The sequence below is a fragment of the Castor canadensis genome, chromosome 3 (assembly GCF_047511655.1).
Source record: "Castor canadensis chromosome 3, mCasCan1.hap1v2, whole genome shotgun sequence".
Lineage (NCBI taxonomy): Eukaryota > Metazoa > Chordata > Mammalia > Rodentia > Castoridae > Castor > Castor canadensis.
The window spans coordinates 54,365,709-54,491,282 of record NC_133388.1 but is presented as its reverse complement, the minus strand read 5'-3'; the positions used below and the strand labels follow the sequence as shown (position 1 = coordinate 54,491,282).

At 41.3% G+C, this 125,574-nt stretch overlaps 1 protein-coding gene and 1 non-coding gene across 9 annotated transcripts; both read right to left on the bottom strand.

Annotated features, from left to right (window-relative positions):
- Positions 1-4,772: 4,772 nt before the first annotated feature.
- Positions 4,773-100,611, bottom strand: Nin (ninein). Of its 8 annotated transcripts, XM_074068000.1 has the most exons (32): positions 100,510-100,611; positions 100,015-100,068; positions 90,509-90,712; positions 78,134-78,215; positions 67,731-67,820; positions 66,030-66,199; positions 52,757-52,796; positions 51,272-51,462; positions 47,364-47,510; positions 46,712-46,879; positions 45,975-46,111; positions 45,497-45,637; positions 45,065-45,239; positions 42,422-42,532; positions 41,955-42,044; positions 39,770-39,908; positions 37,804-37,925; positions 35,981-36,486; positions 32,683-34,821; positions 31,321-31,446; positions 31,144-31,213; positions 29,448-29,663; positions 26,549-26,662; positions 23,344-23,466; positions 22,629-22,742; positions 21,777-21,923; positions 20,065-20,244; positions 18,860-19,009; positions 16,758-16,859; positions 12,322-12,519; positions 8,190-8,303; positions 4,773-5,394 (listed from the first exon to the last, which is right to left on the bottom strand). In XM_074068000.1, the coding sequence occupies exons 3-32, from the start codon at positions 90,689-90,691 to the stop codon at positions 5,185-5,187; spliced, it is 6,495 nt and encodes a 2,164-aa protein (XP_073924101.1). In that variant the 5' UTR covers positions 90,692-90,712; positions 100,015-100,068; positions 100,510-100,611; the 3' UTR covers positions 4,773-5,184. The 8 variants fall into 8 exon arrangements, with proteins under 8 accessions (XP_073924101.1, XP_073924102.1, XP_073924108.1 ...); XM_074068001.1 differs by lacking the exon at positions 67,731-67,820 and having other exon boundaries at positions 100,510-100,610; XM_074068002.1 differs by lacking the exons at positions 4,773-5,394; positions 8,190-8,303 and adding an exon at positions 8,323-10,035.
- On the bottom strand, positions 94,416-94,548 carry LOC141422251 (small nucleolar RNA SNORA1). Its single transcript, XR_012446849.1, has one exon. It is a non-coding gene; the product is annotated as a small nucleolar RNA SNORA1 (small nucleolar RNA).
- Positions 100,612-125,574: the final 24,963 nt, after the last annotated feature.

Here is a 125,574-nt window from a genome sequence, read left to right as displayed (position 1 = left end):
TGTCTCCTGAGTGGCTGGGATTACAGGCGTGAGCCTTCACAACTGGCCTGCATTCTCTTTGTTGATGATTTCCACTGTTTTCCCATGGTCACTCATTTCAAAATGCAGCTATGAGGTTGTTGCTTTGGTTCTTCATTGTGGAGGAGGGAATGTTAGGTACCTCTATTCTGTATCTTGTATTCTCTTCTCCTCCCAGAAATGTTTCATATTTTCCTTAAAAGTATAGCTACATGGTAGCTATTGAATCAACAATGATTAAATGTTGTTATTCCAGAAGTATGAACTGATACAAGTATTGCAGCATATTTACACAGACAGAACTAGACCAGGAGTCCTGAGTCCCCTATTTAGATAGCAGTGTAGCCTTTAAGTAAGTCATAACTTTGCTAAGCCCCATTTTTCTGTCTGTAAAATGGAGAAATAGTTCCTGCTTCATAAAGGCAGTGTGAGGTTGAAAATAAATAAAACAGAGCCCCTGAAATGGGTGCAGTTTACCCAAAATTTCCTTTCTATATTTTCATGTTCACATATTATATTAACAATGTTCTTTCAGGTTCACATTTTGTATCTCTAATTACACCTATGTCATCACTCATGAGTGGCTCAGTGAAGAAAATCTTAACTATCAACCTAAGAGAGGACAAGGGGAAAAAGAAAAACAAAAACCAAAAAGCAACTTCCGAGGCATCCATAATCCCAAGCAGGGCATGGTCTGAGGTTGGCTGCAGGTGAGTCATGCACAGCCAGTGTACAGGGATCCCCAAGCTGTCACCACTTATGGAATGGAGTCTTGATGCTCTAACTCACAACAAACCACTTGGGGACCTTCTTAAGATGAAGATTAAGGCTTGGTTCATCTGGAGTGGGGTCTAAGATGCTGCATTTGTAGAATATGTTTAGTACAGTATTTTGATGCTTTCACTCTAAAGACCAGTGGCAAACAAACTGACACTTCATAAAAATTCAGGGTACATAGAAAGCAAGAGGCATATTTGCAAAGTGATTTATTTACATTTTAAGCTTATATTAAAATCTTTCGAGGACAGAGTGGCCAATGAAATATAAAAAGCTAAAATAAACACATACACATGAATATTTATCTGAGCAGAATTCTAGGGATGGCTTTAGATTAACTCAAGTTTTCCTTCACAAAACTACAGAGCCCTTAAATCTTGCTATGGTAATGTCTCCCTAGTAAGAATAAATTTAACTTTTATCATTCAAAAAAGCAGAGAGGCAAAAAGCCAACTTTGTTATTAAGCAGCTATTCATACGCCATAAACCAAAATTATTTTACAGTGCAGAAATGTTCAAATAGGTCCAAATATGATATAATGAATATTTTAAATAAGTGCTTTGGTTATTAGGCTTTGACTTGGTTTTTGGCATTACTTGTATAATTATCCATCCCAATGAGTCATCCATTACAGGTAATCCATTCAAAACATGACTTGCTTTAACACTATAGTGTTGCAAAACACTTAGATGTTCCTTGACTGGAAATAGTTTTAAAAGATGCTGACACAACAACACATTTCTCTTTTTCTTCACTCGGCAAAATAAAGAGAAATCACAAACTCATTTTCCACATGTTAAAAAACGAAACTCTGCCATATAAGCCTAATTCATTTTAATTAATTAATTAATTTATGGGACTGGGGTTTGAACTCAGGGCTTCATACTTGCAAAGAAGATGCTCTACCACTTGAACCATACCTCTAAGTCCCTTGTTTCTTAAAAATAAAAAAATTTCCTCAAAATAATACCTGCCCTGGATATTGGTTTATTAGGCCCTATGAAATCTCCCCCTATACCTTAAGCCTAGCATTTCATGATCTTCTTATATATAATATGCTGATGGTTAAATATATCCAGTGCATTGAAGTTTCTGGGAAGGATTCACATTTAAAACAAATTTTAAGGTCTAGATATAGTAAGTGTTAGAAAAATAAAACAAAATACTGATGTTGTTTCTATCCTTCCCCTCCTACTTCTCTTCCTTCACAAATTTGAGCTTGAGAGTAAGGCTTTTAAAAAGTAGAAGAAAGCAAAATAGGACAACAGAGCTCTTCCTCCCCATGATGCCCTTTCCCTAGTGCAATGTCACATTCCAAAGGCAAACTCCATTCCTTTCCTTGAAATCAAGATCTGGACTTGTATGATTATTTGAAATAACTGTTCTTAGGTAAAAATAAAGTTTAAAGAACGTTTTTAATAAAAAGGCAGCCAAGTGCCTATAAAATATATAATTTGTGATTTTTGAAGAGTGCCATTTAAAAAGTCTGAAAGCAAAATCTAAACATAATTTTATATTTAATCTCTCTAAAAGGTCTTTTAAAAGCTTTAATCTATATTTTATAAATAGTTAAACTCCCATTCTAAACCATTTTTCAAAAACAAACTGTTGCACAAATGTATAAATTTAATGTATGAATATGATACTTCTTTTATTTATTTATTTTTTCCAATTTCATTAAGTGGGATAAAGCAAGAAATCAAATACCCACGTGTTGGCTAAATTTTCATTTGAATAGCATTTTGATTTTGGATAAAAAGGTTTAAATTTAGTCTAAAACTTCCTCCCAAAAGTTGTATTTACATTCACTGTACATAAGTTTATATACACATAAATACAAATTTATAGAAAAAATTAATGTACACTTTTCTTATTAAAAAAAACAAAAACCACAACAAATGCAGTCACATGCTAAGCCAGCTGTTTGAGAAACAGGCTCAGTGCTGGGTACCAGTGACTAAGCCTTGAGTCACTGGAAACACGTGTACATAAGCACTCCATGAAGGCATAGTCTATTTTTCACCTCAGCCTAGTTCTAGCCACAGTTTAAGGTAAAAAAATTTTTATTTTTTTAAAAAAGTTTTCTGTTAAAGCTAGTGCCATACAAATAGTTGAGTTTGTACTAGAGATGAAAGTAGGTCAGCAGATGCCAAATATTTTGAAGCATAATTACTTATAGGGAAAGATTAATTTTTTTCCAGGGAGAAATCAGGACTTTCTGATAAGAGCTGTCCACTTCACCTTGAACAGACCTGTGAATAGCAGTGCCTGGTCAGGGCTCTTGTCCAGGTGACTCCTGGCTGTCGGGTGAGACTAATCATGGGTGGTTAAGAGGAATTCCAAAGCTCCTTAATGGAAATTACTTTGTTGAGATTGACGACCTCTTAGGCAGTTTGCTTTATCTTGTGTTCCTGGTCAAAAGCAGTTTGATTTTTGTTCTATCTCTTACAAATAGATGAGTCTGGCTTTCCTGGAATACATCACAGTGCAATTTTCTGGTCCAATTACTCTCACACGAGAACAGGTAGATGGCTGTGATGGAGCAGGTAGCATCCAGCCTCTTGTAGGTCTTTCCATCAAGAACAGCGGGAGCAGGCTAGAAGCAGAGATTTTCATTGGAGCTGGTCGGGGAGCAAGGCTGTGTTTACTGAGTCTAAAAGGTTTTCTTTTCTACAAGTTCTGATCTTGAGAATGAATATGAAGTCCTGCTTAACACTCATTTACCTCAGATGGTATGACAATGCTTTCCATGAGAAATTCATTCTTATGATAAGATTTGAAGTATGGGAGAGTGACAAGCATGGAAACTTTACCTATATTAAACAATCAATAAACGCTCTTCTATAAACTAGAAGAGGTTTTTTTTAACTCTAAATAAAATCAAGGCCCTTTTCAGACAATTAACTGCTCTAAAATATAGAAATAAAAATTCTATGGTTGTAAATATATAAGACAAATAAGGTTACATGGTTTCTACATTTCAAATCCTGAGAGGCCCAACAGTAGTTCAGGAAGACAGTTTAAAGAATTGTTCCCTGAGTTCTTGAGGCAACCTCAAAGGTCAGTCCATGAACTGCAAGTCTTGAGATAGGAAACCTCACCTGGTCTGCATCTCTCTTCCAAAGGTGTTTACTCCAAAGCAATTTGTCCAGTGCTTTCGCTATAGTTCAAATGCTTTAAGAATGTGGCTTTATTCAGTTTTTAGAAGATTCCCAAATGAAACTTCTCAGAGGATGAAGAAAAAGATTGTTTAAAGAAAGTAAAGCTTTAACATTTGTTAAGAGTGCATTTGATGTTATCATTCGCTGGTAAATGGATGGAACTGGAGAACATCATTCTGAGTGAGGTTAGCCTGGCCCAAAAGACCAAAAATCGTATGTTCTCCCTCATATGTGGACATTAGATCAAGGGCAAACACAACAAGTGGATTGGACTATGAGCACATGATAAACGCGAGAGCACACAAGGGAGGGGTGAGGATAGGTAAGACACCTAAAAAACTAGCTAGCATTTGTTGCCCTTAATGCAGAGAAACTAAAGCAGATACCTTAAAAGCAACTGAGGCCAATAGGAAAAGGGGAACAGGTACTAGAGAAAAGGTTAGATCAAAAAGAATTAACCTAGAAGGTAACACCCACGCACAGGAAATCAATGTGAGTCAATGCCCTGTATAGCTATCCTTATCTCAACCAGCAAAACCCCTTGTTCCTTCCTATTAATGCTTATACTGTCTCTACAACAAAATTAGAGATAAGGGGAAAATAGTTTCTGCTGGGTATTGAGGGGGGGGAGCGGGAGGGGGTGGAGTGGGTGGTAAGGGAGGGGGTGGGGGCAGGGGGGAGAAATGAACCAAGCCTTGTATGCACATATGAATAATAAAAGAAAAAAAAAAAAGGGTAAAAAAAAAAAAATAAAAAATAAAGACTTTATTTTGCTAAAAAAAAAAAAAAAAAAAAAAAAAAAGAGTGCATTTGAGTAAATCAGTTCTAAATCTATAATCAAGAGTAGTAATAGGCATCAGAAGGTAGAGTTCTACAGATTTGGGTTTTTCTAACCCCAGTGGTTAATGAACTGAGCCTTCTTATTATACAGAATGACAGCCTACCAATCAATTCAAAGAACCAAAACTATTACAAGAAGAACAACTCTTCAGTATTTAAATGTTACACCCACATTTGGTTTAAAAATAAAGTTTGTAATAATCTTTCTACTCGGGTCTAGTTAGAAAAATGAGCTATGGTGGTGACTCCAGTTCTGTTGCTGGGAGATTTAAGTTAGGCTTAATTTTAAGCCATTAAAACTTTTTAAAAAGAGAATTAACAGAACCTATTGAAATGTTCCATCTATTTCGGTAAAGTGCACACATGTAAGTGCATCCTTTGGTGTGGCTATGACCTCAAAGGAGGTGCAGAAGTCAATGGTGCTGGTGTCAGATTCCTGACTATAGTACTGAGGCTGGCGATTTTCTCTTCTAGGAGGTAATTTTTCTTCTCTGCTGTTTTCTGTCTCTGTTCAGTCATTTCCAGAGCTTTCAACAACTGGGCATTTTCAACATACAAATCCTTCACCACTGCATCTGCTTTAGTATTCTTGCAGAGCTAGAAAAAGAACCAGAAACATCTTGATTGCATATCTGTAAGGTCTGACAGAACAGTTTTGTAAAGGCAAATTATTTCTATCAGTCATATTCTTTCATTTTACAATACATCTCAAACATTGGACTTGCCATCAGGGATATGAGTGGAGCAAACCCACTTTTTCCAAACTCTTTTTTTTTCCTATATGCTTTTGAAGTTACTAATAAAAAGAACAGATTGCTATTTGAGGGTCCAAAATTAATTAAGTGTTAACCCTTTATTTTCTAAAAAATATAAAAATACTTAAAATTTTGTGTATAAGGTGCGAACTGTTAAACTCTGCTCTTAACAGATGCTTAAGTTTTCCATTCATAACTACAACCTACTGATTGTTTCAAAAATTGGCTCATGAATTATGACAAGAAGATGAGATTTTGCCAGTTATTTTCTTCAATTCCCATGAGGCCTTGTCTAAAAGGTATTCTAATTCTTATAGTCAGAATGCAGAGTGTAGGCTGGGGTAGGAAACTTACTAGCAGACTTGTATACTTTTTTATTGCTCCTGTTAGTATCTTTAATCTTCTTTTCCACATTACACCATTACCTCCTCACTCTACGCTCAACTTTTTTTTTTTATTCATATGTGCATACAAAGCTTGGTTCATTTCTCCCCCCTGCCCCCACCCCCTCCCTTACCACCCACTCCGCCCCCTCCCCCTCCCCCCCCAATACCCAGCAGAAACTATTTGCCCTTATTTCTAATTTTGTTGTAGAGAGAGTATAAGCAATAATAGGAAGGAACAAGGGTTTTTGCTGGTTGAGATAAGGATAGCTATACAGGGCACTGACTCACATTGATTTCCTGTGCGTGGGTGTTACCTTCTAGGTTAATTCTTTTGGATCTCACCTTTTCTCTAGTTCCTGGTCCCCTTTTCCTATTGGCCTCGGTTGCTTTTAAGGTATCTGCTTTAGTTTCTCTGCGTTAAGGGCAACAAAGGCTAACTAATTTTTTAGGTGTCTTACCTATTCTCACCCCTCCCTTGTGTGCTCTCACTTTTATCATGTGCTCATAGTCCAATCCCCTTGTTGTGTTTGCCCTTGATCTAATGTCCACATATGAGGGAGAACATACGATTTTTGGTCTTTTGGGCCAGGCTAACCTCACTCAGAATGATGTTCTCCAATTCCATCCATTTACCAGCGAATGATAACATTTCGTTCTTCTTCATGGCTGCATAAAATTCCATTGTGTATAGATACCACATTTTCTTAATCCATTCTTTAAGCTCAACTTTAAGCAGGACATCTTAAAGAATGTAGATTGGAGGGAATAAAGAGCAACTACACAATGGCTAATTAATTTGTTGTATTTTTAAGGTCAATGACAATCTGGATGACTGGCAGGTATAACATACTAACATTTCAGAACCTACCCTCTATTGAAATGTTCTAATGCAACTTATCTTTCTTCTCTCCCTCCCATCCTCTCATAAAGAAATACTTTCGTGGTTCTTCATCTCCTACAGAATAAAATGCAAACTCCTTGGCATAGCAAGCAAGACATCCTTCTCCCTGTTCTTCCCTCCCTTTCTCTCTCAGGGCAGTAAGAACTGGCAATGCCCAAGTATGTATAGATACCCACAGTCTGCATGATGTCCTAACTCCATGAAGTTCCTACACTGCAGAAAGCCTGCCCAAATTTCTTCACCTGTTCAAATCTCATTCAACCCTCGAGATGTAGCTTAAGAGGTCTTCAGGAAGCTTTCTTTAAACCTCTGGTGTGGATCAACTGTCTCTTTTCTTGTGTGTCCCTCTACTGAAAATAGGATGGAGTTGACTTTCTTTTATTTTGAACCTACCATCTGGCAAAATGTTTGACACCTTGTAGGTGTGCTAGAGTTTACATTCCATATGGGCAGGGACTTCTTTTTGTTCACTTCTGCATCTCTAGTGCCTAGCACAAGGCCTAGCACATAGTAACTGTGTGGTGAGCAAATGAATACTTGAATGAACAATTGATCACTAACTGGATTTCTCTTTCTCTCTCCTCTGTTTATTAAGGTATATAGAGCAAAGGAAGGCTCCTGGCTACATCTATATTCAGACCCTCCCTTGGGATTATCATTCTTAGATTTTATGTATCTAGAAAACCAGGCTGGGCAGTTTTTACCCACCTCCCTACTACCTGTTTTAGTCTGTTTAACATTTTCCCAGGAGATAGTTCTCCTTGTTTATCTCTTCAGGGGATGCACAACTACTTCTAAATATAGGCCACATCTGCCACAGGCAGGTAGAAAGGATGGGGCTGCTTAATGGAATGGAAATTGGGGTTTGACCCCATTCAATGCCTATCCTTCTGAGTCCTGGTTTTAGTAATAAGGCGCTTTCTGAGGTTGCTGAGAACAGGAAAGCCAAAGTTCTATTTATTACCCTTGATTTTTTACCACTATTTATTTTTCTAAGTAGGCACATTTCTTGTCTTGGGCAGGGGAAGAAAACTTTAAGTATTTAATTTGAGCAACTGAACCTCATTACAATGCAGTAAATCCATGGGAGCCACTGTTAGCAAATATAAAAGTTTAAAATTGTGGACACCACATATGTCTTACAAGAGCTCTGGAAAAATTTAGAATGCAGAATTCCTACTTTTGGGGTAGTATGAGAGAGGGAAAATCCTAAACTTTTCTAGACAGATAGAGCAAAATGTACTTTTATTGACAACCAGAGCTAACAAGTTAATGGCAACAGAGGGATGAAAGACTGGAGTTAAAACTGGAGTGGGAGGTAGAGGGACAGAAGTGACTGGGGAGGCTCACTTGTTCTTTGAGCTGATTCACTTTCTCTTGAAGAAGCCTTTTCACCAGTTTCAGTTTCTGTTCAACTTCTAGCATTCGTTCCTCCATGACAGTTACCAGTTGTTGCTGGCTTCCCTGAAGGAAAGGAGGAAAAAGTGCTTTATCATTTGAAAATCATGCCACACTGAAGCCACTAGTAGTCTATTCTTCCCATAAGAAGGCTGGAGAAAGGACAGCCAATGTTTTGCCTTTATAATAGGAAGATGCATTTCTGATGAAATGGGAATTCTGAGCAGTGCATGGGTTGAACATATTAGAAAAGTAGCCCAATCAGAGAAAGAATCAAAGATAAAGAATCTTACCTGTGGTACCATCGTCCCCTGATATAAAGCAAAATTCTTAAAACCCATAATTGAATACCTATACCTTCCACCACAATACTATGGAATACTGAGGGCCTCTCAACAAGACAAACACTGAGTTTATTCACTGAGTGTTTCCAATCATCTTGTAACATACATCTCTTTTTCCTATGAAATGACTGATTACTGTGCGGGTGTTAGAATTTTTTCTTCATGATAACCAGGCTCTTCTGGCCAGTTATTCTAGTCATCTGTTTACCAATTTGACCTTTCAATGCGAAGTAAACATCTGGATTGGAGGATACATTTATCATCAAAGCAGATTGGAAATGAATTATTTTCTTCACACCAACAACCCTAGACAAAACCACAGAGCAGGAAGAGGGCCCTGGCCTTTCCTCTTCTTCTCACATGTCAGTGATGGGTTAAGGAGTAGGAGGGTTCAGGAAGCAGAGTGACCTAGAGAGAGATTAGCGTGTGACTGTCCACACTCTACACCCATAGTCCACCAAAACATCCACGGAAGGGATTACAGATCCCAAAAGGTGCTCCAAATCTCTAAGTAGAGCTCAGGTGTTAGTAATTGGCTGATGGTTCTTAAGTATTCTTAAAATGGCATACATTAAAACACATGAAGCATGATTGAATATGAGTTGAAAGCCAACATTTGCTTGGATTTAAATAATAGCACTTAATCTTAAAAGAAACAACTAAACCATGTGACTAATATGAAGATAGAAACCACATTCATCAAACACAGAAAGCATATTTCAATAAGCTGGGCCTTGAACGTCTAGCTTTTAAAAGGGCCTATATTTTAAAAGATACAATACTTTTTAAAGTTCAAACATACGTGAAAAATGCTTGATTTCCATTTGCCTATAAAAACAAAACAAAAGACCAGAATAACAAAAAATTCAAAGAACATGGAGTATGGCAAAGAATGGGAGGAAAAAGAGGAAAAACAAAGGCAGTCACATATTTAAAATTTATTTTATTGTTTTGTCAAAATTTTCCTTTTTTCTGTCAAAAGTATTATACATCTTATACAAAACAGTATAAATAACCCTGATTTTCTTCAAATTCCATATATAAAAGTAGTACCTTTTGTAAAAATAATTACAACGTATGGAATGAGAAAATATACAGAATACATCCTTTCAAGAATCTTAAATCCACATTCTTTAAATAGTATAAATAAAATGAGTTATAATAAGCTGAAATTTGTGATTTTGATTCACAAAGTCTATCATTTCTACATAAATAAATAGGAGACATAATACTGCAAAGGCCTAACAGTAAAAATAATAGAATTTAAAAGAGCACTTGATTCCAGCAAATCTCAGCTCATGTCTCTGTGTGGTGTGTGGTGTGTGCGTGTGTGGGTGTGTGTGTTTGAGAGTTTGCCATGGTAACAAATGCCATCAATAGCAGCCCAGTTCTCAGAGGTGCCCAATCCTTCTGTAGGAATCTGCATGCACTGCTCGCTGCTCCGGTAGCAAGGCCTAGAGAAAGAAGGCAAGTGGTACACTTCACCCTCATGTCAAGATTATGGGGTTCTTAGGGGAGTCTAAGTACACACATCTATAATGCAAATGATTTTTAAAAGCACACTAATTAACACCACATAGGCAAGCAAAGCAACACAAAGAAGAAATTACATCACTTCACACACAAAGACAACACAGCGTGCAGATTGAAACAACACTCTGTATTCTTAAAGTTACTGTCAGCTCTGCAACTGCAAAGGGGATAACCTGAAGCGACCCTCTAGCGATAAGTCCACCCTCTCATTGGAACTTGTTTTTGGGTACAAGAATGTTAACAATTCTTGTTTGTTCCTGAAGTAATTGGAGTAGAGGGATTTGTTTTTTAAATTTTCAAACATTGGTCAGTGGGTTGGGAAGTTCACACTTTGAAAATAGTGTGTATAGGGCAGCAATGAATAAAATGTTAGCCAAATCATTTGGTTTACAGGGTCCACTAGAAACTAAGGCCAAGTTTTCATATTTCAACTCTATTATGAAGAGTGAGCCCTCACTCTGGCCCTCTACCATGATGACTTTAATTCAAAATTTGATTTTTAACACTGGGAAGTTGAAGTGATTTTATACAAACACGCATATGTATATATATATGTGTGTGTGTTACACACACATGAATTTAAGAACACACTAAAAAAGACTTCAAAGTTCTGTTAGGAACAATGAGTGGTAGATAGCAGACATTATAGCAAAGCACAGCCATATACTAGTAGGAGAGGAAAGCAGAACGGGTCCTACAGGCAGTGCAAAGCCACTCTGATACTGAGTGCTGGTGGCTCACATCTGTAACCCTAGCTACTCAGGAGGCAGAATCAGGAGGATCCTAGTTCAAAGCCAGCTGAGTGAACAGTTTGTGAGACCTTATCTCAAAAATACCCAACAAAAAAAGAACTGGTAGAGTGGTTCAACTGGTAGAGTGCCTGCCTAGCAAGTGTGAGGCCCTGAGTTCAAACCATAGTATCACAAAAAGCAAACAAAAAAGCCACTCTGAAAGGATTAAGAAAGAGCTGGGTTGGGTGTTGGCTCACACCTGTGATCCTAGCTACCTGCGGCTGAGATTGGGAGGATCACTGCTTCAGGCCAGCTTGAGCAGAAAGTTTGAAAGACCCCATCTCAACAAATAGCTGGACATGGTGGTGTGTGTCTGTCATCTCAAGATATACTGGAGGCTGAGATTGGGAGAATCATGGTTTTAGGCCCGTGTGGGCAACAAAGCTTGTGAGACCCCCATCTCATCAGGAAAAAGCTTGGAGTAGTGGTGCATTCCTTTCATTCCAGGGACAGCAGAAAGCATGGAACAGAAAGATCGTGTTCTAGGCGAAAGATCGTGTTCTAGGCAAAAGATCCAAAATAACAAGAGCAAAAAGGGCTGGAGGCATGGCTAAAGTGGTAGAACTCCTGCCTCACAAGTGCGAAGCCCTGATTTCAAACTCCATTACCAACAAAGAGTTGGGAAATTCCTTATCAAATGTTAACTGAGAGGTAAAGAAATGCATATAATCCAGAAAGAATTTAGAATTCTGCAAAGGAAATACTCTTTATGTGTTATTCCCAATTATGACCTAACTAAACAGAAAAGAGTAGAGAGCTAATAAACTTGTGATAAAGGAGGATTGTGCCTGACGCACTGAAGGAAATAACTCTTTGAAAACCTACATAATACAAGGTTGTATGTGGTAGTGAGCCAGGATGATGCTAATTCAAAGGGAATGGGAAGATCTTTGTTTTCTTAAAAATACTATTTCAAACCAGATTACTCAAAAAATTGAGTTAAATGAACTGTATCTACTCAGAATATGCCACTAAGTATACAGTCCACTTCACTAGGACAGTGCCCAATTGCAAATGCCATGGAATTTAGCAGGCTCCACCTCTCAACACTCAGAGTATTTTGTTGAGTACTGAACATCCTAGAGTTATACTTGAATTCTGTCATATTTTTTAGCACCAGACTAGATGGTAGGCCAACTGCAGACTATGCACAAGTGATCCTGATATTCATCTGTTACCGTGTGCAAAGGAGACCCAGACACCCACTTGCCTGGTAGAAGCTGAGAAGGCAAGAGCAGCACTGCAAAACCAAGACCAGCACCGTAGGCCTGTGAGCTTGGAATACAGGGAAGGCATAACTATGATAGAAGAGGCAGGTTCTTTATCCCCACCTTTGAACTGGTCTAACTTTCAAACAAAGGTTAAAACGAACTAGGTCTTCAGAGTTTGCCAGCTGAGGAAGAGAACGCTTTGTACCTGTGGTGGGTTGGTTTCGGAGGTCCTGCTGTTGAGTTCCTCCTGCAGGTGCTGGTTTCTCCTTTCTGCCTGTAGCAGCTGGTGTTGAAGCTGCAGAAATTGCTCCCTGGGCACCATCGGACAGGCTTGCTGCTGAAGCAGCTGCAGATCCCAGCGAGGGGAAGGGCTATGCATCACAGTGGACCTCAGGTGCTGCATCTGCAGGAAAAGGGCAAAGGCATGGTCAGAGCAGTGCCTTCACTCACAGAGCTGCCCTGCAAGGTGTCAACTGGGAGTAGCAAAGCCTCTGAATTCCTTAATGGCCTCATACCCACTGATAGCTTGGAAACAGGACAGCATGTGAGCCGAAGTGACATAAAATGAGAAGAGTCATTTTGCTTAGAGACTTACAAGTTTAGAATTTAAAAATAGCATTTTATCACTCTTGAATGACTCTAAGGACATGTGGTGCATAGTATGTTTAAGTTCTACCTCACTTTTTTTTTTAAAGCTAGAACATTTAATTATCCTCTTCTCATTTTTTAAAAACTGGGCTTGGAATAGAGAAGTCAGGGAAGAAAGGATTTTACCACTTACTTACCATTCATAATGATTTTTAAAGGCAAAATTAATGACGACATATTTTCCGATGTCAAATTAACAATTATGTTTGAAGAATCTTATGCTTAAAATTATTTTAATCTATTTTAACTTACCAGTGTATAGTTACATCCTTAAATAGCACAATAAAACAGGCAATTCTGCAGCATAAAGGTATAACCTAGAATGCTTTCTAGGGTTTTCAGTATACAGGATAGAGAAATATTTGTTCAAGACAATGACAATGAGGAAATGATGTATCAACATGCCAATCAAATTTAGGGAGGGAATTTGAGGAGACTGCACTATAATTCGGCTAATGGAATGTGCCTCCTTGCATCTGTCAACACAGTCAGCAGACACAGGGTTCAAGGGAAGTCATGCAACAAACAGGGTCAAGGACTACACTTGAGAGGAAACACCTCCAGGATTGTGGGAAGGGAAAAGAACCTCTCAGACTCAAGTATAATTAGGTGTTATGAAACTTCAGAGCCACTATTCATTTCCTGAAATCTAAATTTCTGAGGCGGACCATTATCCATTTTGAAGTACTTCTAGTTGTAGATTTGAAAATATACCACTTTATTGTCATGAATAAAAAACGTGGAGAATTATGATCCCATGACTTTATATCAGTGGGATAATTCTTTATATATAATGCTTTAAATACTGAGGAATATCCTGATGTAACTGGAAAAAGACACATTTCACAGTTAAAGCAAAATGAAAAGAATACTGGCTCTTTCCTTAAGTACTTATTAACTGTTATGGTCAACAGAAACAATGATGAACAAAGTGTAATGAGATGTCCCCATGCTAAGAACGTTCATTGAAAGAGAATCTTCTACCTTCACACACTATCTCAGGCAGAGAACCACGCCTTTCTCTGCTACTTCCAACCACTGAGTTCTAGGTACAGGTTAGCCACAGACAAAAACAAATAAAAGAAAAGTACAGGAGTTATAAAAAGAGGAAGAAAAGTATGAATTATAGAAAGAGAAAAAACAGTATCACTTGGCATATTATATAAACATAAATAAGAGCATATGATGGACTGAAACTAACATTTTTCTGTACGTAAATTTTACATTAAAATGCTTATACCTGTAATTCTGCAGCTGCATCCTCAGCTACTGTAATTTGGTTGGTTTGTTAGCTTGCTACCTTTACCTGTACCATCCTGACAGGATTCCACATCCAGCATGGAATAGGTCTCATCTTGCCACTTGGAGAAGCAGAATATAAACTCTAAAACATCTTTGCTCGACTGTCTGAACTGCTGGTTATCACAGGGACACACAGCAGACTTGAGAACTGCTGAGACAAAGTCTGTAACCCTTTTTTGGAATGTTCAAAATGAATTGTTTACTAAATATTGCTGCACATAGTTGAAAAGGTCCTGGAATTGGAGTCAAATTCCCATTAAATTTTCCATTTCCTGGTCTTGTCATTTGCAATCTTTAACTACACTGGAGGAGGGTATGTACTGCATTAGATCAGTGACCTTTAACCTATAGAGATGAAGAGAGAATCCCTTTCCCAAGGAAGTACATGACCTCTAATCAGAATCATCTAGAAAGCTTTTCTCAAATCTTAGTCCCAAAGGTGCTCATGTAGGAAAAGTCCCCTGCCAGCTCACTGCTCCTCTCCTCCCTTTCACTAGGTAAGAATCCCTGCTAGAGAGGAAGAAATACAGCCATCCTTCAAGTGATGGAGGGTACCAAAGGTGGTTTGAAGGCCATTGTACATCCCCTGATCTGGCCTAATCCATAGATCTCATACTGTACTTCAACTAATAAGACTAGTGGGGAAATGGTTAAGCTTAATGGGTAGTTTCTGTTTGGAGTGATAAAAGATTTTGGAAGTGATGAATATAATGAATGCCATTGAATTATAAGCTAAAAAATGGCTAAAGTGAAAAATTATATGTATATATTTATCAAAGCTTAAAAATTACTAATGTAATATACCTCAAACCATTGAACTGTATACTTTAAATATATAAGCTGTACATTATATGAATTATATCTTAATAGAACTGTTAGAAAATCCAATCTGAGGGCAGGCATGGTTGCATTAGATCCCAGCTACTCAGGAAGTAGAGGTAGGAGGACTAAGATTGAAGGCCAGTCAGGATAAAAGTGCATGAACCTATCTGGAAAGCAAACTAAAAGCAAAAGTACTGGGGGCATGGCTGGTAAAGGCTTGCCTAGCAAGTCCTACTAAGTGCTTTGAGTTCCATCTCCAGTATCATAAAAAGAAACAAAGAAAACAAATCCAATCTGTATAAATCTATAGAGTTAAGTTTCATTAAAATAGTGTATGAAATGTTTGTTCTGGTGGGTGTGGTGTAACTTCAGCACTCACAGGGCAGCAGCAGGAACACTGTGAATTTGAGGTTAGCCTGGGCTCCACAGCAAAAGCAAAGTATATGAAATGTTCTTTATCATGTTTAAATGGAAAATTCAGGCTTAGTTATTAGTTATTAAGCTCCAGTGCCAAGAACACTCAATATTCCTTATCTATTAGAGACCAAGAGAAAAACGAAAGGAAATTACTTATGGTGGCTAACACTATCAAGTGGGCTGGGAGAGAAGGGGCTTCCCGGGCGAGGGAGCAGGCGAAGAACAGCCAATTGGTAGAGCATTTGGAGAGGACCCAAGGGTGGGTAAGTCCACCCTGTTACCAGACTCAATGGGCCTGGCTTCAGATTGCTTACTCATTATAGTCTACAATTATTTCATCAGAAATAAGCACAGCCTGGGGCTCAAGGTTTGAATGTGTTTATTATATGCTATCAGAAAACATGGTATGGATGTCACTATTTATAGTTTCTCTTATCTCCCTGCTAGTGGATAAACCAGAGAACATAAAATTGCCAGAAACCTCAGTGGTTACTTAAATGTCAACATGATATGGCTGCCTGCGTTTCACATTTTAAAACTAAGTACTAAAGTTACCTTGGCATATGTCCAGCTTTATAAAAGGAAAAAAAAAATTAACTATCTCCCTTCCTTCCTGCAATTCGGGATTAAAAAATATTTGTGTACATAGTAGTCTGAAGAGCACAAAAGAAATTTCCTATGTATGCTTCTCTCTCTTGAATTAACTGAAGCACATTATATCAGTGAAATTTTTACTTCTTAAGGACAGTTTGTGCAAAAGTTGATTTATATCCTCGAATGGTACTCGGTATGTAGCAGAAAGCAAACTGGTAAACTGGGACTCTGTACAACCTGACAACCTGACATGTTTTCCAAATCATTTTTATATTTATCAGTGCTAGGCTCTTACAAGGCAGTGCTAGGCTACAAATGTAGTAATAAACCACAGCAACTCTTTTTTTTTTTTTTTCCAGTACTGTTAGCTGAACCCAGGGCCTCACACATGCTAGGCAAGTGTTCTACCAATTGAGCTACATTCCAGCCATACAATAGCAACTAGCTGCTGAAAATAAACCTTCCAAATATAAATGCTCTCAGAATTTCTGTATGGATTTCCTTACTGAAGAGTGAACACATGAATAAAACACCACAGACAGAAGGTATTGGCACACTATTATACACACTGATGGTGGCAGAGCTCTAGGCCCCTTGGCCAGTATCAGGCAGAGTCCCTGTCACCTGAATTTGCTGAGGACAGGTCTTTGCATTTTGGGTCAACATTATTCTTTCCTCTGCAAAGCAGTATGGCATCCTGTGACTGCGTAATTAATGAAATAAACCAAAGAATGCAGCTCGCCAGGGTACTTGGATTTTCATAACAGGAATTCAATGCCTGTTTCATCTCCCAACAAATAACTCATTAATGGATTAAAATATTCTTCATAGGTTAAGGCCATTTGTTCAAAAACTTACCTCCATTAGCCTCTCATCCAGTTTCACTTGTTTCTTTTTCAGGCCTTCATTTTCCAAATGAATTGTTTCTAATTCTTGTTCAAGGGAATTCATCTGACTGACCTGTTAAAAAACAAAATACCCTTTAAAAAATACAGAAAAATACCCAGTTGCTCCATTTTATTTTGATAAATTTCAGTTAGTCAGAAATTTCAGTTCTCGGAAGAAAGGTAAGGTAATTCAGCATCAGAAACAACAAACAATGCAATTCAGTGATTGCTAGCTAGCACTGACATAACCTAGGTTTCTGTTTGATCACCACTTTGTACCTAGAACAGATTTTGTAAGGCACTGTAAGAAATAGATGTTATCCTGTAACATAGTAATCCCTCCTCACCCCATTTGTGTGTGTGTGTGTGTCCAGTCAGTTGTAAGTATGTATCAGAGAAAGGAAATACTTACAAAATAATACTTACTCTTACCAGGAGGCATACGTATTTTATCAATTAAAAAATGCTGATTTTTCACTAAGTTAGTTTAATCATTGTCTGTATCTGCCAAGGGAAATCACTGCCTGAGAATACACAAATCTTCATTTCTATAACTCTCTTTTCAATTTTAAAGAAGAAATTTGAGGGTCTTAAAAGTATCCATTTGTAGAATTCTTCTTACTACAGAAATATTGTAATGACCTAAGTACGCTGTGATATTGTAAGTAGAAAACACTATTCTAAAAGCTGATTTCTGCTTCTATCAAAAAAAAAAAAAAAAGCTGAGGAGAGCAGCAAGATTTGTTCAACAGAAATGCAGTAATTCCAGATCTACTTTAAATTCAATGTTATTTTAAAACCTCCTGTAAGACTTTTCCCTTGGTGAGCAGCTAGATGAAGCTGACTCCCTGCCAAATTTACTTAAAACTAACTGAGATTAAATGATATTTCAGCATAGAGCATCATTAGCCTTCGATAAGCAAATGGCTACAACTTTCACAAGTTTATAAAATTTATGAATAGTTTATAAAAGCAATATTGATCCTTCTTCCCAGATTTTTAAACAAACCAATTTTTTTTTTTTTTTTGGTGGTGGTACTGGGGTTTGAACTCCAGTACCTGCTTGCTAGGCAGGTGCTCTACCACTTGAGCCATTCTGCCAGCCCAATAGACCACATTTTTGAGAACAGGAAGGTAATGGTGAAAACTCAAGCTTCAGTTTAGGGAAAGAAAGAATGACATGGTCTAGAACCCTAACTCTAGGAGACAGTATAAGAAAGCAAATGGAGGTACGTGACAGAGATCTGAGCATGGAGGGGCCAGCCTCCAGTGTGGCCCCTCCTCCCACACTGCAAGGGTCAGTCTGTGTGTGTAGACTATAGTAGATATGCTGGTATGTCATTTATTCTGAGATTATATTATGAGAGACACTATTGAATCTATCTTGGTCTTTTGGTCTTGGTGTCTATCTCTCAACACTACTTCTAGGGGAAGCCAGCTTCCACATCCTCAGACAAGGCCCACGTGGCAAAGAACTGAGGTCTCGAGCAGTCTGCCATCCAAAAAAAGAAACTTCTTGCTAAATTATGAGTGAGCTTGGAAGGTGGATCTCCTACCCTCAGTGGACCCTCAGGTGACCACAGCCCTGGCTGTGGCAAGCTCACAAGAGCCCAGCTAATGCTTCTGAATTCTGTCCTACAGACACTGAGACAACAAATGTTTGTTCAACTAATACAGAACATATCAAGATGTTTCTAACATTCAGGATATATATGTATCTTTTGCTTACATACAAAGGCTTATAACAGAAATGAAGATGATTAACTTGTCTTCCTAACAAAATTACTCTTTTTTTCAACCATTATTTAATCAAAAAGAACTATGGGACTGTTTTGACAAAATTCTAACAGCATAAAGGCATATAATGAAACGTCAAAACGTGCCACTGTAATCACTTCTTTGGAAGCATGAAGAGCAGGCTGGGGCAGGGCTCCAGTCATAGAGTGACGAGAAACCCTAACTTCAGTCCTCATAAACCACCCCTCATTCCTTCAAGGAAGAAAGCATGCATAGCAAGAAACATACAGGGGACACATTCTAGTCAGAACCCAGGCGCACACTTTCAAAACTCACCTTCCTGATAGTAGGAGATCGTTCTTTCTGAAACTGTTCACACTCTCTCTTTAAGTTCAACTTTTCTTGTTCTGTGGGCTTCATAGTGCCTGATGGGTTTAGATGTTTTTGGTGTTTAGGAGGAAGAAGGCTAGATTCCAGCTGGCGGACCTGGCAAGAATGAATGTAAGAGGAAGAAATGCTTGCAGAATCATCCAGCCAGGAAAAAAAGATAGGAAACCTTTTATTCAGCATGTGAGTTGGGTGGTATTAAAACTTTCTTAGCTGGGACTACAGCTACTAGAGAGACTGAAGCAAGAGGATCACTTGAACTCAGAAGTTTAAGATCAGCCTTATCCAACAAACAACAACAAAACTTTCTTTTCAGTCCAGCCTGCTGATTCTTGAATCCTACTTTTCTGAATGTCCAAAGTTCCTTTCTAGGTAAATCGGGTTGGATGCACAAACCCAAAACCACAAGGACAAAACAGGGAGGAAGCAATGGAGTTAATGTGAGTGATGTGAATGCCAAGAAAATGGACAAAGCAGTTCTAGGCCCTTTGGTCCTGGCATGAGCAAAACTTTTAGGAACAACTGAGGTGACAGTCCTACCATCTCTTATCATACTTCTCATAACTGAAGCAATGCATTCACAGGTACTAAGTTCCTTGGAAGGGACCATGTCTGTCTTGTTCCCCACTGCACTTCAGTGGATAGCAGAGTTTCTGAATAGAGCAGGTATTCTAAAAGAAAATCTGACCCTTTAGAGAGCTCCTATGTGATGAAGGTTGAATATAAATGGTCAACTATGTAGCCAAGGTAAAGAATTCAAAGATAACCTTTACCAATCATTCCAACCTTGAATGCTGACTCTCTACAGTTGTTTCTCATAAGGAGTTAGCTAGACCCACACGAGCTGAGTCTAGTTTTGCCATTTTCATAACCACGGGCCTGGGAAGCTAGCCAGTTTGAATGAGGAATATATGGTTAACATAATTTCCATGAGTTGGTATTTTTGATATAAGGATGAAGATCACAGATTTATTTTAATATAGAACTGCTTATATAAAATGAAAAATATTTTATAAACATAAAATTATATACAAGTTAATGATAAATTATACATTCTTAAAAGAAGCCCGCCATTGCAGGACACTCAAATCTATACCCGAGAAGCCCTTCAGTCATGTCAATCACAGGCCATCATGTGCAGCTTTTTGAGTTACCTTCTCTTGGGAGTGTGTGAGCTCTGCTTTGGTGTTCTCCACTACAGTCTGGAGTCTCTCACTCTCATGCCACAGCAGCTGTTGTTCCTTGTTCATCAGGTGATCCAACTTGTCCCAAGACAGCCTTTCCTGCTGGTTGTGGAGCCCTGATGGATGGGTGGCTATTTCTGGGGCCCAGTTCTTAAGAGAGAATTATGGAGTTAAGCCTCAAAAACAAACTGATGGGTAATTTCTCTTTTGAGAAAGGTGTCCTATTGACCTAATGACAACAATGCTTAGTAAATACCTTTCACTCTTTTGTCTTCTAATGTGCATGTATATATAGACATAAACCAAACAATATTCTTAGATTTGATTAAAAAAGGTTTGGATGTACAAGGTCCTGGGTTCAATACCCAGCATGGCAAAAATAAAGTATAAAAATTTAAATTAAAAAAGGTTTGGAAATTCTGTTTAAAATGATCATTGGCAAGACAGTCCAGTCAAATTCAATAGCAAATATGATTGACTGTAGGGCAAGTTCCAGTTCCATACAGAATCCAAGTGCCTGGAGATTGGTGTCTTAAAAATTGCCTTGTTCTTGGTAAGTCATTTTTTAACCCAGATAAAACTCTTTTAATTAACAGAGGACACAAAGGGAACTCTGAAAGTCATGGCCACCCTGCAAGCTTCCAAAGGTAAACTCTTCTCTCATTTTTACATAAGCAGTCAGACCCCTCTTCAGAACCCAAAGCACATACTGTCACACGATTGAGGCCTGAATTCAGGAATATGCTTTGAGCTACCAAAGTGACATTGGTTGGATCCTAAAAATAATTTTAAGAACTTAAAAAGGTAACACAACTAGATAAACTTCTTTCTTTTTAAGCCAAACATGAAGAAGATAACAAGGTTCAATTTCATTTTGAGAAAAAGCTCAACCCAGAGATAATTTTTAAAACAGAAACAGCTATCTTATTCTTTAATTACTATCAACCAAGAGATAAAATAACTGAATGAGGGTTTACTTTTATTATAGGACAAAAATCTTACCATCTACTCCAAGACTTACACTCATAACATTGTTCTTAATTTATCTGCACACAGATTAAGCAGCATTGAGATATTTTAAGATGAGACTTTCTAACAGCGCCATAAATGCTTTTAGCAGCTCTTCCTGTGTCACAGCAGTGACGGATGTGGTAATGATGGGTTACCTCATAAAGGCAGGTACTCCTGTTTTAAGCCACAGGTTTTCTTTTCAGCAGTTTTACTTTTTTTGCAGCCTCTGTGAGTTCTTAGATTAATTTCTTTCAGCATTTTTCTTTGCTGAATTGTTTTTAGGGTAAGATGAAAGCTCTTAAAGTTTGAAAATGTTTTAGTTTTGTTACTACAAAACTCAACTCAGCCACTGTCTTTTAACTTGTTTGACACAAAAATGTACATTTTTTGCTATTACTAAGTTCTATTTATATGAAGATTAGAAACAAACAGCCTGACCTAAGATGACAGAGTACCAATGTGGGTCCCTTGGGGCTATCAACTGGAAGGGTCACAAGAGAGCCAGCCAGAAGTGTTTTGTATTTTGAACCAAGTGATAGTTACATAAATATGCCTATATGTAAATCATGTATGATGTTTACATCTCAAAGACACAAGTAAAAAGGATCAATTTATAGACTAAACATCTGTGCACTTTATCATAAATAATTCACAACTAAAAAAAAAGTTACCTTGTCACTAGCATTCTGGAGTTGTTTTTGTAAAGACATCACTTCCTGTTTTAAAGCCTCCTTTTCCTGCTGCGTCACTTGGAGGTCAGATTTAATCTGGGACAGCTGAAGGTTTGCCTTCTGCAGGGTCTTTTCTAAACTCTGAACCTGCACGTGAGAACAAGTTTACACTGCTACACAGCCCTGGTGATCTCACCTCCAGCCCAACCAGGAACAAATGAACAAGGACAAGGGAACTCCAAGTCCCTTCTGCTTCTGTTCACAATATCCAGTTCTCTTAGCTGCAGCTCAGTGGTAACCCAGGATATTATGTTAACTTATATTTAGGAAAATGATAAAGTGGCCCGGAGCAAAGTATTGCTGATAACAGTCATTTGACAGACGGGCACGGGTATCACAAAGGACATTTCCACTGAAGCTTGTAGAAACATTTTTGCTTGTGGTATTGGTATACAAAGGACCTCTTAGTTGAAAATAATATCTACTTATAGAATCCTACTCTACATTAACATCTCAATACATTTAATTAATGAAATTTAAATTTGTAAAAGGAATTTAAGTATCTTTAAGTATAACAGGACAAGAACCTGCTTTAGAAATCCTATTTCTAAACTAGGAACAAGCAGTCCTATCCTGAAGCTTTCATAATAAATAATCTTATAATTAATGAACGTGGAGGGAAACACTGTTTAATTTATTTTGCATACTATAAACATGAGGAATTAGGTGCTACCGAATTATTCTGAGTTCTCTTGGGCCATTCTCAGCTGGAACATTCCTTCCACTGGAATTTCTTCTGGAAGATACTGGAAAATATTAACTATGGAGATGAAGCAAATATTACTCACACACCTTCTCCTGAGAAGCCACCAGCTGTGACTTTAAGCTATCACTCTGCTGCTCCCAAGACTTCTGTTCTTGCTTCATTGTGGCAATTTTGTGCTCTAGAAGGCTTGATTTTGCCAACTGTCTCAGGAAGAGAAGGAAGAGAGTATTTTTGAAAACATATTTAGCTTCAACTTACAGACCTCCACTCACATGGTCAAGATCAACTTCCCTCTGCTTATATGGGGGATTAGGGCAAAGTAACGGAAAGACTATTCTACTTCCAATCTTGAGAATTCTCTTCTTTTTGTGGTTTTTCCCTTTTTTTTCCTCACGGACTAATATTTTGAAGGTGGGAAATGGGCTGGAGACAATTAGAAATCTCAGGACTGTAACAGGAAAATAAAGAATGCCTGCCTTGAAGGCTGGTAGGGGGAAAAAAGGTGCGTTTTTGATCTGCTTGGAAAAATATAATAGAAAACGTATCTATGAAATTGATCTCAGATTATCAAAAACAATATTTATAGAGGTCAGATTAAGTAGCATTATGGTATATTAAAATGAGACATGTTTACAATCTTCGTTTAGTGACAGCTAGGGTCACATAATGCCAGCTAAGACGTTGTTCCTGGAAACTCGGGAACAATCAGGCTAACACAGGAGGCCATGGGCCTGTCCAGAGTGAAATGCTCATTATGGCATGTACTCTACGATGAAGGTCATTTCTTATTATTTTTACTACCTTATCCACACAGCTATTTAATTCTTCACTTAGAGCTTCTTTTTCTTTCTGGAGCTTTTCATTGTAGCTTAGAACACTGGAAATTTTTTGCTGGAAGTCAGAGAGATCAGGACATTTGTGCAGCTGTAAGAGACAAGGAAGCCCTGCCATTAGCTCCTGGCTGTGTTTATAAACAGTACATTTTCATGGCTCTCAGATTTCCCTATCTGTAGAAATTTCAGAGGACACATAAACTCTAGCAGACTATAATTAACTTTGACAATCTGCTCCTTGCTAGCTTCTTTCTGCTCCACTGCTGACTGTGAAACATCTGCTCAGAGAGACTCAGACACTGTTGAATAATGACAATAGCTTTCCATTTTACCTTCACATCTACTAACATACTGCAATTTTGCCATCGATTAACTTGGGCACACAAAGCATATTACATTTTCCTCATGTTTTTTTAATTAGAAAAGTATTTAAAAATCTCAGTCAAGTCCACAGAACTGCTGGGCATGGTGGGGCACACTGTAATCCCAACACCTGGGAGGCTGAGGCAGGAGGATCATGAGTTTGAGGCCAGTCTGGGCTACATAATGAGAGAGCACAGAATTGGGATGAGTCACCTACAAGGTATCAAGGTAACGATCACTGTTTTTCAGCTTGCTCTGTGTGCCCTTCCCTCTGGAGGATTCCTAAACCAATCTGCAGTAACATGCAGCTGGTGAGCATACACTGGCTTCCTCCTCTGCACTTTATGGAATCAAGGCAAACCAGACTTTTATTCCTTTTCACCATCAACGCTGGCACTATTGACACTCTGGGTGGGATGATTCTTTGTTGTGGAGGGCTGCCTGGACATTGGCTTTATCCAGTAATGCTGTCCCTCAATTTGCAAAAACCCAAAATGTCCTGGGGTCAGAGCCCAATCCTAAGTGCCAACCCTGTTGAGAACCACTGCTTTGCAAGGGCTCATTGCAGACATTCATTCTCTTGAGATGATCCGCTTTTAGTCTATTGAAAGTGTATTCCTTTCCCAATAACATTTACTTCATTTTTTTTTAAAGAGGCTCATTGTTTCCTATACTCCTTAACCTGCTTAACCCTTTCCATAATTAATAAATTTTGCACTTGGCTTTGGGATTTTTAATTCTTTATTATCATTATGATATGGCCATCTTTCTATTTCCTACCCAAAGTTCATCTACATTTAACTTTAGAAATAGTTATGGCAAAAGAAGACTTCATGGGTTGAATCTTGTCTTCAATTGGCAACAAATCCAATATACCTTCCAAGGCAGAAGGATACAGGAAAATGTACTTGAAGGTCCCCGGATGTTGGTACAATGAAGGACCTACTCCTCCCCCACTACTTGGCTTCCCCACCTCACAAATATCAGAAAGTTTGATGCCATTTTGGGTGTCTCTAAGTCTTGCTGCTGCTACTCGCATTTCTTTCCAGTGCAAGAGACAGCACACATGAAAGTGCTGCAAGGGCACAGATGTCACACCGAGTGGCATAAGCTTTCCAGGTCCAAGTTGTATAGCAACAGAAATGGTCTGACACTATCTCACTGGACCTGATGAAGAACTTCCTGCCAAATGCAGACAGTGCTCACTGGTTTTCTATCTCACTACTTATAGCAATGCCTTGTGAAAGCTGTGTAATAAAAATATGGCAAAGGATGCCCCCATTGTGTTGTTTTCCTCCCAACTCTGATCCTTTCCTTCTGTCCTCTGGCTTAGTGAAGTCACAAAGCACACATTTCCCATGCTATCCATTTTGAGTTGATCACTGTCATCTTAAAGGCTGAACAACAGCCTTTTAAAAGGTAGAGGAAAAGAAGGATGTCCTAGTTTATGAGGATAAACTTAGAACAGTTTTGGGATACTCACGCACATACTTAGAGGCCCTGTGAGTTTTGAAACTCAGCTATGACAGAACAGACATACTTCACACAGCAGGACTTGTTCTTTTTATTTATTTATTTGTTTGTTTATTATTTATTTATTTATGGTGGTAATAGGGTTTGAACTTAGGGTCTCAGGCTTGCTAAATAGGTACCCTACCACTTGCGCCATGCCCCCAGCCCTTTTTGCTTTAGTTTATTTTTCAGATAGCATCTTGCTTGTACTAGGGGCGGGCCTTAGACCACAATCCTCCTACTCCGCCTCTAGCATAGCTGGGATTACAAGTGTATACCACCACACAAAACTTGAGATAGGTTGCAGTAACTTTTTTCCCCAGGCTGGCCTTGAACCACAATCCTTTCTCAATAGCTGGGATTACAGGTGTGAACACCATGCCTGATCTATAGCACTTGTTCTTGTAAACCACTTTTTGGGTACCATTCCTTTACAGGGCATCATGAAAGATACAAACTCCAGAGAATCTATTAGGTGAACAAGACTTCTATGAGTCAATGAAAAATCAACACAAATGTAGCACTATGCTATCTGTATCTAGTCTGGACTCCATGCTTCACCTTTATGCTTATAGGCTGAATGGATGTAAGAAGGAATACTTTATAATCTGATATGCCATAATATTAAAGTAACCTGAGAGTAAAGCAAACAAAATGGCACAACTAACTTCTCCTACTATAAATCATGATTATTCCAAGGGAGAGACTATTGGACATAATGAAAATTAAGAGTAAAACAGGATAATGTTTGGGATATAATTTTCAAGGTATGTCTTCTTTTGTACTTTTAGGCATTTGTTTGAAACACTGAAATAGGCCACATTTAAAGCCAAATTTATAAAGTGAGACTGCATCCCTGATAGGACTAGAGTTTATTCTCTCTCCTCCAGATGACTAATACTTGCTACAAGACTTATGAGAGTGACCAATTTAATCTGTGTCCTCACTAAAATCAGAATGCACAACTCTCAAAGTCATGAGCAAGTAAGTCATCCAAACTAATGTTACTTTATCATCTGGCTGGGAGAAGGCAGAACAACAAATAAATTGAAATGGTTGGGATGCATTTGTAGTAACAGAATTTTAGAGTCTACAACATAAATAGACTACGTAACCGAAACAAAACATGGAGAACTGGCAATCAGATCCCTTACAAATAGCCTTGTAGGGGACTTCAAATCTTCAGCTTCACTTGTGAGCTAGTTGACAGGACCTAGTGCCAAAGGATGTGTGGTGGCTGGAAACACCACATGAGGTGTATGTTGTTCCATGACCCTTCTACGAGGCACACAGCTTACTTGTTTCATTTTCTCCAGTTCATCTTTGAGAAGGAGGTTCTCCTGTTCCACAATGTGGGTCTGTATTTTAACTTCAGAAAGTTCTGCCTCCAGAGAAGACACTAACATGGAGGACTAAGAGAAAATATAAAAGTCAGGTATTCACTCAGGCTTGCTCCTTAGGTTCATATAAGCAGTATTAAGGAAACAATAATACCAAATCAATGACATGATGTTTTATAACCAGTTAGCCTTATATTCAATGGAGCTAACCAAATTACCTTAAAAGACTTGGCACTTAAATGGCCTGTATGTGATTCCTAAGGTACCTTCTGCACATTTCTCCACTGTGCCTCCTCTTGGGGAAGATGCTTTGAGACCATGCAAATCTTGTTTCTACCTCAAACTTCTGCTTTTCAATGTTAGTGTCTATCAGTGAATTCTGACTATAATAATTATTATGTGGATGTTTGCCTAAGGATGATTTTTCTATTTTATTTCTATATTTTATTCAAATTTTGTATGAAGGGCTGGTGGAGTGGCTCAAGTGGTAGAGTGCCTGCCTAGCATGTGTAAGGCCTTGAGTTCAAAGCCCAGTACCACAAAATAAAAAAAAAAATTAGAATTCTGTATGAGCTATTGTTCCTCTTCCATTTATTTAATCAATTTTTGTTAATATGGACATTTAATATATTCTGTATTTTATTTTATATGATCTTTACTTTATTCATCAAATGGTCCCAGCTTTGGCTATTAGGAGCTCCTGTAGGTTGAGGCCTGTGTTCTTTCAACTTGTCCCATCTTTTTTTGAGCACCTTTTTCTTTTGGCACCATGAGACATTCCAGGCTCACTTTGTATTTTCTCTGCTTCAGCCCTAGAATTAGTAATTTTTCCAAGGAATCTGGATTCCTTTTATAGAAACATGGTATTTAGTGACCAAGATCTGGGTACTCTATGCAAATATGCATATCTGAATTTCTTTATCTAGCTCTGTATATATTAGAAACTATGAGTTTGCACTAATGTCTCAGATTTAAACCAACATCAAGGGTTCAACTTAGCCTTTCCTATCTGCCACTTGGAACTTCCTTCTCTAACAGTGAAATACCACGTTCTGACTGTCTACAATGTATTTATTCAGTTCTAGTATATATACAGTAATTTCAGGTACTAACTCATACCCCTACAAGAATCACAGTTACTGACTAGATTATTATAGCATTAATGTACAGTTCTTTTTGTCTTTAGTCTGGATAGTACACATTTAAGACATTAATTTTCAAATTACTTAATTCTTTTCTTCCCCAGGTTGTTTATATTAGCTACACTAATAGGTTCATTTATTTGTGTCTGTGCTCCAATTTGATATTTTCTCCCTCTCCTATCTTGATTGGTTTTACTTGTTCATTTATTTGGGGATTATTTGAAAATTATGAAATAGGACTGGGGATGTAGCCCAGTGGTAGAGCAAAGGCCATTGGCTCAACTCCCAGCACACGAATAGGATACACATGTATTTTCTAATCCCCCTTTTTCCTTACACGCATGGAAGCACACTACAGATTCTCTTTTATGCCTGTCTTTTTTACTTAACAGTATATCCTGGAAACCATTTTTATACACAAACAGAGATCTTTCTCATTCTTTTTTTTTTCTTGTAACAGCTAAATACTACTATCATGGTACGGACGAATGTACCACATGCATCTAACCACTCTTCGATGTATGAACATCTAGGTTGCTTCCACTGTTTTGCAGTTACAATCAATGCTGCAACAAACAGCTCTATACATATGAACTTTCACATTGTTGCAGGTATTTCTTTAGGATAGATTCCTAGAAATGAAATTGCTGAGCAAAAGGTAAGCATAGATGTAATTGTGTTAGGTACTGGCAAACTTCCTCCACAAGAATGGTATCAGTCTGAATCCTCCTCAGCAATATATGAAAATGTCTGCTTCTCTAAAGCCTTGCCGACAGAATGTGTTCACACTTTTAAGTTGCTGCTGGCCTTTTAGATTTTTTATTGTATTTCTCAATTTTTTAGAGTTCTTTACTAATAGAGATGTTAGCTCTCCTCTGGGTTATAAGTTATAAATATTTTCGCTCAATTGTCATCTGATTTTGTCTGTATTACTTTTTTTTGCCATGCAAAATTTTTTAAAAATAATTAATTTTTTCTTTTATTGCCTCTGTTTTTTTGAGTCATAGTTAGTCTTTCTTTCTTTACACCAAGGCCAAAGACAAATTCATTCATGTTTTTTTCTAGTACTTGTACAGTTTGTATCTTCATATTTAGATTCCTAATTGAATTGGAATTTATCCTTGTGTGGTGTTATAAAATCTGAATCTAATTTTATCCATTTCCAAATGTCTATCCAGTTGTCAGGCACTACCTGTTAAAAAGTCCATCTTTATCCCAGTGGTTTGACAAGCCGCCTTTTTTACACATAGCTGTCATCCCTTGTTCCTAATGGGGGATTGGCTCTAGGACCCCTGTAGACACCGAAGTCCACAGATGCTCTAGTCTCTATAAAGTGGCCTAGTTTCACATGTAACCTACTCACATTCTCTTGTGTATGTTAACTCATCCCTAGAGTACTTATAAAACCTAGTAAAATGTAAATTGATGGTAAGTAATAGTTACACTGTATTGTTTACAGAATATAAAAAGAAAAAAAATCTACTTTTTCAGTACACATGCACAGGTTATGGAGGGCCAACTGAACTGGGCTTTCATTTGTATTTGGGCCAAATTCTAGACTTTTTATTCCATTTATCTATCCAGAATAGGTATTAATGTGCCAATACCACACTGTTTTGATTAAGGCTTTATGTGTATGAAATTTAATACAAACATTTCTTTTATTTCTTGGAATTCCTTAAAAAAAAAGAAACTGTAGGGTGGCTAGACCATACCTGCACTTTATGGCGTTCCAGTTCTTTCTTCAGATTAGACTTCTCTTGCTCCCATTCCTCAAGTGAACTGTTTCCCGGCTCCTTTTCCTTCTGGCGTAGGACTGCTGCCAGACGTTGATTAAGGTCTTGCAAGTCTTCCTGGTTTTGAGAGTTCTTTTGGCTAAGTTCTGTATTTTCTGAATCCAACTGTTGGTTTTTGAGTTTTAAATCTGAAATCTAATTAAAATTAAAATAAGTTTTAAGAACTTGTTACCCTACTTCTGCTAAAAAACAGATTTACAGTCTAAATTGTTTTTTCCTTCTCTCTGAAAGTTTAAAAATACATGTAAGTAATAACAGAAATAACACATACTCATTACTACACATTCAGTCAATTCAGAAGAATATGAAGAAGAGAGACACAGTCTAACACAGGGTATCCCATTGTGTACAGCTGGATTACATAGACCGCTGGAGTATTTTCCATGCATACACAACATTCATATACACATACTGATTCTTTCTCCCTGTTTATCAAAAAGTTGGATCATTTCATATTTGGACAGTGTGCTTTTTCCACTTATAATATCTTACAGATGCTTATCTTTCCAAGTTAGTGTGTTCAGAAACCACCATATGTTATACTTTTTAGTAGCTGTAGGATATTTCATGTAGCAAGATGTCCTTATAATGCATTTATCTAACACTGCATTGATAGACATATAGGCTTATTATATTTCCTTTAATTATGAAGAAACAAAATGACCTTATGGAAAATCAATTAATAGAGGGTAGTATTTTGTATTTAGGATCATTTTGAGACATGCGGTTACTGTGTTAGAAGATCTGTGTACATATTATTGTTTTGATAGATATCCCTAAAATGTTTTCTTTACAGCTTTACAAGTTACAAACCTATTAACCATGTATTTGTCATTTCCTCATACCCTTTTCTATCCTAGATGATATCAGTGTTTAACTTTTGTTAGTTTAATAGGTGAAAAAAAAGAAACTCACTTAAACTTTCTCTAATTACTAGGAGGCTAGCCATCTTGTTATTTGTTGTGTTACTTTTTCTAGGATTGATCATTCATATCAATTGTCTGCTTTTCAACTGAGATCTTCCATCTATACACAGGAGCACAAGATATATTTCAGATGTTAACACTGACTATTTCAAAAGCTAAAAATATTCTTTTCCCAGTATGTCTTGTCTTTTAACTGTTTCAGACATGTTCTTAAATGGCCTTCCCATGACTACTAGGTGTTTTAAGATTGTACAAAATGAGCACTGAATGACAAAAATCATCTGAATAAATCATAATTCTGTGCAGTGATATGCTGATTAGCTGGCATTCTACACCTGTGAAATTCTTTTCTTAGCTTTCTGCTTTTAATCATGGCAAGGAAAAAAGAAGGGGCTAAAATTAATCAAAACTACACAAGGGCTATAACTAGAAGTCACAGGTAGGGTTTAGAGGTATCAACTCCACACTTGCGTTGGCTACAAAGGTTGTAATAGGCACTTAACATCTAGAAAAAACCAGGAACCACTGTGAGGTGAATTTTCATTTTCAAACTCAGAATTTACAACCATACCATCATTTGCAATGAGTTATTTCAGTAACACATTCATTTATTCTGTAAATTTATAAATTTCTAATTATAAAAAGAGAATCTCAGAATCCAGAAACATTGAGAAATACTATTTCCTTACCTGTTTCTTTAAATTTCCAACCATCTTCTGAATTGTTGCTTTTTCCTGCTTTACAGTTTCTATTTTTTGCCTAAAGAAACAATGAAAATACAACTTAGGAGTGAGGCTTTAACAGTGAAGTTAAATAGTTTTTAGTTCTAAAATGTCTTCAGACAATTTAAGTATACTCTGTCTTACCACAATTCTTCCTGTGATCCATTTAATGTGCCTAATTTCAGGTTAGAAATGCTATCTTCTTCATTTAAAGTAGTAATTTCATTTCTCAAAATAGAATTTTCCTCTTGAAGCTTTTCAGATTCATATCTGAAGTATAGAGATTTTTAAAAAGTTACAACATGGCAGTCATCTGGCATCTTTGGAAAATCGTTTCTAGTAACTTCCAATAAAATAAGTGTTCCATGCCAGTTAAAAAGAAGAGTCTAAATTAGTAGTCTCTTAGTACTTGGAAATGAAGTTATGACATACTGATTCAGTTTGGGGGTGGGGAGAGTAAGAATTTCACTAAGAGACGTTAGGGAAGTGTGGCTAAAAAAGCTTGAGGCTAGAGACAGGAATGGAGACAAATGCCAATTCTGGCCGCTGATTTTCTCAATGGCAGGCCTGTTGCTCTGAGCAAATGATCTCATTTACCTCAGTCCCAATTTCTCCCTGCTCTAAGTAGACATGTCACATTACTAAGTGGTATTAGTGATTTTTAATGTCAGGCCCCCCTTACCTACATACACCAAAGGGCCACTCTGAAATATGTATAGTGTTTAATTTGTAATTTTATTCAGCTCATTATATTATGACATTTTGAACTAAAAGTGGTCTGAGGAAGAGGAAAGACTATATTCTGAATTATTTCACTTTATAACCATTAAGATATTTCAGACATGATGTAGTATTTTATGCGTTACATAAAACAATTTTGCTAGAAGACTAATGTAATCATATTTTATAAAGTCAAGTGGGCAGTGTTTCAAACTAGTTATACTTTTGTTTTTATTCTTCAAGTGTTAGAATCTTGTAGCTCCAAGGTAAATGATATGCTCTACATAAATTTCCATTGCTTATAGCATGTACTTCAAGTGATATTAGTGAAAACCTATATGCCACAAAACATTTTTCCTATGTTAGTGTGCGTGAGAAGAGAGTTCTCTTCTACCAAGTGAGTTAATAATACACAAAAGGCATTCAGTCTCATATAACTCGTTTCATCAAAATGAGGAAAAGAACTAACAGGGCAAAATAATAGCTATCCATCCAAATGAAGTAAATGCTAGAAGAGTTAGGGCTGCATGTGGCTGAATAGCAAATGCTTGCCATTTTGAACTTTCACACCCAGATCAGCATCATTTATTTGCTATGAGGAAGGGAATGCCTACTAGGCAAGGTGATTCTACTTGTTAATATGACACAGAAGCAGAAGGAAGTTTGGGGAACTGCTCTCTTCTTTAACGCTAACAGGTTAGTTTCTCTAGGCATGGCAAGCAGCAGAAGTTAGATTGGATCAGGTGCTCTGCGGATTCCATGAAGTCTAGAAGGTACATACGTTACCTCAGCAGCTCAACCTTCTGCTGCATCTCACTGCACGTGATCTGCAAGTCATGCATCACTGCCTTCAGCTCTTCCTCTTTCTCTCCTTGACAGGGTAAGTCTTTTTGCTTAACTAAAGTGGTGACTCGCTCCCTCAACTTTCTGGTCAGCTCCTGGAGCTTTTGTTTCTCCAGTTCTAACTCTGCTATTGTGACTGGATGCTGAAAAAGTGTGTCTTGGAGGTCTAGGAGAGCCGTGTTTTCCTCCAGTATGACTTGATTCTGCACTCTGGGCCTTTCTTGATGTGTCTGAACTGTTCTGTGTAACCAGGCAATTTCATGTGCCTTTACTTTGGCCAAGAGCCGCATTCTTCCCTGCTCATGACACTGGGCTGCTTCTTTACATTCTTCTACAATATGGTGCACACTCATAACCTTGGGCATGCATTCTTCTGGTGACTGATTGAGTTCAAGCACTTTTCTACCAGGTTGGCCCTCCAGGTTGTCCACCTGGGCTTCCCACAAGGAGAAGCCATCCCACTGAGGGGCAGCTCTTTCCTGCAGCTTGCCAATCTTCCCCTGAAGTCTTAACACTAGAACATTCAGCTCCTCATTTTCTGTCTTGACCTCATCATAACTCTTTTCCAAGTTAAGGAGCGTTTCTGTCACTTCCTCCACTTTCTTTAGCTCATCCTGCAACCTGAACACCTGTGCGCTGAGTTCTTTGTTGTCTTCCAGGGCCTTGTCATAGCATGTCTCCATCACTCTCAGCTCTTCCTGAAGGCAGTCATTTTCTCTACTAGCATCTTCATATAACAACCTGTACTTGGGAGAGGCCTCAGGGATTCTCTCAAGCACCTTTAGTTTCTTTTTTAGCACAGACACATCAAAAAGTAGGTCCTGTTTCTTTTCAGCAGCTCGGTTGCAGTCTGCACGCAAGATTCTTAGCTGCTCCTGGAGTTGACTGATGTGATTTTTCAGGTCCCAGGATTCAGCCCTGGTCTCGTCACTGTTCTCAAGCTCGGAAAAACACTCAATGGAAGCCTCTGACTCCTCAATTTTGACCTGTCTCTGAACAGAGCTTGTTCCTATACTTCTCAGGTCCTGGACCTCATTGCTCTGAAGGTCACTTAGGATGCTCCGGGTGGTCACACTTTCTATTTGTTTTATCTGGTTTTTTGACAAAAACGGCTCTGATGGTTCCACAGAATTTCCAAAAAACTCAGTAGCTGACTCCTGTAAACAAGATGACATCACTGATTCTGGGTCTAACGTTTGCAGCCTCTGTTGCAATCTAGAAATTTCGGCAGCCATTTTTACATTTTCCTTTACTGCCTGCTCATGAGCTCTCTGCAGACTGACGAGGACATCTCCATTTTCCTCCAACAGCTTCTCCCCTTGCTGAAGCAGGGACATGGCTCCATTTCCTTCTACCTCCTCCTCTCCTGTCACCTTGCAGTCACCCTGAAGCCTGGAAAGAGATGCTGCCTGCTGCATGTCCTGTATTTTATTCTGAAGCCTGGAGATTTCGGCACTCATCTCTGCCCTTTCTCGATCTGCCTTTTCACAGGTCACTCTGTGGGCACTCTCCATGGCCACAAGTTTAGCCAACATGTCCTGCCTCTCCTGGTCACACTCCAGCTGCAGCTGTTCAAGCTGCTGGCTGGCCAGCTGCTCCGAGGCTCCTGTCTGGCCCAGGACCTGCTTCTGCTCCCTCGGTTGTCTCTGGTGACTGCTTCTCAGCTCCAGCACCTGGTCGGACAGTAGGCTTTGGTGGCTCTCAGAGGCCTTCTGTAGGGCTTCCAGGTCTTGGAACAGCTGCTCTCTCTCAATGACCATGCTGTTCAAATGTTCCTTGTATGTCTTCTCCAGCATCTCCCTCTCCTGGGTCAGGACTAGAGAGGTTGCTTTCTCTCTCTGGAGGGTCTCCCGCAGCTGTTCTTGGGCCTCCACACACTCCTGCGTGAGCTCGTCCTTCTCAAACTCCCACTGGGCTCTCTCCTCCTCCTGCTGCTCCAGCAGGTCCTTCAGCTCTTGGCGGTAGCGCCCTTCCAGGCTTTGCAGAGTGTTTTCCCATCTCTCAGTGACTTTCTGACAGTCAGCCTGAAACTGGGCTTCTATCTGAGAGGTTCTTCTATTACACTCTGTTTCCATTTTTTCCCTAAATGTGGTCAACATACAGCATTACTGAAACTGCTGCCAGCTCCGGAAGCAAACAAAACATATTTTCCCATGCACGAAGGAGGCTGCCAAGCAAACAACTGAAACGCTTTCTGAAAATGGTCTTAACTTATTCCTACGTGACTCATGTGTTCTGGGAAGGGATCTCTCTTTTTTCTTTTTTGAAACTTTTTGGTGGTTCTGAGGATTGAACTCAGTCTCAAGCTTGGAGAATTGAACTCAGAGTCTCAAGCTTGCTAGGCAAGGGCTCTATCAGCTAAGACATACCCTCAGTCTTTTGACTTTTAGTTTGTTTGTCACTAACTTCATGTGGGCTGGCCTCAGACCTCGATCCTCCTATCTCTACCTCCTGAATAGCTGGGATTAGAGGTCTGTGCCACCACACCTGGGATCTTCTTTCTGAGATTTAAGGCTGGCAGCCATAATTAATTTGGAAGACTTACCTTTCTCTGAAGTTAGGGGGAAACTTGTGAAACCAAAGTCTTTAACCCCTCCTGGATGTATGTATGTGTTTTGAACCAAAGGCTGGAATTGGTATTTCGCATTAAATAATCAAATGCCTAGTGACCTAACTTCCGATATAACAAGTCTTCATTTTAATTAAGCAGGCATAGGAAACAGGTGGCATGTCACACATATTAAAAAGTTATTTTGCTGTGCATTTCATTTAGCAAAGGAGCACTATGGTAACCAGGACTTGACACACCACAACCCTCAAATGTTCCTGAGATTTCACCTGAGGAAGGTGAGCACAAAGTGCCGTTTCATCACTATAGGAGGAAATGTAACTCTGCCCAAAATCCAGCTTATAAATAGCTTTTCTCAGAACCAAATAGGATTGAACTAGGAAAGAACCGTGTTTAGGATCATCTTATCCTCATCTGGAGCCTTAGGAGTTATAGTATGTCTTAATACCAGGAACATGTTCCTCTTTCAAATAATAATAATAAAAAAAAATTCCAGTTACAGTAATCCTCCTGGTAGGCTCATGTATAAACAAGGGCTAAATCGGTTGAACAGCTTGAAAAGAATCTTCTCAACCCATGGCCACTCTGCCTCTGGTCTCCCAGGTCACCCTAACTGACCAGAACTCCTGGTGTCCTGAGCGCCAGTGCTCCAATTCCCCCTCGCTTCCTTACCTTCCCTCTTGAAGTTCCCTTTGGTGCTTTTCCAAGAGCTCTTTCCTCAACTCCTCTCTCTCAAGAGTGTGCTTCTCCACCAGGCATTGCAGCTGCTCCTGGTGACACTGCTCTAGGTCCCGAGTTAGGCCTCTCACCTTCTCTTCCGTCCAGGTGCTACTCTGAGCAAGTCCTTCCCTCTCCTGGCGAAAGCCTTCCTCCACCTGCTCCAGCCTGGCCTTGAGCTCCAGCTCATGATGCAGCCTCAGCTCCTCCCGCAGGCGAGTCTTTTCCTCATCAAAGGCCATCTGCAGCTGTTTTTTCTCCTCCTCGTGCCTGCAGCTGGTCTCCCGGTGTGCTTCCTTCAGCACCATGGCCTGGCTCTGAAGGTCTGAGATTTCACTTTTAAGGTCACTTATTTGTTTTTCCAAGGTGTGCATTTCATGTTCATACTTTTGCCTCAAGGTCTCCTGCTCCTTTGCACAGCTGATCCTGGTCTCATCCAGCTGCTTCTCATAATGGTGCACCTAGAATCAGACAGTGAAGCCACACAAGATTACTCAAAATGAGTCCACAGAAAGGGAGGTGATGGGGTAGCAAATACTCTTGTCCTATGACACAGTCCTCAATTTTCTCATTTTGTTTGAAAGCAACTCAACTGAAAAACATCTTGGCTGGGAGTGATGGTACACACCTGTGATCCTAGTCTGAAGCTGGCTCCGGGCAACAGTGAGACCCTATCTGAAAAATAACTAAAGCAAAAAGGGCTGGAGGTGTGGCTCAAGTGGTAGAGCACCTACCTAGCAAGCATAAGGCCCTGAGTTTAAACCCCAGTACCACCAAAAAAAAAATCAAAACCAAAACCCTTAAGTAAGATATTTAAGTTAGGCATGGTTTGCTTTTATTTGCTAAATTGATTGCATTTTACTAGTTTAAAAACAGCTATTATGCACTAAGCAGACCCTTACACACAGACATCTTTTGCCTTCCCACACATTCTTTTTACTGCAAATTTAGGGTCTGAAAATATTTAATTAAATCCAAATATTTATTCAACTCCATAGATACTCTGTGAGACACTTGGTAGGCCTCAAGGGAACACAAAGTTGGGTAAGACACAGTTCTTGCAATCAAGGAGAAAACAGTCTAGATATGGGCACAACAATAATGTGTACACTGCAAGCAGAACATAAAAAGAAAATAAAGATATGGCAAAGAGAGCTAGAAGGTAACCAAGAGAGTCCAAGGAGAGAAAAACCACATTTGGTTAGAAATTCAGGAATGGCTTCATGCAAGAGGCAGCATTTGATATAAACTAAAGGATCATCAGAGTTTTGAGAAGTAGGAAGAGATATTTTGTCATAGCATGAGCAAAAGAGGACAGACAAGTCAATGGGGAACAGTGAAAGAGATAACTGGGAAAGTAAATGGAAGGGCTGGGAGGCCAAGGATCAGAACATGTACCTAACCTAGTAGTAACACTACATCAAAGAACTCTTTTGATCCAGAACAGGTGACTCACACCTGTAATCCCAGATACTTGGGAGGCAGAGGTAGGAGGATTGCAGCTTGGGGTCATCTGGCAAAGTTAGTGCAAGGCCCTATATGAAAACAAACTAAAAATGAAAGGACTAGGAGTATGGTTCAAGTGGTAGAGGGCTTGCCAAGCAAGGGCAAGACCCTGAGTTCAATGCCCAGTGACACACACAGGCACTTTTTTGTTGTTGTTGAATTTAGACTTTTTTATTAATAAGCTCTGTGAGAAAAAAGAACCAGAAATGACCCATATGCAAGTGATTGTCAGAGCTGAAAGAAGTTAGAGAACTGGACTGGAAAGGACTTACTTTATCTTCAAGCTCCAGTTTTAGGCGACACAGGTCCCTGTGGTGTTGTTCCTTCATCTGTTCGATGACCAGCTCTGCCTCAATGCTCATATTTAATGGGTTGCATTCTTCAGAACCAAGCCCTGAAAACACACAGGACCCACTGATCGTGCCACAGGCTCTGTCAATAGCACAATCTGGCATGTGAGGATGGGTCTCCAGTTTCACTAAGGAATAATTTTTCAGCCTCAGCTGCCACAGATGTGAGCTACTAGGAAAGAACACAAACCAAGAGAGGTCTCTTTTTCAAGGATTAGGGCAAACAAGAAGGAACTAAAGTGGATGGATTTATTCATGTCTAGGCACTGTGCCAAACCCTAGTAGAATTCACCTTTTTAAACAATGAATGGGTGTCAGTGTGTAAACTGGTGCTAAAAGGTTAGCACCTCTTAATGAAAATGAAACATGGTGAGGAAAGAGCATGAGGTAGTTTGATCAAACTAATCAGCCTGTACTCATCCACCTGACAACTATTCTGAGCAACAAATCTGAGTGACAAATTAGCAGAGGGGCAATGTGGTAGGGGAATGTGTGAATGGCCAGCAAACAGGCTGTTATGGCTGGAAGAGTTAAGTTCATGAGTCAAGATGACTAACTAACTTAGCACTCAACATTAGAAAAGACTGATTATTGTCATGTGAGTTTCCTACAGTGTTGATGTCTGACCACTTTAAATTATCCACTAAAAAAATCCACTAAAGCACAGATTAGGAACTGGAATATTGCAGGTTTGGAGGAGAATTCTCAACTCATCCTTTGCCCACGATGAGGACTGAGAAGGGCATTGAAAGTGTGAAGCAGAAGTGGAGAGGTGAGCCAGTATAAACCAAAAATGTCATGTCTGCTATTGTGTAAAAATCTCTTTAGGTAGGAGAACCCAAATAGTTTTTTCTTATGTGGAGACCATGCAGCTAGACCTATGACCACTTCTTGGGCATAGGTCTAGCAGCTGGGATTGGGGGTCCTTCCCTGGGTTTTCCTCTTCATGTGTTATGGCACCTTTCCAACTGAGAGGAAGTTCGTGGCTGTAAGCTGCCCTAAGATGGTGTGGTTCATGTACTCACTGAGGAACACATCCAACACCTGGGTGGAAAAGCTGCTGAGAGGTATTCTACAGTCAGATGGCTTCCACCCTTGATACAGTAAGTGAGCCAAGAATGAAATAAAAGGTCTTATGGCCTCTTCTGCTCCTCTTCCAGTCCCTGATTGATTCTACTGCAGGTAGGTGAGGGGAGGAAAAAAACACCTTCATAGAACCATTCTGTTGCCTAAGTAGCAACTGACATGTGCCCTTTCTGAAATTCAAACCCAAAACACTTGAGGAAAAAGACAGGACATCAGGAGGGAGGAAAAGACAGAGTAAAAGTATGACATTCCCAAACAACTCTGCCCTCCAACCTTGCCACTCAAAATCTCCCTGAAAGCCACAGGCCAGCAACTCTTATTTATCTTATTTGCTCTTTTGCAGGGCAGTACATTTAGCCCAGCCAGCAGAAGAAAATCAGTTATGGGCTGTGTGGTTTGTGGCAGGCTCACTCTCCCAAACCACCTTCATACCAGTCAGGCACTCGTAGAAAGGGAGGAGTCAGCCCCAGAGCAGTGTCTGGGTTCTAACACTCCAAAGCTGGATTCTCAGATTTATAGCCAGTTTGTTTGCTTGTTTGTTTTAAGCAAAGCAAATACCCTCATGGCTTGATTTTTTTCACTTCTCTGTTGATGCATATCAAGATCACATGGAAACTGTCTCATACAGACTTCAAGAACAAATGAAAACCAGATGACGAGTGAAACAGCTCAAGAAAGGAGTATTGCCAAAGTCTTCTCCCCTCAGGTTGCCAGAGTTCTGGAATTTTACACTCAGCCTTGGTTCTCTAAAAACAAAGGTCAAACATGAGACTCTGAAAAGATGGTGTCTGAATGCGTTTACCCTGGTCAGGCTCAATGGCACCGCCGTTAACATCAAACTCTTCGGACAGTGAGTTCTTTAAGGGATGCCTAAATACTTTGCCTTGTGCTCGATATTCTTCCAGCTCAGACTGGAGTTCATCCACTTGGTCTTGTAATACCTGGGGGTTAAAACACCAACACAGGTCTTCCATGTGACAGCAAAAGCACAAGCAACAAAATAATAAACAGGACATCATCAAAATAAACTGTTTTTGTGCTTCAAAAGCTACCATCATAAAAGTAAAAAGACAGAATGGAGAGAAGTTTTATTTATTGTATATCTGATTAAGGACCTGTAACTAGAATATATAGACTATTACAGCTCAGTAATACAGACAAATAACTCAATTTAAAAATGAACAAATGATATAGACATTTTTCCAAAGAAGATATACACTCAATGTCATTAGCTATCAGAGAAATGCAAATAAAAACACAGTGAGGCCACTGTGATAGCTGGAATCAAAAAGAGACACAGTAATAACTGTTAACAAGGATGTGGAGGAACTGGAACTCTCACACTGAAACATGGTGCCAACCATTTTGGAGGAGGTCTGCCAGTTCCTCAAAAGGTTGAACACAGATTTCCCATATAACCCAGCAGGTCCACTCCTAGATATATACCCAAGAGAAATGAAAACTATATCCATACAAAAACATGCACACAATTTATATAGCAGCATTGTTCATAATAACCCCTAAAACCCAAGCCTCTATTAATTAAATGATTGAGATATGATATCCATACAAAGGAATATTATTCAGCCATTAAAAGGAATGAAATACTAATACATGGTACTACAACATGGGTGAACCTTGAAAACATCATGCTAAGTGAAGGAAGCCAATCACAACGGACCACATGTGATATGATTCCATTTACAGGAAATGTAATGATTAGGCAAACTGATAGAGACAGAAAGTAGACTAGTAGTTGTGTAGGACTGGGAGTCATGGGAGACTGTGGCTAAGGGGAGCAGGGGTTTCTTTTTGGGGTGATGGCTACACAATTGTGTGAATATAGTAGAAGACACTGAGTTGTACACTTTAAATGGGTGAAAATATATGGCACAGAAAGCTCTTATAAAAAGAAGTGGATGGAATGGGGGGGATTTTTAAAGGAAGCAATGACAGAATTTACTGATTATGCTGAATTCTCTTCATTACGCTTAGAGACATTGAAAGCAAACAACATATGATTAAAACTAAGAGCTAAAACTTAATTATCAAAGCAGGAGAGGTATGTGTGGTGGTGCACACCCATAATCTCAGCACTCTGAAGGCTGTGGCAGGAGAATCATGAATTTGAGGCCGGCCTGGGCTACACAGTGAGACCCTGTCTCATTTCTTCTCTCAAATGTGCTCATGCATCTCCTGAGAAGGCAGGCCTGAAGCAATCTGACAAGATGTGATCATTTTCTTCATCTCTATACAAGTAAATTTTTTCTTTTCTAAAACACAATTCAGTTATCACCTTCTTATAAACAAGTATTTTTAGTTTAAGAAAAAAATTCTAAGTTCCTAAGCTTAGGGGAGTTCATTTTAAAAAACACATTCCTGTTTTTCCCAAGAACAGTTCTATCTTTCCCAGTAGGCACCGGGAATGGTTGCTAGCTAAAGACTTGAGTGGTTTCTGTTTCATTTGCATTTTGTAAACAAAGCAATGTGCTCAGTAAAAGGGAAAAACAAAAACCACCACAGGACAAAACTAAATTACTTTGTATTAAGTCTGCAGTGATCAATCAGGAAAGGCTAATTTGGGAATAAGCTTATCAACAAGACCACATCCTTCTCCACTTAGTATAAAACTACATTTTCCTACAAGCACTAGCAGCTTCTGACCTCCCCCAAGCAGATCTGAATGTAGTTTGTGTGATACTCTGTGGTTCAGGAAGTTGAATTAATTCAACTTAGTATTAATAGCTAGCATTCACACGTGTTCTTACTCCATCCCTGGCTCTGTTCCAAGCCCCTTACACACTTCACTCAACTGAACCTTCATACCTGCCCTCTTGGTGGCTACTCTTATTTTTGTCATCTGTAGGAGAGGAGTTGTGGTACCCACAGTGTAAGTGACTTCATCATGATCACACGGCAAGGAAGTGGTAAAGCTGGGATTTGAACCCAGGTCCTCCTGTATCACTTCTTTCTCTTCAGCCACTCACCCTGCACTGCTGCTCATACTCATTTCTCATTTGCGTCAACCTTTCTTCTTGCAGAAAGAATTCAGCACTGCTGGGATCGAGGTCACCAAACTAGAAAGGGAAAAGGGCCAAGCTGTCATTTTTTCCAAGTGCCCTTCTTTGACCCATCACATACCAAAGTCTCCAGTTTCTGGTGTCACCAGGCTCTTGAGTATGAAAGGAATGTGGCATTTAAAGCAGAAACACCATCAACCGGAAGATGGTGGTGGTGGTGAGGGAGGGGACGTTCGAGAATGATGTGCTCTACTCACTTAGTGCCAGGCAATGTTTTCCCTCATAACCACCCTACTAAATTATACTCCTGCAAAGCTACAACTTCCTTTAGGCACCCAAATAATTCCCTAATGAAAATGTCCTTGGCACCACTTCTGCTCTTTTAATGACACTTTGGGCAATTCATCAGGAAATTAGATTTTATACAGATTTACCTTTTCAGCTAAGACGTTTTCCAAATTTCGCTGAAGTTTGTTTGTCAGACTCTCATACTCTGCCAGCTTCTCTGCATTTTCCAGAAGCTCATTTTCTAGACGACTGTTTTCCTGAAGAAATTTGGGGAAATTAAAAAATGCAGCACAGATTAAGAGATAAGCAAACTGTTGTACCACTTCATATGAGGCATAAATCAGAGCTCTAGATGAAGAAAGCTCCAGGCCTTGAAAGCTACCATATACTAGAAACAGAAGTAAACAGTAAAATGTTGGTTTCCATCTCATTACCCAAAAGTCTGCCTTAAAAAAAAAATCCTGTAGAACCGCATGGTTCAATCAATGTATTAAGCCACGAGCAGGTACGTGTGGTTAGTGAGTGTTTGGAATGTCTAGTGCAAATGGAGATGTGAGCAAGACCTCCATTTCTACAAAAAAGGAGAGTGTGGTGGCAGTGTTCCGTGGGAGGTGTCAGTAGGAGGACCACGGTCCAGGCTGGCTGGGGCAAAAAACTGAGACCCTACCTGGAAAGTAACTAAAGAAGAAAAGCCTGGTGAAGTGGCGCAAGTGGTATACCGCCTACCTAGCGAGCATGAATTCAAATCCCAGTACTGAAAAAAAAAAAAGAAAAAAAATCGATTTTCATTTACTAATACTATAGTTCAGTATACATTTAATTAATAAATATATTTTGGTTTAATGATGTAAAAGCTACACATGTAAACTGTATACACTTTATGTACGTTTGAGTTATTATAATCAAATAACACATCAACTGAAACTCACAAAAGGTTTTTTTTTTTCACTTAAAATGATCTGTATAGACAGTACGTTTTAGGAAGGTTTCCATCCACAGTTGTTTAAAAAAAAAACCATACAGCCATGCCATTTGACATATTTTCTTCTCAATGTTAAAGGCTGATTGGAAGAATGTTATTTTCAGAGTACATTTTGCCAAAATGATGCAGAGCCAATATATTTCTAATATATTCTAGTTCACACCCTTACACACAGCAATATGGTATAAAAGAGAATGTACTTGAAACATTTAAAAAAAAAAAAAACTACCTTCCCCTAAAATGCCAATTTGTATTACTTTAGTCTTTCAAAGTCTATCTAAACTTAGATGCTAAAATAATACGGCACAATCTCTGTGTATCAGGAAACTGTGTACCTGGAAACTGACCCACCAGATACTGTTACTGGCTGCAGGGAACAGTGTGGACTGCTGGGTGGGAGGCAGAGTGTATATCTATGAGCAATAGTAAATGCACTGTCTCCAGGCAACCAAAAAGTAAATGCAACGGGAATGAAAAAGTAATTTAGCCCTAGCGCTGGGGACAGCAGTGAAGGAGCATAAAGATGTTCTGTCCCTGGGGAACTGATTGCTGATGGAAGGTGCAGTGGGGAGGGGCACAGAGTCAGGCACTGGGGCAGGAGCTAAGGTTAGAAGGTATGAGGATGGGCATGCTTGGTGGCCTTGACCACTAACACTTTTTTAAAAATTTTAACAAAGGGTACCAGTATGATCATAACTGATCTTTAGTAAAGTAACTGTGATAGCCGTGTGGAGAAATCATGATGACAACTGAGCCTGATTAGAGGCAGGGAAAATGCAAGAGAAGGGGATAAATCGGAGTGTTTTTTTTTTTTGGTGGTCCTGGGGTTGAACTCAAGCCTTGTGCTTGCTAGGCAGGTGCTGTACTGCTTGAACCATATCCCAGCCCTAAGGGGCATTTCAGAGCTTCAACACTATGAGACTGATGAGTGCTGAGGAGTGGGGATGACTGAGAATTTTAACTTCTGGGACTTATAGCACATGGTGGACATGCTGATTAGGGAGAAAAATTCAGGATATGAAACAGTTGTATGGTTAGGGAGTGGTGACTGGCTCAGCTTTTGATGTGTGGAGTGTCAGGTGTGCTTCATAATAGCAAGAGTAGCAAACATTTTGCATGTACGCGTTAACTTTTCTAGACACCATATATACATATAAATATATGATCTGATATGATACCCACACCAAGGCTATAGTTAAGTACCAGTGCTCATCTGTATATTATGAAACAGGATGGAGTAGTTAGTCAAGGTTTTCTGGTAGGCAGTGGTGCCCAGGTAGGCTGCCTCTAGAGCCCAGCACATACTATCTGGTGTGAGAATCCAGTAAAGAGAAGGATGACTTCCTTCACTGAGGCAGAGAAAGTAGGGAGGATATATGGGAGAAAAGGCATGATTAGAGGCACAGAGAAATATCCAGGCCTCTGTGTTGCAGGAGGTGAGCCCATCTACTGAGAACAGGGGTCCAGAAAGGGGAGAAGAAAGGAGACCCAAGAGAGGACAGGTCTGGAGGAACATCTGTGAGAATAATGGGTCAGCCAGGTGCCACACTACCCTGAGGACCCAGCAGAACTGCAGGGGAGAAGAACAGGCTACACCAGTCAATGTAATCAGCACACGAAAGCCTGAATACCCGTGAAGTTCAAATCCTAGCAGGGTCCCTGCCATGTCTGTGTCATGACCTGCAGGAGGGCCAAGCTCTGGGAACCTTGAAGTGAGCTCTGTGCAGACTTGCTCTCTCCCAGAGCCAGAGCTTTCCATGTGCCTACCCATCAGGGACCCATAACTCAGAAGTACTGTGAGCATTACCTTTAAGGAGAGGGCCAGGCGGTCGCGGATATAGTTCTCTTCAGTTTTTGCCTTTTCCATTTCTTGCTCGAGTTCTGAACGCTGCTTGCCCACCTGTTGCAGTGTCTGCTCTCTCTCTCTTCGGAGTTCATTCTTCAAGGCTGCTATCCGCTCCTTGTACTCTTCATCCAATTTCCTGTGAGGAGCAAAAATCATTAAGTGGCCATCAGATCCCTCAGAGGGCCCTCTGTGGATCTGCCAAAAGTGGAAAGAAGAGTTACAGAGGTGAAAAATGCTCTGAGAAAATGCCTCAGGTGTCCAGCCATCCTTTAGGCTTGGCCACATCTAGATCTCTGCAGCCAGGCAGGTAGGCAAAGGCCCTGTGGCTGCAGGTGCCGCTGCCCTGGCTCAGTGGGCTGGGAAAGCCACCTGACCTCACCCTCCCAGTCGCACCTGAGGTTGTACTCATTTCGCCGCTCTATGGCCGCGTGGTGATCATCCACCTCGGAAGCCATTAGAGACTTGAGTTTCTCAGCCTTGTCCAGGTCCGATCGTAGCTTCTCTTTTTCTCTGACCACTTGATCAACCCGTTCCCTAGAATCAGAAATAAACTGAGTGAATGAGAAACTGTTTCTAAGCAACAAGTAGACTCAAAAAAAGCTCTCGTCTGGCTTCTTTCAATTCAAAAACAAAACCAAGACAACTGAAGCCTTCCCAAAACAAAAGAGCCATTCCATGGTTCCCTTCAAAAGCCTACATGCCACGTTCCATCTCATTTCCCTACAGTTTAAGGAAGCTATGCGCAGGAATTAGATGCAGAGGAGAAATCATGTCTGCACATGGAATGGAGGACGGTTCATTGAAGGCACCAGGATGATTGTTGGAAAAGAAGGGAAGGAAATGGAGTGGCCAAACCTTCTGTTCAACTCACAACAAATGACGGATCTCAGCCTTAAAGCTGGCCAGAGCCGCCTGGTGAATGCTGTTCTTGGTGACCAAAAGTTCATTTTCAAGAGCCAGCGTCAATTCTGTCAAGTTAACATTTCCGTCAAGGCTGAAATCCAAGGCCTAGAAATCAGAACATGGCATAAGTTCAAGACAAATCACAAGCTCTATCTTCTGAAAGTGGAAAATGCGAAGGTTGTATAAACTCAGAGAGGTGAGTATAGCCTAGAGACTGGATGATCACATTTCTTAAGTGACTGCTTAGGAACACTCGTTTTTAGGATTTTTTTTTTTTTTTTTTTTGGAGGTACTGGAGTCTGAACTCAGGGCTTTGCACTTGCTAGGCAGGCGCCCTACCACTTGAGCCAGTCCAACACTCTTCAATCTAGAACACAGCTAAATTCCTCCCCCACTCCCTCCCAAGGAAAGAATAACATGGTTATTTGTGTTTTTAAAAAAAATGCTATCTGGCGTTATAAACACAATAATGTACTTCTAGTGTTTATCAACCACAGATCAGTTTAAGAGTGTATCTCCTGTTAATAATTTGGAGGTTAAAAACATGGAAAGCAGTTAGCAATGGGCTCCTGGTTAAAGTGGGTAGGAAAAGTGACTCTTAGCAATAAGATCTTGTGAACAGAATAATCATTAAAGAGAAATCAAATCAGACTTTAAAAAAAATTAAAAATTTCACCCCTTCCCTGAATGGCCGTTTTCTCATACCTTCAGTATCTCTTGGCTGTTCTCGATGCCCTCTTCCTGCCAGGTGTCCAGTATTTTCTCCACAGACGCCTGGCCCATCCCATCATCCAGACAGGAGAAGACCCGAAAGCCAGTGGTACTTGTCATCGCTGATGGGGTGGTGGTGCGACGTCCACTCTCATCGAAAGACTGAAGGAAGAAAGAGACTTGAGCAAGCTTAGCTGGACTGTAGGCATTTCAACTAGATATGACTAGATACTGGTCAGGTCTGAAACTGGTCAGTCCTGACCCCAGAGAGCAGAATTTAATTTACCTTGTTAGGAGGGGGGGAAAAAGTCATGCAGTGCCTTTGATTCTGTTTCCCAGAGAGTCAGAGCCTACAAAGCTTATCAAAAACAATCGTTCTGGGAGACAGTTCTTTGCCATAGAGAAGATTTATCTCTACTTAACACCAGGTTTCTTCTGAGCCTGAGCTGACATCAAGAGACATAATTAGTGGCCTTCCTACTCTGTAATTTATGATCATTTAAATCCAACCTTTCTTTCCTAATGTTTCTTATTTGCCTTTTACTTTGCACTCTCTCCTTGCTTCAGACAATAGACTAGCTCATTAGCAATCATTGAATGCATTCTAACTTTTACTCATAATGAAAATTCCCTGTTGACTTCTTACCTGCATAGAGAGATGTCTTTTTAGTTGTCTATAAGGAGTAGATGCTGATGGTGTGAGGGATTTTCCATTTTTAAACAAACCATAGAAAAAATGTTCGACACTCATTGTACCATCAGGATCAAGGTTATGAAATACTTCCTCAAGCATCTAGAAAAGAATAACCACATATTTTAAATACTTCACTTAAAATAACACAGATCTGGGCTGGAGATGAGGCTCAAGTGGTATAGCACCTGCCTAGAAAGTGCAAGGCCCCAAGTTTGAACCTCAGTGCTGCCAAATAAGTGAAAAATGAGTGAATAAATAATAAATGATACATGCCCAAAGTATGCTTCTGGCTAATAGAAATCTGCAGACTTCAGAAATATAATTATGAACCTTTATTCTTATTTCACTAAATTTATTTCCCTTTCCAGTAATGGTATGTTTTCTCCTCCCACACACATTAAATAAAAGTCCATTTGCAACATCTCCATAATCTTATGCAATTTAGCAATTCACTGTTTTTCTTTTATTCACACTCTTCTTCAATGTTGCTACATGTTATTCTGACAAATTTAAAATACCTTTAAAAATAAAGATATATCTTCTTACTGTCTTAACAACAGAAATTAGTTGGTTTCATTATGCCTTTAGACTGTGGTGACTCTAAGTGATGTTTGACTCATACTAAAGCTTTGAAATTGGCATGCTTGCATTGCACAGCAGAATGTGGTCCAGGACAGAGTGCAATGACCTAAGAGTTTAAGTCTGAAATTCATACTTGGAGTTTAGAACCTTACCTGGAATAACACTGTATCTGTTGGATTTTTGTTTTATGTGTTAGCCCAAGACTGGATGAGAAGGATTTTGTGTGTGTGTATAAAACAGAAGAGTCCCAAGAGTTGTAAAGACAAGGGAGTGCTGATAGGTTATTTGTACCCTCCAGACAGTAATCAAGTAGTTCTCATCATATAACAGAGGAAGGGGAGACTGGACCACAGCCCCATCTAGAGGCTTCCTAGGAGATGGTTTGTTCCTTAGCACCACAGAGGAAAGAAAAGCAGGAAAGAGCAGCATGAATCCTGGAAGCCACATGTTAGGGAGGAATGGCAGAGATTCCCCTACTGACAGTCAGATTCCCTTTATTTTGTGGGACAAAATTTTTCTATAGGAGTATGTCTCCTGTGAACAAAATATATAGAAGTTTGAAGTTCTGCAGTTCTAACAAGTTCCAAGAGGATGCCCTGGCCACTGAGGAAAAAAATAGAAGAAGCAACAAATTTACTCTTGCTGCATCAAAACCTGTAATTGGATCCATTCTCACATACACCAAAATTCTCTATAATACATACTCAAAATTTTAATATTCAGTGCTTAAACATGGACTAATGCTGTGATTCACACTGTCTCATAATTGTCCTTATGGAAGTACTTGAGACATTTTGTTTATCTCAAATGCTTTTTTTTCCAACCCCCAGTTTACCCCAAATTGGAACAGATTCTGAAATCCTTCAATGAAAGCTGCCAAGAGGGTGGAACTCTTTGGAAGAGCAACAGATGCTAATGGAGAATCTTATGATCAAGTCCATAGAATGAGACAAAATGCTCAGGCTGGCAAAATCTCTTAGCTTTTTTGTCTTGTTGTCAACCAAAAGCACAACTCCTAGAGGAGGCCACTTTTGGGACCATCACATCAGAAGCCACCCTAAAATCCAGGTGCACTGATTGAAGTTAACAAGGTTCATATTAGATCTAACTTTAGACTCACGCTGCTTGACCCTGTGACCTTGGCCAATTCAGCACAGCTACCAGGTGGCCTAGACTCCCATCACTTGACCCATTCAAATTGGTGGAGCAGGTGAGTTTTGCCAGTTATTCCAAACTGGGGGATGGGGGGGTGGCAAATGGTGAATAAAAAAATGTGAACTCAGACAAGGGCAGATGAACAGTGTTGAGCAAAGAATGCAGATTCCATGGACAACTGGGGTATTTACCTGTACTCAGTGCAGGACTGCAAGGACATTTCTACTCCCCATGATACAAGGTCACGTCTTTGGGCCCATGATTTCCCAAGGTATAGGTTAGGAAATGCCGCATTAGAATAAGTATCACAAACCCAAACACCCACAGAAGCCAGGAAAATGGTGAAAATGGACAAGGCAGGGTGGTTTTAACCTTAGGAAATGGTTAAGGACCAGCAAACTTCACACATGGCTTAGTGAGTCAGTATGTCTCACTGTCCACAAAACTGAGCCAGACCTTGGGATTTTTAGAAAAATTCCCACTTAAAAATACAAATTTTAAAACACTGAGCAGACCAAAAAAACAAAAAACCAAAACTCTCTTTGGATTACATGTGGTAATTAGGGGGCTAGTTTGCCATCCTTGCCCTGTAGCTGTCCTCACTTCTGGAAAGCAGGGTGGTAGTCATATGAGAGTGAATCTAATTTCCCTCCTGAAAACAGTGGGTAGCAGTGATCTCACTGTCTTTATCTACAAAATCAGGGGTGACTGAAGCTCAAATTGCTTCCAGTTGTAAAATTCTAGGATCCCAAGTTGTATGGGAGAGACATCACCTTGAACTCCCAACTCCTCTGTAGATTAGAACTAATAAGGAGAAATACTTCATGATTTGTTTCAAGGATGAAAAAACACTAAGGAAAAGCATGTTCAATGAGCAACTCGTTATTCATCCCCAGACCAGAGGAAAAGAACTAAATGTGCCACTTCTGTCCCAGGTTTTAGGAACACCACCACAGAAGAAAAGGCAGCTCTCCATGGATAGCTAAAGTTTACTCCAAGAATTGTTTCTAGATAAAGAATCCAAACTTGTGCAATATTTCTTGGCAAAACAAGCCGAGGTTCTGTGTACTACACTGGTTTATAAATCAGAGAATGAATTTAGTTTTATGACTCCAACAGCCACCACTGAAAAATAAATTACCACCGAGCCAGCCATTAAAAAAGGTAGTCAAAAGGCATGTAATGGTCATATATACAAGAGAGAAGGGAAAAATTTTAAGAACTTTTCTGCAAGCCAGGCTACTTAGAAGCTACTGAAGATAAACCTCTTTCTTGGTTAGGAAAACCATGCCACTTATCCCCTGAGCAAGCAGACAGCATGGTTTCAAATGTCATTATAGTCAAATATTCTAGAGTTCCAACTCTCTAATCCTTAGTTTTAACTTTTTGAAAGACATATCTTGGAATTACTTATTTTCTTATGTTTCATGGCTATTCATGCACTAACTCTCTAACTTCTCAGAAAACATAAAGCTCAGAGTATTACCAAGTAAAACTCTTTGTGGGCTCTTTCAAGACTTGTCTTTGTGTTTTCAAGACAACCAACCTATCCTTTTCCATTTCTTCATGACCAGAATTGGGTAACGGCTCCTGGCTGCTCTGTGTAACCCAGGCTCTCTTCACACCAGCATGTAAACAGTTTCATCCTTAGCAAGAAACCTGCCCTATTTGTTGTTCGATTTCCCTAACAACTCAGGGATGGCAATGAGATCTTTTCAAAAATCTAAACTTAGCTTCATGGACTTCAAAATCTCTTCTCAACTCAAATATGTGGTTCTTTTTTCCTCCACGTGTTCCTATATCTTGCTCCATGATTGACACCTCCACAAACATGGTGGCTGTACTAAGCTCATACCAGATAGCCTTACATGAGGTAGCAAGTTAGCACGGTGAGGGACACAGAGTATGCACTCAGTAAGTAGCAGCTACTATCAGGTTCTCTCCCCACCCCCAACTATACAACATGATTTCCTCAAAGACAAAATCTTCCAAATGAGTTCGCAGGAAGAAAGCAAATGGTCTATCAGGCTGCAGGAAGCCATACAGAGCTGCTCCCAGCCTGTGGCCAGTTCAGTTTTTCTCATTATTATTATTCCCGAATCAGAGCATACCGCAAGGCTCACCTCACCATCGACATTCTGCAATCCATACTGCTCACAGATGGAGACCAGCTTCTTCCGGTTTAGGTGACCATCACGGGTGATCCCCAGGTCTTCACAAACCTCTTGCAGTTTCTCTTCGATCCAGTCTTGGGGAGGGGAAGACCCAGTCTGTGAGGCATTCAAGTCATCTGGGTTCCAAAACCTTAACTGGCCTGAAATGAAAGCATATATCCATCCTGTTGTCTGCCAAGAAATTGCAAAGACAGTGACTGTTCTCAAAAGAAACGGTACTCGTTGAAGATAAATACTATATGAAAAAGACTATGTCGATCCCATTTTTATTTGGTCCTGAAGTTCCAGTGTAATTGAACTGCTGGTTCTCAGGTGGTAACTGTTGTCTAGAGGCAATAGGCACTTTTTTGCTCCATGGCAAGGAGCATCATCTCCTGTGTAATACTGCACAGGGTCCAAGACCTGTTTTGTTCCAGCTGAGAACCCCAAGGGCTTGGGCTATGGTGTGATCATTAAAGAAGGCTGGCTAAGAGGCATCCCCTGCCTCATCTATAACTTTCAGACTGTGGTATTTCCATTTTGTTTCTAGTCTAAGGACTAGAACATCTTTAACTGAGAAGGAAACGATTTCATAATGGATGTCTCAAAATTTGCCTGCTCTCCAAATCTTTATGTATGAACATTCTGACCTGCAGAAATCAAACAATCCAAACTTGAAAGAAGAAAGGGTTGTGAGTTCCTGGTTATCTGTAAAGGGAGGATAGGTTCTCTATATGAAGAATCCTTGTATATTTGAAGACAAGGATCAAACTACTTATATAAACATCAGGCCCATTTATCCTCTATTAAAAGCCACCATTTCTAAACTGTCTACTTACGTAGTGGAGAGTCTGTAAAGTTATCACTTAAACATGAGCTAAGTACTGGCACAATTTTGTGTGCCTGGATGAACCTCGGAGAGTTGAGAGGAGTACTTAGTGTCATCCCTGCTATTTATCGACAGAAATTAAGCCCATTACTGCTGTCTCTTTTCAGGCTGGAGACCTAGAGAACACGCTGTAATTACACTTAAACACAGTTAATCCCAGGAAGGCAGTAAAGCAGGCTGATGGCCTGTGGGCTGAACCCCAGCGCCACCTGGAGGTCAGAGGACAGACATGTTCTGCTGCTTAACTGCATTTGAACTTGTAAGGGATTCATTTTAATAGGCTATTTAGATGAGGGGTACTGGCAAATTTAAAAGTCTGTATAGCGAGTAATTAGCCTGTAAGTGAAATGCTACATCACAGTTGCCATCTCTTGTATGATGTTAAGACCTAGATTTTAAAACTATGAGGTATCAATTGGGAATGAATTTTCTACTAATGTTACTAAGATTAATTCCCAGCCTCTAGCATAAGGTGTGGGAAGGCAGGGGTTGTAAGTGTCCTAGGAATAGCAGCCCAGCCCTTCCCTCCTTGGCAGGTCCTGACCCGACATACACTCAGCTCTTACCTTCTGCTTCATACTCCTCACTGTGTTGTATCTTCCAATGCTAAAGAAAGCAAGAAACAATTAGTGCACTTTTGAACTTATTTAGAGAGAAGTTCTACTTTTTCTTGGCTCTGAAATTATCCACTGGGCAAGACACACAATTTTAGGATCTGCCAGTACTTTCATCCAGGTGAGTTCTTTTCAGTTAACCAGCCAATCAAAAGGTGACACCTAAGAAAAAGAACACTGTCATCTGCAGGACTTCACCAAAGAACAATCTTCTGCAGGATCTCACCTTCTCATCTGCAAGGTCTTTATTCAACAGACAACCAGTCACAGTCCATTAAATCAAGTTAAAGTCAATATTCTAAGTCCATCAACCAATAAGGGTTTGTATGCATACATCTATTAATTTGTTCTTTAATAAAGACATAATAAGTGCTTGCTTTTGTGTTAGGTCTTTGTAATAAACCCATGAACAGAACACAAATGCCTTAGGAAGTACATAAATGAAGACATGCTGACAAGAAAACAAGAAAGAATATACAAGGTGGGCATGGTAGTCCAGCCTTGTAATCCTAGTACTTGGGAGGCTAAGGCAGGAGGACTGTGAGCTTGAGGCCAACCTGGGCTGCAGAATGAGATCCTGTCTTTAAAAACCAAGGGCTGAGGACATAGCTCAGTGGTAGAGCATTTGTCAAGCACGCACAAGGCCTTGGATGCTGGGGCACCATGAACCCAAACCAAATCCAGGAAGTACAACACAGTAGTGTTTTAGGTGCTGTGACAGGAAAAGTCAGGGTGTCACGATGGTCCATAAGTGAGATACTTGAGACTTAGTAGATGAGGGGGGACTTCCTGAAAGAAGCAATGTCTAAGCTGAGACCTGAAGGGTGAACTGCAGGGAGTGGACAGAATGGAGTAGTTATTTGCTGAAGCAAGGATGAGCCTGGTGTGCTTATGGCACAGTAGGCAGAGACATGCGACCCAAAACAGGCTAAAAGCTGTATTAAATAAGATACATACTACTAGTAAATCACACTCAAAGTACTTAACTTTATCTGAATTGTACATTGAACCTCCTTAACATGCTGCTTCTAGTGAGTCTTCTCCAAGGTCACAGGATGCAGTCTGCATACAGGTAAAAACACCAAGCCAGGGCCAAAATCCAGCCCTTATGCTATTGGCAAAATATGGTGAAAATCTTCCAATCAGCTGTAACAGGGAGGCTTGCTGTGACCTCAGCCTCTCCAGCAAGCTGCCTAGTACTCTCACGCCTACTGGAAGGTTCTAGAAGCACCAATGGAGTCCTGTTGAGAAAAGGTGAGTCCCCATCCAAGCCTGGCTGCTGTCTTAGCAGAGATATACCTTCATGAACAAGGCTGCCTCTGATGACACATAGCCAGCCTGTACTCTGGGATGACTGAACTGAATTTCACATGGTGACCCACATGAAAAATTCTTGATTAAACCTTGTCTTTCAGTAGTTTGTTCAAGTTGATATGAGTTGAAGTCTTCTTTGGAGCAATCTAAGCACATCCTTTTTTTTTTTTTTTTGGCAGTTCTGGGGCTTGAACTCAGGGCCTTTACCTTGAGCCACTCCACCAGCCCTTTTTTATGATGGTTTTTTTTTTTTTTTTTTCAAGATAGGGTCTTCCAAACTATTTGCCAGGCTGGCTTCGAACTGTGATCCTCCTGCTCTCTGCCTCCTGAGTAGCTAAGACTACAGTGTGAACCACCAGCAGTGCCCAGCCTAAGCATATCCACTTTATTCTCCACTCACAGTATTTCTCTCTTCTCAATGAGGGATCATTTCACAGCTCCTTATTTTACTTAGAAAGATGAAGAAATACTGACTCAGAGAGCTCACCTGAATTCAAAGCCCAAAGTGACAATGCTGAGTTGGAGTATTCTTGCCATATGGAAGAGGCCAAAAGGCCAAAACTCAAAATGACCAAGTTCACTATAACCTAATTAATCAAAATCACTAATATACAAGGCATAGATGGAACCAAGTCAGTAAGGCCTGGTGTCATTTGTGCTTGTGTTTTTTTTGTATTATAATTTCATCTGCTCCCTTAGTCCATACTTCAACACAAAGATAAATGTCCAACCTGGTGGATGGTGTGTGGGGTATGGTGGGGCAGGAAGAGAGAGGTAGGGTCAACAATCCTCTGTGAATTGCCTCAATTATAATTTCTGGTCAGAATTCAACTGCTTTTACATATAAGACTTTAAATCAATAAAGTCCCACTAATACAAGCATTCTGCCTGCCTGTCCCTTTCCCAACAAAGAAAATGATGTAAAGGTTCATTTACTTTGGCTCCCAAAATTTTGAAAATTCATTATTCAGCATTTAAACACCCTAGAATTAAATCTACATACAACAAATTAAACTAGGTTTATGAGCTAAGATCCATCAGTCAAAATAAAACTTACTGGACCACAAGCAGGAAATGACTTTTAACAGCAAAAACCGATGGGAGAAATGGCGGGAGAACATGTTATTTGTTGACCTGCGCCATAAAGAGAGCTCCAGATGGCCCAAAGGACCAAAAATCGTATGTCCTCCCTCATATGTGGACATTAGATCAAGGGCAAACACAACAATGGGATTGGACTTTGAGCACATGATAAAAGTGAGAGCACACAAGGGAGGGGTGAGGATAGGTAAGACACCTAAAAAATTAGCTAGCAATTGTTGCAGAGAAACTAAAGCAGATACCTTAAAAGCAACCGAGGTCAATAGGAAAAGGGGACCAGGAACTAGAGAAAAGGTGAGATCAAAAAGAATTAACCTAGAAGGTAACACACACGCACAGGAAATCAATGTGAGTCAATGCCCTGTATAGCTATCCTTATCTCAACCAGCAAAAACCCTTGTTCCTTCCTATTATTGCTTATACTCTCTCTTCAACAAAATTAGAAATAAGGGCAAAATAGTTTCTGCTGGGTATTGAGGGGGTGGGGGGGAGAGGGAGGGGGCGGAGTGGGTGGTAAGGGAGGGGGTGGGGGCAGGGGGGAGAAATGACCCAAGCCTTGTATGCACATATGAATAATAAAAGAAAAAAAAAAAGAGAGAGCTCCAGATGGGATAACCAGGTGTAAAAACGAGACACCAATGAACACCTTTCCCAAGCTCCTTGCTTATGATCCGTGAGACAATAAGGTTTGTGTTGCTACATAAAAGTTGATTTCTTACATCTGCTCATTTACGTCTCAATTCATGTCAAAACAGTGAACAATGCATTCAGAGAGCCAAGATCCTTCAGTAGACTGTCTCCAATGTCTCACAAGTCCATTGGCCTGGGTGCAAATTTCTGATTCACTATCTATGACAGCATTTGCCTGCTGCTTTCCTTCCCCAATTCTTCCCCTAACTAGTAAAAGCGAGTTTCAACTTGGGAGTCAGACCACCTGGCACTGTATCCTGACTTCACTATCAGGCTGGCCTCAGGCAAAAGTTTCTTGACCTCTTTTGCCTCAGTTTATTCATCTGTAAAGTAGGAATAAAATAGCACACATTTCATAGTGGTAAGGGGTATATGTAATACATATTAAATTTATGTTTGCAGGATTTTTTTCATTACTGTTTAAACTTAAAGCATTTATTTGGGTAGACCTGGGGAAGAATCTATTATGCATATAAATCTGAAAGAAAAATGTTGTCTCCAGGAGAGATGCAAAGAACACAACAGACACTCATCTAAGAGGTGACAAAATTAAACAAATTTGGGGAAAGGTTCATCACAATACCAATCAAAGTAGTATAAATCAAAACCAATGAATTATAGTCATTCTTTTTCACCTAGCAAACGTATTGAAGATATAACTCCTCCTACCACCAAGATTATAGTTAAAACAGGCCTGTTAACAAGTTGCTAGAAGCTATGCAAACGATATTATTCTTTTAGCAGTGGATGGCTTTATGTACCAAAATGAATAGAAATGTTCATTCTCTTTGACCGAATAATTTCACTTGCTATCCAAAGGCAATAAAATCAAAGGAAGAAAGAAAAAGGCCATATGCATAAATATGTATATTGTAGCACTTTTTGTAACAATAAAGTATTGAAAACAACTTAAATATTCAACAATGGGGCACAAAGCATAATGATACATCATAATGCAGTCATTACAAGTATAATTAAAAAACCATGTAGGAACATGAAAAAACATCCTAAAGGTTTAAATGAAAGAGCATAACAAAAAATGCAATCTATACTATGATTACCGCTGGCAAAAATATTTATACAACCAGACAAATACTGGAAGGAAATCGCCATCATAAAAATGGATACATTTTAGTTGAGGGACCGTGGGAGACAATTTTCTTTTCTTTCCTCTACTGTTTCAAGAGCTGTTTATGCAATACAAACAGTCACAACCTTCACGATTTCTTTTGCCCAGCTTCTATCAAATTCTAAATTCCTGTCATTTGGGGGTGGGAGGAAAGGGAGGATGTTTTCTCTGTTTGGGAAGCCCCATACCTCAAGATCTGCACGCCAATGGAAGGAGGAGGTTTGTAGGGAAGTCCAGGTGGCGCAAGAGGGAGAACTTAGCTCCCAACTTAGCTGAGTGTGGTGAGATCAGAGACCCTTCATCTGAGATCTGCCTTGGAGACTGTCTTAAGACAGTCCAACCCAACAGTGCCTTAACTTAAATTATTTCACATCAACTCTTAAGGCAAGTGGGGGTGGCCACGTAAGGGATCACTTAAGCATATTCTAAACTCTGGGATACCGGTTTCCCAAACATTCCTCCCAGGACCCTTTGTAAGGAACACAGGTCTAGCAAGGACCATTCTGCTAGAAGAAGCAAGCTAATGCTATGTTTTTCATCCCAAGACAATCTCAGTTGGAGCTGGAGTTTATCACCCAGATATGATATATGCTGTATTTCCCTAGTCTCTACCACTGTCTGTTCCTTTAATAAGAGGGGGGTAAGCACACAGCGGCTGAATGTTTATTATTAAATTGCTATTTCGGAGGGGGTGTGTGGGGGAAGATTCAATTCATTCACAGCTCATTTATTTTCATTCTCACTGCCTGGAGCCAGTGGTTCCAATTAAAAAGCTGGGGGAGAAGGAGGGGAAAGCAGGTTAGAAGGTTGGAGGGATTAGATCATTTGGCTACTGAAACAGCACTAATAAAAGGAGGCATCCTTCTGGAATAAGGGCCTCTAACTGCTGATGGTTTCTCCTGCACAGTGAAAACTGGCAGGTGGCCTCTAGACACAGATCTGCCAGGAACACTGGAAGGGATATAATCACGAAAATCTCAGCAACAGTGGGGAGGAAGGGAGGGACCATTGCTGGGAAGCATTCACAATACTAAATTCAAGCGCAAAGAGTTTCATTTCTGCCCTTGAAATCTTACATAGTCTCTCACTGGAGCAAGACTGGACATGAATGCTTGCAAACATTCTGTAGACTTCAGCTAGCTGCAACTCTGGAGTAAAATGTCAAGTGGATAAGTATGGGGCTTGGCAGAGACTGTTGGGGTTAAACCTGACATAACCACTTCCTGAGACCCCTCAGTACCTTACTTCACCTGTGCAGTGGGGACAACAATCCTACTCACCTAAGGGGACAGGGCAGCATATGTGGCACTTACAGAAGATCAGCTATTGCTATTGTTTCAGCCAGAAAGGTGGGCTAGGGGATTGAACTCCAACTCCTGGCATTCATTTTCACCTTCACCCGTTACTGGCATGGTGACTCTGGGCAAGTCACTTTAACCTTTTGTGCCTCAGTTTCCACATGGGTAAGTGAATAGCAATACCTATCACCAAAAGAGTGCTTCATAATATGTGGAGAGCACTTGGAGCAGTGCCTGCAAAGGCTTACATGATAAGCATCTGGGAGGGAAGGAGGTATCATAGTTACTATTCCTACTACATGGATGTTCAAAACTAGGACGGGGCAGAAGAAAGAAACTGCAGACAGTGCAGTAACCATCTAAGAATAACCCAGAAGTGATTCTTTAAAAACCTATAACTTGGATATGTCCATTGGCTTGGTTTAATTGTTTAAAAACGTACACATATATCAAAACATCCTGTTGTATGCTGCAAACACATACCTTTACTTGTCAATTATACCTTAGTAAAGATGGAGGAATAAAACCAAAAATTACACTGTGACATGGTAATTGTGATGAAGCAATCAAGTTTTGATTCAACTTAGGATCACAGCCTCCACCCTATATAGATGGTGTCCCCCGGGCAGGCACAACTGGCAGGGGTTATCCTGCATGTCCTCATTACCATGCCAAGTGTACTGGCCAACAGCCCCACTGACAGTGGACACAGGGGAGAGGGTCAAAGGTTGCCCAGCCTCAAAGTGGCTGCTACAGAAGCAGTCCCCACTCCTCAGGCAGACAAAGGGAGCCTCTGAAACCACCCAAGGGCCATGCACCTCAATGTCACCCTGGTCATTGTGGCCAGCCCTTCGGTTTTCCTACAGCTGTACAATAGGGCCCTGCATACATTGGCTGCACAGGCGACACCAGTTTCTGGAATGCTTTCTTTGGCAGAACACCTGCCACCTGCTTTGGTGGACTGTGTAGCAGATGGCCCAAGTCTCTTGGATCCACAGCTTCCAGTCCCAAGGCCGGGCCAGCATCTGCAGCCTTCAGGCCTGGTGCAGCCCCTGCCCACAATAGCCTAGCTGCTGCCCCCAACCGCCATCTGCTCAGAGAGGACCTTTGTGCCTCACAGGGTGTATGGCTAATTAAAATGATTATGGGGCACACACGGGGCTATTCTTCCCCAGCAGAGGTGGCTGAGCTGATCTCTGCAGCCCTGGAGGCTCAAGCAAATTCTTTTTCTTTTTTTGAAAAGGGAAGAAGGCCTTGCAAGCCCAGGGAGATGAGGAAGGAATGACAGATTCCCTAGACAAACTGAGCACAAGCATTCCTTTTAAAAGGGGAGCATGCTTAGCAAATCCCAGGAAGTCTAAGAAGAAAAACAGCAGTCTGTTTAGGGAGAATGCCTCTGATGGAAACTTCAGGACTTCTTAAGTAAATCACTGCACCCCACAGCATGTTTGGCTCACGGTCCTAAATAGTCATAAAGTCCCCTCTCTGAGGTGGGGGATGGAAGCTAAGTGTGCCCAGGAGGGCTGCAGGGACACACTCCCCAGGACAGGGCTCATTTCCTACCCTGCCACCTTTGCAGGCACAGCAACTGGGGGGTCTGACAGCCCAGCTCCCAGTCTCTCTCTTCTGAACTCAAGGGACAGGCTGCTGGACTAGAATACAAATCAGTACCTTTATGCTCAAAAGCAATTAAATGTGACAAGTGAGGCTGGGGCTAACCAGAATTAATGTATGATTTTTATTTAAAAATCACACATTTAGATAAGTCCTGCCACGCTGCCAAGCAGCCTTCAGTGTGGCTGGTGTGAGGAAATGCTTCCTACCAAGGTTGGGGAACTGGTTTTGGCTTGGTAGACTTTCAAGTCCTTAGAGAAGACATTTTTATACTTCTCCTTATCAGAGTTGCTGGATGGATAGTTAAACAACTGTCCTATGTAGGACATATTTAATGGTACAGCTAGAAAGTGTTACTATCCACATTAAATGACCCAGTTAAGTTTTGATTTGCTGTCTTAGTTTCTAGTTAGAAAATAAATATCAGAAATTATTGATCAGGAAGGAAAAGAGGGCAGGGCTGGACTCCCAGGGAATTCCCTGTAGGAGCAACCTGGAAGATGCACCAGGACACTAAGGTCTGAAACTACTGTTAGAATAAAAGGCACCCTGGTAGCTTTGAAGGCAGTTTTTTGGCTATGTCCAAGTGAGCTACAATTGCATCTCGAACGAATGCTTCATCTCTGGGAATAGCCTGATAATCTAATTAAGACTTAAGAAATGGAAAGGAAAGGACTGGAATGCCATTAATAGAAACATGTATTCTGAGGATGTCGGGAATAAATAGCACCAGAAATGAAACTGCTGGCTTTGTCAAAGACTGGGACAAAAAAACGTACTGGGAACAATGGGGGAATGGGTGTATTTCACCTGCAAGAGGTCAAGCTGAACTTCCCTCAGTAACTAAGAAGCTGGCTCCAAAATTAGATATTGAACTCTATACAATGTAAATGAATAATTCGTAACATTTCTCTGCAAAGTTATGCATGTATGAAAATGAACATAAGGGGAAGACAAGTCAATTTCACACTTCTTGGAGAAATTTGATTTCACACAGAGGAGCAAAATCAGTTTTTTGTTTGGGTTCTTTTTTGGGGGGTGGGGAGGTTAAATAAGTACCACTCCTGGCCTCCTATTCCCAGAGTCCCAAAGAAAACCTGGGTATTCTTGTCCATCCTTGGCAAACGTGGCAGTCAGCTTTAAGTTTTTCTCTCAGGTTCTCAAACTGTGGTGTATAAGCCAGTGGTTTTGGCTTACACTAGTATTGTTCACAGTTGAAATAATTGTTTAAACCCCCTGTACTCGAGAAGAATCTTACTAGACTTGCTTTATTCCCTGTGGAGCAAAACAGTTAACAAGGTGTCCCCTGTTTTCAACCAGGCCAGAAAGCAAAGTGGCGCTGCCCCAATTGTATTAATTACACCATCTTTCCTACCAGGAAAGAATAGAGTAGAATTGAAAATTAGTTTTGTTTTCCCCTTCTACTTAACCTCAGAAGAAACATGAGCATAAAATTCAAGGTCATTTCAGTAGCTACTACACAGAAAAGGGAGAAAAATGTAATCTTCCAACCCCAAAATCTTACTTGTGAGGTAAAGCAAAAACAGCAACAACCAAAACCTTCCCATTAATCACACCTCAGGTTGGACTCAAGAATGTGCCCTTTGTTGGCCTGAATTAATTCAGAATAGAATGTCCTGTTGAATTGACCTGAGTGAAAATGATCCCATGACAAAAGAAAAATCACCACTTTCCTTCCAATACCACCCGAGATGAGAGGTCAGACTCCCAAGGGATCCATTTGCCAGATAAACACACTAAATTGGAAGGTGAACACACAGTGCGGCCTGCAGGTGGGACCCACCTGTCACTTGTGGATTAGCACACTGTACTTCAGGCTTTCTGAATGAAATTCTGAGCCACTACACTTTGGTGTGGGAAATTTCACCAGATTACAGTAGTCTTTCCCTACAGAATGGCTTTACTGACTTGTAAACTAGACTTGGTAGGGGAGACATGTTTAATAGCAGGGTTCAATATTTTCTGTTTCAGTGGGAAAGAATCAAATTGCCTGATAAAACTCTGGGGGTATGGAGCAGGAAGAAGATGGAGACTTTAAAAATGTTTACAGTTTACACTGGGACTTGAACATAGATGAATGGAAACAAAAGTCAAACATAATCTAAAATACCTTATCACAAGGTTTATCTTCATATATTCTATGCAGATGGGGACACCAAGGTGGCAGAACATTAGCTACCCCATAGTGACATCAAGTGCCCTCACCCATGGCTCCACATCACGACAGTATACTTCGAACAATCACCAGATGAGCTCTAAGTTGTTCATGACTAATGAAGCTTGAAGTTTCCCATGAGGCTTACATTAAATATAAATTAAGTTCCTTCAAAGCAGTCTAGGTAACAGCCTTGCTCACACTCGTCTGCATTTCTAGACGTTTTCTTGGGTGGGAGAGAAAGAGTGGAGTTAGAGGCAGACTGCAGAGAATTTTGACTGCTGAGAACCACCCATCATCTTGGTTACACTGATGAGAGAAGGCCTCCCAAGTAATAGTGCAGAAGAAACACTGTGAACCTCTAACCTGGGAGCCTAGGAACGAATTCCTGTCAGCCATAGTAAGCTCCTCTACTCTGGAATGATCAAGAGGGAAGGGAAAGGGAATTGTTATTTCATCTGTTCAGGTGACTGCTTGCTCACCTATCCTGATAGGACATGTTCCTAGCAGGAAGCAAGGGACCTGGAGACAGCTTTGACAGGTGCTAGTGACAGTCTCCTCCTACTGCCCCACCCTCTGCAAGTTCTCAGGTAAATACAATTATTATTTGATTCAACCTAGAGCTAAAATTAGTTTCCTGTCGGGCAGCAAAAGCCAGACCACCCCTGTTTGTTTGCTCTTGTCCTTTCATTGTCTTTCCCAAGAAACTGGCCAGAGGTGTGGTGGTTCATGCCTTTTATCCCAGAACTGGCTAAAAGCTTGAGACCCTATCTAAAAAATAACTAAAAAGTAAAAAGGGCTGGGGGTGTGGCTCAAGTGGTAGGAGACCTAAATTGATTCTGTACAAAGATTAAGTCTGTGCTGCCCTGTACATGAGCTGCCAGTGACCACCTGGGTGGCTCCAATTGCTGAGGCCAATGCAGAAACTGGCCAGAAAACAGGAATGCTTTGTGGACACTTTGTGTGCAGTGAGAGGGGACACCCACAATGCTATGCACAGGACATATGTGCCCATGAGGACGAATGGGGCCAGCTAGGCTGCAGTTGCACAAAGCTGGGACTCGCCCTTGTAATTGACAATGAGAAGTTATTAATTTTTTTTTTTTTTGGTAGTACTGGGGTTTGAACTCAGGGCCTCATGGTTGCTAGGCAGGTGCTCTACCCCTTGAGTTACTCCACCAGCTCTTTTTGGTGATGGTTTTTTTTTTTTTTTTTTTCAAGATAAGATCTTGTGAATTATTTGCCTAGGGCTGGCTTCAAACCTTGATCCTCCCTGATCTCTGCTTCCTGAGTAGTTAGGATTACAGGTGCCATAGGCACCTGGCAGAAGCCATTAATTTTTTGAAGAGAGAAACTGATTTGGAAAATGTCAGGATCAACTTAGCTTATAAATCACTTCATTTTTAGGTAAGATGGATGAGTTTTGGTTGAGCCCACTTTGGGGGGAAAAAAAAAAAAAAGGGCAGAGCAAGAAGTGTGTTATCTGTTGCTCCTGAAAAGGTTCTCAGACCATCAGAGCAGAATCAGGAGTCATGGCAGAGAACAGAAACCCAGAGAAATGCTCTCCCATGTCTGAGGTCTTACTGACTTGCGGATTCTGCCACAGCATCGAGAGGTCACATCTAAGATGGTTTCCGAAAGATTTGTGGAAAGCTGCAGCACACTGGGGCAGAAATGATGCAAGGCTCTGTCCCTTTCCTTATATATGAAACCAAAGACTCACTTTTTCAACAGTAAATCTCACTTGGGGTCAGAGATAAGATAAGATACCACGAGGACATAAGAATAGGCTATGAGTGCTGCCCAAGAATTTGTGGGTTCCCCAGGTGGTAACTCAAAACTATCATATGAAAAATAAGTAATCCTTTAATTTCTTAGTACCAAATAATATCTGGAGAACAGTTGGCGAAATGAGATACTAGACTTAAAAAAAGTTTCCAAACAATAAAACTTACCTTTTAAAGAACTGAAACATTTGAGCCATATTTTTTTCAGAAAGAATTATTTGAGATACATTTCACACTGCCCTGGATTATGAAGCAGACTTCATGCAATAAAATGACACCCTTCCTGACAGCATTATGAGTGCTGAACTACCTGAGCCATGCAAATTACTTGCCTCCCTGAAACTGTGTATAGAAAATTTTTGTGCATGTGAGCACTGTGGTTTTTCACAAAGATCTGTATTTTAATTTTTCTAAAAGATCCAAGAAAGAAAGGACCACTGACTCTGACTGTACCCAAAATGGCAAGCCCCAGACTGACCAGCCTGGGCACTGGAGGCTTGAGGCAATGTTCTCCTCTCTTCTCCTCGTTATCTGTCCCTTCTCATCTACTCTACTCTTACTCCACTGTGTGGGCTCTCTTTCCTCTTGTGGTTGCTTTTTCTTTTCTTCTCCCTCACATTCCATAACTATTTCTTCACTTCTGGGGTGAGGACAAATATCACTTCTCTTTAAAAAAGGATGCAAGGTCGGACACAGTGGCTCATGCTGGGTGTGGTGCTGCATGCCTGCAGTTCCAACTATGCAGTAGGTGGAGACGGGAGGATTGTGGTTCAAGGCCAGCCTGAGCAAGATCCTGTCTCAAAAATAAGCCACGTGTGGTGGTATGTGGCTATCATCCCAGCTATGAGGGAAGTGGAGATAGGAGATTCAAGGCCCAAGGCCAGCCCTAGGCAAAAAATGGGAGACCCTATCTGAAAAGTAATCAAAGGAAACATGGCTGGGGTGTGGCTCAAATGGTAAAGCACTTGGGGCCCTGAGTTCAAACCCCAGTACCACCAAAAAAAAAAAAAACTGCAACTTTCTGTTTGGCATGTCACATGGTCTGGTAAATTTCAGTACTTACTGCTAGTTTCATTTCTGTGCAATACCTGGGAATCTTTCTAGTTACCAATGGGTTTGTAAGTATCCTGGGAAGCTGAGGATACCAGATGTCAGATTGCTGGGGACATGCTTAGCAGCAAGCTTCCTGTAGATTTTAGTAAGCTCAACATGGGTGTTTGACAGCAATGAGCATGCAGGCACACATGCAATCTTTCTGCAGAGAGCTGAGGAGCTCTGCCTATTTTCTAGCTTGTATGAGTATGTGAAGTATTTGCAGCCCCAATCAAAGCTGGGATTTGCAAGAAATATTTAGGGCTTGCTCAGCATGGCATTTTCAATCACGTTCTATAAATGGGATGCTGTTAAATGAGCCATTAAAAAAATAAAGAAAATGTTACTGCTTCTCCTTCATTGGTAGATGATGGCAGTGTGCAAAGTTAAAGAAAAAAGGGGGGGGGGGCATGGAGGGAGGCAGGGGAATTTCTGCGTGCTGGGGAGGGAGCCCAGCCTGGGTGTAGCAGCCCCGGTAAGAATAGTGGCAAGTGCACAGCACTAGGTAAGTGCCCCTGTTTGGTAGCTTGAAGCAAGAACTGAGTGTTCAGCCGTTGTTATCACACCACAGAAGATAAGATGCAGGCTCCTAAAATTCTTGATCACATGACTTACTTCTTACCTGTCAAGGATGTTATTTTATAGTTTGGAATAGAGGAAGAAGGAAAGATATGGCTAACTTTTAAAATTACTAAAAAAAAAAAAAGCACTATGCCATGGGAGAAAGATATATTCCCAAGAAGAGCTAGAAGAATAGACAATATAAAAATAACTAAAATCTAAATGTATAATTGTAAAGCATGCACATAAATATCAGTGCTCCAAAAATTGAAATAGAGATGAAAACTTTAAAATAGGAAGATTAGCCATGCATGTCCAAAAGGCAAGGGACAAGATTAGCAAGGAGCCAGAAACTGAGAAAAGCCTGTGTTGCCTCATGAGGTCCCTTACTTCTCCCATCTCCATGCCACACTGATGTGGTCCACACTCACAGTCTCAATGACAGTCCTGCCCAGCATCTTACCTCATTGCAGTCACCAGCTGGGATGTGTGATGGCTGTGCTTCTTCATCTAGTGGTTCAATCACTGTCACCTCTGCAAACTCCTCCACGGATTCTTGAAACTCAGGCAAGGACCTTCGTCCATACCGCTTCCCACCTCTAACATACTTGGGCTGAGCTTCTAGCGAGCAGTCTGGACAAGGAGACAAGAGTTGAGGCCACATTACATGACAATCTCAGCCCCAAGCTGACACTCACAGCCCACAAACTCAGCTTTTTATAGTGGCCCCAAAATAAACCACCACTATTTGCCAGTTGTGGTGGCCGTGGGCGTATGTGAGCCATCAGGTCAGATGCAGAGCAACTTCAACTTCTGAATGATTTATATCATATCAGGAGAGACATTCAATGATGCAGCAAGGGATTTGACTCAAAGTATCAAAGAAAGGCCAGGAAAAGGCACTGATCATTCTCAATCTTTTGTTTATTAAGTTGGTGTTTTACAGGGTGAAGGGTACAGAAGGGAGTGGACAGAGAGAAAAAAATCTAACAGAGACACACCTTGGAGGAAGTCTTGAAATGGTAACAAAATGATCACTGTAAAGTTAGCATCCACACCTATTAGTGTGAAACTCTCTCATGCCTCAGTGACCCCGTTAACCATTCTGCTTTCTGATCATCAGACAAGCAGAACTGACACAGCAAAGAAACTGACACAGCAGATTCTAATCAGCTAGTGACAGCAGTCACTTCCATGAAACCTGGCATCAAGATCTCAGTATAAAATTAAAAACTGTGGAATAAAATAGCAAATGCAAAATCACACTAACAAAAATGATATATTGTGTTTTTTCTCTTCATGAGCATCAGTGTTGTACAAAATAAAAAACAATGTGCATAAGGAGGGAGTCATCTCTTGACCTTCAAGAACTGCAGCATTTTGACATGGCACGTCTTGGGTTCAACATTCTCACCTTCACCACCACCACCACCACCATCACCATCATGCCCCATCACTGTCCGTCACCACCACCACCACCACCAACACTACAGACTAATTTTTCTCTACTATGGACAGCTTTAAAGCAATAAATACTTCACTCCATTCAAGTGTCATCTTAAAGATTTTTTAAAGCACCTTGCACAGAATTAGAATAAAATACTCCACTAAAATATAAAAGACCAGTGATGCTTTGATTTCTGTTGCATTATTGTCTATGCAGATACTCTCTCGCTCTCTCTCTCTGGAGAATGCAGTATGAGATCTGCTTGAACACAACAGCCTTAGCAATAAATCTCAGAACTCAGACATGCAGATCTTTAGATGAGGTGTGTAAACATCATCAAAGTGAGGTGCTGGCTAGACACAAGCTGAAAGAACAAAACCTTTACCACCATGGAAACAATGGCAGGGTAGCTCTTACTTTATAGCCTCCCTGGGAGGGCTGATAACCATGTTTGACTAGCCACTTACCCCCAGGCTCTTCCTCTTGTATAAGCTCACATTTCATGATACTCACAAATGTGACCAGAAGCATTCCGAAAATGCTCAGGAAAGCTTGGAGTGAAGAATTTATGCTAACTATGCAATCACTGAGTGATATTTATATCCAGCTTTTTAAAAGTCCCAGCCAAGTCATTTTATTAGGTAGAGCAATTCTCTTACAGGAAGTGTTTAAGCATACAAAATTTATATTGCAAATGGCATGCATATTTCAAGGTACCTTTCATCAGAAGAGAGTGTGTCAACTTGTGAGTACTCAGGAGTGGCACAGACACCAGAGCTACTTGTTGGCAGCTGACACCCACAGATGCTAGTCAGATAAGAGGCAATGCAGAACCATCCTTAATTTATTAGATATTCTTAAACTTCAGTGGCAGATAACAGGCTATACCACTAGTGACAATGGGGGCTTGGAAAGGACTGAAAAGAAAAGATGTAGCCTTGGAAAAGAAGACATGGGATTTTCCCAGTGTGAGAACAAAGTCATGTCCTGGGAATGGAATTGACCAATGAGCTCTTGCTGCATGCTGCACTTTTTCAGATGGAAAAAACATAGTGAGGAAGCAACAGTCTGACAAAATCCCCAGTGGGATCTAGTCCTAAACTTACCTGTGCACAAAATGGTTCCCAGTTATTTACTACTAACTATCCCACATAATGTCGGGAGCAGAGGTGGAATCCAAACAGCTTTCTTCCTAAGCAAGGGAATAAAGTGGCCCCATAGAGTGTTGGGTTACTTATTGTACTTATTCTTGTGTTGAAACTTCAAAACTTTTAAATTGTATTTTATTATAATAACCAATTCTGAGCAAACTTTAAGTTAATATCTTCTCAGAATGTATATGGATGACAGTCAATTTCTAGTGAAATCTGTCAAATCACATAATATTTTTATAATAGATATTAGCACACACCAATGAAAATGGATTAAGGTTTCCTTATCACTGAATTGCCCAAACCATCCATTAGACTCATCAAACCATTCAGAAAGTGTTACTTCTTAGCCGTACACACATCCCTCTCCTATTCACAGCATCACTGAATTTGCATAAGAGGGGAAGAGAGACAACAATAATAAGGAGGCCCATAGAGAACACTCATGGTCAACAGCCATTGCTGTGTTAAGCATCTGAGAACTATGATTCTCCTTAATCTCAATCAGGGCTTCCCAAGTCAGCAGCAGCAGTCCACCAAACAGGAGGACTGCTTAAGACATTTTATCTCTTCAGCTGAAGTGTGCCTTCCTCCTTCCTGAGTCTGATGGAAGAGATGCAAAACAGCAGCACTGAGGCAAAATCTACTTTTGAGCATACCCACATACACTGGAGCCTTTACAGGAATGTGGTTGCAAGGAGCCTGCCATGGAGGAAAACCTGTGCATGCTCAGTACACACAGAGCTCAGTGCTGTACTACAGAGGCTTGATTTGCTTTTCCCATAAGGATGCACAACTTCCACTAAAGACAGGCTGCCTTTCAACACTTCTAAAGTTTTCACTTTATCACTTAGATTAAGCATGTTAATTTTTACCTTGCTTTTTGAGCACCATTGCCTTTTGGGGAGACAGATTTTCACAAAACTAAGGGCAGGGAAACACTCAGAAGCTCACACATGATTTAAACACAACTGACAATAACGAGGGACTAAGAGCTTCTCCACATCAACTGAGCTGTGTAATAAATGTGAGAATTTTTTTTGACAGTGTTTGGTTAAAACCAAATATAATAAATCCATGAATAAGGCAGGCTTACTGAATGACATATTTTTTCAGGGTTTCATTCTGGAATAATTTTACCTACACCAGGTAATATGAGATTAATTGGTTTGTTAGGAAGTGGAATCATTTACATCACATTAGCTACTCCAATAGTGAGCTCCAAGGAGAGATGTAAAATGCCAGTGAAACAAAGCATAAAGAACTGTGCTGTCTTTGGTGTTTCGGTTCCTTGAAAATACATTTGTGATTCTGCCTGGTGTGTCCAGCTTCTGAGTCACGTTCTCTTCTTTCCCATTTTCCATTCTCCTGTTTGAGTATCAGGACATAAAAACACAAACAGGGCTTGAAGGAAAGAAAACAAGTCTGGCCTGCGTTGGGGAGGCTGGGAACCATCCCAGGGGAGCATATTCTAAAACACACCAGTCACAGTAAGGGACTTTGAGGCAGTCCTACCTGACCCAGTTTAGATGGCTTGGGTTTTATTCCATAACCCCAATGCTTAGTTATGAGTAGGGGACAGAAGAAAAACCTTGATTCAATCCCCTAAGGCTGCTGAAGGAATGTAGAAGAAACGACAAGCTCTACAGAGCAGGTGGGGAAAAGACCTACTCAGGGAATTCAAAAGATAAAGTATTCCTTTTGATTTCAGAAGTTAAACAAAGCCTGCACACTCGTTCTTTACTCCACAACTCATCTGCCCAGAGCTGTGACAACATTCAACTTCCAAATCGGAATGACCCACACCATGCACATGTCAGACTTGTGACCAGAAGGCCCTGCACTTATCGTAAAAAGGAAAGCAGAATACAAAGTCAAGGGAATGACACTTGGAGAAGATGAGCTGGTTGCCGCACATGCCATTCCTCTCCCCACTCTTCCCAGCAGCAGTGTGGATGGCGGAAACACAGCCTTCCAAAGTCTAGACAGTGAGTCTAAGCAGTGAGTGCACAGCTCGCCTCACTTCCTCCTAAGTGACCACAGTCACCTGTGTCATGTAGCTGACCACTCAGCAATCCCAAAGTCACTGCATAGATGGCCACGGGCAGAATGATGAGACCCTATGGGGAGCTGTAAGAGTTATCCAAAAGCCTAAGCATGATTTATTCAATCAAGTGCTCTCCTTGCACAAACACAAGCTTAGGACCTAGGCTGAGGGGCATCCACAGCACACAAGGAAGCCTTCTAGTGTCAGGTGATTCATTTAACTCACATTCTCTGGATACCTGCCCTGGGCAAGGCATTGTTATGCCTATCAAAGAATAGATGGAAATTTTACCATTTTTAAAAATCAAACTACTCCAAAACTCTATCCAAAGATGAAGAAGAAAGTTCACCCTTATGGTGCTGACATTCTTATTCTGGATTTGCTCCCATGAATGCTTGTTTTCTACTTCCCTTCCTGAGCCACTCAGTGAGCCTGGGGGACCACGCCCAGAGACACAATCCCCTTCCAAAGATCCTCAGCTGAGGGGTGATGCCAGGTGAAGCTGCATTTCTTCTGAGCTCTCAGGATTCCTCAGATTGATTTGAAAATAAAATAAAAAAGGGTCCAGAGTGAAATGCACAAACCACAAGACAAACACCCCCAAGAAGCCTTCTTGGAAAAAGGCAGTCATGCAGCAAATAAGGACACACAGCCCTACTGCATCCTGCCTCTTCACCTGCTCTGAACACACCATTACACAGGAGTTACTTCATGAGAGTGCAGACTCACACCTGGTTCTAAGCAAGAAGGAAGGAAGGAAAAGAATCAAAGGTAAACCAAACCCAAGACCGAGAAAGACCTAGAGATACATACAGACAGGGACTGACAGATTGACATAGAGAGGCAGAAAGAGAGAGACTGAGACCAAGAGAGAAAGAGAAGGGGATGGAGAAAGAGGAAGATACAGAGACTTAGAGGCCCATGGAGGGAGGTGGGAGGAGAGCAAGAGAAACAGATGCAGGAAGGGAAACCAAGAAGTACAGGAAGAGTGGAGTGGGGGATACAGGAGAGGAGGGTAGAGATGAGTCAGGGTGGTGGAAAAAAAGGGGAGAGGTGCATGTTCCAAGGAGGGGAGGGGAGAAGAGAGGTCAGGAGACATTCAGCACCACAAAAGAGACATCAGCAAAAGCTTCTGACATCATCTGCCACTCCTATGCCTTACCAGAGTGCTTCCTGCATCCTTAGGACATCATCAGCAAGCAGTCACACAACCCCACACTTTGGTGTACACACACCCCTTTCCAAGGCAGCACCTGGGGAGGAGGGTGAGGAAGGGCACAACACCTTGCTCCCCAACTATTTCTCCTGCTGGAGTTTCCACACAAGGTGCAGATGTTCACTGGGTCTTTCAGGTCCTCCCTGGGTGCACTGACAGAATTTTAGAAGCAGTCTTGACATTAGTTCTTATCCATCTGAATGATGCTTCTTGCAGGAATGTGAGTTTTTGGACACAAATGTAATGAGGGGTAGCTCTGATTAGCACTATCTGGGCAGAAGGCTTTGAAGGGAATTGTTACCGGCCGCCAAGGTGGCTAAAGGTGGTGGATGGGTGTGTTGTGGCAATGCCCAGGGTTGACTGCCTGATTGCATGGTCTATCTCAGACTCATGGCAGTTGAAGATCAGTCAGCAGGAAATGATCTTTGAGTTGACAGTGATTGTATGATTGTTTCCCCAGCCTTTGCAAAGGAGAATCAATTGGCTAGTGTTTGTTGGGAAGGCCTGTGTCTTGAGTCACTTTGGGGTAAAAGGCAAAGACTCACTTTTTACCTCTCTGAGTCCTCCTTATCATTCAAGGCTCAACTCAAAACATTGCTTTCAAATACAATCTTCATGGAATCTTTTCTCCTATGCATTTTAGTGTAACTCATATTGTCTACAGTTCCCAATTTAATAATGACTGTGGTCATATTTTTCTAAAAACACCTCACATGTCAGAATTGCTGCCCCAGACAGACTGTAACATTTTCCAGGGCAGTGGGCTTCATAGAAAGAACCAGGGTTTTTGGATCAAGTAGACCTGAATGTGGACACTCAACTGCATCTAAGTTAGGGGTCCTTAACTTCATGAAGGATTGGTTTTCTCATCTGGAAAGAGGGAAAACAAGAAGCAAGAGCATGGAGCAAGGTCAGCATCTGGCCCAGCAGGCCTTGTTCTAGGAGCTCCAGCACTCTCTGGTCCTTCCGCCAGACTCCTGTGGAGCTGGTACCCCAAAGCCATCAGGCTGGGGAGAAGGACCTAGCATTGGGCACCTCGGAGACACAGTCTTCAACCCCACAGCAGATTTGTCCCAGCCTCATTTTTTTGTAACAGGTCAGATTAGTGGCAAATGTATAAAGACATTATCCAATTAGTCATCTCAGAAACTGGAGCTGCCCTGATCTTGATCTTGTGCTTGTTCCAATTTTCTCTTCCTCGTTCATCTCCTTTCCCTTCATCAATGGACAGATGTGTGAGGGACACACCCAATTCTCTAAGACTCTCCATAGAAAACTACCATCTTCACGTCCACGTCCCCTGTGTGGAAGCCTTCTTACACACTCACTGAAACTGAAATAAAGTATAGGCACAACTCCCAAGTAAACTGTTTCATTATGAAACTTCTCACTAGCCCTACTTAAATTTAAATATCCAGATTATTTCTTGGACATATACATATATTTTTTAAGGATTGCTTTTTATCCTAGTAAAATTATCATCATAATTAGTATTCTTCTATAGCAATTTAATAGCTGCTGAGTTTTTGATTACACAGATACACAATTTGCCTACTGATACACTGCCAAATTTTCTTTACACACACACACACAATCTGAAATTAGTATCCTTATATGCACATTTTTGTGCATATTCATAATTACTTATATAGCATAAAAATCTGAGAATGGCACTGATTGGCCAAGAGCATTACTGCAGCTCGTGCTACCTATTATATAATTCTAGAAAGGTTCTATCATTTTGCATGACCACCTGTAGGCACGCATGTTTCCAATTTCATGACCTTATAAACACACTCTGAATACTCTCTTTTATTGTTGTTGTTGGTGGTGGTGGTGGTGGTGGTTTGAAGAAAACTTCTGGTCCTCACTATTAGCATTTTGTTGACACCCAGACAACAGGGACTAAGCTCTTACTTAGCCAAAGACAGAACATAGAACAAGTCTCCTGGGCCACCTGTGAATAAAACCTCCCTAAACCAAGAACTTCACCAGACTTCAGAGCCTAGCCCAAGGCCTCTCAACATAGTTACAAACACAGGCCTTCAACTGCAGCGTCTCAGAATGGAGCCTAGTTCCATGTCACAGAACGTTATTGCACATTTGTTAAGTGAAGGAAAAGAATCTGTTCATTACATTTACAGCTTCTTCAAAATTTGAGGGAAAAAATTATAATTGGGGTGGTTCCTGGAATTAGGAAGACTGTTACAAAAACAATTATCTGCACCAAAACAATACCTAGCTAGACCTGTTTTCATAATGAGCTGGCTTTTCCAAACCCAAGTTTCTCCTCTTCAATAAACAAAGGAAAGACCTTTTCAACAAACCACATCAGGAAAGCAAAGGCTTTCAACTTTATGCTAACATCTACTGCACAACAGAAATCTAATGCAAAATGCATCAAACAAGGAAAAGATCTCTGGAGACTGGATCCAGCCAGCATGTCGATGCCTTGTAGCTTCAAGTGTGTGCCAGTTTTCCACTACAAAAATCCAATCAGCCAAAGGCATCACAAATTGAATAAACAGCTAGGAAGTTGGTGCCCTTCTCTTATCCCAGAAAAATAATTTTAAAATTAAACTGTACACGCAGATATGAGGAAGTTTTGCCACTAGCAACATTAATCAGGTTACTGTACAAAGGACTCCTTACATCCCCAACCCATTTTTTTGTCCTTATCTGAATTTTAGTATTTTTCATTTTGCTGTTATTAATTTTTAAGGGGAAAAAAACCTCCAGAGTCTTAGGATCACAAATATATAGAGTTATAAAGATGCTGAAAATAATCTAGTCCATGCCCCTTCATTTAAAATAATATAGAAACAGTACCTCAGAGAAGTTATAAATGGCAGAGCACAAGACTGTGGAAATAATGACTGAACTTCATATCCTCTCAAATCCCATTAGAGCTTTGCTTTTGTATTATTTATATACAACTGCCTTTTATTAGAAGAACAGGAAAGGGTGAGATATAGCAGGTACTTGTCCTTAGAACTTCAGTGCGTCAACTTACATTAGGTGAAATCTTACAGAAACACAAAGCAAGTTTTTTTTCCCACAGATTTAGATAATTCACTTAGATATTAGAAAACAATACAATTAATCTGTGTAACATACAAGGTAACCTCATTAGAGACAGACAGAGTTAGTATTTTCCAACTCCTAGGCCAAGCTAGGTATAATCCGGGCACAATGGCTCATGTCTGTAATCCCAGCTATTCAGGAGGTGAAGATCAGGAGGATTTGAGGCCAGCATAGGCAAAAAGATAACAAGACCCCCATCTCAACAATAAGGAGGGTATGGTGGCATGTATCTGTGTTCCCAGCTATAGAAGAGGCTGTAGGTGGCAGGATTTCAGTCCTACACAGGTCAAGGGCAAAAAACATGAGCTCCTACCTGAAAACTAACTAAAGCAAAAAAGGGCTTGGGGAGTGGCTCAAGTGGTAGGGCTCCTGCTAGCAAGCACAGGCCCTGAGCTCAAACCCCAGTACCACCAAAAAAAATTTTTTTTTAAATCTTAGGTGTTATGACTGTGGGTTTCTAAGGCTGTACATTACAGCTTTCCTATCTTTTATGTGTCCACCACAGTTTAAGGGTCACTTTTTCTCTCCAAGTCTTACAGGACCACTGATTTCAAAAGGCAAAGCAAAAATACAACAGACCTGGCCCAGTGTGACAGAAGACGGACTAAGTCCTGTACAGCCCAAAAATGTGGAGGCCATGGGCAACCCCATCTCCAAAGATGAGGCACACCTTGCTCTTATTCACTGCCTGCTGCCTCTGCCACTTGTAAAGACTCTTTGGGCCATGCCTGCACTGTCAGAGGACCACCTCATCCACCTGAAGATAAAAATCCTTAAACTAAACCTTGACAATGCACTGTTAGCATCCTCTTCTGCCATTATCTGTGAGATTTCCATTAGGCTCTGCCCTTCTTTAGGCCTCCATTTGCAGTTTGATAAAATGGCAGAGTTCCCTCCAGCCCTAAAATGCAATGGACTGTGACTTAAGGGACAGTTTTATCTTCATCAAGGAAGAGGGAGCAATGAGCTCAGGTGGCCTCCTGATACACTGCATTTGAGTCATGATCCTTCTCCCTCTGTCTCTGCCCACCCAAGCCAGTCAGTCTGAGGGGTGGAAGAGTCAGATTTAGAGTGGGTGGAAGAATGTTTGAGTGGAAAGAATTACTTTACCACCAGGAACAACTGGAGGGGCCAGGGAGAGATGGGAAAGGACAAAGCAGAGATGCTCAGAACAAAGGAATGAGGGAGGAAGGGCTGGCTCATGCTTCAGATTAGATAAAATGCTCTTAAGGCAGAGATTTTTATCCAGCCAGGACAAATGTGAGGGAAGTCATTTAAATGCTGGCTAAAATGCTATCAGTAAGTACCTGGCTGCTGATTATACTGATTTGGGGCAGGTTTGTCACAAAGATTTGCTGTCAGTTACCCATAAAATAGGACACATGGTGAAACTATAAAAATCCTTTCTGTGTGCTATCCTCGAAAACTGGCTCAAATTATGGCCTCTGCCTGCACAACAGTGAGAACCACACATAACTATGAAGCCACCATCTGGAGGGAGATTTATCAACTTTATGCATCCTGGCTGTTCCCAAGCTCAACCAGCCATTGCCTAGCTCATCCTGTTGCCTAGGTTCCAACACTGCACAACTCTAGGGGGCACGCTCAACATCTGTGGTCACCATAAATCTTGCAGGTGACAGTATGGCTTTGAAGAAAGGGCAGAAAAAGGATTATGTGAACTTGTGGCAGGGCGTTGCCTCCCAAACCCATATAAAAGCACCTTAACAGCACACTGAAGACACTAACTTTATGTCCGTATAAATATATAAATATATGCTCCTATTAACATCAGGGGCGACGACATCACCATCTTATTCATGGTCCTAGATCTTACATAATTGTTATCAAGGGGAGAAACTTTAAAAAGGTAAAAATATCAGTATGATGTGAGAGCCCACAAATAACAAAGGCCTATGTTTCAGCAATGGTGACTTACAGAAATTCCACTATTAGTCTGGAGAAAGCTTAAGACTACAATAACCTTTCTCATCCAGGCTCTCTAGGACTTCCAGAGAGCTCTGGCAAGCATCAAAGTTCAGAATCACCTTCCTAAAATGGTCACTATTAGTAAAAAGGGAGGATTTAATCCAGAATCCAAAACACCGTTGAAAGCAATGTTCAGACATATGGCCAAATCTGGACTGTGCAGAAGGTACCATGAAGAACAAACCAGTAAGAAAAGAAGTGAGCTCCCATCTGTGTTTCATCTAAATAGGTTGCACTAAGTGGTTCCTTGTAGCCATGAAAAGTTCATGATTTCTTCATCTCAAAATGGACTCTATTTTTGATGTTCTCTTAAGTCAGATTTATTGAGGTATAACTTACTTAGAATAAATTTCAGCCTTATAGCATACAATTTTTGGGTTGGAAAAACTCCAGTCACACAACTACCATCACAATCAAGATAAAACACTTTCAGTCCGGTGCCAGAGGCTCATGCCTGTAATCCTGGCTACTCAGGTGGCTAACATTGGGAGATCACAGCTGGAGGCCAGCCCAGGCAAATAGTTCAGGAGACTCACCTCCAAAATAAACAGAAAAAAATGGAGTGGAGGTGTGGCTCAAGTGCTGGAGCACCTGCTTTGCAGAGCCTTGAGTTCAAACCTCAGTCTAACCAAAAAACAAACAAACAAACAAAAAAATGATAACAGTTTCAGTTTCATCACCCCCCAAATTCCCTGTGTACCTTTATAGTCAACCCCTACCGCTAGCCCATGACAACCACTGTCACACTGATTTGATAAACTGTACTTTAATACACATTTCTACACTGTTTATACTTTCTCTTAAATAGTTACCATTATTTCCTTGATTCTAAAGCACACACCCCCAAAGCCAGATGTGAACACACTGAAATTTCACAACCAATAGCATTTTACATCGTATTTGGCAAAAGAAAAAATTTCTTTTCAGAAATACAAAAAATAACAATGTGTCTAATATTGTATGGTGCTTTTAAAAAAATTGATGAATATTAAGTCATTTAATAACATTCGTCAAGTAATTCTAAGCACTGGAAATACAAAAATGAACTCCCTGGCTCTCAAGGAGCTAGCACTGAGTGTGAACGACTGATAAATAATCGTAACATCGTGTGGTCATGTCCATAGCAGAGGGCTAGCCACTTACTAGAACTATACAGAATTATCTCTAGACTGGCCACCCTTCTTCTTCCAGAAAAAATTCCCCAAAATCGTGTGTTTCCATGTACACAGGAAATGAGGAGAAGAAGCTACCATTCACCTTCACTCTGCCCATTCCAAGAATGAGTTGTTGCCACACCATCTGACACATTGTCTAGGAACAATTCAGTTATTTTTTCCACAATACACTACTGCAGAAAAGAAGTCTCATTTTACAGTCCAACAGCTGCAAGACTTCTATAATAATATGAAAAAGAAGTCTCTGGAAATAACTGCTCAATCTGTAAAAGACAGATGTCCCAAATCCTTCACAGGCATGCTTCAAGGTTCCCACATTCCCCCCCACCCCGCCCCCCGGCAACCTGGGATTGAACCCAGGGCCTCAGACATGCCAGGAAAGGGCTCTATCACTGAGCGCCCCAACCCCCTCACCCCTCCTTCCCTGGACAAGCTTTAAAGGGCAATGTAGGCCTTACCTGGTTCTTGAAATTGCTCTTCACTGGATAGAGTTCTAGACAAGATAAGGATCAATGCTTCTTTAAATTGGTCAAAATGCACCTAAAAATAAATAAATAAACAAAAATAAAATCATTTCTGAAACCCTAAGAATGCAAGTTCATCTACAAGGTACCAGAACCGTTTGTTCCTGTCCTGACAGCTTTGGAGTGAACCATCGCCCACACTCATGGGCTGATCATTTTCGACATCCAGTGCATGAACACATTAGTGTTTATATTGATATGAATATTTATTCAATCCCCAAACAGAAAAGCTACATAGCAAAGCCCTCTTTATAAATCAGGAAAAGATATGTTTTGCATTCTTAGCTCTTTTTATTTTTCTGAACAAGATCAGAGGAGAAAGATGTTAGGTTAGATATTAAGAAAGTCTTTCGAAGTAAATGACCTATTGTCATGGTGCCTCACAGATGCTTTCATCTCTGAATTCATTCAGAGTAAGGGAGTAAGCTTTCTTTTGAGGATGACTTGAGGATGGTCTTGCCTGGGGCAAATATATAATATTTATTTCCCAAGGCCCCTAGGAGTCTGTAAGCAAGCAAAAATCAATAGCAAACACAAAGGATAAAAGAATCTGGAGAAGCATTTTCATGAATTCATAAAAATAAAACAATCTGGAGAATCATTTTCATGAATTCATAAAAATATAATTGCCTTGACTGAAATGGGAAAGAACCAGGTTTATTTAAGGAAATAATCAGAACTGGGATATTACTTCGCTCAAAAAGGTAATATAAGTCTATCCAATATATATCCAAGTATATTCTATAACTTCAATGTATGTGACCTCACGATGGGACAGCAGGGAGAGATGCTGCTTCTTCTTAACATAATTCTAGTTTGATAACGTGACACCTATGTACACAGAACCCATAGGTAAACACAGAATGAAAGTTGGTAAGTGTGTCATTTGTGCTGTGGTGGGTCTCTGTAGGTATCATTACAAAACACTGCCTAGAGCTTCAAATATAGGTGACAGATATAAAACACTTCCAGATTACATTTGGAAAAGCAGCAAACTTTATTAGTTATCTAAACAATGGAGAAAAAAATCACAATGTCTTATCTGTGCAAAGCAAAAGAGAACAAGCCATCTTACTTATATGTCAGAAGACTGGATTTGCTTATCATTTACCACCTTCTCCCAAAGTATATGTGATCTTCACATTAGTTTTGATTAATTGAAATAATTTCCCAAAGTCATATTCCTTTTAGACCAGGTAGACTTAATAAATATATGTAATTTTAAAATATTTTAAGATGTACAATTTGAAGTTTTCATATGTGTATATACTGAAATAATCACTACAATCAACCTAATTAACATATCCATCATCTTATACATTTACACTTTTTACTTTTTTTGTGGTGAAATTTGAATTAGGTTGTCTTTGGCCCTTACCATCAACATAATGGAAGGAGCCAGAGCAGAAGCCTGTCAAGGGAAGCGAGCCATCTGCTAAAGAGATAAGGCAGCACAATCCAAGAAAGGGTTAGACAACTGCAGAAATGTAAGCTGTGTTAATTAGGGTTTCCCAGCTGATAAATCATCCTGAAACCTTCAAGAGGGAGGAGTGTATGGTCCTGGCTTAGGCAGGATGCACCCCGGCTCCCATTCACACAGGCAAGGCCCATCTCCCCCATCACCTAGTACGCAAGTACCACATACCCAAAAGCTCTCCCACTCAGGGCTGCTTGATGGGCATCTCCTAATTCCTACTAGAATCATTCCTTCTTCTTAGAGCAGGCAGCAGAGGGGTTGGGAGGATACCACAGGCTCCAAGCCAGGTGGGTCCAGGTCCTAAGTCCAGCTCTGCCACTTTCTTCCTGCTGTGAATTGGCCAACTTGCTAAACCTCTCTGAACTGTAGTTTGCTCATCTCTAACAGCAGGGATAGCTAGAAAATGATAGGCATGGTTCATTCTATGAACATTTGTTGAGCAGTGCTATGTGCCAGGCACCGTCCTAGGCCCTTGTGATACAACAGGGAACAAGAGTGACAAAATTCCTCGCCTCCGTGGAGCTTATCCTCTCAGGAGATGTCACAGGGAGACAAGCAAGTGCTATGCTAAGAGCACTGCATGCATTTCATGGGCGTCATAACACCTCCCTAAGCAGAGCTCCGAGGCAAAATGAAAATTATGTAAAACAGCAGAACATCTTAGGATTCAGATATCCCACAAATGGTAAATTCTACTAACATGTACAATAATAGCATGACTACTGCCACCACTTTTATAGAGATAGAGGGTCATATAAGGAAGCAAAGCAGCTGGCCATGGGAGTAGCTGAGACAGTGAGGTGGGAGGGTGGGGTGACAGAAGGGAGTCTGGGGACCTGTTCTAGGGAGGACCTTCAGAGTTGCCTAGAATCAGAGACTACACCGTTCTGCTGTGTATAGGGATCCAAACTCTGGGTTCCCCGGCTCTCTTAGAATATTAATGGAGCTTTTTGAACAAAGCCTGTCTCCCCTTGCTACAAGCTGAACAGGAAGAGGCTCCTGTTTCAAAAGGAGGCATTTGTCTTGAGAACTTCAAATTCTTTACACCTGACCCTGCAATTCTCCCTGTGTCTCCTAAAAGTCTACGCTTTGACAGAGGTGATAGGGAAGAGCAGAGCCCTTGGGAGTTTGGTCCTAACACAGTTCAATTTTGTGAGTAGTAGCCTTGAAGGCTACCCAGGGGTCTATGTACCTCGGTTTCATTCCCCGACAAATGACAAAGACATTTATAATCTGGGATTATTTCAAATCAACCTCCAAGGCTTTCTATTTAGCCCAAGTCTCCCTTGAAGAAGGTATAATAAACACACAAGTGCTTGAAACAATATAAACTTCATGTGCCTGTAACGCTAGCTATACAGGAGGTGGAGATGGGAGGATCGCAGTGTGAGGCCAATCAGGGCAAAAAGGTTAGCGAGACCCCATCTGAAAAACAACCACAAAAGAAAAGGGTTGGAGGTACAGCCCAAGTGTCAAACATTTACCTAGCATGTGTAAGAACTTGGGTTCAATCCCCAGTGCCACAAAAAACAAACTATGTAATATTTTGTACTTTACAATGCATGTACAGGTAGATATAATACCAAAGCAAAATTCCTACTGAACAACAAATAGAGACCTAAATAGCAAAGGACAAGAATGGAAACATGCTAAGGGGAGGTCACTAATGGGAGGGGAAGGGGAAAAGAAGGAAGTTAAGAAGATGAATATGGTTGATGTACTTTCTATTCAAGAATGAATACAGAATTTTAAAACCTGTTGAAATCACCACAAGAAGGGGACTAAGGCAGAAAGGAGAAAAATGGGGGGGGGTGGACCAATTCAGGAAATAATACATATATACATGGAAATGTCATAATGGAACTCTCTGTATCAATATCTCAAGCAAAAATGTCTGTTTTTCTTCAAAAATGGAGGACAAGAAGGTAAAACAGCCCTGTCTGAGGGTTAGGAGAAGGGAGATTATAAGGAAATGGTGTAAGAGGGTGAATATGGCAGAAATATTATGTACTCATGTATGGAAATGGAAAATGGGACCTGTTGAAACTATTCTAAGAATCGGGGGGGAACAGAATGATGGAGGGGTGAATTTAAGTATGATATATTGTAAGCAGTTTTGTAAATGTCACAATGTACCCTCAGTACAATAATATAATAAAAAAATTTTGTTCCTTAAACAACTATTTTAAGCCAGGCATGGTGGTGCACAACTGTAATTTCAGCACTTGGGACTTGGAGGCAGGAGGATCTAGAGTTTGAGGTCAACCTGTATGCAACAGCAAGACCCAGTCTCAAAAATAACAAATCAAAACAGCAAAGAAAATAAACTATTTTTTAAATCTGTATAATGTATTTCAAAAGGATGACATATTAGCATGCAAAAACCTAACAGGCTGGAGTTGTTCAGTGTTGGGGCACGTATTCATATGCTGCTACCTAAACCCTAAGTGAATCCCTTTTACACTATGTGAGAAAAGCTGATGGATCAGGAAGATTTTCAATGATCAAGAACAATGTAATTATGTTTAACGTATTCTTTGATAGGATAAAACTAAACATTTTTTGAATTCACAATGCTCAGTCTTTTTTTTTTCTGCCACTACATGGGATAAAAGATCCAGTTATCAGAAAATTATTAATGTGGGTCCTGGATAATCCCAGATCAGGGTATTATTGAAGGTTCACACTCTCTTAGATATGTTGTCATTTGAATTTTACAACATCCATGTGAGAGGCAAGCAGAGGTCTTGCCTTGAAATTTAGGAGACAGTAGCTCAGAGAAGGCATGGACAGGTCTTGGAAGTGATGATGTTACTGGAAGAACCAGGTCTGTTTCAGGCATCACAACTCTGCCTGTCTGAGACCAGCTTCGCTCTAGCTCTGACCTCTCAGGGAAACCCCCTGATGCTGTGAGCCTAGCCCTGGACTCCCCCAGTCACCAGGCATACAGCACATAGCAGATGTGCAGCAGCAGGGACTCAAGATCAAGAGGATTCATGACCTCTGCCCTTAAGGAGTTTGTCAGCTGCACTCTAGAAAGCAGGAGTAGAATGTGGAAGGAGAGAGGAGACTATTAGTAACTATAAAATGGAGCCTAATAAGTACCTTGAAAGGGGACTCTGATAAGTCAGCATGTCCTACTTGGCCAGTGGAGAGGAAAATGGGAACAGTTTTGTGACACCTATCTTCTCTTAAGATATTCACAGGCAGAGTTAAAGGTTTCCAAAATGTACTTACAGAGTGGTAAATCAGCCTCATTTTAGAACAACAAAAAAAGCATCTAACATGATTATTAACACAGTTTCTTTACAATCTAAGAATATCTATCTCCTTCCTCAACAACAAATCCTAAAATGCAGGCGCCACTCAGCAGCTGATCAAAACAATCATGCAGCTGTAAGCCTTACATTGATCTGTGTTTCCTTCTTGCAAGGTGATGGAGACACTGGGTCCTTGGATTTAAGCAGCAGTAAATGCCACATCTTTGATTCAAGGAGGTAGTTTTCTAATGGAGGCAGGTGACTGCTATTTTCCATTAATACTCATGAATACTGATGTGACAGAAAAGCCCCTTTAGGGCTCAACCCAGAACAAAAACGTTGATAAATGCCTCTGTGGTGCAGAATCACATAAGAGCAGGCTGACCATGTTCAGTAACTGAAAATTTTAAGTGCCATTTTTTTCCTCCATGGGACCTTTCCTATTGTATTATGTTAAAATTTTAGAAATCTTCACAAATATGCAAGACAATTAATTCTCGCAAGGTATCATGCTTCTGGGTTATGCATCCCCTGGATGCTACCTCTTCATTTGAATAATGATTGCTGCCTTTCGTTTTCAAGCCTCCCTCTATCTTGTATGCCTCAAAGGACAGTTTGCAGGGATGAGCAAATTACATGACTGACTTAAAACACACATGACATTTAAACTAAATTAACAGGAAGACTATTCAAGTCTGATATTTTTGTCATGTGTCACCATGACCTCATCACTCTTCCTCTCCACCTTTCATACGAATGCTTTTTTAGAAACACAATTTGCCTTTCTGGAAAAAAAGCAAAAAACAGCAGCAGTTTAAGTACCACATAAGAAGTGAATGCTATTTAAAACCACAGAAAACCTGCAATAGGAGGAAGAACAAAGAGCCTAACATTGCATAAAATCACCTACTGCAATCCTAGATCAAAGGTCTACAGTTTCCACAGGTGGACAGGCAGTAGGTCAACAGACCAAGGTAAGAGAAGTCAGGTCAGTGTCTGTGGAGGTGAGCTGGTTAAAGAAGACAAAATTCTATGCAACTGTCATTCAGCTCATTGGGCTTGAACCCACTCCTACAAAAGGAAGTCAATGGCAGAGGCTTTAAAACATCAAGTGTTAGTTGAAGTGGGTATAGAAAATATGGACTCGAGGGCTGGAGGAGTGGCTTGAGTGGTAGAGCACCTGCCCAGCAAGCATGAAGCCCTGAGTTCAAAAAGAAAAAAAAAAAGAAAATACGGTCTCAAATTGGAAACTAAAAGTTTTCGAGACCATACTGATGGTTTGGTTCATGAGAAGGAATTCTTCCCCTATTACGTCATTGCTGTGCTATGCTTATTTCAATTTAGCAACTGTGGTACGACCATTTTCATCACCCCCAAAACAAACCCTCTACCCACTTAAGAGTCACTCCCATGCCCCCCACCATCCCTGCCCCTGACACATATCCATGGACCTTCCATCACTATGGCCTTGCCTATTCTGGACATTTCATATCAATGTAATCGTATGGTATGTGGCATTTTGCATCTGGCCTTTCACTAAGCATCACCTATGTGCCTTATTTTAGTCATTGGCAGTGAGCATCACGGCCAAGGGAAATGACTTGCCATGCCAACATTTGTCCCACACATGGAATTTTACACTTGGTATCCTTTGAGAATTACAGTTTCTCCCTGATGTCTGATATTTAATCCAAAGTTTAATTTTTTTCTTTGACGTCAGAGAAAACCAAAAACAATGCCACTTGTTTGTGGCAATTGTCTACCTATCATGTCCTGTGAACTACCAACCAGAATGATCTACCTACACACACACACACACACACACACACACACACACACACACACACACACACACCAGGGCTTCAAATCAAATTAAGCAGATTGATTTTGGAGCTTCTGACCTCATGCTTTCATTTATAACATTGCACTGGTTTTGTGCTTGTATCTACTAGAGTGCTTTTCAATTGCAAGCTGCAGAAGCTCAATTAAAGGTACATGAAATACTAAAAAAAAAAAAAAAAAAAAAAAGAAAGAAAAAGAAAACATGGACTCAAGAGAAGATCAAGAGACAAGAAAATATTTATAGCACTTGCAAGGAGAAATAACGCAAACTACCCAAGGGATGTAGCTTTTGATGAAAGACCCTGTTATGAAATGTTATATTCTAAATAAAGCATTTGCCCTATTGTAGTTTAGTACTCACTTGCTGCAGGCCATATAGCAGCCAAAAGCATTTTAAAAGGTAAATTTTTAAAACCTATGTGAGGCACGGTGGCTCACATCTATAATCCTAGCTACTCAGAGGGTAGAGATCAGGAGTGTCACAGTTTGAGGCCAGCCTGGGCAAAAAGTCTGTGAGACCCCCATCTCAACCAATAAAAGCTGGGTCTGGTGACCATGCCTGTCATTCCAGATACTCAGGAAGCATAAATAGAATTGTGGTCCAGGCTGGCCTGGGCATAAGAAAGCAAGACCCTATCCCAAAAATAAGGAAAGCAAAAAGGGCTGGGGATATGGCTCAAGTGGTACAGCACCTGCCTAGCAAGCATGAGGCTGAGTTCAAACCCCAGGACCATCAAAACAAACAAAAACAGTCTAAGACAAATTGAAGTTACACTTCAAGACTGATCCAAGAAGCCCTGCCTGATAGAAATGGTCATGAACCACCACCACACAAGAGAGCTTCTAGTAAATTCATTCTCTAACAAGCTTTCTTAGAAGATCATTACTGGAAAATCACTCTACCAAAGACCCATTCTGGGAATGTAGGGATAGAGAAGAGATATGGTGAGCTAACTGTGTCCCTGGCTCTATGAGAGACCTTTCATACACACAATCTCAGCCAATCACAATCTTACAAGGAAAGTATTAAATTTCCCATTATACAGAAGAAACTGAGGCTCGGTATTAAAGATGACAGGTCCAGATAGCTGAAAAATGGCAAGAGCCAACACTTGAATCCAGGTCTGACTTCAATGAGTGTCCTCTAACAGTACACCGTCTCTACATGCTCATGGTCTTTGGAGAGGGATGGAGAATAAGACTCATTTCTGCACACTTGGAGTTTGAAGAAACTCTGGAGACATGCATTCAAATGCAGGGACTGGGGACACCACTATCCCATTCTGGCACTGCCTCAAATGAGTCACCTGACCCTGAACAAGCCTTTCAGATGCTAGGATTCTTTGCTGCACAGGTGAGGCCTGATGGCTAATATCCATGATGAACACTGGAGAACATTAAGTCCCCTTTGTGCAGACAAGTAGATATTTCTAGAAGAATTAGTAGAGTATTGCATTCCTAACCATATCTTCTCTGGCATAGGAGATAGGCCTTTCTGAAATAAAGTACTAGGAGCAATGGCCACTTAGCACTTAGTCCCTACCTGCTTTTTCAGAGCCCAAGGCCCAGCCAGCATTCTTCCCTCTGCCCTTGCTTCATGCCACAGCAAATACCTCTAGAACACTTAGGATTTGCAGCACTCACAACCCAAGTTAATTTTGCAATGAGTTCAACAAGAAAGTGTTAATTCAGAAGAGAAGCAAGTATAGCGGCCTCCTAATCAGGTCCTTCCTATAAATACAGACCTATAGACCCCTCAGGAGTTTAAATTAATCCCAAAGGATCCGGCTGTACAGGAAAAGCGTGATAATTTACTGAAGTCACAAGAGCAGCACAGGAATTAATAATAATTGTCACCATTACAGGTTAAACGCTGGTGGTTAAACAGTAAGGTAAAGCAAATGGTCAGACATTTGAAAGGTGTGAGAGAAATGTTTCCATCATTCCCTGCAATGGGTTTGAAGGGCCTCAATCAATCATATAGTGCATGATTGCAGGGCAGTTATAAAAGGCAGGATTTGATGATCAGGTGTAATGTCATCCAAAAACAAGTCAAAATAATCACTTCCAATGCTTAAATATATGAAAGAGAAAGAAACCTTAAAAATCTTTTAATGAATTGAAAACAAAGCAGCAAGTCCATCGTTTAAAATTAATCATGACATTTGTAAATGAACCCCATGCATTTTGAAATGAAAGGTAGAAAGCTGAGATTAATTATATATTTGTACAGCTATTAAAATTTAATACTAAAAATTTCAAAGTGCCTTTTTGGCCCATGTCCCCATACCTGTGGGACTCTGGGAGCAAAGGGTGAGTTCTGCTGCCAGTTGGCTTATTCTCATTCTAAAGTATGCCAAGAATGTGGGCATTTTAGCCCCCAAATTCATATTAAAGAGCATATCAATGAAGCTTCAGGGAGCTGTGCTGTCTCAAAGTTGGCATATTGCATAAGGAAAGGAAAATGTACTCTGAGAACTGAATACAACTAAAGGCTTCAACAAAACCAAGGCAAATTATCTTCTTTATGTTCTAATTTCTAGCAAGAGAGACAGAGACCTGAGGAAATAATTCATTTATAAGACACAAGAAACATGATGCATCTAAACTGGAATTTCTAGTTTGGATTGAAAACTTGGTTCAGTGAGAGCTAACATGGTTCCTTTTCTTAAATTTTTATGGTACTTTCTCCCTGTACTATTCACCTGCCAGGTACATTACCGAGCTAGACCAGCAATTCTTCAGAGTTTTGAGGACCTAACAGGTGCTCTACTGATGACAAAGACATGGGACAGAAAACACATCAGTAATGTCCCTTTTCCTTTAAATCAGGGATCTAGAAGTTAGGCATTTCAAACACTTGTATAGTCACCACCATACTCAGACGACTATGGACTCAATTTATAAAGCATGACAGATAAGTTGAGTCATAATTTGGGAGAAAACGGCCTAACGGCAAATGCCTGAAAATGGCAAGTGACTTGAGTTACTCTCCTAAACAACTGTTAAAAGAAGCATTAGGCTTTAAAAAAGAAGTTAATGAAGATGGACTGTAAGATACAAAGACAGATTCGTACTCTTGATTGAGAGAAAGAATCCCTTTTATCTTCTTTTCAAGAATTCAGCCTCCAATAAAGGTGAAATTGGAAATTTCTTTGTATTTAAAAATTACATTTCATTAAGATTTAGAAGATAAAATGAAAGCCATAACCATCCAGGAAGCTGGCGGATGCCAATGTAATCAAGTCAATTTAATGAACAACTGTAGCATACAGTAAACATAAATAAAAATAAACTGCACCAATTCCACAAGACGAGTGTACACACTAGTCTTAGTGTCCCACAGACATGCAGAACACACACAATACACATTTGTTGGATTCATGGATAAATGATTACATTCAGATTCACGGTGCTACTTTTCTTCTGTATTACTAAATAAAGCCGCTAACCCTTCTAAGTTTATCTATAAAGACCTTCTAATGACAGGAAAGATGACTGACACTACAGAACAACTTCTGTGATAACTATGGTTGACAACAATCCACCAAGTATTTCAAATAATAGAGAGGATTCTGAATGTTTCCAACACAAAGAAACGATATGTCTGAGGATGACAACTATGCTAGTTATCCTGACCTAATCATTGCACACTGTATGAGTACACTGACATGCCACACTGTACCCCATAAGTATGCACAATTACCACCATCATTTTAAAAAAATTAATATAATTTTTAAAAACATGTACTCTCACAATTTATGATCCTTACTCAATATATCAGGAAGGTGATGGCACTGGGATTGCTTCAATGAATTGTAAGGAATTTTTTTCTTTATAATATGAAATTATAAACCATATAGAATATCTTCACAACATATGGCCAAGTTTATATGATCAGCTGAGGAATAATTCAGATTCATAAAAAATGCAAATTTAACAGTAGTGCATTAATTCATGCCAACCCTGCTCTTCAGACCATCACCAGGGACCTCCCACACAAAATCAATATGCATCCATCTATTTAACTTTTATAGCTGGCTCCCTAAGTAAATATCACGCTATAGACCACTTAGGTATTCATTCTTCAGGCAAATAGCAAAAGTAAAAAGCAGACTGGTGGTGTCAAGTCGTTAACAAATCAATCGATAACTGTTCCCTGGTTTAGTCTACCAACGGAAGGAAAGATGTGTGGCATCTGTAGAACAAACTGTTAATCTGCTGTCAAGGTGCAATGTGCCTGCAACAGAGGAGCCATGCTGACTCTGACTCTGACTCTGAGCAAAGCTCCCAGGAAAACCCACAGTCAGTAGCACTATGATTTCTCGGGCTTTCAGAAACGTTAAAACAGATCTGCCCTTCGAAGCTAATTCTTAGACTCCAAAAGACCCAAGACCCCCTAACTACCACACTGGGAGATGGCACTCTTTTCCTCTCCATCCTGTCTAAACCTGAGGTGGTACTCAGAAACATTTAAGTACACTACATAGTGAGGAGAAAATTGCTCAGTCTTCCAGGCACCCATTTTTAGTGCTTTCGAAGATGTTTAGCATTTTCTAAGGATCACAAATATTCACAAGCAGCTATTCCCCCTCCCAAAAGTGATCAAGGGGCCCCAGTTTTTCCAAAGGACTCACATATTTTTTTCTTTGAGTAGAGGCTCTATGACACCACTTTCATGGTGTTAGGCCCTGAGACTATCATCTTTTCTACGTTCATTTCAGGATAATTTGCTACTCCTGTTTCTCTCAGGTCAGGCAGTCAGAACACCATACTGTATCTGAAGTCACTTACCCATCTTGCCAGCTAAAAGACAGCAAAAACAAAATGAAGAAAAGGAAGTTGTCACTAAAGTTCAGCTCTGTGACTGCTTCCTCAATCTACACCACATAATAAAAACCACTGTCTAAAAGTGTCAGCAATTATAGCAATGCAGCTCAAAAAGTACTGCCTGATTTGTCCTCTTATCCATTCCAAAAACGTACACAAAGTCATATAAACGGTGCCATTAATAATAATTAGAGAATTGGAGACAATCTCAGGTTGTGACAAATCAAATGCCCTTCCCACTATCCATAAAAGATAAAAAAAAGAAAAAAGAAAAACGAAATGATTGCTTCTCACCTCTTTCTCATGTCTGTGACTCGATCTATGGGGAAAACATGACTATCTGTTGTCAAATGACACACATCCCAGCTGGAAGCCAGTCATGCTGGGTTTTAAATGAGCCTACACTGTATTTACTTACTCTCCTACTTTACTTCCTGGGTGGAAGGTTTTAATTAATACTTCACCCAGAAATGATCCACACAAGACATAGCTTTATTAGGAACAAAAAATTCCTAATGTATCTGCTCTTCCTGTGAAGGGCAGTACTCTAACTGCCTTTTCCTTCTCTTCATGAAAATCTCCCCTCCTTTCCGTCCCAATGATGAAGGAGGAGTCAATGAGATGACCCACAAAGAGCAAGAAGCAAGTTGGGGAACATCCTTTTTCTCTCTTTACATACACTGCTCCACATACAACATAATTCTAGAGCACGAACTAAAGCAGACCCTTGCCATCTCGCCAAACTGCACTGTTAAGCCACACCCACTATGTTCTTTTACCAGGTTTAACGGCCAGGTTGCCAGAAACAAGTTGCAACACATTTGCCTTGCACCACCCCTGGCACCCCAGCAGAAACTGCACCCCACTTCCCACAAACTGTGTTCTTCCCCAGACCTTACCCTGCCCAAGAGGTTGTCCTGAAGCAGCGTCTGATGCAGCAGTGGGGCCACCTCCTCCAAGCTCAGCATATGACAAAGGTCGGTGAGTTCCTCCTGTCCCAGGGACCCAGTTCCCGTTGTGTCAAAACTGTCAAAGAGCTCCTTGAGTCGGGCCTCATGCTGGTCCTGCTCCACCTCATCCATCCCATAGCCCACAGTGCTCACCTGTGCAGGACAGAGACAAGGACAGGTTGGGGCACGTCACCCCTTGGCACACTCACCTCTCCCGGTCCCGCCGTGGCTTGGGAGTGCTTCATGTGTATCAAACTCTATTTCCAGCACATTCCCAGAACCCAGCCCTGCCCAGTGGGGCTCTTACATGCACTCACACCAGGGCACATCCATAGGTCAGCTCACACAAGGTAACTTTACCAGAATGAGGGGGTCAGGTAGCCAAGAGACACCCTCCTCTCCTGTCGGGCCCTCAGGTAGATGGCTATTGTTTCCACTGATCCCACCTCATCTGGCCTGGACTTAAAGGCCACTTCTGACAGCCAGTGGAGGCCAAATGAGCTAATTTCTTGTACCAACCAGCTGCATGGCCAGAGCCTCCATGCAAGTCAGCAAGCTAGAAACAACCTGCCCAGATGCTGCAAGCTGGCGGTATGGTCACACTGATTAGATGCACTCAGATCAGCCTAGATGCTCCCAGTAGTAGCTAAACTGGAAGGCTGCAGCAAGTGGCACGGGCTGAGCACACCTGCAACAGAACCAGCTCCTGTTTACATGAGACCAGATGCCTCTTACATGAGTTCTTCAAAAAGCAACTCAATTAGCGTGGTTGGTGCAATTACCTGTGCTGTGACAGGGAGAGTATTCCCTGAAGCTTGCTGTCATCCCAGAGAGTTTTAGGTAATGAATGCTTGGTTGCTAGAGAAAGGTAAAAACACCACTCCAACCTTTCCCACAGAAAGGTTTGGAGGAGCCACAGCAAGGCTTAGGCAAATAGCACAACATCTTAGGGAACGTGCTTCATCTCAAGCAGCTCATCTTTTCTGCCTAGCTAACTTGTCTTCCATCTCTCTGACACCAACAACCCCAACCCTAACCCCAGACCTTCCATTGTGCCACTTTCCCCAAGATCAGTAAAAACCTGGAGACCTCAGTAGCTCTGAATCACTTTTTGTAAAGAATATATCTGGGATGGATGGAACTGGAGAATATCATTCTGTGTGTGTTTAGCCAGGCTTAGAAGACCAAAAATCATATGTTCTCCCTCATGTGTGGACTTTAGATCTAGGACAAATACAGCAACGTTGTTGGAGTTGAGTCACCTGACAAGGGGAGAGCACATACGGGAGGAACGGGGATAGGTAGGAAACCCAAAACATGAAAATGTTTGATGTCCCCACTGCAGAGGAGCTAATACAGAAACCTTCAAGCGACAGAGGTCAATATGGGAAGGTGATCAGGAACTAGTGAAAAGGTCAGGTAGAGATGAATCAATTTGGGTTGTAACACACTTGTGCATGGAAGCAATGCTAGGAATCTCTTTGTATAGCTATCCTTATCTCAACTAGCAAAAACGTTTTGTCTTTCTTATTATTGCTTATGTCTTCTCTTCAACACAATTAGAGAAAAGGGCAGAAAAGGTTCTGCCTGGAAGTGAGGGGATATAGGGGAGAGAATGGCCCAAACAATGTATGCACATATGAATAAATGAATTAAAAAAAAAAGAATATATCTTGGATAATCCAGGTACTTCCCACTCCAAGACTTTTTTTTCCTTGCACATGTGCTGAATCTTCCAAGGCAAGCCCGAAACCTGCACATCTGGAGGAGCCTTTGCCATGATGCAACAGATGCTAAACATAACACATACTCTTGGGATGGTGACCTCAGCCACTGGCAACAAGGCTCAACCAACCCTTGACTATTTAAAAAAACAAACAAACAAAAAACAGCACTTTCAGCTAGGAGCTGGAGGTGTAGCCTGGTGGTAGAGCATGAGCTTACCTTGTACAAGGCCCTGGGTTCGATTCCCAGCACCACCTCCATGAACAACAAAACCAACTTAAACTAAACCATCCCTGGGCCAGAAAACTCTAAATGGGTGATGTACAGATCATTACAACATGGGGAACATGTAAGTTAAGACGTTGAACACAGCCAGAACAGAAGCTGAAAAGAGCTTCCTGTGACAAAATGGTACAGCTCTAGGCTGTATTTGCTTTCTTTTCATAGACAGCTGCTAAAAGTGACAGCCAACACAGATTCACTACCTTAGCAAAACTAGGTGGATTCAGAAGAGGAGTCTGAACAGCTCTGCCACTCATTAAAACAACATAGTGTGGTTTGGGTCCAGACTCCCAATATTGGGCAGGTCTCTTCCACTAGCAGTTTTTCCATCGCTAAGGGGCTGCTGGCTCTGGCTGTCTTCCCAGGGTTGGTCTGTTGGGTTAACTAATCAGTATGTAAATGTTTTCAAAATACACTGAGAGTGCTACATAAACATCAAAGCATCAGAGAAGAAACACCAAGGTGTTATGCAAACCCACAGAGGTAGGAATTTAGACAAGGCCAAGGTTTGGCTAACGAGATTCACCTAGAGTCTGCCAGTTAATTGCCAGCTAAGATCTGATGAGGGCCCATAGTGTGCTCTGGGGTTTTAGATGTACTACAGCTCTCAGGCTCACTCGCTTTTATAGTTCGTTAGGCTGCAATCTGAGTAACTCCAGAAAAGTCAGATTAGTCTGCCTTTGCCTGATCGTTGCATATATGTTTAAAAACTCAAAAAACAAAAAAAAAAAGAAAGAATACTAACATTTCCACTTTCAAAAATGATTTTTCAGGGGTGCCGATTTGTCCATCAAAGCAAACACAAGGGCAATAAAAACAAAAGGGAGCAGTAAAACTCACAATGTACTGAGAAGGACTGATCTTACAATGCTTTTTTGAGTTTGATAAGCTATCATGCCCCTCCATGGGTTTTCACTATGTCGAACTTGTTTCATCATTTTATAGAAGCTTTCTTTTCTTATCTGTTTTGACTGGGGGGCCCTGGTGATGGGGGAGGGGATGGGGACACCTCTGTGGAACAAATGCTTACACTGAAACATCCAGGAGATGTTACACACAGTGACAAGTTGTCAGTACTCATCTGGCACAGAATGCATTTTTGCTAGTTGATATTTTTCTCCAAATGTTCATCAGAAATTTCATGTGCAAGAATTTTTTTTTCTCCCTACTTGACAGAAATTTCTTTAAGGGTAAGGCCCATAGCTTCTATTTCACTTATATCTTCCCCCAAATGAATAATAGTACAGTCTGTTCTTCACACAGGGGACTCAGCAAACATCATGAACTGATTTACTGTGAGGCCATTCCGTGGGAGGAAAGCTACCCTGAATGGGAGGCACAGAAATGAGCATATGAAAATTGTGAAATACCTCTTTCTTCCATATATACATTTCTACTTCCCCCTTCTTGTCCCTCTTGAACGGCATTTTCAGTCTTAGACATAACCACTAGAAGTAGAGCACCTAGAGTGACTACCAAATTGAACTAGAGAGAAGCCAAATGATGTTTAATTCAAAGAATTCACCCAATGGACTCACAAATGCCAACTGTATTTTTCTGTCATGGGATGACACTTTTTTTTTTAATGTCAATAAATTATTTAATAATTTTACATGTTTTGGTTGGTTTTACTGCACATCAAGGTCACCTTTAAAGTTGATTTTTCTCCCAGGATAGCCCTCTTTAAAAGATGCTTAATCCAGTTGTCCTGAGGACCTGTGGGATTTAATTTCCTGAAGCAATTTATTGTTCAGTCCTAGGAGATTAATTATAGAAAGCACTTTGTAAATACCAAGTTTTTCTAGGAAACATTTTTCTCATTGCATCTTTTCATCCATGAGCTTAAGCAAAATGTTACAGATCTCATTGTCACCACTGCAATGCATTTACTGTGATGGAAGCATGACCTGTGTCTCAATTTAGCCACATTGACCAATCTAGGACACCAATCAGCAGTGCCCCCTCTCATCTGGAATGAGGCAAGGGATGACACTTTTGAGGAGAATCTGTACCAAGATACCTTCAAGTTCTCTCATTTATCCAACATGAGTAACAGTACCTGTCTGGAAGGGTCATTCTGGGGGTTAAATATGGCACACAAGTGAGAATGGCTAATCTCAGGGAAATGATACAAGAAAATATCTGAGGCTAAAAAAGGAGGCAGAAACTTAGAGTGACTGAAGTCAATCTGTCATAAATCTACCTTCAAAGAAGCAAAGCAGAAAACGTATAGGGCCACAGAATAGAGGATGAGAGTGACAATGAAGGTAGTACTCTATTGTTAAATGATAACACCAGCAGGTGATGTTCAGTGCTTCCTTGACCTTCAGATGCAAATGATTGATAAATATTGATGTCAAATAAAAGCAGAGAGGCTAAAATGTACTTGGGAATTCAGAAGAAATTTTTATTTCTGAGTACTTACCCCCAGTCTGACCTAGGCAGAGTACCTTATGTATATATCATCTCATTTAATCCAATTCTTGGAAGTAGAGAGTATCCTCTCCCCTGTTTAAGTGCAGAAATGGGGGCCTGACAACATTAGCAACTTATCCAAGCATACAGTACCACTGCAGGGGTGGAGCTGAGATTTGACTTCTAGTGTGACTCTGAATTATATATCTCCCAATCTAAACATGTGCGTTCAACACACGAACAGGGCCACTGACGACACCACTGCCAAACTCACCTCCACCTTTGGATGTCAGCCAGCTGAACACTACTGAGTACTAACAACCGCCATGGCCACATACTTTTCCCCTACCTCCCTCGGTCCACTCATTGAATGACTAGAGCCTACAAGTCTCTGGGGATACTTACGTAGAAACAAACTTTTTTTTTTTTTTTTTGGTAAAGCAGCTTGGGGATTTGGGCATGGAAGAAATAAATTTTACATAAAAATGACCATGAACAGTCCTATATCTTCAGTAATGGGTATAGCTCAGGAACTGATTATTGTTAAATTACTTCCCCCAAATAAGTATGTCTAACCTGTGCAGTCCAGTGCTTTCCACCCAAAGCTTAACACCCATTAGTGGCAGGAACCTTACTCGAGAATTTAAAAAGTTGAGTTTTATCATTCTGAGTGAGGTTAGCCTGGCCCAAAAGACCAAAAATCGTATGTTCTCCCTCATATGCGGACATAAGATCAAGGGGATTGGACTTTGAGCACATGATAAAAGCGAGAGCACACAAGGGAGGGGTGAGGATACGTAAGACACCTAAAAAATTAGCTAGCATTTGTTGCCCTCAACGCAGAGAAACTAAAGCAGATACCTTAAAAGCAACTGAGGCCAATAGGAGAAGAGGACCAGGAACTAGAGGAAAGGTTAGCTCAAAAAGAATTAAAAAGGTAACACACATGCACAGGAAATTAATGTGAGTCAGCTCCCCGTATAGCTATCCTTATCTCAACCAGCAAAAACCCTTGTTCCTTTCTATTATTGCTTATACTCTCTCTTCAACAAAATTAGAGATAAGGGTAAAATAGTTTCTGCCAGGTATGGAGGGAGTGGGGGGAAGAGGGAGGGGACGGAGTGGGTGGTAAGGGAGGGGGTGGGGGAAGGGGGGAGAAATGACCCAAGCATTGTATGCACATATGAATAATGAAACAATAAAAATTAAAAAAAATAAAAAGTTGAGTTTTGAGTGATAAATCCTCCCTGAAATTGCAAAGAACAATTCCAGGTTCACGAAGACTGCCATAAATCTGGGCCTTCCTGTCAAATGGTCCAGAGCCCTTATGGTTCCTTTGGAGTAAAAGGATCAGTATAGGCAATACTTTGGAGTTCTAACTAGGGATAGTTAAATAAGAAAAAGATGCACAGAGCCATTACTCAAAATATTTATCACCCAATAACCACCCATAATGACAATTATTCAGAGCATTTTCCTTTCAAATAACTCAAAACAAGGCTGCCAAAATGCCACACGCTCTGACGGGATGGCTGTTACAGATCTGTGTTGTGTTCTACTTACAACCCCAGCTGAGGAAATCACAATGCCACCAGGACTGCAAAAGGAGTAGGTAGAGGTATGGCTGGAATGATGACAATCCCAACAGAAGGGAAGTATGAAGTGGCTGTGTGAACTTAGGAACTTCCCAGCATCCATGGTATAGAAAGGAGCTTGTGAGGATGGTACCCCAGCCAAAGTGGATGTCTGTTCGGGGCTGGAGGGAGTGAAAAGGGGACAAAGCCTGGCAAGTGAAAAGCAAATAACAAATAAGCACAATGCCAGAGCCCCTAGCCCAGGCCTTTTAATTCCCATCCAGATGGTCCAGCAGCTGAACAGCTCTGCGGAATGAGATGCCCTCTCTGCTCAGCCCTCTTCCTTTCCAGGGCATCATAATAGATGCTTTCGAACCTGTGTTCAGACATAGCTGTTAGGGGTCCAAAGACTAAGTGACTAATTTCGTTACTTTGGGAGAAAGTAATGGACACAGACAACCCCTGCTTGGCAAAGGCTTTTCATTTATGCTTTTAAATCTCTTCATTTGGCCAGTCAGACTTAATAATGCCTCCAATCAAATTGCCATTTTTTTTTCTTCTCTCTTTTCTGCAAACATTTCATCTGCTGCAAAGATTTCCAGGCTTACCATCTTGGAGTCATTTCAGTATAAAAGAAGATAGTAAGGAGAATAAGTTCAAGTTTAGCAAAAGCTCAACAAAAAGCAATTGCCCCTATTTCCATGTTTATATAGAATACTTCCCTGCCAAAATTACTGCTGCAACTCAGCAGCAAACTGATGACTGTCAGATAGCACCTCCCCTCTAGCTGGATATCAAAAGCCACAGAGATCACCAGGAATATAATTGTGGTGTAAAAATACAACATAAAAACTAAAGTCCCATTGCAGAGGGGAAAAGTCACATTTCAATAAATCTGAAAGAAAATAACAACCTTTGCTAACTACATCATAAAATTTAATTGAACTAAGGGCATCCTACTGGCATCTATTCTAAACATAAACAAGCTTTAGTATTTTACTGTCCTGAAGGTTGCTGCAAAGTCAGGCTTTTGTTAAATCTAATAGCAGGTGGATTATCCAATCAAGTAGTTAACTCAGGGTAGCTGGAGGGAGAAAAAACATGAGTTTAGCACAAGTAGATGCAAATAACCTATAATCAACTACTAAGTAAAACTATGGGAGCAGAAAACAGCTGCATGTTTGTTACCTTTTTTCTAAAAGAGAAAGCTTGTAACAACTTTCACTTCTGGAGCCATATTTACTCAAGTTAACTTAGGATGCCTGAACCTATGAGCACAGTTTCCTGGGGTCCAAGTGAAGAGCTTCTATTCTCACATCTATAAATAGTATTTTACCAACTTTGTACTGTAGGTGAGCATTAGGGTATAGATCCTTTGTAATATTCTCCATGCAAGAGCTTAAATAAGTTTCTAATTGCTTTTGCAAACTGCGACAAAGGAGGGCACAAATTTCTAACAAGGTTGTTCACTTTCATAACCCCATATCTTTAAAAATTCTCATTTATAAGTAACGTAAAAATATCTTTTTGTAGGGTTCAGTAAGCTTCTCCACAAACCCTGGCCCAACAGATGCAAGATGAATAGCCAGAATTCAAACTGCATTATTTATTGGCTTACGAATGAATTGGCATCTGTAAAAGTAAGCCCCTGAAAAAGGCTCTGGCTGTTTGAATTCCTCTAAAAGACTCTGGCTAAACTTGCCAACTCTTTATCAACATAAGACTGATAAAATGTATCTTCATTATCAATATAAAACTGAAACATCAAGATTGGTGAAACATTAGTTTAGAAAGTCATTTGCAGTGACATTTAAAACAATTTATGTGAACATTTGACTCATGATAAGAATACTGCCTATTAAATTAAGATTGGCTGTTCAGAATTCATTGGGCACTATTCCTCCCCCAGGAAAGTTAACGTCGTTTGGTATTAAGCGTCATGACATACCTATAATGAAAAGGGAATAAGAAAAAAGAAACTCATGCCATTCTGAGCAAGCGACTATTAAAATGACTGCTCCTTGACATTTAAACCATGCTTCCTCCGCATCGCCCCAGCTGGCAATATCTTTGCTTATGTTCAACCCATTTGCTTTATCTATGTTGCAGTTCAGAATGCTTCTCTGGCCCTGCAGAGAACAGGTGAAAATACACAAATCTGCAAACCCCTCCCCCTTCAGTTCACCTCCACCTCCCTAAAAACACTGGCAACAGTCGAAGAGATCACATCAGCTCATTTTTCAGCCAGCCTGTAGTGTCACTCTTCCAACAGTCTGGGAATTTCACAGCTACTTTCCACTCAGAGCAGTATCTCAGGTCAGCCACCAATATATTATTCTGTTCACTACAGAAGACACGAGATAAAACTACGCTGACAGTACCAATCTGTTTCCTTGTAGATCGTCAAGCCTCAGCAAGCAGAGAGAGAAATTTATGCTAAGGTAGTTAAGGAAACCCAACTGAGAACTCTTTCATGGTCCCAGGAGTCTTGCTCAGGTGCCATGATGGACTTTCTCAGCATTTGTATCCTAAAAACCTACCGTGTCAGCCACAAAAGACAACTATGCAATCTGTTTTAATTTGATAAACTTGGGACTGAGTTGTAGGGAAGCCTATCTCAGTCATTCCTCAACACTGAGAGAGGATCTATTCCAGTTAACAAGAGAGCAGAAGATCATGTAATAACTAAGTTCTCTGGAAACATCATCTATGGCAGGATAATATTCCAGCTCCCATTTTATTTGCACCTTAACCTTGGTTGGTCTGGGCTGAGGCTCGGAAAATCGCCCCCTTTTGTCCCTCTCTCTTGCAATTTCACAGAAAGAGCTTTAAGCAGAGGCTGTTTCCTTGTCCTCCTGTGGGTTGGGAGGTCGGTTTGGTAGTTGCCCAGACCTGAGGCCCCCAGTCAGCTCCCCTCGCCACACAGCACTCCATACTTCTAGTCCTCTCCTTTGGCGATCAGGGCTCTTAGGCAATGACTAGGTGTCCTTGTGTCCTTCCCCTTTCCTGGTAGCTGCACCGGGAAAGTCTCTACATGCATCCATCCCATGCACTTTCTCAAATTCCCACTTTCAGGGCTCCAAACAGCTCTGCGTTCCTCAGAGCGGACGAACACCCAGTGGTTCCCCACACGGGTTTCTCTTCAGCTTCTTAATCTCGAGGCTGCCTGGGTGGCACCGGCCAACAGAACCACCACCCTCTCTGAGCCCTGTGGGACTCAAGTCCGCTCTTGGACCCACACACAGTAGCAGCTTTCAGCAGCCGGCTGGGACCACGGGGGTGGCGGAGGTGCCCACACCTCGCGGCGCCGGTGCAGCAAGAGGGCGGACGAGCCGCCGGGGTCCTTGGCAACCTGCGCTAGGTCTAGCAGCGCACCTGCCCATCGCCAGCACCAGAAACCTCGGACGCCCCATTGTGTCAGCGGGCAGCAAGCTCGCGGCCCCCGCCGCCCTCGCCTACCTTCTGTCGGCCTCTCCGAAGCGCCCGCACCGCCGGCCGGCCGCCTCCAGTGCTCTGCAAGGCGAAGGAGGGCGCTTTGTTAGGGCTGGGGACGCGGGACAATACTTCGCAGCCGACGCCGCGGTTCCGGTAGGGCGTCCGTCAAAAGGATGCGAATGGGGACCCGCGCGAGCGTCATTTCCATATGTAAGGCGCAGCTCTTACAAAAGCGCCGCGCTCGGGGGCCGCGGTCGCCGCGCGCATCCTCCCGCCCCGCCCCCAGCCCCTCCGCCCGCCCCTCCCGCCCCCTCCCCGCGCGTCCTGCGGGAGCCGCCGGCCCGCCGCAGCTTCCTCCCCGCCCTGAGGGACCCCGCGCGCCCCGGTGGCCGCCCCCGCAGGGCGACCCCCTCGCGTCTGTGCCCGGCCTGTGCCCGGCGACCGGGGCCTCGCCGACGGCCTCCGCGCGCCCCCTAGGCCGCTGGTCGAGGGGTCCCCGGGCTTGGCCTCCCCGCTTACCGCGCGTTCCGGGGCTCAGGCGCCCGGCGCCGCCGCGGGAAGCATGGCCGCGGGCGCACTCGGGGCTCGGCCGCGCACAGCGCGCTCAGCTCCCGGCTCGGTCGCCGCCACCCTGAGCTTTGGACGCAGTGGAGGAAGCGCTGAGCCCGCGCGGGGAGGAGGAGTCAGGGCGACGCCGGCCGGGGCGCGGCTCCTCCTCCGCGGCCCGCGCAGCTCCGGCAGCCGAGGGAGGAGCGGGTGGCGCCGCCAGAGTCCTCGCCGGTGCATGGCCCCCTCCCAGCTCCGGCTCGGGGATTTGAACGTGGAAACGCCGGGGCTCGGGATGTGGATCGGAGGGGTTGCTCATCCCTCGGCCCCCTGCCTGCCCGCCACCCTTTTTTTTTTCCCAAAACGCCGGCACACACCCCGAGCCTGGACACCCGGTGGACCACTTCTTCGCGAAGCAGAGACCCCCCTCCCCGCCCCGCTTCCAGTCGGCGGGACCTTAAGGTGCGGGGTTCAGCTGCCGCCCGTAGGCGGCCCTAGATTTCCCAGTCCTGAGGAGCCGGTTGTCAGTCTTGGGAAGAGGGCTGTTGGAGGCAGAGGGGCCTGGACTTGACTCTGAACCTTGTGAACCTCCTGTCACATTGGATGGCATTTGGACCTTTCCACCAAGTCCTCACAGGTTCCCGCCCCCTGTGCAACTCACCGAGGGTACATCCAGCCCTCTGTCACTGCCACTCCTTGGAGCTGGTAGTCCTCAAGCCAACAACGGTTGCTGGGTCTTTGGCGCCTCCTCCACATGCTATCCCCAAAGTCTGGGGTTCCTCAATCCATCCCTGCACTTCTGATCGCAGAGCAGCCAGACAGGATCCCAAGTCAGGGCTAGAGGTGGAGGCAGCCAGAACCTGAGGCAACATCCACTGTTCTCTTGCAGCTGCAGGGTTAAATGTGTTGCCCTGAGGAAGGGTCCGCCTGACGTATTACCACTCACTAGTCTGGTTATTTTAGCAAGAAAACTGGAGAAATTTACCTTCCTACTGAGAGGACTAGCTGTACACAGGAAGGAACCCAATGTGCTGGGAACACAGCAGAATTAATCTTACCTAATCCTCACACCAGCCACTCTTAGGAGGCAGTTACAGCGTTTTGCAAATGGATCTCTCAGTTTTGAAAACTGGATCTCTCAAGAGTCAAAGAGCTCGCTCAGGATGGCACAGAAAGTACTTAGGCAAGTTGGGATTCAAAAGCACATTGCGTATGTGTGAAAATTGGGTACAACTGAATACACACTCACACAAATGAGTGTGTGAAACCGGTGAAATATAAACAAGGCCCTTGGATTGTATTAATGCCAATTTCCTGGTTGTGATTTTTTTTATACAGTTATGCAAAATGTTACCACTGGGGAAAACTGGGTGAAGTATTCAGGAGGTCTTTCTATTGTTTCTTATAACTTATATGAATCTGCAGTTATCTCAAAAAAATTAAAAAAAAATTATAGCAATCAGTTATTTTAAAACCCAAACTCTGCTAGGCACCCGTGGCTCACGCCTGTAATCTTAGCTACTCAGGAGACAGCGATCAGGAGGATCACGGTTTTAAACCAACCCTGGGCAAATAGTTTGGAGATCCTATCTCGAAAAAAAGCCATCACAATAGTAGGGCTGGTGGAGTGGCTGAAGGATATAAGCCCTAGGTTCAAAACCTGATACTGAAAAAATAATAAATAAATAAAATCTCAACTCTCTTCTTCCAACACAGTGTGCCTGGAAATAAGAAAGAAGAACGGTTCATGCTCTTTACTCATTTTTTAAAAGATACTCTTGGATAAGCATATACATTTATATACTGTAAGCATGGGTGTTCTGTTATGCAACCCCCACCCCCACACACACACCATTCATTAACCTGCTACCAGAATACTTACATAGGTGTCATAAAATAAGAGAACAATGCTCATTGGGCACTCAGACAGTCAAGAATCTTGGCAGGAGGAGTGAAGAGGTGGTCTCCTTGTTTCGCCCCATTGCTATAATAGCAGCCTTGTCTTACTGGTTATCTCTCCAAATATCCATTTTTACCCTGTAAGAATCCTTAAGCATGAGCTAGCTCATTAGTTCAAAGTGGTGATTCTTAGGGCCAGGGGAGATTGGAGGTGGCAGTTGCTCCCTGTGGAGGAGGATCAGAATTGCTGGGAGTTGTGTGATTGCAAAAACACAAGAGAGGCTTTCTTGAGGAGCAGATGGGATGCAGTGAGTGCAGGGAGGGAGCTGGGGTCATCCCAGCAAGGCTGCAGCATGGATGCTGCAGGTGTGCACTGGCTCAGAGCAAGCATTGCAGATCCTTTCTTCAATGCACTGTCTGCAATGTAGGCAGCACAGAGTGAAGGGTTAGTCTTCACCTAGGCTAGAGTCACTGGAAAAAAGCAGGGACTTTCCTTACAACCCCATTACTTGAGATTTTCCCTATAAAAAAACAAAACCAGAAATGGCAACCAAGCTTCAATTCTACATTATATATAATATAGGGAAAACTGAAATGTAAATGTTTGCCCAGTGGTAATGCCCTTTACAAATCAAATTTCAACCTTATTTGTTACAGTTTATCTGCTTCTGATTTTGATTCTCATCTTACAGGGCCTTGAAGTATTTGTGCTACATTGCACTATATTGAGCTGGCTTTCTCAAATGAGTAAAGCTTTTAAAAAGTTGACTAGAGAATAATCCAGGGAGGCCAAGTATGGTAGCACATGCCTGTAACCCCAGCACTCCAGCCTGGGCTACATAACAAGACCCTTTCTTCAAAAAAAAAAAAATGGTGTTAGGACAACAAAAATGAATGAAAAAGACAGAGACATGGGAGTGGGAAGAGGAGAGAATATGAATTCAGATTCTGTAAATTTATCTCATGGAATCTGAGGAGTAACCTTTTTTATACTGGTCAAGGAAAGGCTACAACTCTAACCAAACTCAATCTAGCCTCCCCCAAGGCACAGTTGGGTGGGTTCTTATTTACTGAATAGCCAAAACTCTTTTTTTTTTTGCAGTACTGGGATTTGAACTCAGGGCCTACAATTTGAACACTACACCAGCCCTTTTTTTGTGATGGGTTTTTATGAGATAGGGTCTCATGAATTATTTGTCTGGGTGGCTTTCAACCATGATCCTCCCAATCTCTGCCTCCTGAATAGCTAGGATTATAGGCATGAGTCACCGGTGCCTGGCAGCCAAAACTCTTCTGTCACTCTGGCAGCAACTCCCAAAGCCTTCTACACTTCTTTACTGGGTGTCTTTGATTTCACAGGCCATTTGAGCTCAGTAGATCTGTCTTCAGGTAAGTTGTGGAGCCATGTGAGGGAGGTCAACTGGCTAAAGCAGATTATCAGCAGGGACAGTTTGGGTGAAAGAAAGAGATGATATACTTCCTCAGGCCCTAAGAAGGCTGGATGATGAGAGGAAGAAGGAAGCTTGGGTTCCAGACATGCATATCAAGGACTAGGAGATTCAGCAGCAAGATGTTGGTGATAAGAACCCAGGAAGAAGGAACAAATCTCAGAGAAGGGAGAGGGAAAGGACAGAAGGCAAACTGATTTACACTTTTACACCTGGGAGACTTTCTTTTCCCTTGAGAGGTGTTTGAAAGAAAAGGCAACAGTCAACACTGAGCACCTGCTCCTGCCCAGGACTATCCTGGGGTTCTAAGATGCATCAATCTTGGTTCTTACCCTTGAGAATAAGGAACGCCTCATTCTCTGTTGGAGAGGCAGAAACTGTGCACACATGAGAAGTAAGGGAATGGTGTGACATTGCTCTGGATCATAATGAGGGCCTCCATCTGGGGACATATACATACAATAGCTAGGCACAAAGAGGATGATATCTTCCCTTTTTCCATCAGGCACTCAGACCATTGCCTTTCACATCTGGTTCTAGGTTTCCCGTCCTGGACATTCAAGGCCCTACTCAGTCATTGTAAATGTATGTATTCTCAGTGTCCCCAGCCAACCTAGCTCCCTTCACTTTGCTCATCTGTGCCTCTGGTTCTTCTTTCTGCTGTTCTTTCTCTCCAGATCCATCAATCCTTGTACATACTGGTGTCTCTGCCCAGTATTCTTTCTCCAGCCCAGAAGTTAAAGCCCAGCAGGAAGTGGGTATTGAACTCAGTGCCTGTGTCCCTGGATCTTGTGTGGAGCATTTATGTGCTTTCCAAACACTCAGCTCGCACGTGGAAAAGAGATGGCGTAGCTATGCGTTGGGGAAGGGGGAACCAATTTTCACTTCTAGAACTTTCCTTTATCATGTGACTGGAATCTGGAAATGCTCTGCTCTTCTAAAGTACTACTAATTGCCACTACAGCTTCCTTCAAAGCAGAAGGAAATGAAATTTTAGTTTGAGAAACATTGATGTTCCTTCCGCTAAGCACTTAGCCAATGTGACATAAAACCTTTACTTTTAAAAAGACCTGTGAATGGAAAAAGAGGCAACTTTTTTTTCCTAAGCCTTTGAGTTTCTAGAATTTGATATGCACACAAGAGAAATGGGGACTCAGAAACATACCTTAAAACAGTTCTGCCCAATAGAAATATAATGCAAGCCACATGTATAGCTCAACATTTTCCAGTGGCCACATTTTAAAAAGTAAAAACAAACACATAAAGCTAATTTTAATATTTTATTTAAGCCAGTATGCCCCATATATTATCTTTTCAATATGAAATCAATATTACAATTAGTGAAAGGTCTGGTGTGGTAGTACATGCCTGCAATCCCAGCAACTCAAGAAGTAGAAATTGGAAGGACCAAGGTCTGAGGTCATCCCTGGGCAGAAAGTGCAAGACCCATCTGAAAAACAATGAAAGCAAAAGGGACTGGGAGTGTGGCTCAAGTGGTAGAGTCCCTGCCTGGCAAGTATCAGGCCTTGAGGTCATAAGCCAGTACCATCAAATAATAATAATGAGATATTTTGCACTTGCTTTGTACTAAGTCTTTGGAACCTGGTGTGCATTTTTCACTTGTAGCACATCTCAGTACTGACTGGCCACCTGGGACTAGAACCAAAAGAGTATTCTGAATCCATCTAACCCAATCCTCTCATATTGAAAAGGAATGTAGGCTCAAGAAGTTTTGACGCCTTGCTCAAAGTCACACAGTGGAAGTAGCAGATCTCCCAGCATTCAGGAGTGCCAAAAAAACTTACCCTTTTTTTAAATCGCCACCTTGTAAATCCCTTGGGCCTTCAAAAATATTTCTTAAAAGTAAATTTTCAGAAGAAAATAGTCCAGTATTCACTCTTTTAATACTTGGAACTGACAGCCTGGTACACCATTCATGAAAGCACGCCCACCTGTTTTCTGCTCAGCCTTATCCATGTCTGCAGGGAACCTAGCAGTGAGGCTGGAGACCAAAGGCAGTGGCTGCTGTGCTGTGTGTGCTCCAGGGATGAGTGGGAGGGGTGCGTGTGCATCATCCATCTCCAGCCCACCCACGCCAGCTCCTGCTGGCATCTCAGGACACGTGCTGTTTTCCATGATTAATTCCAAAGGCCTTGAAATAACACAGTGACCTTTCTCCTTCCATTCTGTGCATTTTGCAGGGCCTTATCGATGAAATAAGCCAAAGCTAGTTGCAGGGGGGAATGACCACTTCAAAAACAGGAAGTGAGACCAACAGGAAGAGAGCATTGCTTCCAGTAATGAGGACATTGGAGAGTAAACGGAATAAGGTAGGCAACTATGCAAAGGGATTGATGTGAAAGTGGTCAGATAAAGCATTGCAAGGGCAGCTTAAGAGCTTTGATTTGCATTTTGTTTTCAATTAGGAAAGAATAGTTATGATTTTCTAAGGATGTAATTTAGATCTCTGCACCAAAATACTGAGGTTGGAATGATGATAAATCTTTATGGCAGTAAGCTCTATGAGTCATCTTCAATCTACATAAAATCCCATCTTAGAGCTGATGGGTTGGAGCTAATGCTGACATACCCAGATGCCATGCTCAGTTGTTAATAAAAATGCATTCTGTCTGGTTCTTGATTATTACAGATTCCTTTTCCCACATCATGCAGCCTATATTTGGGCTCCCAAAGTGTAAATAAGGCAGAAGGAAATGACACCAACAGACAGGAAAAAGTAATGTCTATTTATGTGTATCTGGTAACAGATCAAAATCAAGAACAAGTAAAAAGTGCATGCACATGTGTAGGAGTGCTGCATGGCTTTGGTTTGTCCCTCCAAATCCTCTGAGCCCCAAGAGGACAACTTAGATGTGGGACGTTAACAACCTCCCTCAAGCCCAGCACCCCATTATGTTCTGCTGATGGGGTCGCTGGCAGAAAGTTGAAGGCAAGCAGGAGTTTGGAGTGGGGTAATTTATGTATCCTGCTCGCTCTCCCAGTACAGGCTTTGTAGGTTGGCTGCAGAGACCAGCTCTTGTCACACTGCCGTCTCCACACAATTCTGTCACCTCATCTCACAGCCATGCCCTCTTCCTGCCAGTGAGACCTCAGGTTGGTAATGATACCCATTACCAGCTTCCAGATGAGCACCATCCATGTTTCTCTGCACCCATCCACACCTTTGTAAACAATCCCTTTTTATTAACTCTCCTCTAAATGTTGTAGTCACTGTTTCCTTCTGTGATCTTGACTGATAAAGTAGGTTAAGCATGCATTCCTTGCCTCTTTCTTTATCAGTATGAGACTACTTAGATTTTTCCACTGCCCAGAATCATCGTAGTCCGTTCCCCAGACTCTGTGATGAGGATACTCTTGTGTACAAGAGCACAGCTTTCCTTAAAGATATGCTCGAAGGAGAAATCTATAAGGGCATATGGCAATGCAGATGAACAAGATGGGAAAGAAGGAAGGAGCCAGGCGAGGATGTTATTTCAGGCAAAGTCCCAGCCTCAGTATAATATTGAGTGGATCTCAATATTAACCTCAGAGGGCCAGGCATTGTGATAGGAGGATCAAAGTTCAAGGGCAGTCAGGCAAAAAGTTAGTGAGACCCTATCTCAAAAACAAGTTGAGAGTGGTGGTACATGCCTATAATCTCAGTTATGTGGGATGCAGGTGTAGGGGGATCACAGTTCGAGGCCATCTGGCAAAAGCATGAGACCCTATCTGAAAACTAACTAAAGCAAAAAGGGCTGGGGAGTGGTTTAAGAAAAGCATGAAGCCCTGAGTTCAAAACCCCAGTACTACCAGAAAGAAAGAAAGAAAAACAAAAAAAGAAAAAGGAAAGGAAAGGGAAAGAAATTAACCTCAGAGTTTACAGAGTTTGCCCTGAACTGTGTCAGGGGAACTAGGCTGTCACTGTACTGTACCAGTCATTGGCTGTTGGCACCTCAGAGCCACAGTAAATTCCCAGGAACTCCCAGTTCTCTGTGCAAATAGATGAGTTCCCAGTAGCCCAGGAACAGTCCTCTGAAGATGGTTGCAGGGACCAATCTTTAGAAATCAAAGGCCACTGGAACCAAGGCATGGATGCAAGGAACCAGCAGAAGGCATCCAGGGCCTCACAGCAAAGTACAGTCAAGATGCTTCACATACATCCCTGTGGTTGGACCATATTTCAAGAGGGAGAGCCACTGACTATCATTTGGCCTAGTGGAAGGGAGAGGAAAAGAGTTAGCTCAGATGCAAAGGGGACACATATGTTGAAAAAGCACTGCTTATTAACCAAATAGTATTTGCTTTCAGTGGGCTCAATTAATATACTTTAAAACTAGTGAACATCAAATTAGGATTGATAGTCTTCTTCAGAAGCCAAGACACCTTTGTGGGAATCTTGGCCAGAGGTAGGAAGCAGTTCCATGGGATGTGTGCCTGTGGCTGGTGGCAGTGGAGGGTGAGGGGGTGGAGGCACAAATATCAACACTTGCCGTTTTCCTCTGAAGCTCCTAACGCTTGGAAATTTGTCATAGAAGCTTTTCTATCTGCAGTTCAAACACTTTTCAGCAGGAATTTAGCTGAAGTTGAATTCACCATCTGGCATCTCATATTGAACCAGGTTCTCTGTGTGCCAAGAGCTTCTTCTTTTGGCAATGCTGCTGGCTGCGATCTTTCAAAAATGTTTCTTGGGTTGGCATTCCTGATTGAACAGAGCAAGCAGCCTGTCTTGGAATTTAGGAAGAGATGTGCAGAGCACGTGTTGCCCCAAGGAGAAAAGTGCAAGGTGAAAAGTTGAACCTTAGGCTTTGAAACACCAAAACTGTATATGTTATTATTGAGCTAAAACTACCCAGTGTGTGGGGGTGGGGAATCTCAGCAAAATGATCAATAACCACAGAATGTTGTACAAAGAGTATTTGACTCAAATCAATACAAGCTATTTAAGCACTTACCAGGTGTAAAGTGGTGTTCCACCTGCTGTAGGAATATAAGGATGACTAAGAAGCTGTCTTTAAACCTGGCACAGGTGGCTCTCGCCTGTACTTTGACCTACTTGGGAGGCCGAGATCCAGAGGATCATGGTTCAAGGCCATCCAGGGGCAAATAGTTTCTGAGAGCACCATGTTCAAAATAACCCAAGCAAAATGGACTGGAGATGTGGCTTGAGCAGCAGAACACTTGCTTTGCAAGTGGAAAACTCTGCGTTCAAACCCCAGTGCCACAAAAAAAAAAAAAAAAAAAAAAAAAAGAGGAGAAGGAGAAGCTGCAGCTGACCTTGTCCCCAAGTGGATCATCATCCAATGGCTTGGGGTGGGGGTTGGGGGGCAGGGGAAGGAGTTAACTGTTGGATTAGGTGGGCTTGAGGCAGGTGGCTCCCTCACCCTGCCTGGCTGGGATCCCTTTAGCGTTTCTGTGTGCTCCCCTCAGTTCTTCAGTGGCTGCCTTGGGTTACTATGCACATATGCCAAGAGCAGGAAGGGCTTGGGAGTCAAACCTAGTAAGAGACCACTCAGTGTGGGCATAAGAAATCCCAGCACCCTGCCTTAAAGGACAGCGTCATATCCAGAGGTACCCTGTGGAATGGGGCTGAGCTACTCCCTGAGGACTTGGAGTGAGTTCTCAGTAGTCTCTTTTGCTCCCCTGTCCTGCTTCCCTCATTCACTGGCTAGTTTTCTTTTTCTTTTTTGTCGTACTGGGGTTTGAACTCACGGCCTACACCTTGAGCCATTCCACCACTCCCTTTTTTGATGGGGTTTTTTGAGATAGGGTCTCATGAACTATTTGCCTGGGCTGGCTTAAAATCACGGTCCTCCTGATCTCTGCCTCCTGAGTAGCTGGGATTACAGGCGTGAGCCACCAGTATCTAGTTCTGGCTGGTCTTTTGGGGAACATTTTCTTAACTAAAACCTTTCCCACAATCCTCCTCTCATAACCTGCTTCTAGGAAACTTGACTTAAGCCAGGGACATAGTAAGAATAGGAATAAAATGCTGGGAAAGCCCGGAAGGAGTGACTTGATTCTGTCTGGAGACCAAGGAAGTCTCCATAAATGGAGGGGTTATTTGAGCAAGGTCCTGCAAAGTAATTTGAATTTTTCCAGACAAAGAGAATTGAGAATTGAGAAGCACGATATTCTTTCACGTGACAAATGGAGTGACCAGAGATGAGGCTGGGACTAGCTAGAGAAGAGACATGAATGTCACCAATTTTAAAATTGGTAATAGTAAGCTACTGCAGCTGTTTGAGCAGGGAGAAATATGATACATCCCTCTTTTAAGAAAATAAAAGTATAAAAGATGGGTTGCAGAGGTGAGAGACAAGCAGTGGAGGTTAGTGTGGGGATGTTCTAATGTTCTAGAGAACAATGATGAGAGGCCTGGACAAGGAAATGATGGGTCTGGAGACTGAACATGGTCAACTGGATATAGGTGTTGAAAATGAGAGAGAGCAAAAGTGGCTGGAGTGTTGTGGATCAGAGAGTGGAGGATGATACATCAACAAAAAGAGGGAACCCATCAGAAAGCAGAGTGAGGGAAAGGGGGGGAGACATCCATGAGCTCATTTTTGATTATGCTGAAATTGAAAGAGATACCTGAAAAGGAAAATAAAAAAACAAAAAGCAAAAACACCCAATAACAAAGAAATTCAAATGAAACCTGAAAGTAATCTGAGAATGAAGAACAAACAAAAGAATTTGGGGGTATTCAGAGATTTATAAAGTTCTAATTCCAGGCTAGACCAATGTCTTAAAAAGAGGCACTGTAAAAAATTAGCTCTCTGGATAGGAATCTAAACAAAAGAATCACCCTTAACAAATAAAGACACTTAAAATTCACTTATGAGACACATGCAATGCTTTTTTTCACCATGATTTCCCTTTGCTGGTTAAAAGTCGAGTGGGATGTGTCTGTGGTCTAAAGATGAAATCCATGTGGCTGTTTGGAACAAACCTGAAAGCAGAGTCTGTGATAATGGTGCTGAAAGGAAGAAGACAAATAGTGCTTTTAGCGTGCACTGCCTATTATGTGAATAATGAACCTGCTGCTTCTGCAGGGCGAGTGGACCAATAGTCCCATCTACCCACAGCAGCCAGTTCCGGTCTGTAATTTTTACTGTTCATTTACTTATGGCCTTGAATGGATTTTAAAAAAATAAATCAATATGCCTATTTGGGAATTGGCATCCCTGCATTGGTTTGACATTTCAAACAGCACAGAATTAGATGAAAAGTACAAATCCAAGTTCTTTAAAAAAAAATTTTCAGTTTGAGGGAAAACTTCACATAAGACACATTGTTTCAAAAGCCAGATGAATCACAGGGCTGCAGAGATGTTTTTCTACTCTGTAACACTGTTACATTTAAACTCTTCTGTATGAGAACTCTTAACAAGTAGAAACACTTACACTTCCTCCTGCCCTAAGTAACATGCAGGTTTCAGAAGGGAAGTTTCCCATGCAGATTAAAGATGAGGAAAAGGTAGAAAAAGAGAAAGACAAGGAAGGCATTAGCTGAGTTTATTCACTCAGTCTGTATGTTCCTTCTCTCCTTTCCTTCCTCCCTCTTTGGGTCCCTCCCTTTTCTACTTCCAGGAATATTTGAGTACCACTGTGTGCCATAAACTGCACTAAGACCTAGAGATAACAGCTGGAACAAAAGAAATGTACATGCTCACTGTGTCATGGAACATAAGTATATCATATGTGAGTTCAGATTCTACTTATAAGCAAAAGATACTGTCAGTTCTTCACACCTCTTCTTCCCTCACCTTCATACTATATATTAAAGTAGCATTTCTTGGGCAAATTCGCTAAGCCTACCCAGTAAGTTTGCCTGCATTTGTAGTCCAGTTCTCACACTTAAGAACTGTGCACATTTGTCAGGTGACTTGACCTTCTGACCTTTTGTCCCTTTATGTGTAAAACATAGATGATAAAGACACGTGCCATATAGAATGCTGTGACTATTACAAGAGTTCATTCATTTAGAACTTATAATGGGCTCTGGTATGCAGGGAGTAATCAACTGATTATTAGACACAGATATTAAAAGACGACACAGTCTATATTTTCAAGGAGTTTATAATCTTACAGGAGGAGATAGAGAAGTACACAGATAAAGGTAACAGAGAGTAAAATGATTGTTTTGGCTCTAATGGAGGAGAGACACAAAAGAGGGAGTGGTGAAGTGTTTTGGTCAGCTGTTTTGAGATGGAGGTGATAGCCCAAAGCAGGTAACTGATCCTTCCCTATTAAGTGCCTGCATTGCCTGCTTTATTTCCCATAGTGATTCCACTGTGAATAATAACATAAGCATAAATGAAAGGTTTCATGGAGGGACATTGCGGGTCCCTCTTTATACTCTGAACAAAGGACCTTGCTATAATTGCTGAAACTAGGTTACATTTTCTTGATTGCTTATGTTCAGTGCCATATTTCTTACAGAAACCAGGATTGTTTGTACAAGGAGGAAATAGGCCTTTTCTCCTTTTGCTAGTGACTGTCTAAGTTATGGACATGCCATTCAATTCTGGTCATTAGGGCTCTTGGGGAAGTAAGCTTTAGACTCTGGGAAAGATTTTTCTCAACAATACAATGCTAACAGGAGGAAACACTACTATTCTTTTCTGGATGTTAATGGTCTACATTAACCATTGTCTAGATGTCTAGCACTGCTGCAGCCATTTTGTAACCATGAAGGAATATATTACTGATATCCTCCAAATGGCAAAGAAGAAGGATAGAAATAAGGTGGGACCCTGAAGACAGCTTTTTGCTGCTGAACTTGCCAACTTGGGCCTTGTTCTATCTCCAGACTTCCTGCTTTGTGAAACAAACAAACAAACAAACAAACAAGAAAACGAATCCCTCAGTTGTTCAAGCTGCCTTTAGATGGCTTTTGTACTTTCAATCAACTCCTTCTTGTGGTAGCCTGTATTATCGTTCACACTTCCCTGCAGGAAGGTTATCTATGCTCTCTCTCACAAGCCCAAGCATGGCCATGTGACTTCCTTTGACCAATGAAGTATGAGCAGCATGAAGGACATTTGTAGGCAGAAACTCAGGAGCCAACATATTGTTTGTTGTGCTCCCTTTTCTCTGCCCTGCAACCAGGGAGTTCTGCCAAGATGTGGCCTGCTTGCTCATTGACCACAATGAGTAGGGTTTTCCCGTCTCTCCCATGGACTTGTGGCATGTACAAGATTATTGTTTTAATCTGCTGAAATTTGTTGCTTTTGTTGTTGCCACAGATCAATCTGGTCTATTTGGACTGATTGACAGGCTAAAAACTGTAGTGACTATAAACAGTGAACCAAGGCAAGAGCCGGAGATGCAGGAAGTTGCTGGGTTGCTAGGAAGGTGGTGTGTGGGGACTGAGGGCAGTGCATGCTGATGACTAAACAGCTATTGGGAAGGACAGACTCCCATCTGCCCACTCCACGCACTTTCTGGCTAGCATGGCAAGCTTTATAGACCAGTAGGTAATTTAATCCAAAAATGCTTTGAAAATGTCCTCACTTCAATGCATTATTCAGAGTAAAGTAATCACAACTTATTAAGTGTTTCTTTGGTATCGCTGACGCTCACCTCATCACTTCATCCACCAAGCTTATTTTATGTTTTTGGTAATGACCTTGCCATGCACTGTCCTAGCTGTCCATTCCATGGACACCTGCATAGAAGGGTTTTGGCAATGGCTTAAATTTTGCTGTATAAAACTTCAACAAAGTTTGTCAGTAGCTAGGATTTAAAAAAAATGAAGATGGTGATGGTGGCAAATGCTTATGTAACACTTGTTCTATAGCAGGTGTCCTTCTGAGCGCCTCAAATATAGCAATACACTTAATCCTCACCTTGTGACGTGGGTGTTATTGTTATCTCTGTTTTATAATGAGGATACAGGGGCTTAGAGAGATGAAGTATCTTGTTCAAGGTCATGCAACTAAAATGTGGTGACACTTGGATTCCATCTCAGGTACTTCGGCTTCAGAGTTGCATTCTAACCGTGGCACTTCACTAAGAGTAAGGGGTGTTTTGGAGCAGTTCTTGATACATCAGTTCATGGAGATGTAGCATGGCCAGAGGTTAAGAGTGAGCCTCCACCTGATATAAATCCTCACTGCTTATGGTTTCACCATCTGCAAAAATGTCCACAGTTTCCTTGGCCATAAGTTGGCCCTGCAGGTTTTTTGGAGCTTTGGAGGTGAAAGGTGGTGAGTTATTCAATTGTGCTTTTAAAGTTTTATTAACAGGTAGTTAACATCACTTACTAGCTGTGTGGGAAACAAGAAAGGTAGTTAACAGGTTTATTAGGATGTAGGTGAACATAGGTATAGCAGCTTTGGCTCCTACTATAGAACACTGAAGACACTCAAATATGTACATGTTTTTAGTAAAGCATCAAGACTTAAGAGAATGCTTTCTTTAGTTTCTGCCTTTAATAAAAACTTAATCAGTTTTCAAATCTGCAGGTAAATCTTGGATTTATGTCAGTACATGCCATGAGTGTGACATCAGAAGTAAAAAAAAAAAAAAAAAAAAAAAAAAAAGATGGCCCTGCAGATAGTTCTGTCTTCTGGGAGTTGAGAAAGGTAAAGACCCTCAGATTGAACTGGGCCCCAGCCTATCACCACTATGGATGTTATTGTGACAGGTCCTCAGACGGTGCATAAGTACTGGGCATGTGAAGAGCAATGCACACTGTGAAATGGATTTCTCAAAGAGTGTGTAGAAGGGAGCAGAGGGGAAGGCCTGGGAAAGGCTGGCTGGAGCTTCCCTTCAAGGCTCTGCGGACACTGCTCTGGCTGGGATGTGTGAGAGGCACTGGAATGATGGCTGGGCAAGCCATTTGGGATTGCAGTTTAAGAGGGTTGGGGTAACAGTCTTCTGAGACCAAAATGGGATGTGTTGATATGTGTATTAGTAGAGAAGTGAGGACAAGAAACTTGGACCTGAAACTGTTCTATTTTATCTATCTATCTATCTATCTATCTATCTATCTATGTTCAGTGTACCGAAGTTTAAACTCAGGGCCTGCTTGCTAGGCAAACACTACCACTTGAGCTACACCCTTTTGCTTTTTGTTTTCTTTTCAGGTTGGGCCTCATGCTTTTGCCTGGGCAGCCTTTGACCTTGGTTTTCCTACCACTTCAATCTCCACCTCAATCTTCCTATTACTGCCTCTCAAGTAGCTTGGGACCACAAACACGTGCCCCTAAAGTTGTTTTAGATAAGTTTTGAAATGTATTGGGAAATGAAATTACCTAATGGCAGGTCCTATAGTGTGTATTTCTCAAATATACGTCAAGTCTGAACATTTCCCCACCATGAACACTTCCAGCACTTCTTCTAGGCCATGTTTGTGTCAGCCTACCAGCCATGTCCCTGTTTCCATTTCTGTTCCTGCCCATATAGGAAAGAAGTAGACTTTCCTTATAGTCACAGTAAACACAGACAACCCCTGGTTACAAATGTGTGGGGATTTTCCCTACTGTCAACCAATTCCCTGACACCAGGTGGTGGTGGTGGTGGTGGGGGTCCTACAATTTAATTCAGTTCTGATACTAACTGGAGTTTGCACAGACCCTACATATTAACGATGTGCAAGACTGACTCCTCCCATTCAGACACCAGTCACTAGTAGGAGGTCCCCTGCTTACACACCAATTCTGTCTGATTTGGCTGAAAATCAGAGTTCAATCATTTGTTAGAGCAGCTCACAGGACTCAGAGAACAGTTTGCTTCCAGTTGTGGATGTATTGTGAATAGATGTTTTAAAGAATACAATCAACAGTTCAATGAAGAAATATGTAGACTGAGGTTGAGAAGGGTTCCAAGCTAGGGGCTCCTGTCCCTGTGGAGTTGGGATGTGTCACCTACCTGAAAGCTCTCTGAACTCCATAGTTCAGGGACTTTTATGGAGGCTTCTTCAAATATGCGTGATTGATTTTTAACTCAATCTCCAGCCCCTCCCCTCTTCCAAGAGGATGAGTGGTGAGGCTGAAAGTTCCACATTTCAAATCATGATTTGGTCTTTCTGTGACTGTTCCCATCCAGGAGCTCACCAAGAGTCAACTCATTAGAACAAAGGATGCTTCTGGGGCCGGGCATGGTGGCTCACACCTGCAATCCCAGTTACTCAGAAGGCAAAAGGAGGAGGATCATGGTCTAGGACCAGCACAGGCAAAAGCATGAGACCATATCTGAAAAACAAACTAAAAGCAAAAGGACTGGAGGCATGGCTCAAGGCCCTGAGTTCAATTTCCAGTGCTGGATAAATTAAAGAAATAAATAAAGGATGCTCCTGTTACCCAGGAAACTCAAAGGAATTAGGACCTCTGCTTCAGAAACCAGGGTCAGGAACCAGGGTTAAAGGCTAACTATCAGAACAAAAGATGCCCCTAGTACCCCCATCTCTTAGGAAATTGCAAAGGTTTTAGGAGCTCCACACTAGGATCCAGGAGCAGAGAACAGATATTTTTATTATGTCACAGTGCCCCATCCATTTGCCTCATGTTAGACAGAGAGATATTTTTTAAATGCAGTTAGTTGCTGTGGTTTCTTCACTCTGCATAAATCCCCCCCCCTTTATTTTTTTAACCATATAATCTGGCCCAGCCTAACTCCTGGGTCTCATAGTTCACTATTTCCTGGCCTGTTCTCACCTACACTCTAGTCCCACTGGCTCTGTTATGTGAACTCGCCAGGCTCCTGCTTGTCTTAGGGTTTTTGCATTTGCTGTTACTTTTGTCTGGGAGTCTCCCCTTCCCTCTCCCTTCTCTCAGCTCTGATCTTGATCTTAACATCACCTCTTGCAGTTTCCTGATCACCTTGTCCCCTGTCCCACCGCCCCCCTTCTCAGCCACCATCAATCTCATTAGCAGATCTCGTCTAACTCATCACTATCTGCAATGGTCTTATTTGTTCATTGGTTGGTTCGTGGGCTGATACCAAGTATCCCTGATCAATGGAATGATTTGCATTATTCCTGGCTGTACCCAGCACCTAGATCAGTTCCCAGTGCACAGAGGTGCCATAAATTAAGAAAGAATTAATTTACATTTAATTTTCATCAGTAATATATTTTGAACAATTTATTTATATGTCCCGATGGAAAAGCAACAAAGGAGAAAATTAATTTTATGTATATTTAATTGAATATTGATATATTCTTTGGAGGATGGCAATGGAACAGTGATATTTGAACATCATTTTGTCAGGTTAATCTACCCCTTTGAAAATGTGAAATTACATATGGTTCAGAATAAATTAGTTTTACATATAAAATTAAAAACTCCAGAGCCACTATGGATAGGCTCCTATTTTTAAATATTATGAAAAGATAAAAATTAAATATTATGAAAATGTAAATTAGAAGCTATACTGTTTCTATAATAAAGAGCTTAGGATAGAGAATATAGTATCAAACTCTAGCTAACCAGGTTTTCTTTATGGATTTCTTTAAAAATTTAATGGTATCAGATGTTTCTTTGGGGTCTGGTAACATATTAACATTGAATCTGGATATTAATGGAACTTGTTTATTTGTCATATCTCTGGATTCAGTTCAACCTTTTTTACATTTAAATATTCTTCATTGAAAGCCCTCTGGGATATAATCACTTTTAGTCACTAGTCACATATGACTAAATTTGGCCACATTTGCTGATTGTGTAAAGGGTGCTTCCTGAGAAATAATATGAATTCTGGCCGGTTTTGAAATAAGAGCCCTTGGGCACCTCTTCTTTCCATTTTAGACACCTCTGTGCAATGCTTTAACACTTGGGTGGAAGTGTTTTCCAAGGAGCTTGCAGAGATTTGGAAGAGATTTTATTTTTAATACCCCAGATTGCATCCTCTGCATTTGGTGGGTTTTGTTACATGGGCTCCATCTGTCTTGGAGATACAGAAAACTTAGCAGGGGAAAATTGGAAAGGGCAAAATTGTTTCCCTGGTTTTCTAAAATGTTTAAAAATGGCTTCACACAAAAGATCCAGTACACTGGATTCCTTCACTTCTAACTTGCAAAACACTATGCAGGTGCCCATCGGTCTGCCAAGCCAGATGCATCGGCCCCAGAAGCTTCCGCCTTCCCAAGCAGGGAAAGAGGATATTGTTTAGTTACTCTCTGCTTAGAAAGTTTGCAGGGCAAAGCCTTTTCCACAGCCTCTATCCTAAAAGACTTCTGCACTGCTTCTTATCACTTCAGGTGAAATCAACGAAACACAGATTGGTTCCTTAAAGGAAAATATAATCGATTTACCTGGTGGCTACAGTTGGTCTGGGATTTCTGATATCTTTCTTTAGTATTTTCTACTAAGAACTAAAAGAAAAATCTGAAAAAAAAATTTTTTTTCTCTTCCTACTCTCTCCTACACTTGACCATGAAAGAAGTTGAAATCTTACTCTCCTCACTGGAATTAATACCCAATTTCAAGCTCCTATTATCTTTTCTTTTCAAGTCACTGGACAATGCCTAGTAAGGTTTTTTTGCTTGTTTCTCTGAAAATAAGCAGGTTATATTTGTAATTGGAGCACTTTGTGCGTTGGATTGTCTGGGAGAGCTAAGTGCTTTTTTTTCCCTATTCTACCATTGTTTACTGTTTATGTCTTTATTGAATGTCTGGTGGCCTTAAAACACTAATTTCTAGAGACTAGAGACCTTTTATGATGTTTGTACCACTGAATAAAATACATTCTTCAGTGTTACCTCAAAAGGACTTTTGTCTGGAAATATAAAGTGACACTTCTTTGTCATGTTTGTGTGTGTGAGTGTGTGTGTTGCTTTTGTTTGTTTTTGAGACAGTTTCACAATGTAGCCCAGACTGGTTTCTCGATCCTCGTGCCTCAGCTTCCTGAGAGCTGAGAGTACATGTGTTTGATTGCACATGATTCTGTTGAACAGAGTCAAACCTTCAACAACTAAAATGCCTACCTCCTAACCTTTTGAACTTACTGAATGGAGGTGATACAAATATCCTGGTTTGTTACTTTGGGAAGAGTTGTTATTTTAGAATTTTCATAGATAAAGCATTTAAAATGAAAAGCGTGAACCTTTGGAGAATATGATATTTAAAATCATTGGTAGTGAAAGCTGGCATTCCTGCTTGCAGTTTGAAGCTGATGAACCTATACATTAGAGCCTGTCCCCTCAATATCAAATTTTCTCCTGTCCTCTGTCTCATTGTAGATGGTGCCACTATCAATTTCTCCTATCCTGTTACAAGACCTTGTCATCACCTAGAACTGCTTTACCTCTGAAATCCTGAACTTTGAAATTCCACTGTCCTCAGATTCCTACATCTTCCAGGCATCTGACCATCGCTCTTCCCATCTCACAAGGCTCTTGACCTCAACCCCCCTTGTCTTTTGGATTCGCTAAACCAACAAATCCTCAAACTTGGATCTATCCATCTGTCTATTTTCCTTGGTCCCTGATATTGCTGGAGAAAATCATATAATCCTGCAGTCAGGTTCTAACTCAATTTTTTTTTTTTTTTGGCAGTACTGGGGCTTGAACTTAGGGTCTTCTAACTCAAGTATTAAATTTCAAATCTCAGATGGACACTCAAGGCCATCTGAGATTCTTTGAGCATTCCTAATTGCTTCTCTGGACAACTTACCTGATTCAAGACATCTGAGACTGAGTCATCAATACTCAGGACCAATATAGCTATCTTACCAAAATGTATTTAAAAGTTCATGTTCCCTCGAAAACTCCAGGAGCCAAACTTTCCCCATTTTTGTGTGCATTTCCTCCCTCTTGTTTTCATTGTGTTTTGTAGATCTCCAAATTGAAGGGTTTCAGATAATCACAGTGCCAAGCACTGTGCTAGGTGCTAGTGATATGATGGCTTGATGATTAAACTTTTTATTTTATTTTATTTTATTTTATTTTTATTGTTCTGGGGTTTGAATTCAGGGCCTTGTGCTTGCCAGGCAGGTACTTTACTACTAGAACCACATCCAAACCATTTTTGCTTTAGTTACTTTTTGGATAGATAGGATCTTGTGCTTTTGCCTGGGGCAAAGGACCTCCATACCCTGCATCCTACTCCCTCATAGCTGTGATTATAGGAGCAAATGACCACACCTGGCTTTTTGTATGGTCTGGCTTTAAACCATGATCCTCCTATCTCTGCCTCCCAAGTAGATGGGATTACAGGCGTAAGCCACTGGGCTAGGCTCTGATGGTTAATGTTGATTGTCAACTTGACTGAATAGAAAGTTGCCTAGGGGGTTAGTAAGGCACACTTCCAGGTGTGTCTTTGAGGGTGTTTCCAGAGAAGATGTGGGAAAACAGCTAAGGGGAAAGACTCATCCTGAATGTGGGCAGTACCATCCAAATGGGCTGGAGCACGGATTAAATAAAAGTGGAAGAGAAATTCTGCCAGTACATGCAAGCTCCATTCTTCCTGAGCTAGCACATCTGTTCCCTCTGCCATGGTCCATGGACAGCAGAGCCAGCATCTTCAGTTTTTCAATGCGGTCTCACACCAGCGATGCTCCAGGGAGCTTCTGGGCCTTTAGCCTCAGGCTGGGATTGTGTCACTGGTCAGCCTTTTTCTGAGGCTTCCAGTTTCCTGACCGAGCAGCTACGGGGTTGTCTGCCTTTCCAGCCTGCAGCCTGCAATTGTGTAAGCAATCTAATAAATGCCCTTTTATAATTATATATATATATAGACTATTGGTGCTGTTTCTCTAGAGAATACAGCCTAACACAGGTGATAAGCAAATCAGCTCCATCCTCACAGTCTGTATTTTAGAAACAAGGGACAGAAGACAATCAATAAATTAATAAAATATACACGGTTGGCTCTCCACTTCATGGGCTCCACATTTCACAGATTCAGCAGACCTTGGGTCCTGTCCATGGAGGCAGGCCTGTGATGGTTGTGTCTGTACTGAATAGGTACAGACTTTTTTTTCTTGTCATTATTCCCTAAACTATACAGCACAGCAACTGTTCACAAGCCATTAGCATTGCAGTCAGTATTATGAGTAATCTAGAGATGATGTAAATCACAGGAAGGGATGTGAGGGGTTGTACACAAATCCAAGGTCACTTTACTTAAAGGACTTGAGCATCTGCAGAATTTTGTATCCACTGGACTCAGGTGGTTTCTGGAATGGATTCCCACTGGATATTGAAGGACGCCTGTGCTATGTCAGAAAGTGACAGGTAGGACCACAGAGTCAGGGGATAGTTGTGGCTGTAGGGCTGCTGGGGAGAATGCGTTAGGTGCGTGTATGAGTTGGACTGCTTGGGTTCAGATCCCGGTCTCACACTTACTACATTTGTGACCTGGGCAAGTTACTTAGCCTTCCCTAAGATAAAATTATCAGAGCACCAATATCATAGGGGTTGTGTCTGAACATTCGATGTTGCTGTGACAATGTGCCTGCCATCGAGTAATGTTTAAAGCAGAGAGGTTGATTTGGTTCATGATTCTGGTGGCTGGAAAGTTCAAACAGCCTGGTGCTGGCATCATGGGCCCCATGTCTGCCTCACAGCATGTGGAGAAGCAGAAAGAGAGATGCAGAAGGGGTGTGGGTATGAACAAGGAGGCAGAAAACTGGGGAGGGGTCAGGCTCACTCTTCATAGCAACTTGATCTCTCAGGAAGGAATCGGGTCCTGTGAGAACAGTAATTCCTTAGGGAACCTCAGTGTCTACTCACCTTCCATCAGGCCTCACCTTTTACAGGGTCCACTACCTCTCAGTCCCACCACACTGGGGGCCAAGCTTCTAGCGCACAAACCTTTAGTAGACAAGTCACATCCCAACCACAACGGGATTGCTGAGAGGACTTAATATACATAAAGCATTTTCCCTCAGAAGACCCTAAGTCATGGTCAACTCCTTTCTTGGTTTTTGAGACAAAGTCCCATTTTCTAGTCCACACTGGCCTCCAACTCACTATGTAGCCCAGTCTGGCCTCAAACTCGTGATGCTCGTGCTTTGATCTCCCTGGTGCTGGGATGACAGGCTTGCACATCATGCCCCACTAATGGCCTTATTTTGAATTAATGGTTTACTACGATGCTCACATTCACAGCCCATGCTAAGGCACAGGGGAACTCACCATGAAGGTAAGTTCTTCCTTTGCATGGCCCATTCCAGGGCCCTCAGAGAGACCATTGTGATGTGTTGGTCAAGTTTGCCCAAGTGGGCACTTTGAATCACAACTGGCTAAGATGCCATATGTTGCCTTATGTTTGCTAACACTGAGGTGGGCATTTGGGGACCCAGTTAAGAGGAAGTTGAGTTGGAGACACACTGGGTTTGGGTTTAGTGGGGAAGGGCTCTGTGGTGTGCTCACCTTCAGTTGTTGCTTGTCATTCTGGAGTTGAGGCAGCTCCCAGGATTCCTCCTGCCCCCTGAGTTGTAGGTGCAGGGTAGGACATGGTGATGAGAACATAGCCACACAGCCTGGCAGTACAGGCATATGGGCAGAGAGAAAATGGGGTTGCAAATGCACCCAGGCAGAAGTTAATCTTTGGAATGTTCTTGCAATGCTCTGGTGTATGAAATTTTAAGTAGAGGGTTCTCAGGGCACTGTCAAAGCAGAAGTCTTTCCCTCTTAGGACATAGTAGATAATGCAGCATTTAAAATGATAAACACTGTTGTGGGCTGAATGTCTGCGTACTTCACCCCTTCATATGTTGGAACCCTAATCCCAATGTGCTAGTATTTGGGGATGGGGCCTTTGGGATCAGAGAACCTTTGTCTCTCCTTTCCCCTCCTTTCCCCTCCTCATCTCCCCTTCCTCCTCCTCCTCCTCCTCCTCCTCCTCCTCCTCCTCCTCCTCCTCCTCCTTCTTCTTCTTCTTCTTCTTCTTCTTCTTCTTCTTCTTCTCTCTCTCTTTCTCTCTCCTCAATATAAACTAACAGCAAGAGGACACCTGTCTGTAAAACAGGAGAGAGCCCTCTTGAGAACTCCTCTGATCTCAAATTTCCCAGCCCAAAGGACTGGAAGAAATAAGTATCTGTTGTTCAAGCCACCAGTCAAAGGTATTTTGTTACAGCAGCTGAGCTAAGATATTCAGCATATACATTATACATTTTTTCTTTTCAGTGGGAGCCAAATGAAATCGATTTATCATGCCTGTGTGAGCAGAAAGCCATATCAGTACTACAAGCAGCAAAAAGGTCTGTGTCTGAAGGCGCAAGCTCACTGCATCCCAATCATCAACATAAAAACAAAACAAAACAAAACAAAACAAAAGCCCCCCATTTCAGGCTGGGGGCATGGCTCAAGGGGGTAAAGCACTTGTCTTGCAAGCATGAGGCCCTGAGTTCAATCCCTAGTACAGCAAAAAACATAAAACAACCCCCCCATAAATTCCAACTAACTACATTAGAAGAAATATTGAACTATTCTTCTAAATTCTTTTTAAGGAGTATCACAAAATGATTACCATTTAGAAATAATCAGACTATATAGCCAAAAAATGCAGGAAAAAGAAAGTATTGTATAAATGTGTCAGTTGATTAATATAAATTTTATTTTAAGACTTTTATAAGGTTTGTGATTCTTGTCTGCTTCTCAAATGTATAATTTGTGTGCTGTCTTAGTTTTGATTTGGTAAACTTTGTGTTCTTTTTCTTAACTGGGACTTCCTCCCTAACTGTATACCTGTCAGGCCCCAAAGCTCTTGACCCCCTCTGTCTGGAGGGAGTAAGAATGGGGACTTAATTACATGGTCAAGTCAACCTAAAGTCTCTCATTAGAAAGGAAGAGATAACCCTACTCCTTCTCAGGTCTCTGCCTCCTCCTGGAAGAGATGCCGCCTGCATCATTCTCCTGAAAGTCTCCCTCTCCAGGGACCTCCTGCCCTGCTCTTGCTCTGGAGTCTCACTGGCTTTGCCTGTCAGACCACAAGCACCACCTCCGAGGGCAATCTTTGCCTCTGCCCTCCCTGCTCACTGCTTACTTCTGTTTTAGAGGTTTCCTGATCTTGCCCCCCCCCCCTTTCCCAACATTGTATGGCTTTTCTTTTTAAATCTTTTCTTACACTGTTTCCTCCTTCCCTCCTTCCCTCCCTCCCTCCCTCCCATCCTTCTTCTACTTCATTTTGTTTTGTTTTTCAGACAAGATCTTACTCTGTTATCCAAGCTGATCTCAAACTCCTGGGCTCAAGTGATTCCTCTCCTTCCCGAGCAGCTGGGACTACAAGTGTGTACCATCATTCCCAGCCCATTGCATGCCTTGAAAGAACAGCCCAGCCTACGGCCTCTACTCTCTTGCTTCTGATTAATTAATTTGTTGGGATTTGTTTTCTTATAGTTTTGGAGGGTTGTGCCCTACAGTCACCTCTGCTTAACTACAGTTTCAGATCTGTTCTCATCTGGCTTGGTCTCTCTGCTGCATCTGACAATAGCAACACCACTCTCCCTTGAGTCTTTTCTCTCCTGTTTCTCATGATGCCACTTCTACTTTGCCTGCCTCACTTCTGGCCACTTTCTTGTGGTCTCTTTGGCCACCACCTCTCACTCGTGATTTCCTTAGATACATGTCCCTGGGCGCAGGCCTCTAACTCTTCCTGTTTCTCATGTCTTCCTGGATATGCTTGTTATTTTGCAATAAGTGTGCAGTTGTCTCTGAAATGACATTTCTATTCCCATGGTTGCTCCTATTGGAGCATGTGGCCAGGCTGCCAACTTTCCACTGGACAGCTCCAAGTGCCCATTCTATGGGCTTTGCACACTCAGCATTTTCACAAATGAGCTCATCATCGTCTTCTCCAAACCTCTGCTCCCTTTGTGTTCTCTGCGGTGTAAGCTGTCACCATCAATCACTTGGTCACTTAGCCAGATGTTCTTGGAACCTCCTGGGTTTCCTTCTTTCCCCTCACTCATCTCTAGTCATTAACCAGTATAGTTTATTTTAAGTCAATTTCTTAGCCTTTAAAAAAAAATCACTAAAACATTTAGCAGTGTGTTGAAGACTTTGTATTGCTTCTCAGAATAATGCTTTTTAGTGCCTAAAGTAAAACATAAAGGATTACAAAAGATACCTTTTTAAAAATACAGTTTTAAAAATTATAAAAATGTTGCTATGTTAATACATGTAATAATGCATTGAGGTAGCACAAGACATTTGACACTGGAGTCCAGTATCAGGTCGAATTACCAGAATTTTAAAGTAGTTATGAGCACCAAGGACACTTGGAGATATCTGCCATGACTGCATGTGAGGGGAAAGTATGATATGAAAAATCTGTGATTGCTATTGATGCCATTGTCCTAGATACTGCTGACATTTCTATGCAGTTTCCTCACATAAAGAATGGAAGAATATGATAAGCTTTCAAAGGAAGAAAGTGAAAAAAGAGATAGAATGTTTTCTCATCCAACTTCACAGACCCCCTGAGTTCTATCCAGGTGAAGAACACCTGGTTCACAATAGCCTGGCACTTGCCTCCTTTTTTCCCATGCCTCCTGCCACTGATCTAATTTGGTTCCTTATCTCCACTTGGCCACATGGTGTCCCCATAGACACCTGGCAAGCCCTCCCCTTTCTTCTTCCTTTTCTTCTTCTTCTTCTTCTTCTTCTTCTTCTTCTTCTTCTTCTTCTTCTTCTTCTTCTTCTTCTTCTTCTTCCTCCTCCTCCTCCTCCTCCTCCTCCTCCTCCTCCTCCTTCTCCTCCTCCTCCTCTTCCTCCTCCTACTCTTCTTCTTCTCAGTATTGGG

Excerpts from the sequence above, each read along its gene's own strand:
- Nin (XM_074068000.1), bottom strand. The coding sequence starts at position 90,691 with ATGGATGAGGTGGAGCAGGACCAGCATGAGGCCCGACTCAAGGAGCTC. Across the intron at positions 42,045-42,421 it reads AAAACGTCTTAGCTGAAAAG|TTTGGTGACCTCGATCCCAG; the intron begins GTAAATCTGTAT and ends TTCCCTTTCTAG. Across the intron at positions 37,926-39,769 it reads TGCCATTGAGCCTGACCAGG|GGCTTGGTTCTGAAGAATGC; the intron begins GTAAACGCATTC and ends GTGTGTTTTCAG.